The sequence below is a fragment of the Anas platyrhynchos genome, chromosome 14, assembly GCF_047663525.1.
Source record: "Anas platyrhynchos isolate ZD024472 breed Pekin duck chromosome 14, IASCAAS_PekinDuck_T2T, whole genome shotgun sequence".
Taxonomy (NCBI): Eukaryota; Metazoa; Chordata; class Aves; order Anseriformes; family Anatidae; genus Anas; species Anas platyrhynchos.
In genome coordinates this window covers 10136419-10280597 of record NC_092600.1, presented here as the reverse complement: position 1 = coordinate 10280597, position 144179 = coordinate 10136419, and the positions used below count along the sequence as shown (strand labels likewise).

At 41.1% G+C, this 144179-nt stretch overlaps 1 protein-coding gene and 3 long non-coding RNA genes across 4 annotated transcripts; 1 reads left to right on the top strand and 3 right to left on the bottom strand.

The window, feature by feature from the left end:
* Positions 1-76200: 76200 nt before the first annotated feature.
* LOC139998678 (uncharacterized) lies at positions 76201-84560 on the bottom strand. Its single transcript, XR_011803403.1, has 3 exons — positions 84191-84560; positions 79973-80269; positions 76201-78015 (listed from the first exon to the last, which is right to left on the bottom strand). It is a non-coding gene; the product is annotated as an uncharacterized lncRNA (long non-coding RNA).
* Positions 84561-86598: 2038 nt separating this feature from the next.
* LOC139998662 (uncharacterized) lies at positions 86599-93949 on the bottom strand. Its single transcript, XR_011803367.1, has 4 exons — positions 93812-93949; positions 93660-93704; positions 89547-89591; positions 86599-88396 (listed from the first exon to the last, which is right to left on the bottom strand). It is a non-coding gene; the product is annotated as an uncharacterized lncRNA (long non-coding RNA).
* A 12931-nt stretch (positions 93950-106880) lies between these two features.
* LOC139998658 (uncharacterized) lies at positions 106881-111363 on the bottom strand. Its single transcript, XR_011803357.1, has 3 exons — positions 110636-111363; positions 108866-110245; positions 106881-107728 (listed from the first exon to the last, which is right to left on the bottom strand). It is a non-coding gene; the product is annotated as an uncharacterized lncRNA (long non-coding RNA).
* A 2139-nt stretch (positions 111364-113502) lies between these two features.
* Positions 113503-119672, top strand: MSX2 (msh homeobox 2). Its single transcript, XM_005030637.6, has 2 exons — positions 113503-114010; positions 117595-119672. The coding sequence occupies exons 1-2, from the start codon at positions 113656-113658 to the stop codon at positions 118017-118019; spliced, it is 780 nt and encodes a 259-aa protein (XP_005030694.4). The 5' UTR covers positions 113503-113655; the 3' UTR covers positions 118020-119672.
* The last annotated feature ends 24507 nt before the right edge of the window (positions 119673-144179 follow it).

Here is a 144179-nt window from a genome sequence, read left to right as displayed (position 1 = left end):
AATTGATGTTGTTCCACTTTGCAATATTTTTTGCGAATGTGCAGATGTATGTTTTCATTTGTCTTCCTAGAGAGAGTTCAGCCTATTGCTGGAGATTTGTGTAGCAGCATCAAGATAAAAGAGCCTTTGTATCTGTCCCAGATTTGTTTCAATTTTTACTTCTTGGATTCTTCCTTTCACCAAAAAAAATAATTTCAGCTTTTTATAAAAGAGTAATTTAATAACAGCAAGCTTTTACCAGGTAGAACTAAGCTACTCTTTCCTCTGTTGTAAAATTGATGTCTATGATTTCATTCCTGAAGCAATCTCATGTGGTATTGTTCTGTTCTGCTTTTTGAAGATTACTGGATACCGGGAGGAACTTATCTATCATAAAACACTGAGGGCCAGTCCTAGGATGTTCCACCACCACAAATTCAAAGTCCAGACAAGGCAGCCTTCTCCTCTCATGAGATCTAAAGAACTGATGAATAACTCTTGCCCAAATCATGCTCAGATGTTGTAGGCAACCAATGGTAGATGAATTCAAAAAGGCTGAGTGGTTGATGATTGTAATATGGTGGAGAAAAGTCCCTGTCTCTGCCTTGTTTTCATACAAACAAAACATGAGTGGGAAATACTCCTGTGCAGGATTTAGTCCTGCCTGCTTTCCACTGACCACTACACAGAACCAAGATCTTATCTCCTAACCTGGTCATCGTGAAGGAGCACAGCTCAGGTGCTGGGCTCACTTCCATGACCACTGAACATGGATGGGAGGGGCGGAAATTTGTGGAGGTCTGTGTAGCAGAGCAATTGTGCAGAGACAGACGGTGTTTGCTTGAATGGAAATGCTGCCTCATGGGACCTGAACATGTTTTGTATACTCATCGTCCTCACTCAGTCATATCCCTTCAAGTGCACTGCATTTTCTTTCAGGTGCTGCAGTCTCCATTCTGTTCACTGTGGATGCAACTCAGTCAAGCTACAAATCCCATGATATGGATTACTGCACAGCCTCACTGAATTAAATCTTTTAACTTAAAAATGTTAAAAATCAGAAATTTATAACATGTAACTATTCTAAGCCCTTTTTGTAGAACTTTCTACCCAGTAAAGACTGTTCATCTTTCACTCTTGGCTGGAAGTTGAGATGTTCAGATAGATCATAGAAACAGTTACAGTCCTAAAAACATCCATAGGCTGGAAAATACCCTAAATAAAATTAATCATAAATTATTTCAGACAATCTAGCAATTCTAAGAAGTCACAAGTAGAAATTTTTTAAAGGGAAAAAAAAAAAAAAAAAAAAAAAACTCTTTGTGGTTTTTGGTTTGTTTTCTTTGTTTATTTTTGAAATATTTTCTCTCAACTGATGTTACTTTTAACACAGAAATATCCTGTTTATATTTTTAAATGTCTAATTCTGCTCCCATGGAGGACACAATCTGATCTGGGCTCCAAGACTGAGCAGGGGTAGATATAAAGAACCAATTAATCATCTTCACTGTGTTAGCAGTGTGGAGAGAGAATAAACCTTTTTTTTTCTGACACTCCTTCTTCTGCAAGGGGTTAGCAGAGTGACCAGGAGCTGCAGTGGGAGAAGTGCCTGACTGAACCATGCTGCTCCTGCTTGATAATCCCAGCCCCCTGGGAGCTGTGTCCCTCTGTGTTACAGTGTGGGCCAAATTGTGTTCCCCAACAGCTGATTCTTGGCCATGTCCAATGCCTTGCCATGCCAAGTGAGAGCTGGTCCAAACACCTCTTCTCCAAGTACGTGGACTACCAGAGACCAGACGTGGCTGTGAGAACCACAGTGTGTCTGCGCCCAGCTCCTGAGGCAGCCCATGTAAAAGCATCCCCTTTCTTTGGGGATTAAGTAGAATTGCCTGTGGTTTATAATTGAGATTGAGATCAGGAATACAGTCTGTAGACAGACTTTTACTCTTGATTTCATTTGTCACTCTGTAGTTTGACATGCAGACCCTGGCTTGAGAGTTAAAACTTCAGCAAACAGCAGAAAGTTCAAGGAAACATTTGGAAATGAGGATCTCTTGACTAATGGTACTTATTTGGACCCCCTTTGATCAAGTATAATGACGCTTAAAAGACAGAGTATTTGGGTTGAGAGTTTTTAAGTGGAAATCATATTTAAAGCCTCATCACCGCTTCTTAAGAGAAAAAAAATATTTTTTTTTTAAAGAAGAAAAAAAAGCATGCACAATAGGGACTTCAAGGTTGCCTCCCTTTCTCCCATCCTGGTTTATGACAGAGGTGAAATTTTTCGCTTTGCTATTTATTGACTTGCTTTAGTGTTCTCAGATGGAAACATTATCAGACTCATCACCACAGGATAGATCAAAGACAGCAGATCTGACTCCTCCCCAGGGTGAAGATAAACTGCTGCACTTGACCTGTGCCTGGAATGTTTAATGGGGTCAAAATGTAGAAAAATAATAATAGTCATTCCCTTCCACCTCCGCACCAGCCTTCCCTGGGATCTTTTAATGGCTACCGCATAGGACAAAGCCGAGGCTTGTATTCCTTTCAGACATGGATCATTTCTAAAAGTAAAATTTTGGACAAAAAGGAAGTCCATTGCTTTTTGCCTCCTTCAACAAAGGACTCTTTTTTTCAAAATTCAGGAAGAGACAAACACTAAGTCCCTTCAATTTCCTTTTAAGCTGCTGCCTACCAGACTCTTCCTCCCAACTAACAAAATAAGCCTCTTTTCTTGCCCTAATCCTCTTTTTTCTTTTTCTTTTTCTTTTTCTTTTTCTTTTTCTTTTTCTTTTTCTTTTTCTTTTTCTTTTTCTTTTTCTTTTTCTTTTTCTTTTTCTTTTTCTTTTTCTTTTTCTTCTTTTTCTTTTTCTTTTTCTTTTTCTTCTTTTTCTTTTTCTTTTTCTTTTTCTTTTTCTTTTTCTTTTTCTTTTTCTTCTTTTTCTTTTTCTTTTTCTTTTTCTTTTTCTTTTTCTTCTTTTTCTTTTTCTTTTTCTTTTTCTTTTTCTTTTTCTTTTTCTTTTTCTTTTTCTTTTTCTTTTTCTTTTTCTTTTTCTTTTTCGTCTCTTGTTTAGATTGTCTTCAAAGAAATGGTGTTCCAAACTTGCTTTCCTTCTTGGCACTGGAGGAGAAATGTCTGTAGGACTGAAGGGAACTGTCTTGTCTCAGGATCAAAGCAGCAGACTCCTCTGTCTGAGCAACTTTAAGAGTCTTTTCAGCCAACTACATGGGCCTGAGTGGGCAACCAGCAGCAATGTGAAGCACAGCAGGCATCTCTGTAACAGTAAGCAGTAGAGACTGCATCACACCTTGCATCTCCTAATGACAGCCTCTATTTTGCTTGCAAAAATCCTGCTACAGCAGCTGCCTCTGGCCATGTGAAAAGTGCCCCTGCCTTTTGTTGTGATTATGAGCTCCAGGATCCTGTTAGTTTGCAGTAAATCACTCACAGCAGCCCCAAAAATGAATAATTTGGTCAAGTCATGCGCTAGCTGGTGTCCCGTAGAGAGTCTGTCTACAGACACCTTTGTGGGTTGCCTCTTCTATTTCCTGAGCATGAGAAGCCCTTATTTCAGATCCTGAGCTTATTGCAGCTTCTGGGTGACTGCCATGACCTCATTTATAATGTTGCAGAGCTGCACTGATTCATCTCTTCAGGAAATATGGTCTCAATAGGCTTGTCCAGCAAAATATGGACAAGCTGCGAGTGACCCCGTTTCCACTGTATAAACTCTCTCCAAAACAGAAACGGTCTCTTCTTGGCACTGCCATTGTTTTATGGGTGCCTCAGAGTTCTTGTGAAGGGAAAAGGTGTCCAGTATTGCAAACTGTGGTACAGTGCTAATAATAAATGCACAATACAGGCAGCTTTGAAAGCAATGTTCTAAGAGTGTGTGGTTTTGAAATGTGCTTTGCAAAACCCACACCATTTTAGCACCAGCTCAACTTGCTACCTTCATTCTCAAGTGTCTTCAATCCCAATTTTATCACAAATAAATGTAGGCTAGTCTATTAGAGCCGTAACTTGTTTGCTGAGAGATTCCTGGAATACATCAAGAGGCTTCCTCAGTAACTGAAATGGTCACTAAAGTCACTTCCCACTGCATTTTGGAACTAGCTAAACCCAAATCTTTCAGATAGCAAAGACTTTCCACTTCCCCCGACTCTGGGAATTAAGGCACATACTAAGCATGTTTCCAAAAAATGGTCTGCATCATTTCAGCTTATCTGTAGCCACCACCAATCATTCCTCCTAGTGCACAGGCCTCGTCTGACACCATAAATCAGAGATAGAGGTTTACCTTGAAAATCACCTTTTGATAGAGGAGATCATGGGAAGCGTAATGATACTGTCTGAAAGTTACAGGGTTTATTAAATGTATGGACCATTTCCATATCTAAGCCCATCTTTAGCATCAAAACAGATACATGAAGGAATACAATGGGCACAGTGAGCAGAACACCCACTGGTACAAATACTCCTGGCAGCAAGCTGTCATAGCTTGAGTTCCATGACTTAAACAGTCCTAATTTGCTATTTGTATTTTGTTACCTTCTGACAAATCCCCACCTGCCCACCTGCAGGTATGCATTGCCTGGGGTGCTAAGTAAGAGGTATGGCTAAGGGAAAAATCCACTGGCAACACCAAAATACCATTAAGAGTCAGAACTCAGTTAAACACAGGAAATATCCTTTCTTCTGCACCCTGTTACCCAATCGTGTTATGGAGGCCGAGTCATAATGTCCTGCAGGGCACTGACAGTTTAGGATGGGCACGTACAAGAAGATTGCTGATATCATGGAAATGGGAAGTGTGTTCCTAGCATTAGCCCTTGAAGCAGAGTTGATTTATTTGGATTGCCTTTGATCTTTTAATTACAATATGTTTTCATTCTCAAAGCCATTGGTCCAGTTTATCTTGATATAATTCACATGTATTAGTTTCCTTATTCTTGGCACCTCAGAGCTGCAAGTCTGTGCCTCTCCTGTAGGACAAGGAGAGGTGAACCTTGCATTTTGGCTTCGGAGTGCTGCTGCTGGGGCCATTATGGAGAATTTGAGGTGATTCATTACTTAAAGACATTTGGGCCCATTCTCCAAAGTTGGAAAGAATTCTGGGCAATCTGCCTGCTCTACCCAAATTTGCTGTTGTTTTCCCAGAATATATGCAAAACTGAGGGCGAGGTGTATCAGTGTGTACTTTGAAAGAATATGTGAACTGCAAGGCAAAGTTTGTATTTTGTTTCCTAATTCCTTTGTTTGACATTTCTTGACAAGATATGCTAGTGTTGGAAGTAAACTAGAGTTTATTTCAACCTGGCATAACGGAGTCAAATTGTTTTGTTCATGTGTTAGTAGTTCATTGTGGCCTTAAAGAACCTTTTTTTTTTTTTTTTTTTTTTTTTTTTTTTCCCTCATAGGCTTGTATAAAGATGTCTAGTTGGAATCCACAGCGGGTGTAAAATGAAGAGGATTATTCTCTGCAGCAGCACAGCCATATTACTGTCATAACTTACACACTAGATGTTTCTCTCAGGTCTTAACTCTTAGCTATATCTCTTTAAAGCTCAATATACAGACATTCAAAAAGAAAATATGTGCATTTGTTTGGCTAGGGCCTACTGTCTTCTATATAAAATAAATAAATAACTTCCGGGAGAGGAAAAAGCCTTGGAGAAAGCAAGGTGTTAATTTTTATAGCTAGATGCCACTGAAAATCAGTAACCTGAAGAACTGTTTGCTCTTTTATATTTGCTCTATTAATCCCTGTTGGCATTAACAGAGATGTGCTGAGAAGGCCAGTTTTGAGTAAACAAAAGTGGAATTAGTCCAGAGTAGAGTGTTCGCTTACCTGAGTCATTGAGTAGTTGGTTGGGAACAACAGAGGTCACAAATGATTTTCAGGTTTAGCCTATTTCTAGCTACGGATTTTCATTTTTGTAACTAAAAAACAAGCCAACTATAAATATATATTTACATATAAATATATATATATATAATTCATATATGATAGATTCTAGCAGATCATCAGTACATTATAATGTGCATGCCTGGACAAAAACTTCCTGGAATGACCTCTGATGAACTCTAGATTATTTTGTCAGGTATTTATTGTCCATTTGGTACGGCCTATAGAAAAGAAAAGGAATGTTTTAATACTCATGCCTCACTCAGCTACAATCAACATCTCACCCATTGAACACAAGTGAGAAACTGTAAAATCTCCACTGTTAAAGCACGTAGCTTCAAGCACTTCTGAGTGTGCGCTTTTTTTTTTCTTTTTTTTTTTTTTCTGCATCTTTGAGTGACTTGGACTTTTTAATATTTTAAACATAATATTTTAATGTTAAGCCATTTTAATCTTTCTTACTTTGAAAACAATATACTAATCTTAATGCATAGGATCAAGTGTACCATTTCTAGCTGTATCTGTGCTATATCTTGTGTATCTAGCTATATCTTGTGCTGTAGAAAATTTGCCATAAGATTTTTCGCTCTGTGATAAGTGTTCAGATGTATTTGGGAAGCTCCCTTTTCATCCTATATTCTTCAGCTTAAATCATTATGGGGAACCTGAAAGACGTATTCTGAGCAGGAGATTATTGGAGTTTGGTTATCTGGCAATGGCAACATAAAAGATGTAATATTTTTAAATGTTTTTTTCTTAAGCAGTTTCAAAGTGGAAAGTGTCATTTTGTTATGAAAGAGAAAGTTTATTCTTTTAGTAAGGCAAAAAGTCTTAGCCTATACAAAACATCTCTATCATCTTCAATTTTTGTTTTAGAAGGAAAGAGCTTCTTTGATGTAACATGTTCTCCTGCATTATTAAAGAAAGAGCAGGTATTTGTCTCTGAGGGGACATTTATGTATTTTGGGAAAATTGAATCTGACTCGGAAAACATACATACTTTGACTAGTTGGTTCAAGAAAGGCAAGATGTCCATCTCTTTTGAAAGGAGGAATCTGACCAAATTAAATCATAGGCTCCCTGCTCTGTGTACTTTCATTTCTATTCTCCTCAGTTTTAGCTAGGATTTTACATAAGCCTTTTTTAAATGAGGCAATTATCCCAGTCCATGAACTGCCTGGAACAAAATGTATAAGAAGATTCTCCTGAAACATCAGGAGAATAAATTTTCATGTCTGAATTCCAGTCGAAACTTCAAATGCCTTTTCATCTCTGTATTCTTTATTTAAAAGTATGAACTGCCACTTAAACACCTCCACTCATCAATAACCCAGCTGAATGTTGCAATTAGGATGACAACGTCAAAAACAAGCCTATCTTTCATTTCCAAAGAGGCTTATTTAGAACCTCAGGTTCTATAAGGATGCTAAAGAATCTGAGATCTGGATCTCAACTGCATGACCTGTTTAAAGCAGGCTATCTCAAAGGAAGCTGCAGGTCTTCTTGGGTTCTCATCTAGAGAACTTCTTTAGAACAAGCCAGATGAAAATCATATTTATGAATAATAAATACATGTTTTTAATAAATAATAATAATAAATACTGTGTTTTTCTTTAATACTTAGGGATTCTTCTAGGTGATGGAAAGAGGCAGTCTGCAGAGTAATGCAGAACAGTTAAACTAACACATACAAAAGCCATTTATATTTTCATACTGGAGCTGAAAGACAATCTTTCTTTCTTTCTTTCTTTCTTTCTTTCTTTCTTTCTTTCTTTCTTTCTTTCTTTCTTTCTTTCTTTCTTTCTCAGAAATTTGACATTTGAGAGATGGTAATAAGAAAAGAAGAGCAAATGGCACCACAATGCAGTGACACTTTTGGAAAGAAAAAATAACTAAGTCTTAGGGATAGATTTCACTGTAAATATAAATAAATAAATAAACAAACAGTAATAAAAAAAATAATAATAATAATGTTTGTGGTCAGTTCCCAGCAACTACACTCTTTAATGCAAACCAATTGCATTTTTACCTGAAATATATGACAGATAGCTAAGGCACTAATGTTTTTCTCTGTTAATAAGCTCGATATGGAACAGAGCTCCTTTAGAATATGTACGGTAAAGTGGAAATGCATGCTTTGGTGACTGTTATAAAGCAGGCCAAAGATATGTCAAGTCCAATTAATGTCAATAAGGAACATCTGTATTTAGGCACCCAAGTTACTTAATGCAAACATTTCATAATTATATACTATAGCACACATGGAGCATTATGAGATGTGGTGTCCCAGTGTGAATAATATTCACATTTTTCAGATCAGTCAGCAGTCTTGGTCTGGCTTTGGCTCAGCTTGCAGTCTCCCCATAAGAGCATTTCTTTATAATATTGAATTAAGTACAATCCACATTTTTTCTCTTATCTGTGAAATCTTGTGGTTGTGGCTTGACTGTTTTTATAAAATGAAAGATCCAAGTGCATGTAAAGCTAGGGTTTGGGGGGCTTTCTTTTTTTTTTTTTTTTTTTTCCTGAGACATCTGTTTTTTTTCTTATGTGCCTTAGGTCTGGGAAGGAAAGGTTCAAGTGGATGAAGCATAGCATGAAAGACTCCATGTCTAAAAGATTCTTCATCTCATAGAAAAAACAGAAAAGGGGCAAAAGAACAACAGCGGACATCATTTCCTTCACCTGAATCATTAGGTGCACTGTGAAACAGTGGCTTAGCTCAAGTCTGCAGAGAGTGGAATAGATACCAACATTTATAGTCTGGGAATCTCAAAACTTCCTAAATACTTGTAAATTCAAAACCAGCCATGCAGCAATTGTTTAAACAAATGGAGCAGACTCTTGTAAGCTCAGCTGCCACCCACACATAGTTTTCTACAGTACGATGCCTTTTTGAGCTGGGTGGGTTTTGAGCTTGGTAGGTCTGCTGGGATGGAGCTCTGGAGTTGTGTGTTTTGGGATTTTAATCTTCAGTTTAGAGGAGCTACTAAAAAAGATGGAAAAGTCATCTGGTGCTTAATGTAAAACACATCACTTGCAGTGGAGCAGACTCCGTCACTGGTAGACCTTTCCACCAGGCGTTCCCTCAAACTGCCCAAGTCCCAAAGGCTGTCAGCTAAGACAAAAAAAGGCTGTGAATGCTGAGGTACAAGCTCATCCAATCAATTACAGCCCCACAAAACCACCTCAGACAACCAGCAGGGAAAAGCTGATGAAGCTGCCATATTAAAACCAGACTTGTAGGTAACTGGGAGGCTTTACCCAATCTGACAAGTTGTGATTAATCCAGTCCAGGAAGAAACAGGTGTCAAGATGAGATTAGAGAAAATGGAATATCTGCCATTCGGCTAATATCTCGCCCAAGCATCAGTCACCAATACTTCTGTCTCCTTCATCCACCCATCTTGGCAGACTTTCACAACCCCACCTCATGGACTGCCAAAAAGAACACTACCATGAGCTAAGCTCCCACACTGTTTTTAGCAAGCTGCTATTGAGACCCCACCTATTTCAAGAAACATTCAAGCCTGAATACCCACTTCCCACTCTGTATATGTTCTGTCTTGTCTGGCTTTGTTTTTCTTCACTTGTGCCTTTGGAATATAATCACTTCAGGGCAGGGTCTAGTCATCTCTTTGGCACTTGACCTGCTCTTCGTCGTATATTTACTGTTCAGAGCTCCTCTATGAACTTCAGCGAGATCACCCTTTGGTCTTCTGTGATTAATATTGCTAATTAATACTCAAATCAATCACATTTGCTTGTGTTCAGAAGAGAGGAATGCATAGTCATGTAAAAAAAAAATAAATAGCCAAGTACTTTCAAACCTTCAAAAGCGGGTAGATCTCCATAAGAGAAGTTCTGGGTAGTAGTGTTTTTACCATTAACTCCAACACCCTTTTTAATCCTCTGGAAATTAAAAGTTTCGGGGGGGGGGGGGGGGGGGGGGGTAACATATAACCAGTGATCAGCGTTGGAAGAGGGTCTGTTCAGACCACTGTCTTCTTGCAGAGCTCAAAGCAAGGCCTTAACACAAATACTGCTGCTTCAGTTTCTCCCAAAAGCTCTTACAGGAAATAATGATGGTGGCCTCTTCACACCAACCCAGATGAATCCTGCATGATTCAAAACTGAAATAAAGGAAGTCAATGCTGAAATGGAGGAAAAGGATGTCAGGTGCTAGCTCCGCATACTGGGATACTCATACAGTTTGACTGGCCATGGGGCTGTGGGGCAAAGGAAGACCAAGATATCAGCAGAGCAGGCAGCCAGAAAGAGATTTCCCAAGCTTTGCCTAATAAATCTGCCCTAAAACCTTATTAATGACTAATGGGAGTTCTGTATCTTCCTCCCATGCACTGCTCTGAACCTACAAATAACAGGATTTGTGTGATCCCCCTCCTACATGCTTTTCCCTCTAACCCACCAATAAAACCTTGGGAATAAAACAAACTTCAATGTGTGCACATTCTAATTATAAGCAGACAGAAGGAGAGCTCAGATCTAAGCTGGCTCAGATCCAGAGTTACCGGCAGAGGGATAAAGTGAGTGGAAGCGGGCCTTGCGCCAGAAGAAAGAGCGAGAGATTTCTGACAACTTTGAAGGGGAGAGTGATGGCAGAAAAAAATTGTACATCCTCTAGTGCCTTTGAATGCGGGTGAAGGATAATCGTGTGGCTAAGCCATAAGATTAGGAAGTAGACTAAGTTCTGGAGTCCTGGGTCTGTTGATAGGGATTTCCAGGTTGACCTAGGTGAGACTTACTCTACCACTGCAGATGAGGAGAGAAAAAGAGTTGAGGAGGGCATTCCCCAGCGCACCACTCCCCATGGGCTACACAACAAGATGAACTCATACTGAGATCCTTGTTCTGCCCAAGGCTGGACAGAAAGGGTCTCTTTTTTGCAGACATCCCACTTGTAGCTTCACCCAAGCCCTGCATATGGGGCAGATTCTCTGCCAGATATCTGCTGCTCTCCCCTCTCCTCCCCACACACACTGATTTTCCTATTAAATATGGGGCAGAGAAGGATATGTAACATGAGGTATCCTCCATATCACAGAGCATCAGGCTCTCAGCATGGCTTCATGGGGTGCCAGGACCTGCTTTTCTATCTGATAGCAACAGGGAGGGTGACTGGGAATTAATTTCAGTGCTTTGAGATACCTCACTATAAACAAATACTCTGGAAAAAAAAATAAAAATAAAAATAATTTACAACAAAGAGTAGTAAACCTAATCCTGTCCAGGTCTCTTTGCTGAGATGTAAACCATATTACTCACTTCCAATAAGGCTCTGTTTTAAGCTTCTTTCCAATGTTTCTTTTTAATATTATCGGTTTTCTTGTTTGTTTATTTTTATTTTTTTTCTGATTGCTATTAAAATATCCAAATAGATTTTAAAAGTACCTTTGGGGGCATGCCCTTCCAAGTCATTTATCTTAATTTTTAGGATGGAGACAAACTTCTTATTTATGTTTCAAAGATGACATGACATCAAAGGCTTTGAATATTAAATGCCTTAATTACAGATGATAGGCTGATAAAAAGAGATCACCTCTGGAGTTTTATTAAACAGGTATTACAACTACATTCATGGAGATTTAGGACTACAACAACTAACCTAACCCCATATATCAAAAGATTGTTTCGGGAAATAGAGAATAACATTTTTCTCACTTATATAGTTGTAATGTACAACTTGAAATTACTAGCTTCAAAACCAATAGCTTTACCACCAGTCTGAAATTACCCATCCCACTGACCTTTTTTGCACTGGATGCTGCTTTGCTTGCTAAGCTCTGAGTGAGTTCATGAGTTTGTCTTTCAGAGAAGACCTTTGCCACACCCAGGTGGTCACAAACAGCATTCAGAGATGTGAAAGTCTCTCCCAAAGGGTCTCAGTTTTCTTTGGGCAGGTTAAGAAAGAGGCTTCATCCACCTTTCTCTAGCTCTTTTATTCTACCCTGACTCAGGACAGTGGTTACCCTGCGTGCTTCCCTTTTGATATACTTGTAGCTGGTGAAAATTGCAGGGTGACACTGGTGCCAACTCCTTAAACTGTAAACACTGGTTTTCAGTGGGGGGAACACCAGGAGGAAAGTTATCTATCACAAAACCTCAACGATTTTCCTTGGTTGTGTGGGAGTCATTAAATAAGCTGGGGAAGCGTTCCTCATTCAAGACAAAAAATTCTGTCAGGAGAGGGCTGAGGGGGATCATGTTTGTGGTGGGGTTTTGTTTTTTTAATCCCAGCCAACATGCACCCATACGTAATTAGCAAAATCTCTGCCAATATTCATATCACAGCTGGATTCATAATTTAGGGGGTTGGCTTATCCATTACTGACCAGGTTAAATAAGTCTCTTCATGGCAGACAGTTTGTGTGTTTTAGAGGTTTTGATTGTGTGTAAAATTATAACAAAAGTATTATAAAAACTCCTATAGTGATTTCCATACAGAATTTAGAGGTTTTCCAAGGATCCTATTCAAAACACTTTGGAATCAAGCTTTGTAACTCACCTTCCCAGTACCAACGTAGGGTACAATTGTCCTGCTTTTAAGATAGGAAATCTTTGGCAAATATATACTTTACAATCTCCATTTTTTAAAGTGAGTTCAGTCTCAGGTGTACTCAGGACTGTCAGAGGACGTGGGAGCCCATAATATGTGCATAGCTCAGTGCTGCACAGGCGACTCATGACCACAGAAATACATAATAACCAAAAACGTAAGTCTCAGTCATTTGTTCAAGATCACAGAGAACACAGGTGGGAGGGCTTGGACCAGGAATAGATAAATAACAGTCATCTTCCTGTTCTCTAATGACCTAATGATTGGGTTCTCTCTTTTGCATCTGGTACCCAAAGGACTGAGCTCTGTAAATTGAGGAAAACAACGATTCAAAGCACAAAGACACAGATCACAGAGACGGTAATAGATGGCTTGAACAGCCCCAATGCTATTAACATTCTGAGACTGGAAAATCTTCATTGTGTTTTTGCTACTTTTGGCTGAGACCAGAAGCTGAAGTTCTTCTGACCTTTACTGCTGTCTGAATGTGAAATTCTCTGCTCTGCTAGCATTGATCCAAAATAAAAACTCTGGGAGAGTTTTATCGTGTTCTTGCTATTTCATTCTGCACTTTACAGAGTAGCAAGGGCATTTCAGCAATGAATCTGGATGTAATGCTTAGTTTTAACTTGCTGGTGACTAATTTTAACCACATATGATGATAACAATTACTTTCAGCATGTACTAGCCCATATTTATGAGCTGAAGGAGTTGCTATCCATTCCTTTTGTTTTCAGGGTAGTCGGAAAAAAAAATCACCTTTCATTGGCTTTCTTTTTTTTTTTTTTCTTCAAAACCCAAGAATGGCTGAAGAATGGTTGAGAAGAAAGTTCACCAGCATGGTTCAGTTCCCAAACTGGCAGCAATGGGAATACTGGATGAGTGAGGTATACCGAGAACAATGTCCAGAGATGACAACCACAAACATGTTTTCCTCCTGGTAAGAAACTGAGTTTCCAGAGTAGCTTATTCCTCCACACGCAACAGCATACTTGCATTGGGATAGACGCAGTGGTGCAATGCCCTCTAAATCTGCCCAGACACAGCCTCAAAAACACTCCAAGACCTTCTAAACACCCAAGCCAAGTCCTGGCTGGTTTAGCAGTAGTCCACCTGTTTTTCCTTTCCTCCTTGCCATAGCCTTCCTTGCTCTGCACACTAAGTCAGTGCCTCCTTTGTCCTTCAGTCCATTTGGCACAGTGAAAATGAGGGTGGGGGCCACAGGCACCCCACGGTGCTATGGCCAGCAGAGAGCTGGCACTGGCTCACACTCTCTGTGGCATTGAGGCTGCTGTGCTGCCAGCAGTGCCATCTCCCAGGTACAGGCAGTGGCATATCCCAGGTACAGCCAACCCCACTCCCCTGGCACACTCATCCCATTAAAACCCATGGCACGCTTTGCTAAAGTAAATGGCTCTAGCCTGAGTAATCCCGTTCCAATTTCAATTTGCATAATTGCCTTCTGCTTTCATATCTCCTGCAGTTCCTTTCAGGTAAAGTCTTCTTGCCTTCTTATCCCAGGTAGTTGCTTAATGCTGCAGTTTGCTTTAAAATGGCAACCATTTTCTCCCCCCAAGCTAGCTGCATTACCAAGGGTGGGTGCACATGTTCCAGTGCACTTTAGAAAATTAACGTATTTTGGAAAGGAAGTATTACAAACTTGCTATCAACATGCACAGCAATAAATCAGGGGCAACATCTATCCCACATGCCTAAGGATGTTCGTAGTGCAATTCAGAGGTGCAATTACAGCTCTGTTCCTGAGTGAGTTTTAATTTTGCTATCTTTGCAATTGGTAACTGTGGCTCCCTGGGTTTCAATATAGGCTGTATACATCTGCCTGGGTCAGCAGCAGGAGCCCATGGGGCCAAGATTTTATGTTTAACTCAGAGAAGTCTGACCAGGGTGAAGTCTCACCTCTCCAGCACCACTGGTCCTGGCTGAGCCTGAGCTCTGAGCACAGTTGGAGCCAAGGGGGAGGAGGGCAGAGCAGCAGCAGAAGTGGGATGGAGGTGAGAGGGTCTGGTCACTTCACTCTTCATGTGGCACTCATAAATCCTGTATGGATGAGTAACATCAGGAACCATTTTAGAGCTATTCTGACTGCTGCCTTACCCCGCTCCAGGGACCTCCCTGAACTGAACAGGTTCCTTGATGATTGAGGTATAATCCTCTGCTTTCAGCCCACTGAACTGGCATCAGACAGATCTGCTTTTTAGGAGGCAATAGCTACAGGCACAACCACACCACAGGCTTAAGCAGGCACTACAGTAAAACTCATTGAGCTGGGGTATGTCTTCCTTCTGCACTGGCATTTGTACCCCAGACAAGACTGAGAAAGCGGTGAGACATGGAAGACCCTCGTGCCCTGGTTGCAGCAAATGATTTTGAACCTTTCCTGACGGTCTGCCATGGTCCTCACACCAGGCACTAGGTAAGTTTGCAACAAGGCAAGAGCATTGCTTTGAACAGCTAACGACCAAATTTGCTCTGAGAGCAGGGCAAGTAAAGACATGTTTGGTGTGTTGGTCTGGGAAAACTCACATGAGACAAATACATGAATATAAAGGACTTTCAAATAATGCCCTTCCTTTATAGAAAAATAACAACAACAAAAAGATGCCTGTGAGGATAAACAACCAGTTATGTACAGGTTTTATTCCTGCTTGGTGTTTGCCAGTGTTTGGTTCTCATCTACCTTGCACTCCACCTGGCTGTGCTGTTGACCGTGAAGCCCCAGCCTGTGAGGTTATCTTGAAAACAGGAAATAGCTTGTGACTAATACCATCTCCATGTGCCATGAGTCAGAAATCTTGGCGACAGAAAAAAAAAAAAAAGAAAGAAAAAAAAAAAAGGAAAAAATAGATTTAAAAAAGAAAAGAGAAGACAGTTCCCTGGCTAGAGAAAGGAAATTAATTTCCCCTTTAGAGCCTTGTGTGAGGCTGCTAAATGTCAAAGACAGGTGTCACATGGCTGGCACAAGAAGCCACAGATGAAATTTGGAGCTCCATGATAATCTATTGCTTCTGGATCAGTTAATTTGACTAATTCTGAAGTAAAGAGCACCTCAACCTGTTGATTTCATCCTTCTTCAGAACAAGTTTTTAAGAAGCAGTGTTAGTGCCAGGCTTTATTTACCTACAATCCCTCGAGCAGGAAAAAGAAGAAAAAAAAAAAGAAGAAAAAAAACAAAAAAAGATAAAGAAACACAAAACACACTCTCTTTCAAGTCTTGCTCACTCAAGTTTTGATTTAGATTTTATGTCTGCCTTCTCTAGTCTTGCAGTTCACTTTATTTTTTTTAAAGAAAGTTTACAAGATCAGGGCTTTCCATTTTCCATGGGGGAAGACTCATATGTTTCCTTTTTTTTTTTTTGGCACTACAATATTTTTTTTTCTACCCACCTCTTTTAACTTTTAGATAATAATACATTTTCCAAGAGACGACACAGAACCCTTAGCAGTAAGAATTGAAAAAAAAAAAAAAAATCATGTGTTGCAGTTCTGTACTCATCTGGGGCAAAACCACTGTTTTGCAATATACCTGCCCTACATCTAGTCTGCATCTTGGCATTAGTGAAATCCTCTCCGCAACATGCTTTTCAGCCCTATTTCTAGTTATATCGTATGCCAGATCTTGTAACAAGACTGCATTAAGCCGTTTATTAGCTGTGTCCAGCGACACTTCTGTGCTGGCAAAATCCGTCTCCTAGCTGACGGCGGGACTGCTACAACCCTGCAGCCAGAGGAGAGGAGAGAAGAAGTTCCCCAAGTCTCCCAGGTTCCTTCCACAGCTCTGCCAACGATGCGGTGTGACTTAAATTAACTCAATTAACTTCTCCGTGCGTCAGCAGCATAGGGCATGCATTTGCTGGGGAAAGGGAGTTGAAGACTCCTTCAGCAGCTTTGTAAAGTGCTTCAAAACACCAAGGCAGATGCAGTACAAAAATGTAACAAGCACAATTTGTTCTGATTTTACAGTCAGCAAGTCTCTATGCATGGTGCAGAGAGGCATTTGACATTTGGGCTAATAGCATGGCTATCGTATGAGAGTCCTTGCTTTAGCCTGCTCTCCAAACTGTTCTCCAAAATGAGAGACAGCTTTTCTGCCCCGTAGTGGGCTATGGAAAGCCCAAGAAATACACCAGGATGGTGGTAGCCCTTTCCCTTTGGCTGTGAATCAAATGTCCTAAATGTAGAACTCCTTGCCAAGGTCTCAGTCCCTTGTGTATCTGCCTTATTTACCCAGATCTTCAAGAGTCAGGCACAAGTTGATTCTTACGTCTTAGAAGACTTTGGAAGATCATGAGATGAAGCATTAAGTCATCTGATGTCCCCAAACAGGCAGCAGAGGAAGAAGGACCTTACACCATGCCTTGCCTCTGCAGTACATCCATTTTGCAGCACACTCTAAGGCTCTGGCAAGAGACAGCTCAGAGAAAAGGGAAGAGGGAGAAAACACCTGCAGAGGGTTTGAAAACCCCAGGTAGTTCCAGAACCACCACTGAAGTCTAGCTGTCGGATTTCAGGGCTAGTTTGAGCAGGGAGGAATCCATGCTTGTATATGGCTGTCTAGAGCAATTGTAATTGCCTCTTGTACAAGAGCTTGGGACTTTGAAGAATTAATTACTCTTGTGTTTGCGTGAATGAGGTGCTTGTATTTTAATTGACTCCCATACATCCAGGGTTCCTGGTTTCCGAACTTCACTTGAATTTTTATTTGATAGATGTTTTTCCCACTGGGTAATTTTTGAAGTGATAAAGTTGGTGCTGCCCTTGAACCATCAATGTTGCCAAAGAGTTATGCCCCTGCTAATGACTCTGGAGGCAAAAGCAGTAGCTACCACATACTGTATTTAAGCTTGAGGCCATCACCTAAAGGAGTTTGAAATCCTGACCACTGCTAGAGAGTGAAGAAAATTCCCCACATATGTGGGCTCCAGAATCAATATTAAGATGTAGCTCCTGACAATGGCGCCCATCTCCATGTGGCTATTGTTATCCCTGGAGAACAGAGCTGGCAATTTTACTGAGGGAGGGAACATCACAAGGGCATGGCCAGAGCTCTCCTCAAACCTTCCCATGAGCAGCAACAGACTGCAATGCCAGGAAGAGTGGATGAAGCTATGGTTATGGGACAGCTAGTGAAAGGTCATTTATTGCACTTGGTTGGTCCTCAAGGGAGTGTCTCCTCACCTGCAGGAAATGCCAGAAGAAGACTAGACCTTGCATTCTCACCACCCAGTGAATGACTCATGCTCACAGAGAGAAAACTGAGTTTATCTGGTTACTTATGGAATAATGCTGCACAATCAAAATAGAAATGAGAGGCCTGACCCACCTACCCCACTTTATGTCATCATAAGCCCATTGAAATCAGTTAAGTTAAACATGAATTTAAGATGAGGCCTGAAGTCATGAATCTGATGTACTTAGACCTAACCCTCCAAAGTTTTTAACACAGGGGATTTTCCAATTCCAGAAAACTATTGGTTTCTTAGGTCAAGGAACTACTCAGGCTTACAGAAGAAATCCTTAAAAAGTTCCTGCTTGTCATAAATCCCTCTTCACTGCTCCTGGTAGTGGGTGAAAAGACTGAGATTGAATATCCTCAAAGCAAAGAGCATATATTTTATTGAAAAACAATACTAAATTAAGAGTACAGAAATCTATCTAAAAGGATATAGTTTATAAAATATACAGCACTAAAAGAAATTGTATTTAATTATTATAGATGCAAGGATTTGGATGAGTTTGATGTATTTTTGCCTCTTGTGCTTGTTTACCTTTAAGAACTTGATCATGACATACTCTGCACAAGGCAGGGTCGCAGATGCTCAAACCACACAGGGTGAAATCCAAGTCCCTCTGAAGTCAGTGGGAACAGTGCCATTGAAAGTCAACAGTTTTAGTAAGCCAACCGACCAGAAAACCCCAGATCTAAATGGCTCAACGTATTTAGCTCTGTCAATATGTTCAGCACTAGACTTGGTTGGAAAATGCTTTATTGTGCCATGGAAATTTATAATGAGAAAAGTAGAGGGAGGGGGAAGGCTTATTGTTGCCAGCTCAGTTTTTGATGGAAAGGTTTTCCCTAGCCTTCCTCCATGGAGGAAGGATAAAGACCCAGTCAGGGAGCTGGCAAAGTAGGACACAGTAATTTGGTCACGCCAAGTAAGACTTTCAGAAATTTTATGAAATATGATTTCAACATGAACTTTCCACAAATTTTAGCTCAAATCAGGCTGGTATATCCTATTCTTACTTTGCAAAAAGCATTACTGAATCCAGTAACGTATAAGACATTTACTTTTTTGGTCAAATAAAGGCATGAGAATGTGTCCTGGGGTTATAAGATGCTGAGAAGCCTGAGATGGGCTGTGGAAAGCAGAAGAGGCTCCAGGAAGAGTCATGGTTAGAGACTGAGGAGCCAGTGCATGGATCTAAACAGGAAGACCAACACCATCCTGAGAGTGAAGAGCATGTAGGGAGATAAGGAAATAAAGCAAAAGTTAGGCAGGAGATGAACAATCTAAAATGGGCATTCAGGAGTGGGAGGAAAAAAAAAAATTAGGCTTTCATGTAAAGAAAAAATACTTCCTGGATATCAGCAACTGCTTTCGTTGGAGAAATTGCCAGACCCTTGGCCAAAAAGCAAAAAGGGATGAAGACCATAAAGATACTTGGCAACAGCAAAAACAACAGAAAGAAAAAAAAAAAAAAAACAATCAGACAAACAAAATCTCTTTCAGCACTGAAGGAAAAGGAAGAAGCTCAGGAGATGAAGTGTTTAGTAAGGATTAATGCAAATAAGCATACACAGGGGATACTTTAAACTCAAATGGAAAATACTCCACATGCCTTTCTATTGAAATCCCACATATTCCTGTAGAAAACTAGTTACCACCAAAAAAGGGCCAGCTGCAGTTTTAAAAAGCACGCTCTCCATATTATTAGGGTGGGACATGCTTCCTATTTGCCTAACTTTTAGCTTGCTGGCCAAAGTAGAATGGGAAAAGCAGAGTTTCCTTTTGGCCCAGTTTTCCTTGAAGCCTGGGAGCTGAATTCCACTTCTGACTTTGAATCATTGAGACTTGCTGTTGGACTACAGTCAAGTCACATCCCTCACCTCCCTGCGATTCAAGAAGCCTGGCTCTTAAGGGAAAAAATATGCAGAAACAGCCCATAAAGGCAGGCTCTGGATCCAAGATGAGTTGCCGTGGATTAACAGATTAAAAGTGTGGAAGTCTGTGGAAGAGAATTCACAGAGAGGAACGTAGTGCACTGTCTCTGGTCAGCCAGAGCATGTGTCCCCTTCCTGTGTTTTCAGAGGTAATTTAGCTGTCTTGTGAGAGGATTTGGTTCAAGAACAGACTGTGGCAATGGGGAAGATGTATGAATGCATCCAACTGCCAGCCTGGAACCGGCTAATTAGCTAAATGGGTCTAGTGTCTGGTTGCAAACTGGGTAGATGCTTCTCCCACCTTGTAAATTCTTTGCATAATAGAGGAAATAAACCCCATTCTTTTTATGAACTTGTAATTAACTAATGCAAATAGGATTCCAATAGGCTCATTATACACAGTTGGAGTTTGGCAGTGGTGGTTAGTGCAGCTGGCCTGACCCTGACCTGCCAAGCGACTTAGAGCAAGACATGTCCCTGTTTGCCTCAGTTTCTACATCTGTAGAGCAGGGACGATACAAGTCTTCACCTTGCTTGTGATGAACCACACAAGGCTTCCCTAACTGGTGCTCGTAACACCATTTGGCCACATCTCATGACTCCATTTTCTCTGGGAAGCTTTTTAGCATGCTGGCACAGCGTGGCAGTCACCTCATGTTTGCCTGGCACCTACAGGGTGTCCTTCAACAAGGAGCCATGCAGTGCCCATCAAGCAGCCCTTCTCTCTCGAGGGACAGAGAATCCTTGTGCATTTGTATGTGTCTTTATTTAATGAAGCAATTATGCGTGCTAACGACATTCTTCGAGAAACATCCTATCTAAAGTTTCCCACCATTCTTGCACTGGTAGTTTTCCCCCTTCCCTCCTCCTTTCCCTTATTAATTTATGAAGCAGCTAATTATGATCCCTCCAGGCTAAATAACTGTGCAGTTAGAGATGCACTAGATGAGTGGGTATGGCAAGGCAATGCAGAGCATTTTTCTCTTCGCCTATTACATGTATTGTTTTAGGTAATTAACATCCACTTTGTAGTGGCAACACAGACGCCTTGCTGTCTGTACAGCTTCTTGGCTCAGATCCTTTCAAATACTCCCTGGTACACTCCTTGCAAAACCATGTGAAGTGTTATATAATTCTCTAGGTTGAAAGGCAATTGTGTACATCCAGGTTATTAAAGGGATCTATATATGTGTACAAAGCTAACATTTCAGGCCTTATCCAAGGTACCTTAGGCTTATGGTCAGTTCAAATGACTAAAAGCATTCAATAAAACCTAGGGAGACTTGCCCCCTTCCTCCTTTGCCTGTTCCTCCATTAGTTTCAAGCTTATACTTAGGAATACTTAGGAAAATATTCACACAGGTGTTACATGTTTCAGGTCAACACTTGCTACTTCTCAGCATTTTGAATACTGACAGCATGCTCAGCACTGGACAGTAAAAACCCCAAAGGCATTCTTCATCTGCTAGACGCTCCCCTCTCCTAAAACACTCAGCACATAGAAAACCGCCTGAACTCAGAGATTTAACAGTGGGGGCATCTTAGTGTTCTTGTACCTGCTTACCAACCTTGGTTTAGTGTAGGAAAACTTTGGAGGACCAGAGCATGGTGGGTTATGGTGGGATAGCAGAGTGGGAAGGGGAAGCCACGCAGCTTTGGAAAAGGTCAAAAATGTGCTAAGCTGCAAAGGAGTTCAAATGCTAGGCAAGGTCAGGATAAAGACTCTGGAAGTCCAGTTATATTGTTACCAGTGAACACTCAGGTACATGGAAGTAAAAAGGACTTGGGGCAGAAACAATTTATGGGCAGCTACTAAATAAAATTATTACTATTATCAATGGAGCCTCTGTGCCTCTTTTGCACTTGCAGACTTTTCACAGTCCACTGCCTGGGACAATTGGTACTGTCTCCAAGCTGAGTGAGCACCCAGAAGCGCAATAAAAAGCTACACTGAAAGAAGGGTCTCTTGCTGCTTTGTGTTTGTACAAACTCCTCTTTTTCACTCTGCTGCTGTTTGGTGTTTGCAGAGAAAGTTAGGAACTCCTCTTGACTCAAATCTACTTTTGTGAGTTAGCATACAAAGAAGGGTAGAGTCCAAAACTCTGGCCTAGAAACATTTTACTGAGAGGACCAAATGTGGCCTTTTTTCTCCTTCCCTCTCCCTATCCTACCAATCAATAGTGTGTGTCAATGTGGTTGCTCATAAAGTTAAGAATCAGATAGGGCTGTCTACAGTGTGGGCTGGTGCTTTGCAAGTTTAATTGCACAACTTTGCTCACAGCCGCTGACCTACAGCACCCGCAGCATTTGAGCTTGAGCAGGGCCATCCAGTTCCAGCGTGGGGTGCCAGCAGAGCCGGCCAGGCTAACAGGAGTGGAGGATCTCGCCCAGCAGGTGGAAGGACAGACACCACTGAGTCAGGACAGAAAAGTCTGTCCCACTCCCACCCTGGACTTGCGAGCAGCTGTCTGATGCCTTCCATGCTTGCGCAACGTCTTCATCTCCAGTTTGTCACCTGGGCATGAACCCTGTGTTTTGATTTGGATGAAAAAGTGCTCATCAGCATTTTTCAGACTTGTGGGTATCATTTGCTACTCATCCTTGTAAGATAGAAATCCATCTCCTCCCAACAGATATGAAATTATTAATTGCTGCTGTAAATCAGCAGAGTGTGCTGTAAGCCAGCCGTGACAAATATCCTGGGGAGCAGCTATGCAAACAAGATGGTTGATAAAAACAGAGGAAGAAATACATGTCAAGCTGTGGAATTGAAAGAGAAATAGGGTGTTCCTTCCTTCCTTCCTTCTTTTCGTTCTTTCTTCTTTTCTTTTTTTCTTTCTTTCTTTAAAAGAAACAGTAGGCAATTTCTAGACAAGTATTTATAACTTTTCTTTTTGACTTTTGTCAATGCAAATTGCAAAAGTACTTGTGAGTTTTACCAAAGGGAGTGAAAGGACCAGTGGAAGGTCTGAATAATACGTTACAATGAGCAGCCCCTAGTTAAACTCAGGGGTGAAAAACAGGGAAGGCCAGAACATAAGGACAGCATAAGGCTTTAAAGTCAAGATGCATCAGGTTGAGCAAGGTGGAATACAAGGTCTCTGTAGGGATGGTCAGAAATGGAGTGTGCTAATGAACAACAGAGAATGGAGAAACAAGTGAAAAATCTTTACTATAACTCAGGATACTGGAAAAAAATGGAGTGGCTTTCTGGTTGAATTAGACCAGCAGGAGGTGCTAGATCCAGCAGAGGGACACATGCTCCTCCAGTGCAGTGGGAGAAGTACAGTGGAGAAACCATGGACTACAAGTCCACACAGTGTTGCTCTGGCCAGTGCTATTATTAGTTACTCTCATTCATGAGTCTCAAATTCACTAACAAATTATTAAAAAAAGAAAAAAATCCTCTCCATCTGTTTTCCAGCTTTTATACCAAAATTCTAATTTAAGACATTAACTAAAATGGAAAAAGATTTTCCTTTCATTAACTTTGAGTGTATCCAATTTGCGTTTCATGTGTTTCCATTTTTTTTTTCTTCCTGAAGGGTTTGTTTTTCTGAAGCACAATGGAAACACCACACTTCTTTTCTTCTTCTTCATCTTTTTTTTTTTTTTTAAAAAAAAAAAAAAAAAAAACACATTTCAGAGACTTTAGAAGGTGCACCTACATTTTATAATTCTGTCAATGACTCTGGCCACCTTCCAGGTCCCCTGGGGCAGGTATAAGGCAAGCAATTGAGGCTACCTGGCAGAGGTACCATTATGATCTGGGACTACTCAGACCTTAATTGTGTTTCTTAGCACCGACACCTGCCAGTATACAGAGCATTCAAAAGCACTCAGAAATGGATGCGCCAGTTGCATGTTTATCTTTTTAAAGAAACGTTTGTATTTTTTCTTCTTAGAAGAAGCTAGTGGTTCAAAATGGACATTTAGCAGCCTTCCACAAACATATTTTGTCCTCCTAATGATATACATGAAAGTGCCTTTCTGCACGTTTGATGTTCTGAGAGCTCTTGGTTTGGCAAGCGCCAACTCTGGCTTGAGCTATCTCTAAGCCACAAACAGCTGGAGGCAGAAAGCAAATCCTAGGGAATAATCACCACGTGCTTGTCCTCTTCACATGCTCTCCCCTTAATATCTGCTTCTGGCCACTGCTAAAGAGAGGCTACTGGTCTAGGCAGACTTCCAGTTTCACCTGGTGGGTGCAGCTGTGCTTGCGCTATCTGTGCCATACAGTGCCCTGATCAATCTCTGCAAAAACTGAGTGCAAACCAAAAGAATTGTAAGTATAAAGGGATTCTGTGGAGCTCTTTTCTTATAATTTACAGAAGGCACTCCCTGCCAGTTGCAGGTAATGCAGCCATCCCAGTGCCATGCTAATAAAATCATCTTAGCAAAGTATCATGCATTCCCTAGCCTCACAGATTAAAATTAATACCTTGTAGTGTTGTGTAAAAAAAGCTCAGTGTCTCTTGTCTGGAAGATTAAAAATAGGTTGGCAAAAAGAAAAGAGACAGCAATTTCCAAATTAAATTAATATAATTTTTCACCAGCACACAGAATAAATGATACCATTCTAGACTGTTCTATAAAAATTGTTCCTCTAACTTTTACAAGAAAACAAACGCAGTTCCATTGGCTGGATTTTTCCTGTATGTTCAAAAATTTTATTTTATTTACTAATGTAAATATATTCACTTTCCATACTCAGGCAATCAGTCCAACATACATATTGATATAGGAACAGCAAACTTTTCATTAATATTAAACCTGCCTCTTTGCAATGGGTAATGATTTATGCAAAAAGCTTACTTTGTGGGAAAATGAAGCTTTGTAGGTTTACATTTCATGTATTTGTTCTTTTCATGTTATGAATAACTGCTGTTTCCTTGAACTAAGTTATTACTATAGGGATATGAGTATATTCTCCTAAGGGCCAAATCTTCTATTGTCATCGTCCTATTAACTTTAGCGTGTCCTGAAGTCAGTAGAACTGTATAAACTTGTGCAGAGAGTTTCTCCAAAAATAGAAATGAAAATAAGATAGCAGTGTCTCATTTCAAAGCTTCTTTTGGTGTTTCTTCCATTTTGAGCGTAGTTTCTCAAATGAAGAGACTGTTATGCTCCCAGACTTGATATGCATGTCTGCATGCCATTTTGTGAAAACCTGCAGGAATGCCAGTTGAAGATCATTTTTGTAAAATTAACATCTGCCTAGCACAGAAACTGCAGTATGTCTGAGATTAACTGGTTTTGGCAAGAATTTATTGCTGAAATTATTTACAGTGAGGGAGCTGTGCTGTAGTCACGCTGATCGTGTTCAGATTGGATCATTCTTCACAGTTTTAATGTCCTGCATTTCTAATGCACTTCTAAACCTGGTGTGACACCACTGAAAGCCTCCTGGGTGTTTTGGAACTTGCCTCCCTGTGCGTTATTGCCAATAGAGTGACGGGGATATTTTCTCAAGGCACAAGAGGAGTTCACACATGATTTATTACACACACATTATGCAGTTGCAAGGACTGAAACTCCTCTTGAGCCATGCTGAGTGCATGCTGCAGCTACCCCCAAGTTTACAGAAACCTGTATGAACTTAGCTAATTATGGTTTTCTGAGTTTCACCTTCAGTTATTCAGACCCAAGTCCTATATCCAACTCTATTAACTAACCCAAAAACTCTGTGTTCTCCTTAGATTTGCAAGAATTCTGTCAAAACTAGGACAAGTTTCTGGGTTGCAGTACAAATTTTCAGTTGGGTGAAATCTGTGTGGCAGTATGGGGCTTCGTGATGAAAAATTCTTCCAAGGTAGAGCCGTGGTATATGACCAGGAGGTTAGACCCGTGTATTTCCTCATCCCCTCACAGGCAGCACCTCATAAAGCGTAATGCAGTGGCATAAGCCTTACTCCAAGCTTACACAAAGAACACACTGGACAAAACAGCTTTTTATCTAAGCTCTGTGGGCCACGTATATGGAACGAAGTTGCCAAACACAAATTAATGTGTAATTATTTTTCTTGCCTGAATCACTTTCTTTCATGTGTCATAACATGCAGAGTAAATAGCACCACACCTTTTTACTTTAATTGTGGTAATCTGATCTCTCAGCCACAAGAAAGCCTTCTCTAATGCCTTCTTTAGAATGGACTTTCAAGGCAAAGCAAGAGCAGTAACTGTAATAATCACCTCTTCTTTTCTTTTACTGTCAAAAGGCAGAGGGGTTGTTAAATTAATCAAGAACCAGGACCACACGGCAAAAAATAAGTGCCCTAAAAGACAAGTAGAGGTAAACGTTTGGCAGGTAATTTAAGGTGATGGTAGGATTTTTAATTGTTTTTTCTGATTTGCCGGTGACTAATTATTTACACGGTAAACATAAGGCTCTCCAGCTTTATAGCAATACTGTAATGGGAAACATGTTATATCATTTATCTGCTGGGATTGTCTCAGAGCTTTGAGGAACAGAACTTAGTAGCAGCAGGTGTCATCTTGATTTGATCATCAAGAATCTTCTGTCCCTGAAGGACCATTAAGACAAACAGAATTTCATTAGCTGGGTTTGACATATGTCTTTCTTTGAGTCCCCAGAAAAGAAAGGAGCTAGGGACTTACTCTACAACAAAAACTTATTTTTACTGAGTAGAAGAAGAACTCATTTTCTTCTTGTTTCATATCACCTTCCTTCCCTGACTAGCTGTGGTTTAGATATAAAACCCTACTTCCAAACCTCATCTTACAAGAAAATTGGGTCAGGGAGAAAACCAGATAGAGTTCTCTATCCAATTGCTAATACCCACTGAAGTGAAAGAAAGTCTTCTCAGAGACCTTGGTGGTACTGGGTTAGGTCCAACCCTCATACACCCACAGAGGTCTTGGCAGAGGGTGGGCAATGGCTACAGCAGTCAGTGCAGGCCTGACCCAGCACAATGGAGGAGCTAGCCCAGGACAGCATTCAAACTTCCATAATACTAGAATGAAAGACCCTGTTGGCTTCCTGTGTTAGCTCCAGTAGAATCATTGCCTTCTGCTGTTGTAGAAAGCAACATGGATAAGTAATTTGAACAATCATCTATCATTTGTGGCTGAGCAAATTAACCTCGTGAGTCACCTTGTACTGGTGAAGAAGAGGAGGAGATACCTTAGACCCTGGCTGGGGTGCCCAAGTAGATAACACAGGAAGGGAGAAGGGAGTAAGATGATGCTATGCACACACTTTCTTGAGTATACTGGAAAGAGCATTTGCAGCTTTTCAGTTAGTAATGTCCTATAACATTTTTATTTCTTGTACAACTTAAAACTTCAAGTCATATCAGTGTCCCCCTGTACTAAATGTAAGAGAAGGTGCCTCTCATGTGAATGTTGCATCATATGAAGTGCTGAGTGTTTTCCTAGGGTCCAAGACCTTCTGGTCAGCAATCTTCCCCCACATGACAGAAATTCAAAAAGGTATAGATAGAGCCATAGATTACAGACCATCCTCTGTATTCCTCCACTGTGTAGTGGAGACACTAAGGTTTTTCTCTGCAGCTCACAGAGATCTGGCAGAAGCTTAGACCATCCTTATTTGTTTTGGGCCTCCTGTACTCCTTGTGTTGCCAGAGGGTCCCATTGGCCTTCTACTTAGGTAAGAGTCTAATTACATATTTGCCGCTTTTGCTAGGTTTGTTGCTAACTAGTCACACTGAAAGCTCAGCAAGTCATCACATGTTAATTTAAGTTAGTCTCTTGATTTCTGTCTAGCGTTATTTTCTACCAACATCCAAGAAGCAGCTCATTATCCTTTCCATATGCACCATCCTCGCCCAGCAGAAGAAAATGATCGGCAGTTACTTGCTAAGTTTGCTATGGAAAGCTCTGGAAAGCCATGCCTTTTCAAAACTCTGCCCACTTTGTCTAGAGCCACGTGCCCATCTACTCTACAATATACTTGGGGGGTAACCTATTTAACTGGTTAAGTGTCAGTTCATTTATCTTTATATCATTTCTGCACTAACAACATCATTGAAGTCACAAAGATCTTAGAAATATCTTATCAAACTCTTTGATGTCAGATTTACCCAACTTAGCAAGTGGCTTAACCAAACATCCTCATCACCCAATGCCAAAACATCCTCCTCACCCAGTCTAAACACATTCTGTTAACACAAATTAAAACATGACGAGGCCTTCTTGCCTTGGTACAGTACTAGACTATTAGACATCACTTTCTGCTCCTGTTTCTACTGAAGATGTCTCTGTTAATGATAACACTTGTTCCTCTATGGGCCCCCAAAAGACCACACATTGTCAATAATTCCTATAGTAGACAGCATTGTCCATGTTTTGTGTTCTCTAATGACAACCAGGAAGGGAAAATAGAGGGAAACAAAAGAAAATATTATATGCCCTACTCTAAGGCCCAAATAGGGATCTTACACTTGCAGAGAACTTGCTTGCAATCCCAGGAATAAATTAGTGGTACCAGGCTTCATGTGTGGGAAGCAGGACAGACTTTCAGTTTGTATGCTGAGTGCTTAATTCCTTATATAACATACTTGCCAAATACAACTGGTTGTTTCTATCTACCTAAAAATGTTTATCAGAGGGTGTTGCAACAAGTTGTAGTTGATAGAATTTTAAAAGGTAATATTAGATGACTACAGATGGAGCTAATGCAGCACCAAACCCTACTGTGATGGGTCTAGCTAATACAATGCTTCTCTCTATTTTATGGGTGTACAATCCACCCACATAGCTGCACCCAGCATGGGATGTTTTATAATAAGTGTCTCTTTCATCTAAACTAATCAAAGCCATTAGTTTACAGGAATCACAGTGTCTGGAGAGATGCCTCCACCCTTTATGTGAGAGCAAGCTGTTGTAGATTCAAACAGGATGGAAGCTGCATATAAACATTTAAGCAAATAAAAAAGCAGTGAGGAAAACAAGAGGAGCTATAAACTATTACCACCCAGAGGGCAGGTGTAACTTTTGTAAAGAAATTTTATGTGGCTCATTATACACACTGATGTTTATTGGGAAGAGTAGAGCTATTGAGCAAAATTATTTAACTCCTCAGACTTGCATTAAGCTACAAAATATTGTTGAAGTTTATATAGCTTCATTGCATGGGGTCAGTTCATTCTTGAGGCTGTGATCAATCATCTCATCTTGGAGCAGATGTGAGAGAGAGCTGAGATCCACAATAGGCACAATGTTCTGCTGCTTTTTGTTCTTTTCTTAATGTTTAGAACCTCCACGCCCTCCAGGAGGGACATCAGAAGGGATGACAATAATGTAAGAAGCAAATGGAACATCACTTAAACAAAAGTAATTCCACTATTGGGCAAATACCTTTTCTGAATAGAGGAGAAGGCCAAAGCCAACTCCTTGTCTCCAATATTATGTATTGCTACAGATCCATCTCTAGCAAAAATGTATTAGCAAGAATGAGCAAAATAAGCAGCAGAGTGAAATAGAGAAGTACAAATGATATAAAGTACATCCATATTAGAAAGATTCTTCCCAAAGGGTACACACAAGATTTCTGTCATATGTTTATGGCCTTCTGGATGATGGAGTTTGTATTTTTTATTTCATATTGAATATAGATGATATGTATAAAATATATAGCATAGTTATAAAATATTTCTATCTTCAGGTAATGCAAGAAATTGAGAAGCACATATTTCCTATAAATTATTCCAAGCTAGTACAAAATTTGTCTTAAAGTTTCTTTTATAAATAATACTGTCAATTATTTTAAGACATAGAGAAACAAAGAGGTTCCCTAACACAGTTTGTCTTCTTCAGTTAAGAGTAACACATAGTCTTCAGACTTGAGCTGTAACTAGACAGAGGATGGTTGCAGATCCTTTGCCTGTATATGGTGCTGGGGCCTACTTTATCTGTTTGATTTGCCCCTCCGCCATTGCCACAAGGCATTTTGGGCAACATGATAGAAGAGTAAGGCACACAGGCACAATTTGCACATGGTGAAGGAAGGGAGGTGAGCTCCAATTCCTTCTCCCAGCGAGTTCTGAAGCCTTTCCAAAACTCATAGATCTGGGTGGGTGTGAAAAGCTGAATAGCCATATATTTGAGATAGTTTACCTCACCTGAAATAATACTGATTGAGTATTGAGTACTGATTGAACACTGATCTGCTGATCCCCAGATGGGGACAGCTTGATGCCATCACCCGGAATCCAAAAATATGAAACAAATTATTTCATTGTTGGAATTAAGGTGGTTTTGTTTTGTTTTGTGGTATTTTATTATTATTATTATTATTATTATTATTATTATTATTATTATTATTATTATTATTATTATTATTATTATTATTATTATTATTATTATTATTATTATTATTATTATTTATTTTCTATTTACTTTCCAAAAAACACTTATTCTAGTGCAGCTGGATTTCCTGTAGCTGTGCAAGGGATAGTAAGCCCACCATACTTTTTCTACAAAGCTATGTACAAGTAATAAACATTCACATGGTAAATAATGCTATTGTACAACAGCAAGTATTTTGAAAGTGCTGATTTCATTCTTTATTTAGGAACAGCTGGTTACATCCTCTATTCATATTCCTGACAAAGTTCATTCACCCCATGAAAAATACTTTTCTTTGCACGCTCTCTTAGTGTAGTTAATATATTGTAGGGATGGAAAGGGCCTGAAATCCAGCCCTTTGCAACATTGCTGGTCGAGGCCTCCCACTGGTTGTTGGTGAACCCTTTCAGACCTTGCCAGGACAGGGTTCTGCCAGGAAGGGTGACACTGCTTTGTATCTCATAGGCTAGGAATAACTCTTGGTGAGATCTGATGAAAAATGGTCTTAAGATCCACCAGTGATGGAGATTGGTTACACAGCTTTGTAGAATCTAGTCCAGTGCTGAAGAATCATGTTGAAATTCAAACCCCCCTTTTTTTCATCTGAGTCCATTACTTCTTGTCTAATACCCACTCAATGTGGAAAAGAGTTAAGAGCTTTCAACCTTCAGGAAATATTTAATGTATTTGAAGACTACCTTGATATTGTATTTGGATGTCTCTTGCTTTGCCCAGCCTACTTCTTTCATCATTTCTTCACATTGGGTTTTCTAAACCTCTGATCATTCTTGTTGTTCTCCAAGGGACCTGTCTTTTTTATTTATTTTTTTTATAAAATAAATCTGTGAAACACTGACATTTTAATTTTGTTATATTTTAGGGACCTCACCATTTAAGTGCTGAGATTAAGTGACATACTTTGTCCCTGGGACAGGACTACTCAGTGCCTTGTAAGTAGATGCAAGACCAGGGCCTGGTAAGTTTTGCAGTGGATGAAAAGAAGGGAAACACATTGCAAGGAAGGATTCGCCTACTATAAATTAAGGATGGAGCCTTAATCCTCAAATTTTATTTCTAGATAATGATGGGCTAATGCCAAGGAAGACAATGAAATACAGTGAAGAAGAGGAAGACAAAATATTACTTTACCTTGCAAGTACTGCACAGAAGTTAAGAGGGTTACAAAATCAGAAAAAATTCAGTGATTTAAAGTGGTATCTCCTGATAGCTTTTACTGTGCTCTCTGCTTACTCTGAATGACATTCCTGGACAGGCTGCCTGTATGATTCCCACAGCTACCAGGGCTGTTGGAGAGGGACAGATCTGGTATTACACTATACAAGTGTAACAACTATACAACTTCCTCCTGAGACTTCTCTAAAGATGGTACAATCATAAACTAGGTACAAAGGATATTGTTTCTCCATACAGGGGATTTCCTTATATGAGTAAGGAGGAATTAGGTCTTCACCTTTCTCTGACAAGAAATGGCAAGGGAAAGAAAAAATATCCCCACCCATTACTGAATGCCTCCCTCACTTCCTAGGAACCTGAAACCATTTTCCAGAAGTCCTCCTCACAGCTGCCAAATCTCATTGATGTTTCTGTTGGGTAAGTATTTACTGCAAGCTCAAGACAGGCTCCTACCAGAGATTTTTCCACCCCACCCTTCCATAGCACATATACATAACAAGGCAGTTATTCATGGTGTGTGCACAAGATGAGATGGAAACTCTTGAAGCTGTAGATGGGATTCAGGCAGGCAGGGCAATGTGGCAGCTTAGGAAAGAAGTTGGCCAAGAGCTTAGGACATAAACATCTTGCAGAAATTGTTCTGCTGCCTGTTGTTCTGGTGTCTTATTTTTAGACTGGTGTGGTAAGGAAGGCATACTGCTGTCACAATTTTCCTCTGGGGATGGAGGATGAGTTCTGCAGGGCACAGTGCTAGCTAATAAGCTGGACCTGCAGAAGCTAACTTGAATATCAGCACAAACCATTAATGTGACTCTTCTGCAGCAAATAGATCCCATTTCTCACCAAATCCAAACAAGTTAGGTGGAGTGCTGAAGAGCAGTGAAGCTCTACCCATTACAGCATCCAGGGTGGCTTGATGTGAATCACTTTAAGCACTTCTACATTGTACTTTTTTGTATCATTTAGGACCAGGAAGGCTTATATTTGTTAGACAGAATGAAATGAAATGGAGTAGAAGAATGGCATACAGCATTCAACAATCCTTTGGATCAAGTACTGTGCAGATACAAACCTCCAAGCTGCAAAGGCAATGTTGGAAACCAGATGATCCCCAAATCTGTAAAAAAATAACTCCAGAGAAACATATTTGTATACACAGCATACGTGAATTAATATCACTTTGCAAGTCAATAGTGCTGGAGGAAGCATGCTGGAGGTGAGGGCTGTTCACTCAGAACCGTGGATTTGGATGGTGAAAGCCACACATGACATCCATTTTCACATCCCCTCACTCTCATAATCCTTCTCTTTCTCATCTTGTGCTTGTTTTTACTGTTGGAACACAAGGCTGATTTTGTCTTTGATCTCAGTTGTGGCTTCTAGGTGCTGTAAATACATAATAGCTATGTCATCATCAATCTCTTGCCCCATGTGTTCTTGGGGATATCATGTACCAACAGCAGCATTCCTTCTTCCATGTGGAAAGATCACACTGGAGATTATCTACCTCTCATTAACACATAGACCTCTTCTGAGACCTTCACTGCTACGTCCTCTGATGCCTTCAGACTTTGTCCCACTCTTCTTAGTCTGACAGGATTCCTAGTTCAGGTATTAAGTCATTTGGCAACTGCTTCTCCTATCTCTTTCCAATTACAATATGAGGAGCCAAAGAGCAACCTGAAACCTACCTTCCCACACAAAGTCAAGGGTGAAGAAGGCATGGTGGTAGAGAATGTGAAAGAGAATTCTCTGGAAATCAAAATAGGTTATTTAATAAGAGCACTCATAAGAATCTGAAAGCAGGAATCCTAGCAGGTATGCAAATCACTTTGTTGAACACTGAAATTCAGGCTGAGATTCCTGTAACATCATTAACTTCAGCAGATATGAGCTATGTGGCTACGCCCATCTGCCAGTCTTCTCTCCCTGCCTTTCACAGTCATACCAATGATCCCATTCTTCCATTTTTTCAACTTTATATTTCTTCCATTTTTTTCAACTTTATTTTCCTACACCTCACTCATTGTTATCTCAGTCATGTTCTTGTTCTAGCGCAGCAATGCACTGAGCTCTGTACTTGAACCTAGGATGGAGGCTGGTTGAATGGCCAGAGAGAGCAATGAGGACAAAAGTCTTTGGTCTCACACTCTTTGCATTTTCAAGATGTATGTGTTAGAATGCTTGTAGCTTGATTTCAAATCTGAGTTACAATTTCCGTATCTGAATCTGTCACTCTGTTTTGGGAATTCCCAGAAAGCAAGGTTTCTTCCACCTGAAGCCTATCATTTTTTTATTTTATTTATTTATTTATTTATTTTGTTGCCTCTAGTACTAATGTCAGTGGGAAAGGTCTGAAAGCTGTTAGAGGACTAGGTTTGAACAAAACTAGAAGTTACTACATCTGCAAGGCTTGAAGGAGAGGCATCAGCTTCATGTAACACTGATGAAGAAAAAGCACCTGAATGGGAAGTTTCTCCATCTTCAATTTGTAGGTTCCGTAAATTTATTTCATGAAACAAAAGAACTAACCTTCTGTACTCTCCTCTGTACATTATATACGGACACTCTGACCGAGACCCCACAGGGCATCAACCTTGTCTGTTCTTTCAAATTCTGCTGTTCCCCAGATTTCAAACCTTCTTTTGGTAGGGATTCAGTTTCCTCACCTTCTGTTAAGTACCATCTTTGTGGTGAATACATTACTGTATAATTAAAAATAAATTAAATGCTGCTCTAACCTTCAGGGTTTGAAAGATGTGATGCTGATAAGTAGATGACAGTGGACACTGACCAGGAAGTTTTCATCACATATTTACATACAGTATTCCTGTGGGTCTTATGGAAGAAAAGGCCTATTTTAAAAGTCATTCAAATTAAGAAATTAAATTACAGTTTCGGGACATGGAAGGGAGTTTCTTCAAAGGAAAGAGCAAGAACTTAGAATTTTGAGTTCTGGCAATTATTAGCCCTTATTTCTTCATTTGACTCTCATTCTGCCTTAAGTATCATTGCCTCTGTCTATGGGAATCATTGACAGAAGATATCTACTGCAGCCACCACCAGGAAAAACAAAACAAAAACAACAAAAAACAACAAAACCCAACTCTTCTATAAAAGCAGGAACAGTGCATTCAGGTGTTAAGACAAATATTAGTAGTGCCAGGGAGTCTTCCTGAGATAAGAATATCTATTCCCAACCCTGCACCTCCTCTAGTAGAAAGATGAGGGAAATACAACTCTCCTGTTGCAAAAGGTCTTAGCCTTAAAGAGTAAGTTCAAATCACTCACCCCAGATTCACACATTCCTAGATGCCAGTATCTATGATATACCTCAACAGCTTGCTTGTGTACCTATTGACTTCTGTGCAGCTACACAGCAGTGCCAGCCACAGGTCTGTCCCCATGAGCAATACTAAGACATCACAGGAAAAGACCAGGAAATCCCACAAAGCTCAACACATTTTCATAATATGCAATAAAAATCACTTTTCTCTTAAATTAGATAAACCACTTTGTTAACCATTAGACTGAATGAGTCTCGGTGTCACAGTGAGTTTGAAGATCATCAAACATAAGTGAGACAGCAAGGAAGAAACCTGCATGGAAATGAAGGTCCTCCTCCAACTCATTAACATAAAGCCAGTGTTTAGCTATGTGCCTCCTGTACTTACAGATAAAGGATAAGGGTGATTCATGCTGGTCAGCTAACCCATCAGGAAGTGCATCTGGGATTATTCAATATTGCAGGTCAGGAAGGTGTGCAGGCAGTGCCTCTCCTCTATCAGTGGAGTAGATACACAACCCGGGGGCAATGCTCTATGCAATGCCCAACTAATTTGTCTTCAACACATCACCAGACTCCCACACTTTAAATTCAGTCCTGGTTTGTCATCAGTGGTACCTAAGATTGCTCAAATCCTCTTCTGAACTCAGTATATTTTTTCTGAAATATGCATATGAAATAGCAGATCATGCATTTTTTTAATTTCAGCTTTTCTTCAACTCATTGGTCTCACTGGAGAGCCAGAGATATCCCCTTTCAAAGAGGACCAGGATTGCTTCATTTATGCTTGCCCTTTTTCTTATGCCTTCCCTTAGGTATCTGCTGTCAGGGACAGGATACCAAGCTAAACAGCTCCTTGGCCTGACCCCGTGTAGTTGACCTTTCTTAAGCCTGTTTATTACTTCACCTTCTTGCTGACCTCAAATGAGGGTAAGTGGATCTTGTAGTAAGTTGACAGAAGTACCTGCAGAGGTTCCAAGAAGTCTAAGAAAAGAAGATAGGTGTGTTAATTTATTTTTGATACTTTTGGGTGGAGCCCTCCTACTCATGGCAAGTTGCCATTGAATCACAAATGTAGTGTACTCTTGCTTCAGAGCCTCCTTTCCCTCCCCCAGCTTTGGTTTGATATGATTCCCACTGCAAACGTCTTTGAAAATGCTCAAGCTGTCATTGGGAGATGGAAAAGTAGATGCACAGCGTGTGACCCCTTTGTGAAGAAACTGTCTCTCTGCTACAACATACACTCAGATCTTGTTATTATTCTCTGTGGTGGTGCATTTTTGTTTCTTTTTTTGGAAGTCATCCCTACAGACTAGTTGTGATTAAATGTCTGATGTTTAAAGCTTCCATGAGCCTTTAAAGTCCTGTTTTGCAATTTGGGCTTTAGGCCTGGGAGGTCCACAGTTCAAATCTCAGCACATTCCTCACTGCTGTTTTTAATTATGATTTGATATGGACATTATTGCTGCAGGGATCTCTCTCACACTTCAGAACACAGTTTACTAAAAGTCAAGAGACGCCAATCAAATTGGGTCCTAGTTCAAAAGAACAAGGCCTGTAGCGGCTTCATTTGCTGCCTATAGAAGTATTTGGTTGATGTTTGAAAGTGACATACCTAGGGGAGGGAGGAAAAATGAAAAGCAAGGGGCAACCTAAAAACAAAAGCCTCCCAGTGGGATGAGATATGCTTAGTCCTGGATCACCTAGGGAAGTATTTTACAAGCTCAATAGTCTGCTTCTCTTTTTCATATAACTGTAAAATAAGACTGCATTATTGCTTCTTCCTTTCTACAAGGTCTGCAGACTAAAACTGGGACTGACAAAATAATGTAAGGGAAACTATACTGTTTGTTTAAACTTTCTGAAATTAATCACTCCTTTGATTGGGAGAATGCCATCTCAGTTCATTTCCTCAGCTCTGAAAACACATTCAGCAGAGACCAAGGCCTACTCTGTCTGAACATTATCTCTCCCTGCAGCTGATAAGTGAAGCAGAGGAGCTACAGGAGCAGAGCTTTCAACAAACAAGTGGACCATCCTCAATATTCTGGCTCACACCAAGCCTGCCAAACCATAATTCTGGCTGGTTTTGGAGACTTGGTTATTTTCCTAAACCTCAGGATGTTGTGCACATCTTCTTCCAAGCTCTCCCTGTCTTTAATACACAATACTGAACCAGTGAAAAAGGTGTCTTGATTTTACACCCTCTTTTCTGTTTAGCTTTGGTTTTCTTGGGAGTGGGTCTGAGACATCCCAGCTGAGAAAGAAAGTCCTTTTCACCAACGCATGCTGTCGGGTTGCTGATGACTTTGGCTGCAAGGCAGCTTTGATCAGGACCTCTACACTGGGTTAGTATAACCACAGACACTTTAGTAAAACTGCTTTTTATTATGTAAACTATACCCATGGCTGCCCTGAATTAAAACAATTTTCAGACGGGAGTCTTTCTATGAAGGGACCATTTCATTTCACTTTGCTTCTTTTCTGGTTTCCTGCATTAAAAAAGGGAGCCTATACCATGAAAATTGCTTGAAATATTGCATATTCACTTTATGATCTGCTACTAGGTCATGCTGGATCAGCATATTTTGCATCCATCAAGAAGCAAGATTTTTATTTGTCAAGCTTTGATTTAATTTTGTGGTTAAAAATAACAAGAAAAGGGGAAAACAAGACAAAATCTGTATTTTATAGCAGCCTCTCTTAGAATATACAGTGATCACAAAGGGTTGTTTTTGTAAGATAAAAGAATGAGAATGTAACCTGTATTTTAATGTTATTGAGAGGACATCTTCAGGGTCAGTAGAAAACAAGGGCACTGAAGGAGTAGTTGGAATAGACCATCCTCATTGTCCTTAGTGTTAAGGACAACTGGCCAGGCAGGGGGAGAAAAATTTTATAGTTGTTATTACAAACCCTACATAAATAGTTAGATTTGCACGCTGTGGGTTTATTCATTGAGATTTAAACATTAAATTTGTTTTTGGTACTCTTCACCTCTACATTCACTTTTAAGGAGGATTGAGGCATCAGAAAAGTCACTGGTAAGGATGTCAAAATGTCAATCTATCCATTTTCTTTAAGAAAAGTATTTCAAAATCTTGTTTTGGGCTTTCAGGCCCAGGAGATTGTTTTCATATTTTTTTATTTAGTCCTCAAATTGAATACTCTAATTGAGAACAGTGGCTTGGGTTTTGTTTGTTTGTTTGGGTTACTTTTTTGTTGTTTGTTTGTTTGTTTTTTGTGGTATGGCATTGAAATTATTACACTCTGTTTTCCCCTTGAGGATGGAAAGGTAAGACTTAGGTTCCCAGTTTCTTGAAGTTCCTGTAATACCTATATAATCATATTCATTATCATATTACTGTTTTAAGAAGGCATGGGGGACCTGTCACTTATTTCAAGCCTGTATCTTTTTAATTGACAGCTACTTTACCATTAAAATCCAGAATCAGAATACCTGAAAGTATGATGGAACTGCATGAATGTGGTAATCTTTCTTTATGGGGAGCCATCTAGAATTATATAAAGACACACACAAGGTTGACTGCAAACTTTGGAACCTGAGACACAAGCAAGTTTTATTACCTGTATTTTTCATGGAATTTTAACCATGATGGGTCATCATCTTAAGTAGTTCTCGCATGTGCACTATAACATAGACAAACCTTTTTTTTTTTTTTAATTTTAGACTGAACTGTAGCCTAAGTACCTGGAAAATGCACGCTACAGAGAATCCTGGTATCGTACTTTGTCAGTAGCTGAAACATTAACAGGTGGGCACACGTTATTGCAGGGAGTCTCGGTCTAGGATGAGATCATCTGCCATACACACAGATCTTTTTTCGCTTGGGATTCTCCACCCTCCTAACTTAGACTGCACGTTGTGATTGTGCCAGCCTTGTAAGGGTAGACTTAATAACCCTTCCAGCCACCAAAAGAGCAAAACTGGAACAAAAGTGAGAGGTACCTGACTTTATTTAATTCCATTTTCTCTTCAGGTTTCCTCTCCTCCTCTTCTGAGTTATGATGTGCCCTACAATAAAAACACTTGCATACTATCAAGGTATCTGTGTTCAGAATCAAAAGAATACTGTCATACTTTTCCAGTTTGCCAGCATGATTTGCCAGACTTTCCAGGCTTCCAGCCTCAGATATCATCATATTAGCAAAGAGGAAATATCAGACATTGGAGAAATGTTGTACTCACATGAATTCACACATCCTTGTTTCTCAGCCAGTTTGCTGTTTTTATGAATGCTGAACTAGTTGCACCCAGCTACTGAAGCAAGTAATAGACTGGGCATGCCATGACTTCCCAAAGCCACACAGTTACAGTTATGCTTCCACACATGCACTTGAACATTTCTAAAAGTTCCAGCCTAAGTATGGGGTTTTGTGATGTCACTAAGACTGTGCTTCTTGCTGTTCTTTCTGTAACTAAAGCTTCTGAAGGATTTTTAGGGTCATTTATTTGTTTTTAAGGAAAATGTAATTTGCAGGTTAAGAAAGAGTTCAAGGGGTCAGGTCTCCTGGGTGTATTCTTCTGGGCTCAGTTACCAACTTCTCCATGAGTATGAGTGTGACAGGAATTGCACTTAATGACTCTATATAGAGCCTTTTGAGATGTTCAATGAAGCAGGTTATTGATATTCAAAATACTCTTCTGAAGAAGACTATTTCCTCATACTTTCAGATGTGAGTAAGAAAAATATGAGAGAAGATGACGTAACTCTGCTCCTGCACTGCCAGCTCCAAATGCTGTAGCTGCTCTGGTAAAACTTCACATTCCTTTCTTGGCCATCCCCGTGGGACCAAGCACACATTGAGCACATGCAGCCAACCCCACCTACTACAACCTTCTGTCCCACCCAGGGATCAGGGATCACAGATCTCAACACAGTTAGTATTTCCACAAGTCACCTTTTATTCCTTATTAATTAGACTGTAAATCCACTGCAAATCCCTCAGGGCAGAGTCTCTGTGTCAGTAGAGCTCCTTTGCACAACACAAGAAAATCATTTCCAAGGCAGCTGATGCCAAAACGGGGAAACGGCAACCTGTAGGTATTCATGGTCATGGCTGAATATCTGCACCTGACAGAAGAAGGGCTGACAAGAAGAGGTGTTAATACTACTGTGCCGTTACCAGCAAAGAGCTTTCTGAGAGTAGATGAAGCACATTAGCAGCAGTGAATGTCAGCCTACTTCTTTTTCATCTTATTTTCTCAAAATCCCTCTATCCCTTCTCTGCAGGGTGGGTTCAGCCAGTACTACTCCTTTTTGATACCATACTGGCAGCTATTTTAACACATCAACACCATGCTAGAAAAGAAATCTCATGTGAGCCCAACTTTAGCCTACTCCCTGTATTTCATTTTTTTCCAGTCATAAAAGCTGTTACATATTCTTAGAAAACTAAATAAGTGTGATCCTTTCCTGCAGATGTCTGAAAAAAAAAAATAAACAAAATAAAAAATAAAAATAAAAAAGCAAGTCTGCTGTGGCTTTCATCCCATGTCCTAATGCTAATGCAGCTCTGGTGTACAAATTAATACTGCAGAGGGAAAAAAATGCATCACTGAAGGATAAATGACACTATTAGGAGCCTGGAGAAATATCCATTTCTGGGTGAAAGAAACCCAAACAACTGAAGCATGAAATGAAGCAAAATAGCACAGCTGATTTTTATAACTTTGTTTATATATTCTCTGTGTATGCTAAAGAAAAGGTTTCCTGGAATATGGGTAAATCCATGGTAGTTTATTCGACTCAGAGCTATAGTGCTGGCCTACCCACACTACGCATGTGTTTTCCATACATGAGCTCTTTTTATGATTAAATGTATTGAACATATGTAAAAGGAGCATGGCAACATGCAGCATCTGAAGTTCAAATTATTAAGTGGTTGCTGGACAGGAATCCACTTTTACCCAAAGTGTTTTATGTGAAGACAGGAGGAAAGGGAGGCATCCAGAAACATGAATAATGTTAACCAAGGGCCATCTTAGGGCTCCACAACCAAGCAGCAATACTGAGTTTTGCTGCCCCTGAGATGGGGAGAGGAGGCCAAACTGATGCTTCACAGCTTCTGCCATGGAGAAAGGGGGAATTGTGGGTTGAGGAGCTGAGAAAACACCCCTACAAAGTGAAAAAGGGAGGAGGTATTTCCCACTGCGCAGCTCTGAGGCCTGCTTTGGAGCACTGCTGTGGTCTCAAAGTAGGACTCAGGGGCGGAGTCATGCACAGGCTGCAAGGCCCCAGCTGAGCACAGCAGGCCGCAGGGCCGGGGCTGCTCACAGTGGGCCTCTGGCCCAGCAAACCACCAGCCTCACATGTCCCAAAAGCCAGCTGGAACACACCTTGGCCTGCAATATGTATTAAACCTTAAGTGCCAGATTCTCACATCACAAAGAATATGATCCATATAGCCCCTGCCATAGGGAGGTTATAAAATAAATACGTAGCACTTTGCCTCCAGTCTCCTCCTGCCATCTCAAATGGAAGAGGAAAAAATGATAGGCATGCAGAAAGGTTATTCTTTCATCTTTATCAAGCTTTCAAACTGCTAGCAAATGGGCTGATCGGTATTACATAGGAGAAGGTGTAAACATTCAAATTGGTAAGACAGAGAAGGAAGCCGAGGGTGTGGGTGTGTTTGGGTCATACCAGAAATGGTACAGCAACATTTTGAGGAGCACATTAAAACTATGTGTAAAGGGACAGCAGCTTGCAGCTAAGGAGAAAGAAAATGCAACTGAGAACTGAGAACTGGAACTGAGAGAACTGCATTTTTGGAATTCTTTCTTCTCCTCAGCCCATTTTTTGACCAACTCAATTTTTCCACATTCACATTGGTAAAACATTATAATACTATTCACGCTTTGGAAATAAAGGTGGATATCTGCAATAAAACCCTATGTACCCTGTCTGTATTGTCTACAAATCTTTGGGTGACAATAATAACAAATTTACATTCATCTCAAAAATGTTGCCTGAGAAAGAAGTAATTAAAGTCTGGCTAAGGCCTTCATACACCGTAATCTGTTCTAAGCACACTGTTTCTAGAGATAACTTCTAATTCAACACCTATTTTTTTGACGGTCGTCACACAAACTGCTTAGCACCTTTACCACAAAGCAGGGATTAACTTGTGGTCAAAGAGATGCAGAAGCTTTCTGAGCTTTCCAACACAGAAAAATAAAAAGCCAAAGCAATCTACCAGTGTCATACTTCACCTTTGTGTGATTTTATAAATGCAGGCGAGAGGGAAAGAATTACGCTTTGCCCTCAGGTTCAGACTGATTGGTAAGAATCTCAGACACTTTAAGTAGGCGCCACAAATTGTGTAAGCTCTGACCTGCTGGCTTGCTGCCTAGTTCACATGACAGAGATATCTGATGGTTTTGGCAAGGCAGATTGAGGTGGAAAGGTGCCTAGAAACCAATAGAAACAGGGCAGCCATCCTCAGGGTTTTGCAAAGGAGACGAACAGATATGTACTCTCTGGAGAAGAGGAAAGAAGTATGTTTTTATTATTATTATTATAAATCCATTTGACTCCTCTCCTACCATATAAATAGGAAGCAGAAGGAATACACTAATATTTTGAAGACAAGGGGACTCTTCAATCCTCTGGGCCGTTTTTGTTAATGTATTGAGTATGACATATCAAGTTAGACATCAATTATGTGCTTGACCCAAACTGAAGTGACTCCACTCTTGCTACAGCTGCTTTAATTGTGCAACATCTTGTCTACAGGATGTTGGAGTCTGCAAAGCTGAACAAGATAGCATATGTAAAACCATTGCTTCCCTGGTGTGCCTTTCTGATTAGGACATTTCTGCCTTGCTTTGGGATCTTAGACTGTTCCAGTAGTAAGATAGAGGCAGGCATCCTGGTGGCTGCCAGATGTGATGCTGTCTCAGGTTACAATGTGATATAAAGTGAGAAAAATAAGTAGTTGGGTACATGGGGCAACTCTCATATTTCTACTCCCAAGGATTCTTCCACCTTTTTTCCAAGAGCCCCTGTCCCATGGCAGTCAGCTATTCTCAGAACTGTCCCTCAAAGAAGGGCTGTTCATGCAAATTCAAGGGCTGTGAGGAAGAAAGCGAGATCCACAAGGAGCTTGTTGTGTTCTACTACAAACTCCACACTATCAAGCCAGAGAACAGTGCAACAGAGAGCAGATCAGCAAAGAAGAGAATCCCTGAAATTCAGAAAAGTAAAGGGCAAAAACAAAGAAAAAAAAAAGCCATGAATATATTATTCTGGTGTGTCCTCTCTCAAACTCTTCATTTTGGCTGCCTCGTGTTGCTAGCTTAGTGGAGTATCTTTCCACTCTTTTTTTTTTTTTTTTTTTTTCTTTTCTAGGTTTCCTATGAGACAATTGATTGGGGATTTAGCTACCATTAGAAAATGAAAGACAACAAGGTAATTAGGAATCAGGTTGTCAGGGAGAGAAAATTATTTGCTGAGTGATTTATTGATGAATAATTTTTTATTAATGTTCTTGCACACACTGAGGTCATATTACTCACAAGAAGTTCATACCAAAGCAGTTCAAAAAGAAGCTTTGTTCCAATTATATTTGTACAGATACATACTACAACTGAGTAGCATCAGGCTACTTGCCGTATGTTTGTCTGAATTCTCCTACTGTAAGGATTTAGTTCAAAAACTCTATTCCCCACTGCCATATTTATTTAATTTATGTGTAATATTTCTAAAATAGGTCTATCAGAAAATGAGTTCTTAAAGCATCTTAGAAAATCTATAACAAAAAGTATTCACCAAAGGACTCCCCTTTGCTATTAGTATTTATACTGCTGTGGTGCCTGAGGCCCCAGCTGAGATCAAGGCCCTGGTGGTGGCCAGTGTACAACTAGATAATGAGAGACAGGTTTCCCTCGCTGCCCCGCAACAACAAAAAAAATTAAATAGACTGAGAAGAGGTGGCTGAAGAAATAGATTTCAGAAAAGAGCTCACTTCTCCTATTTCTAAGTCAAGGACCTCACCAGTAAGGCCATTTAAATATGTACCAAAAATATCATTGTGAGGTACCCATGAGGAAAAAGGCTTGGTAGATGGGTGCTCTGATGGCTTCAGGGCACAGTTCCTAAGTCACATCTTTCCCGTCAAAAGTCTGAAACTTGAGTTTGGGAACAAAAATATCATCCTCCCTCTCTCAGTTGCTGATTCCTAAAGAAAGAATGTGGTCCCTAACCAAGTGCTATACTGTAAACCAAAATTGTTGATCTGACCTGGTGTGGCAATACATTGCATCAGACAAGAGCAGAAAGGTTTCCTCCAGACAACCTTCAAGAAGCGTGAGCTCTGTAAAATTCATGTTACTAATAAGACATCATTACTAATTTTTTCCACTTCTTAGGTTTGATTTAGAAAATCATTTGTAGACAATGATAATTCATCTACTTAAGATCTTAAACAGAAATCCACAAATTGTGCAATTGATTCTGTCATGCCTGAGACAACAGGGCTGCCTTGAGGTTTATCGCAGTTTATCTCAAAGGATTATAATGTATATCTGGCAAAATGTCAATTCCTTGTTATTCCTACTCACTCTAAGGAAAAAAAAAAAAAAAAAAAGCAGTGTGATATTGGAGTTAAGGTTGACCATACATAACAGCAATTTAGTGTGATACCAATACCATTACAAACATTTTATCACAAAAGCAAATTAGATAAACTCTAAGAGGTCAAATTTAAGGTTAAACTTACAGAGAATGAAAATATTTAAACGGTATGGAAATACCATGCAATCATTCCTGGCTCTGCTCACTTTCAGGAAAAAAAAAAAAGAAAAAAAAAACTTCTGAAGTATTTCTTGTCATCATCAAATGTCATTAGCATTTGCTCTCTAGAGTACATTTGCATAGCCTAGAAGACCTCTCCCTGTACTGGGATAATCAGAGAAAAGAGTAGCCTTTCTCATGAGAGAAGACTGAAAGAGCTTTACTTGTTTAAATAGGGTAAATCAAGCAAGATTTTTAGTCAGGGAGAGGATATGATTGTTCTTTATAAACATCACAGTTTACAGAAAGGGAAAGGTAACTGTTGTATTAAAGCACTCTAATAGCACAAGAAAGAACGGGAATAAATTGCCCATGAGTCAACTGAGCTGTATGTGAGGTGGATCCTACTTGTCAGGGAAGTGACATTCTGAAACAAGCTTCTATTTGAAAAGTGAAAGCTGCAAGTTTAACTACCTTTAAGATATAGATTGGTAAATTCATTAGATGAATTAAATTATGGTGTTTTCTATGTCAGTACCGACCTGAGCTAAATGACCTAGGAGATCTTTCTCCTTGTCTGTGTTATAGCTAGTGCCAACAGCTGTTTCACAGGAGAGCAAAGCAAGAATTCTTCTTTGTTAAGAGCTGCCAAGGCTTCATAGCTATTTGAATTAGATGTTTTTAAAAAAAACATGGTCATTCAACTGTGTACAAATTAATACTTCATCATGACTGAGATCAATATGAAATGGCAGCCAGTCTGAGATGTGGAATTCGTGTGTCATTCCCTGGGGAATTCTCTGTGTTTGCTGTTTTGGCAGCTTCTACCACAGAAGAAACTTTCAGTTACTAAGAAAAACATGGGAAAAAAATGACCATTAGGCCCATAAAATGGATTCAAATATAGCCCTTGTATAAGATTCCTATGAATTTTAATTTAATGAGGAATGTCTGTAAGATTCTATTTAATGTTTCTGGACAAGGAAAGTCAGATGTGGAGGGAAAATTTATTGACAAATTTATTCCTTCTTTATTTTAAGTTCCATAAGATAAGCTCTTTTCCTTATACATTTTTGGAAAATTAATTCTGCCACTAAAAACTAAGTGCAGCATTTACAGGGAGAAAATTTTAATAAGCACAAGAAAATTAATGAACCTCAGCCAATATGAAGCATACAACAGAAATCATGTAACAGTGAAAAGCATTTTCATGACATGGGCTTTTAAGTGCTTCTAACATTTTTGAAAGAAGGGAGACTCCAAGCTTTATACATGCCTTGTTAAAACAACTTTCCATAAAGAGCAAAGCCTTTTGCATTCAGGCTGTCTTACTGGATGATAACACACTGTAGTTGTTGTCTTGCATGTCTTGTTTTTACTGTAAAATATAGTGGCCATCCCCCAGTCTTCTTAATCGGGACTTACTGATCTCAAGAGGGATTTTTTTTTTCTACTGCAAGTGCTACAAAGCACTTAACTTTTTATTGTACAATTTGTGATTTCGTATTCGTATGTAGAGGCCCAGAGCCAAACGAGAGAGAGAGAGAGAGAGAGATAATGAAATGTATATACTTTTGTGATATCATCATAGATAAATGAGGAGTGAAAACGAGAGTGCCAATATGAAGCTGCCAATTCTAATTATTGGGTGGGATGTGAGGTGCACAATGAACAAAGAGTGAGAAAAAGCATTCAACGTTCAGGTAGCTATACTTCATAGGTGTCTTTAGGACACTTGTCCCTAAAGCTCTGGCACATTCAGCTTCTACAGGTTGTTCAATTTTAGCCAAGTTGTAAGGCTTTCTTAGTCTTTAATCTTGAACTTGATATTGGATTTTCTCTTACCTTAAATGAAACCAAAACTCTCATGTTGCTAGAATATTTTTTAAATAAAAAGTCTTTTAAGCATGGGGGAAAAAAAATAATTTTCCAGGAATGGGGACTTGATGTCTAATAAATTTGAAAGCTTACACTGCCATTTTTTCTCTATGTGGAAGCATTAACGGCAACTCTTTTCTATTCCTCCATATTTGTTGGAGGACAATAGCTTTCCACCTTTCCATAAAATTTAGTTGAAATTAATTCATATGCTCAACAATCAGTAGAAATTAAGAGAGAAGCACACACATATGAAGAGAAAGTATGGAGCTACTTTCCTTAGAAAACTAGACAGAAAAAATAGTATTAAATCAGATTGGAGGGTTGGCATGGAAAACACTGCAATAATTCCTGAGAGTGGATAAGTTTTTGACTTTGAACAAATGTTTGTGCAAAAGCTATTTCAAGGTAATGTGTGATAGTGTTGGATAGGATAAATCACAGCATACATGTTGCAAAAGGGATCTTGTACCCAAAGTTCTCAAACTTTCCCACTTGAGGAAATACATTTTCTCATGGATAATTCTTCTTGTTCTTGATTTTAAAATACCTGTGGTGTATCTAGAGTAATTTGCTTGCATATAATAAAAAGTGTAGCAGGAAACCATTCATTGTCTGTTAATTAAATTTAACAGGGAGAAGATAGGACAGGTCACTAAATGTGATCTCTATGAAACAAACTGTCCGTACAGAGGAACAAACATGGAGATACAAAACCATACAAAGCAGTAAGATCTTGTAAAGCAGAATAAGACAGATGAGGTGAATGAATAGAACATAAGAAAATGAAGAGCAGGACACCTCTTCTACTGGGTGAATGGTCTGTTGATAAGCAGAGATTGGTATATCTAAAACAATATTTTTTCTTTTCATACTGAGTCAAGTGAGTAGCATTTAATAGCTGGGTCTTCTATAGAGGGAAATGCCATTTAAGAAATTAAGATTTTGAGTGATCCTAAGAGCTGGAATTTTCTAGTACTGCAATTTTGCTTCGAGGGGGTCTTAGCTGTTATTGAATGGTCCCTGGATGGGAGTAAAGTAAAACATAGCCTTGGCAAGAAAATGGGATAACGTAAGAGAAAAAGACAATGGTGCAGGAGTCCATGGCAAAAAATCAAAGACAAGAGTTGTTACACTCATCAGACTGAAAAGAGTGAGGAAAAAAGCGGTAGCAGCAGGACATATCTGTGAAAACAGACTCATTGTTTTTGTAGTCTATTATACCCAGTAAGTCATACTGGCAGAGTTATATCAAAGTTTTTGTCTTGACAATTCATTTATCTACAGTGACATAAAAAAATGAATATTGGTAGATTCCTTATTTCTTGGAGTTTATCTAACATTAATTATTTAACTAATAAAATATCTCTAATTGCAGAGACTGAGGTACAAGCCAAGGTTCTGGAATATTTATTTTGATAGCAGATAGCACTGCAAATCACTCCTGAGCACTAAGAATGGAGGGTAATCTGATGTGTTTTGCAGACAGAAATGCTTGCCTGACAGAGCATCACATTAATGAGGCAAACTACGACTTTTGTACAGTGGAGAGATCAAGACGTAAATATCAGGGTGTAACCCTGCAGAGGAAAATCCTCTAAAGACTTGTTGAAAGATGTGGTATCAAATGAATTGCTTACTTCTTAGAGACTGCTTTGATATTTATTGGTTCAAATTGCTCCACTGACTCACTCTTGCATAAGCTTTCATGCCCCATTTTAATCCTGACATTTGGGGAAGCCAGTCTGAGGCGGCGTAATGACTAGGTTTACAAAGGATCAAAATGAAAAAGGAGAAGCTGGGCTGTAATAATTATAGCCTGCGCAAAAAAATACATCGAGAAAAAAAGGGGGGAGGGGGGAAGCAGGGGGGAAGGAGTGGGGGGAACGATCATATAGTAATGAGCTGAGACTAATGCTAAGATATTTAGAAAATAGAGCCTCACTTTGGAAAATTAGGTAGTACTGTGCTCGGGTTTTGAGGTACCAAATAGTTGTTCAGTGGGGGGTGAGGTGGGGGAGAGTGTCTTCTTCTCTACACTGTCTCAGAAGTTGCATAGCTGAGATATTGTGCTGAGAGACATTATCTGGGAAATTAACTCCTCTATTCACTTTTCTGAGTTCAGGGGACATGGGAAAATAGAGGAAGAAGGAAAGCATAAAATGTGCTGAAACCAACCTCACCTTTCCAAAGCAGATGATCCAGCAATAGAGCTTCTACTTTTCTCTTTCTCACTGTTACAGCATGCCAAATAAGATTTATTGGTCAATACCAAGCATAATGAGTGATAACAGGAGCAGCTGGTGGACTTCATCTAGCTAACTCCATTCAACAGTAGTGGTGGAGTATGTGATAAAGGCATCTGTAAAATACTCAGGGAGAAAACCTGTCTTACTGCAGCTTGGGAAGGATGTATTTTGGGGTAAATTATGGTGGAGTGAAGCCAGCTCTATTTTCATGTTTTCAGTTTACCTCTGAGATACATTGTGGCCTACCCTGATAGATGAGTAAGGGTGACAATTGGGTGCCCTCTGGAGCAAAGTGCATCCAGCATCATTAAGACTCCAGGGCTAATAGTTCTGCAGTAAACATTTTTAGTGGGGGAAAATACCAACATGCTTTCAATATTAGTAAACAAAAGATTCAAAGCAGACACTGAAGCCCACAGGGACAGTGATTCATTGAGTCAGGAATTCATGCCAATTTTAATTTTCACCTGAACAATACCCATAGTTGGTGGATTCACTGGAGCAGTCTGCAGCTCCCACTCTGCCACTTCATGGTTTCATTGTCTGGACATGCATTTCAGACTTGAAATAGTGAGAATGAAATCAGAAATAGCTGTGGTTAACCCATTCATTCAGAGAAAGATATGTGCTTTTGCATTCAGAACAAATGTGCCTTGTTGGGACTATTGGTACACCTTTCCTTTTACCGTTCCCATCAGATCTTGGCTTTCCTTGAGCACGTCACAAACTTAGACTTGGAGCTCATGGTGACAGAAATATGTCTCTGTTTCCTAATATATATAAATTGTCCAGTATTGTCTAACATATGAACGTACAGATTTCTCAAAAAGACCTGAAGAGTCTGAGGCAGTGGAAGGAGAAGGATTTACTGTATAGAAAATCCCATGCATCTGTCTATAATAGATACAGAAACCCATTCTAATATACTGGGCTTTGGATAAAATTTCATTTTAAACAATTTATAAACAACACAATCTGTGATTATAAACAATACAATCTGGATATTTTTTTTTTTCAGAGAGTAACACTTTTATTTTTTTATTCTTATTATTTTTCTATGTAATCCTATGAGGTAGCATAGAAAGCTGGGGTAAAAGTATACTGTTATGATGACATAACATGGTTTGTCCTCCATCTCGTGTCCTACACAAAATTTTCACCCAGCCCATAAAATCATGCTTTTAGCCTCCCCAATGAAAACATGGTGTCAACCACTGATGCTAGGTCTCGTCTACATAAACAGAGATATATCGGAGCAGAATAAATCCAGAATGTAGTTGGGTTGCCTGTTGTTTCTCATTATTTTTGAGTGTAGAATATGCAAACTTCTCTTTAAAATATGGACTAGAAAAGCAAAGACTCTTTAAGACTGACTTTTCAGTTTGATGTTTGTCTAAAACTCTTTTATTGAAGTGAATTACTTAGTGACCAAATTTCCAGGGGAAAAGCTCATGTAGATGCATCCGGAAAGCAACTATTTCAGTATCCATCTTTTGAGTATACATCTCCAAGAACAGAGATGAATTTGGAGTAGCCACCTGACCCTAGATATCCACATATCCACAGCAAAACAAAACCCAGCAAAATGTGGAAATAATGGAGGCTTTGGTTCCATTCCACCTTTTAACAGAAATAGAGTACTATGTGCTCACAACTGCTGTTAGCTAGCAATAACTACTTTAAGTTTGTGGGGCAAGATAGCAAGATGCAAAAAGGCTGGCTCACACCAAATCTGTTTTCACCTGGTTAGATATACATAATCACACATCGAGACCAAATGTATTATGAACTTGTGTCAAACTGGCATAAAAGTGGAAACATGCTAGGATTGCCAGCACTGGATCTTGGTGGTTCATAAAGCAAAGTTTAGAGATGTGATTCACCTGGAACAGAACCATAAATGGTCATCTCCCCAGAAGTTCTTTGCACATTAAATATCATTGATCTATATTTAATATAGATCAGTCTTGTTCTACATCTAGGCTGGACATGATTTCTTTTCTCCCAGGTACATGTGATTAAACTGTTCTGATTTCTTTTCTAGATGAAGAATTCTGTCTCCACAGAAAACAAAAGAAGGGTCTGTTGCAAGACAAATTGAATCAAATTCTCCAGTTTTTCAGTTCAATTATGCTGTGGGATGGTCCATATCATAGGTGCAAATCTCTGTGCATTATAGGACCACAGACAGGGATGTAGCAAAAGGTAAAAACAGGAATTATGTCTTTAAGGGCTTGTTGGAGACACTTGTAATCTAATTTTATTGGTGGTACCCTCCCCAACATAATGAACTTTGATGAAATAATGAAGTAGTTGTGGCGCCTGTGAAACTGAGCAGGCAGCTCTGCCAGTTAAAGACCTCCCATGAACACAATCGCCCAGGCAACAACTCTAGACTGCAGTGAAGCCAGAAACTCTGGCAAGCCACCTCTTCCCATCTCTTAACTTCTTAACTTGCAATTCTGCTTTTTGAGCCTTAGAAGAAAGAAAGAAAAAAAAATAAAAGAAAAAGAAAGAAAATAAAAAGAAAAGAAAATGAAAGAGAGAAAAAAAAAAAAAAAAAAAAAAAAGAAAGAAAGAAAGAAAGAAAAAAAAAAGATTGTCCACTTACGTTTGTGGTTGAGGAATATAGCTTAAAAAAAAAAAAAAAAAAAAAAAAAAAAGTGAGAATTCACTGAGTTGTTTAAAATGGCTCCAAGTTCAGCAGCCAGCAAAGTTACAGAAACCATAAGGCTGGCTCTGCCACTGAGTAAGTTCACATGTCTAAGGAAATGAATACATAGAAGACTTTAAATAGCAATATTTTTAATTCGGCAAGGTTTCCACCCCCTGCTAGACTTGGAGAGAGTGCAACAGATGGTAATAGGAATCTGTAAATTCATTGTTGTTTTTAAGAAGTTGGATCTGTGGAGCACAAACATTTAATAATGGATATAATTAAATTCTTTGCTAGTTAGTTTGACTCCAGAGCCAATTGGCAAACATAATGCCATTTCATTTACATAAAATATATAGTAATTGTGATTCAGAGAACTGTGATTTTACAGAGCTGAAACTACAGATGGAAAAAAAAAAAAAAATCAGAGTTAGGAACACACTATGATAACCTGTCTCAGATCTGGAATTTAGGTATTCAAACTATAATGTATATAATCAAACTCAGGTCCAAATCAGCTAGAAACCCAAGCATTTTCAGTATGACTAATTATTTTGGGTGCTCAAATTTTCAGATGATTAAATGAAGATGTCTTCAAGTGGCCTGATTTTGATAGATGATATTAAACCAAGTCTGAAAATTAGATTCCCCTAGTGGTGAATCCCATGGGATCAACTAACTTGAGATTTCTGCTGTCTTGATGATGAACTGTTCTAAGAACTGCTGACCACATTTCCAGTGAATAAGAAGCTATCTTTGAAAACTTTACCTAAATTTGATCCAGACGTTTAATCTGTAAATCATCTAACTGGTCCATCTCTACATAAGAACAAATTCTCATTTTGGTTGAAAGTGAAATAATAGCACTTCCCTTTTTTTTATTTAACAAACATTAAATTATTTTAAGTCAGTAAGGCTGAGGAAAGCTTGCTGGAATCACTTATTGTTGGGAATTTTCATTTTGAAAAAAGCTTTTTTTAATAGGTACTCAGCGACCCTTAAGGCCTCTGAAGGTAGACAAATATAAATTGGAATAAAATCACAGCCTGGTTTACTGGGAGTGTTCAAAGCAACAACCCCCATTAAAGCTCCTCAGGTCATGGATTCGCACAAAAAAAAAAAAAAAAAAAAAAAAGTGTTGAAGTCCTGGCTTAAGACATCCTTTCCTTCTCATTCCCTGCCTTCAGCCACTCAACCCTGCCTCACGTTGTGGCCTGCTGCTCCCTTAGTTATGTCTCTCAAGTAAATAATTTAACTGAAAGAAAGGAGCATGTTTTTTGATGATGTTTTTTGTTTTTTTTTCCCCAGGTTTTCCCTTATTAAGGTGAATTCCCTGGTCTGATTCCACAACCAGGTCTAGAAATATCTGTGCTGACACAAGTGAGGAAGGTGGTACCTATTGCAAGGGAAAGAGGAATAGGCAGTAGAAGTAGAACAGGAGGCAAATCCAAAACCCTTCAGTTGTTGCTCAGCTCCACAGTGCAAAGCTGCAGCCCCATGGTCCAAATGCCAAGCTGCTCTAAAATGTGGCAATGCTCACACTGCTGTCTGATACATCTGCCTGACACCATTTAGCCGTGGCTAGAGATATATCAGGCTTTGTGGGGTTCTAGTTTTTCCTGAGGTCATTCAATCTTGTGTTCATTAATAAATGTGATAGTTATTCCCACACAAGGGCTTGAAAGCCCTTCAAGAGTTTAAATTGTCCTTCCCACACTCAACGGAAGAATCAGCTATAAGAACGTCCATGCAGCTATTTCTACCTACCTATGCATAGGATTGTGTTTGAGTAAAGACAAGCATATCCAGGGTCTGTGCCATCCTACAAAGTTACCAATTAGACCCAAGCTAGCCAGATCATCATGGATCTGGGATTAGTCATTACACTGACTAATTGTGGTTTACAGAGCCTGAGGTTGTGCCCTCTCCATGACAAGACTCTGATTGGTCATGAAGGTTTTTGGATGTTTGTGGCAATAGATTGGTGACAGTTTCTCATTACCTGCATGCTGGAGTGGTCCAGTTCGTAATTTTACAGGGTCAACTCAAACTCTAACTCTGTCCATCCAAATTAAGCTGCAAAAGCAAGAAATGCAACTATTGTATAGCCTCTAAGCCGCCTCTTGTCAGCTGTCAATGAAGGAGCAGCTCCCTGATGCCTCTTTTACCTGAAGAAACTAAAAGTACATGGTGCCCTTTTAATCTGGAAACAAAAGAGAACAAAGAGAAACAAATGGAGGCCAAATTATCTAGCCTTGAGATCTGAGTTTACTCCATATTGAACTTCTGGTACCTAGTTAATGAGCCCATGCTGTTGCTCGCTAGTGAATGAGAACAAAGAAAAGTGACTCATGCTGCCTTGTTATTGTTACATAATCTATACAAGTAATTTATTTTTATGGTTAATTACTGGATTAGTTAGGTATATTGGAAATGTAAAGAGATGTGGCAGAAGGAGTTACAAGAGATTCAAATGGGTGTCTATAAAACTGTGCAAAAAATATCTATGTGCGTAACCTGGAGGAAAATCTACATAAAGCATGACTTGTTTCAGAGCCAATTGCTTGTGTTAGCACCTCAAAGTGCAGCTGGATTCCATTCAGCCCCACTAAGCCTTTGTCCTTATATTGTTTTTTCGCAGTAAGAACCCCCTTTTCTTTTACCTCTGTGAATAATTCCTGCTCTTACCTGCTGGGGGAACCTAGAGTCAATATTTAGTTCCTTCTCACATGAGTGCATGGGGCCGTTTGAACAACCCTCCCTTCCCCCTCCCTCCCCCCCCCCCCCCCCCCCAAATCACTGTCTATTACTCACCACAGAGCTGTGAGAATAAGGGATATAAATCTTCCCAACCACACTCAAACTGCTAGAGATTGGCTTGTGTTATTTATTAAAAGGTAACAACAATAATTGTTCTGAAGTGCCTGGATGCATCTAGCTATGTAGTAGACATGCAAGTATGCATTTGAAGCTGCAAAAATCCATTGGTCATGCAGTGACCTAAATTGGGATTACATGCTGAGGCATCAGTCTAATATGAAATTACTCCTATGTTTTTATTGTAATGACCAATTAAGGATCAGCACCTCAGAAACCTCAGTTGGCAGTTTTACATGAAATAAACATCGACCTTGAAAATGTGCCCTTTTTGAAATCCTAATGCTGATGTGTTCTGAAAGGGTCAGGCCGTCACCATGGTGTTGGCAGGGGTGAGTTGTGTTTGGCTGCCGAGAGCCGATCCATCCACAGTGCCAAAGATTAGTTGTGAGCCGGGAAGTTGCTAGGAGCCTGGGGTAAACATGAATGCTCCCTGCTTTCCGTACAGCTCCACTTCAAAGTCATGCAGCGTACTCACGAAAGTACCCGACGCTCCTCTTCCCTCCTTTAACAACATGTGGGGCATGGGGTAGGGAGTCATATTGTGTTCTTTTGGGTCTTTTTAAAACAAATTTTTGTTTAACCTCTGCTTTGACCCAGCACGTAAGTGTGTTGCCCAGATATGCTCCATTTCAGTTTATTTAACCAGAATGTTTGCTTACTCAGTGACCACTGGAGGGGAACTACTGTTCTTATTAATTCCACAATGGGTATTTGTTGCTTCTTGTTTTCTGACATTTTCTTTATGACCCTAATTGCAGAGTTCTTGTTTTCAGATAATAAATGCACGTGTCTATTTGCTCAGGTATTGTGCAATTGATCTCTAGCTATTAATTAAAGATCTAGACTCAATGTCTCTGAACCTGCCTCCGGATATTTGTCCTTATTGTGTCATACCTTGGATGCACAAACAGGGAAACCACGCGCAGCTCTGCATGCACACTGCTCATTCTCTTTAATAAAGAAGTCTGAATTATGGAGCTTGCAAAAGAGGATTATACAGAGCAAAGAATATTTTTCTGATGGGATTTTTATGCTTCCTTCTTTCCCTGGGCTGCCAGCGTTTCTCCCAAGATGCTGACCCGCAAGCATAATGAGAGGTTTGCTCCGCTCTGCCCTCAGAAAGCCTTACAGACCAAAAAGAGTTTATTTTTTCCTTTATTGTTTTTGCTGTTAATAGCAGGACAAACTATGGTTGGCATTGAGAACAGGATGAAGATTTCATGGGTGAAAAGAGAAATCAGATTGCAAATTCATTGTAGAGAGAAGACTGATTGGTTGCTTTCCCTCCCAGGAGCCCATTTGGGCAAATATGTTATATGATCCTGTGAACAAATTGTTACTTCTCCAGACTGGACTGTTTTCTGTATAAACACTTTACTGTAGCAATGTACAAGAACAGCACTTTCAATCCAAAACTCATCAAAAATAGACACTCCAGAACATTTGGAACTTGTTAGACTCCAGAAAAAAAAAAAAAAAAAAAAAAACTGTGAAAAAAGCTTTTCACCTTCTAAATGTTCTCATTTTTATATTTTTTAATGTTCTAAAAATCCTACCAGAGAGCTCTGAAGGTTTTCAAAGCTCAGAACAGCATGGGTCTCCAAATATAGCAAAAGCACAGATTACAGAGGCAGAAATTGTTTTCGGTCAATTTAGTAAGAAGTCATTACACTTGAAGAGCAAGACTAATGAGCTTGGGAAGCCAGGATTTGGTTCCTACCCCTTTTGTACGCTTCCTGTTCCCCTTGGGAAAAATAACCTAACCTCTTTGTGACTCAGTTTCCTCACCGCCAGATGGGAATAGCAACATTTTCTGACCTCACAGGGAGTGTGTTTGAGAATCAGTTGAGAACCTAGAGAGACAGAGCAAGAGAAATGCATGTTTTTGGCACCAGCAGATGCAGCTGCTGGATCTCACTTCAGCCAAACAATTTCCAGGTGAAGTCTCCCACTGGAAAATGCTCATTCTATGGAACTAAAATGTTTGGTGGAAATTAAATAATTATGTTTGTTATATGTTAAAAATTAGCTATGGATTTTACTTCAAGAAACTTCAAGTTTGGATCTTTGCAGTTGACGATTACTTTATCACTTCTAAAAAAGTCAGAATGACAGTGTTAGTCTTATCAGAGCCTAGTCCTTTAACATTTTCACCTCATGTAGTTCAGTGGGCTTTCTTTGATGTTTCTACAATTTCTCTTTTGAAGTACTTTTTCACTGGAAAAAGGAAAGTTTAATATTCTTTATTCCAGTCTTTGAAAAAATGACTATCACTAACCCACAACTAAGAACAAAGTTTTTGTCTTCATCCCTCTGAATGGTCATAGCCACCCAAAAATGTGAGGAAGCATTACCTGTACACAAACTGAGATCACTAAATTTATTTCAGGCCTAGGAGTGCTGTCAGCAACCCACACTAAACACATTAAAATAAGAGGTTAGTATTGTTGATTTGATCAGAAGCTCAAACTACAGTTGTGTTTTGTTTTGCCTTTTTTTTTTTTTTTTAATTCTTCCATTCCCCCCCCAAAATTAAATCTTTTGCCTCCAGAGCCCTTATAGCTACCATCTTTTTCAGCATTTGGGTTACCAAGTGAGATGTGGGCATCTCTGTCTGTCGCTTGTTAGGTTAGAAAGGTCTGCAGGAACCTCACAGTTCTGTACTGAGAAGATGAGTGCACCTTGTGATACAGTATCATAACATTTTGGCATAATTTCATCCTACATAAGAAAATGAATGCTATGAGAACATTGGCATAATCTTTTGGCTTCACAGGCTTGGCTGCCGCAGGCTCAACTTCTGAAGGTTTAAGAACTTTTATCCCAGTTCAGATAATATTGCCAAAACTCAGGTTGTCGTCTATAGAAAATAATTGCTTGTCCAAGTCTTTACAGTCTCTACACTAGTTTAATAACAAGTAATTAGTTGAATAAGTCCAATTAATGCCTTTGTACAGATCTGAGATTGGAGTAGGATTGTAGGTCAAGTTTAATTTTAAAATACATTAGAATTTCTATCACTCTGAACACACCCAGGGCAATGCTATTAACGGGCTTTCCCATTAATACATATGATTCATTATTTGGACTTGAAGACCAGATCTAACAATGTTTGTATTTAAATCTCTGAAACCCATCTAGAATGGTAACATTCACTGTGACCAGAGAGCTGCTTTGTTCGCCTTTCTCTGCAAATGTGCTAGACTCGGCGATACCAGCAAATGGTGGTGGAAAAGAAGTCACAGCACAGTTGTGTGAGTGGAACAGTGCCTTGAAACCCTAAGCATGAATTTTATATTAGATGGTACTCCACAGAGGGGCCATGAACTTTCAAAGAACAACCTCCCACACACTAGATACACATGACCAGTGTTGCATTTTTCAGCAAGCAATACTCTGGTTCCAAGAGCTCTTGAGATTCATGCATTTTAATGGGTGACTCTGTTGCTCCTTGCTTCGGGGCTCTGACAAACTTCCCTTCAGCTCTTGGCTCACGCTATGACAGTGCCTGAGCGGGGAGAGTCAGTTTGTACAGCTTTCTCACTGAAAAGCAACATTTGCTTTTGAGATTAACGGGCTGGGCTAGGAAAATTTCACAGCCCTCTAGACAAAATGTTGTCAAGCCATTATAAGTACAAAAGGACGTGCAGGTGTTTTGCAAGCCAACTCGTACACTGAATGTCATTAAAAGCTCATATGCCTCTCTATTGTCATGTTCCCATTATTAAATGACAGTGGGTATTAAAATAATTCAAGATTTGGGCTTCAAGTGTTACTTTTATCCTCTATCACTCCTGTTAGTGGTCAGAGCTGTCTATTTTTGTTATGAACAAATTTCCTCCAAAGTGGCTTTTCTGTTAGGTTACTGTTAGATTAATTGCTGTCTATCTTGAACCACTGTCAGATCAATTCTAATATTAAAATGAAGTTTATATTGATTCATTTTATTTCATTGGCATTCTATGCCAAGATAGAGTCATGATCCCAGCGAGATTATTCCCCACAATTTCAGATTCAGATTCTGAAAATTGTGAGGTAACAATACTAATAAAAATTATAATAATACATCACATATCTAACTATGGATATTCAAAAATAAAAATAATAATTTTGATTTGAATATAATAAGAATTACTTTTATGACTTCAAAGTCAGCATGAAGCAGAAATTTTATGCAAAGTTATGTAAAAAATATAAGATCAGAAGATCCACTCTAACTGTTAAACCAAAGGTTCATTCAGCCCCAGTCCTGTGTTTTTAAAAAGCAAACAAAGGTACAGAGACATTCTTCTCTTGTTACATCCTCCCATCTTCCAGGACTAGGTGATACAGGGACCTCCTGGTCCAGAAAATGCAACTGGATTACAGCTAGCAATGGACTCAGACTACCAAAAATGTGACTGTCTTTTAAACTCAGGTATGCTTTTGGCCTCACAAGTTCTAACACCAGTGATTTGTGATTTGAGCTTGCTGGCATGTTCTGTGACCAAGCACATTCATTGCTGTTTTGAAGCTTGTTCCCTACAGAATTTAGAAAGCATCCCTTCATTCTTATGCTGGACAAAGAGAAGCACAGTTTATGTAAGGTAAACTGACAGTAATCATCTCAGTGAGTTATTATTGTTTATGAAGCATAATTTAAGAGCCAGATTTTCCAACAATTCGTGGATGCAATTATACACCTAATTTGCACAGTTATTGCAGACTTATATAATATATATATTTGTGTATAATATTGGTTACTTGCATGTTGAACTGGGCTAATGCAGGGCTGTTACAGCACTAAATGTTCCCCGTGTGTATTTTTCCAGAGGGTGATGGCACATTTAGCATAATCTCTTCTAACTACAGTAATCTCTTCTAACTACAGTAAGTCAACTCACTAATAGTTTCACACCAGGTACAAACCACATTATTTTTCAAGGAATGAGCAGCTATTATTGTCAATGGATGATGTGTTACAAAAGAAATCTTCTGACTTTGGAGATTAGCAGAAATGTGCACTGTTTAGATGAAAATTAAACAGCACAGAGTGACTGAGACATTCCTTTTAAAGTACAGGTCACTGTATCAGTGCAACATCTGATTTTTTCATTTGGGTTTTCAAGCTGACTCACTGCAATAAGCAGAATGCATATATAATACACATATATATGTACAGAATGTATGCTCAACAAGTTTTTACATAGCAAGGGCTTTGGCAAGTTGCTTTAGAGACCACAGCCTCTGAAGTATGTGAAAGGCCACTGCATTGGACAGGCTTGTAAATTATTACTTGTCACGCATATGAGAGTGAAAAAGAAGTGTTGCAATTTGTGCTGTAATCCTGCCCAAAGCCAAGCCAGTAAATGGGCCAAAATTTTTTTATGAAAATGTTCTCAAAAATTCAGTCATTGAATCATTTTCAGGAAGCTGCTTCAGCAATTCAAGCTGAACTCAGACGAGCCTTTAGCTTTGCCCATTGATCCATCACAGAGTAGAAAGTGAAGGATTTCAGAGAGGAAGGGTCCCTCTGCTGCTATAAACGCCTGAAGATAACCAGTTGACCTAATGGCAACAACAAAACAAGAAATAAACACAAAAGAGCAATTATAACACTGTAGTGACTCATCTTGGTGGTTAGACAAAGTGCTTTAAGCAGATCAGCTGAACTGAATATTTCATAAAAGAGACTAACTGAAGACTCTCCATATGAAACTGTGTATCACACTGATTTATGGGGAGAACCACATGAGTGGAAATCATTGACAGAGTTCTTGTCCAGCTACATCATGGTAACAGAATGATCACATCACACAGTAAGATATAAATGACTCATTTCATTTCATGGCAAAAGAAATCCTGGAAGATATCAAAGCTTTAAAAACTTGAGCCATTCATATGCATTCATTTTGGCTTCATGGTCTTTAAGACCTTTAAAATAACTTTCAAGTGAGGTTATTTGTAGAGAAAAACTACAAACAAATTAAGTTAAATTTACAAGGTAACACACAATGGACATACAAATATCTGACCTGAATGACTGTTTGACAAATGCAATTCAAATAACAAATGAATAGCATGGCACAAAAGGACATCGTCACAATTATGGAGCTTAAAAATAAGACTATTTTTTCCAAGCTTGTCTGCCTTCAAAGATATTTAAAACCTGATTCTCCTCCAGCATGTATTAGTGTCAATCAAAAATAACTCTGCTCAGGTCAATGGATTTACACAATTGCAAAATTAGTATAAGTGAGAGGACAATCAGAGCTTTTGTATGCTACAAAAATCTCTCTTAATAGCAACAGCAATAGAGAAGAAGGAGGTAGGAGGTCCCTTTCCAAGTCAAGCTGGGTGGATAAACGAGAAAAACCTGTGGAGCTTGTAAGTGAGGACTTGTAGGAGGAGCTGTAGCATTAATTTAGCCATTAATTTGCTCCTTCAAAATTTCCCCTTTCCTGTCTTCTACTTTATGTGACATGTTTAGCAGTAGTTGGGTTCTAAATATAACATTACATTGCAGAGATGTGCTCTCCATCACATAAGACTCGTGAAGTATGGAAGTTTAAAATCACTTACTTGAATAGGAACAGTGGTTTTGGGTTGTTTCTTCTGAAATTGTGACAAAGGGCAAGTAGTGTCCCTCCACTCTTGGGCCCCATCCATGGGCCTGCCAAGTCATAGGCTACCTTCTGCAGAGTGCAGCTACGACTCCTCCGCTGGAGACCTTGCATGCCAGATACAGCTGGTTGCTCTGTGTGATGGATGCAGGGAAAAGTGCCCTCAGGAGATGTATTCTCAGCTGTAGACTTGTGTTACAGGATTGCCCCCACTTCACATGCACTTCACATGCAGGCACATTTATGCCATAGGACACTTCTGTTATGTGACTTAACAAGGAGGTCATTGGGATTTCACCAACCTGTAGTGACTGTTCAAGCAAGTTGGTTCCCTCCTACCATGTTCACCAGTTTTGATGGGCAATGTGAGTTGGCTTAGTGAATGGAAAACAATGATGGAAAAGAAGGAGATGTCATATAGAAAACCTGTCTGTTGATGTTTGTGATGAAGTTCTGGTGACTCCAGAATGTAACTGCATCAAAAGTGGACAACTTCCATAGCAGGTCAGATTCCCAAATCATGGAATCCAGTAATAATTGCTAACCATGTTTTTGCTGAAAGACCTAATAGAAGAAAAAAAAAAAATCTTATAGAAAAAAGATTGCACTTACATCAATAGATATTTAAACCTTGTGGGGTAGAGAGGAAAATATACTTGTTCAGGAAGAAAACTTTTGTTGATATTACTTGCTCAAAACCACTGGGACTTTGCCAAACAGATTAAGCCACAAATAATTTACCCAAAGAATATGAAGTCAACAAGCTTTAGAACTGTGGGAACACCAAGTACTGAATAAGTTATTTGTGAATATCATTTAACGAAAGGCTATTATAATATCACAAAGTTATAGAAAGATCAGTATGCTACAGATAAATACAGATCAGGCTCTGAGCGGTTGGCACTAGCATGGCTTCCTTGAAATTCATGTACCTCTGACACTTGGAGACAGAGAATTAGAAAAAGCACCTGGAAAATTTACTCTCCCTTTTGGACTCACTTTGTAAGACCTGTTCTATTAACTGCTTTAGTTATTTAGGCGAGCAAACTGTTTCTGTCTGGTGTGAAAGCCACTGTCCAACTAATAGAAATAATAATAATAATAAATAATTATATAAAAAAAAAAAAAAAGGAAAAGGTTTTCTATAGGAGATAAAGGCCATGTGCATGGAGACCAAATGAAAACTGAGCAGTCCTGCCTAAGAGAATCTGTATTAGTTCTGGCAGAATATCTTTTCCAGCCCAGGACTGCCCTGGAGACACATTTCTTCAGCACCTCTTTCTGTAGCAGAAGAGCCTTTGCATGCTACATAGTAGCCTACACCTACACTTGGCTCTAGGGAAAGGCAAGAGTTGCAGAAGAGATAACCACCCACTTGGGTGATGGCACTGCCATTGCCCTCAGCAAGTCATCTGCTTTGCTCACCCCCACACACTTGTCTGATCATGAACTGACCCAGCATGTGTGAGAGCAGATCAAGTCATGTTATGATTTTCAGTAACCACCAACATTAAAACGTTTCTGAACTTTTGATTAAGACTACTAGGTGGCTGCTTTGTCCCCTCCAAGAGACAAAGGACAGAGAAAATACAGAATTCTCTGAGGTCTTATTTTTATTCAAATTTCATTCCCTTCAAAGCTCTCCCAGGCAGTCTATCTTAGTAGGGTACTGACATCTTTTACCTTCTTTCTTGGTCTTGCTGACAAGCAGCAATAGGTCAATTTGGAAACATCAGCTCAGCTGTAAGACGGTTTCTCATTTCATTTCTTAGCCTCCTGGGGCTTTAGAAGGGAATCCCACCTCCAGACAGCTCATAAAGCAATTTGTGACACAGGATGTCCCAGTTACTATATAGGAATGTTGAAAGCATTTTATTTTCTCTCCTTTGATTTTTATTGGTTGAGCTCCCAGTCTTTTGTGAGTAATTATACCATTTGCTTTATGTCTTGCTTTTATAATGACTAATACAAAAATATATGTACAAGCAAATGGAAGCATATTACTGAGTGATTAACAATGAACAATTAGGATTAATTAAGGCAATTATTTTAATAAATAAGAATTAGTCAAATATATCCATAAACAAAGCTATAGCACATATTAAGCATAGCTGATGCAGGCTCAAGAAGCAGAGTTGTGACAGATGGGAACAGAGGCAAGAAGGAGGCAGACATGATTAAAGAGAAATACCTGTGTACATAAAAAATTTAATTAGGGGTAAGACAGGATGAGCATATGCAGTCTACTATGCCATTTGCAAGGATATTTCATTTGATCTATTACCGCTAGAAATGGGATTCATACACAGTCATCCATATTTAGCCAGATCCTTAAAGCTCCATATTTTCATGGTGATACAAAGTCAGAAAGGCATTAAACTGTCCTAAGAAACACGGGGCAAAGTCATTCTTTTCCATCACTTTTCAGTAACACCTTGTTGAAATCTCATCATGGCATCAAGACGAGAATCTATTCTTGAGGTTCAGAACTAGGAATTCAATTTTCAGCTGTCTAACCAAGATTTGCACCAACAGCACTGAAATCAGAAGACAATACGACAATATCTTTTAAGGTTTCTGACTCAATTCATGACATTCTTTAATATTCACATTTTTTACTGATTTTGGGTGAGGTGAAGCAATTTGTCTTGTGCTATTTTATACTGGCTCAGATCTCCTCAACTTCCACATCACCACTGGAAAATATAATCTATTGTGCTACCACACTGAAGGGTGGTTCTGCTCATGTGGCACCACAAGTGAGAGTTTTCCATGGGTTAATCAGTCCAATTAAATGGATATGGTCTCTTACTGGGCACTATTAACCTCTGGCACATTCAGATCAACAGAAAGATGCCAGTAAAGCTGTAAAGACAAAGAAGTAAACCTCAAGATTTTATATGCCAGTTGGTGCCAATAGCTTTTCTTTCTACAATAAAGTGTCTCAGTAGCCTGGGGTTCTCAAAGTAGCATCAAACCTCAGTAAATTGTTGCTGGAAGGTTTATAGCAAGAATGGCATGAAAGTATAAAGAAACACTGAGAATGGTGCTACAGACACCAAATGAAAGCAGAAATTATTGGAAGACACTGCAGTGTCAAAATTATGGTCCATGCAGTCATATGATATTAGCCAGTAAATAAATATGTTTACTGTGTTTACTCTGGGGTAAATGCAGTTAGTTCTTTTTTGATTAGATGTATTGGGAACATAAAACTGTCAGTCCCATGGTCTCACTCCCCCTTCCTGTAGGAGAGCCCAGCTACTGACTCAGCAGTTGTTTGCTGTTGGGAAGGACTTCAAGTCTCAACTGAGCCTCGTAAAACATCTTTGCTCCAGTAAATCATACCGCCTTTTTGTGGATGTTGAAGGTCGATAGAATAACATGAGCGTACACACAGCTAAGAAACCAAAGCCCCCAGCCGAGACTTTCTTAGTCTGTGTATTGTTCTACTTGAGTTCTTTGTCTGCTATTTTGGCCATGATTAAGGAACGAGCTTAAGAACATGGTTAAGGACTTTTCTGAGTTAGTGCCTAGATTTGCTCTTATACAGCTAAGTTTCTGGTTATTATCAAGATCTTCACCAGTCAGTAATCAAGAGTGTGTGAAGGTGGTAAAAGTCTGAGCAAGACAGAGACCAAAGTCATGTATCCCATTGTCCCGTACCCAAGCTAAATGCCTCCAGATATTTTACTAACTAGCAGACTACATGCTTTGAAGGGTAAAATGATTCATTATATTAGAGGTTAAAAGCAGAACTGTAGGAAAAAGAAAAGTCTGCTTCAGTCCATTCTCAAGGAACAAAAAATAATAATAATAATAATAAAACACATTAACCCTTTTTTTTCTTTTAGCACTGAAGAACATCAAATTGATATTTATCTCCCTCTTGAGAGAGATGGAACTAAAACCATTTCAATTCATAAAAATCTTACTTGTTTCTCTTCAACAGCTTCCTGAGAATCCAGAGATGAAGGAATATTGTAATTTTTTAACTGCTTCAGCAAGTCCAGGTAGTGCAGTTCACTTGTAGCTTATAGCCATTGATGTGCACATGGACAGTTATGCACAGAGGGCTGATAGGCTCCTTCCCTCTCTGCTGCTGGAACACAGCCCTTCCAGCCTGTTTTTGAGCATGTTATGAACATTTGATTGACCCATCATTTTATCATACACCACTGGCTTTTGTAACCAGACTCTTGCCTCACTTTGCTGCTAATAAAGAGGTCCCTGCCGTGGTGTTACTCTGCCACGTAAAGTTTTGAAGGGAAAGAAGGTTTGAGGGAAAGAAGGAGATCTTGAGGTTTGCTGTTTGGAGCTGGCTCTGCATTATATTTCACTATGTAAGCAAACATATGCACGGTTTTCTCTTAAGGTTTTCAGGCAGAGCAGTTCAACAGGCAATTTCCTGTACTAAGTAGTGTTATAATTAGGATTGCCACTGGAATGAAACACAGTGCACCCATATTATTGTATTACACCATGTTAGCATTTAATTGTTACATCTGAGAGACTTACACACGCCCACATTTTGAGTGGGTAACTTCTCATACATGCTTTTTACATCGTGGCTTTAAATTCTCTTTATTATTCTGTTGTAAATGTATTTATATTCACATGTGTATTAGTAGGGGAGCAGTAAATCACGATAACTTCTTGTGATTATTTGTTATCTGTACAAAGGCACCTACACATATATCAGCATCTTGGTTCAAGTGAAGCATGAGCAACGAGGGAAGATGTTTGCATTTGTTGTTGAAGGGACATGTGACTCTTCCAAATCCAGCTGTGCCAACTCTGGAATCCTCCTGGGTTTCACTCATAAGTGTAAATCATCTGAACCTGCCTGAAGAGCCACACCAGGTTTAAGGAATCAGACTTTCTGTTTCCACTCTGGTGAAAAGTCACTTTTGACATCAGTGATACTATTCTTGGCCACTTTATTATTCATGTTTTACATGATTGGTCGTTAGGCTTGCCGAGTAACAAGGGGACGCTGGAGAGAATAAAAGTAATAATAGACTGCAAACTACAGGAATGACATGTGTCTTAGGAGCAGTTTTTCTGCATATAATTTCTGGTTATAGGCAAGAGCTACTCAAGTTCATTAAGAGCAAACGGAAGTCCTTCAGCCCCAGATTCCTGTCATTTCATTTGAAGAGGAGGCCTCTGGCATGTAACCAGATATCTTCCGGGTTTTTAGGCTTGCTGATCTTTGCCTTTAGACTTCTGGCCAGTATTAATTTACATAGGCCTGAAAACAAGCGTGGCGCTATCCGTCTTCTTGAGTTACATGCAAGGAACACCAATAAACTTCCTGATGTAACTAATAAAGGAAATTGGGAAGGAAGGAACAGTCTATCAATTATCAATAGGATAAAAGTTCCAGGAATTGGGCAAATTAAAGTATGTGAAGCAAATACTTCAATACTAAGAGTTGAGATTCAAGAGGAAACTGTGAGTTCCTTCTCAATTTGACATACTGAACATAAATGCATATACAAACTGGCAGCAGAAAAAACAAAGGACAGAGATGGGGATTGTAAAGGCAAGGGAGAGAACATTTTGGAAAGAAAAAAGAAAAAGGTAATTTGTTCTTAGGTGAGAGAGGTACAGATCTGCCGCAATTCATAAGTGAAAATGAACAACTCTTTCTGCAAGCCACACTTCCTGGGCCATTTGTTTACATGGCTTTTTTGTACCATCTGACACCACCCCTGTTTTGCTCTGATCCCCAGTTAAATAAAAATTCTAACGTAATTACATGAAGCTTTTCTTAATTAAAGTGAGAACAGTACCTCCGTATTTTAGTGCTGAGTCAGACTCTGGGAAGGCACCAGAATCTAAGAAATTGGGACTTCGTGGAAGAGGACAGAGCGACACACTCTGCAGGGATTTTCTGTGACTGATGCTCCATCAGCAAAACACAGACAATGTTTCTTTTACCAGCAGCTAAATCTGCTCCATTTCCAAAGATAAAATGATGCATCCCAAGTACATTAATATATTTCTGCCCAAGGTCTAAGCTTTCTTTCAATATGTATTAATTATCCTTTGTGCAACCTATTTCTGCTTGTTTCCTAGTCAGAGATAGTGTCAACAATAATCATTATAGTAGTAGTAATAATAATAATAATAATGCTTCCTAATGGGTGAATAAATTCTCTTTTCATGTCCAGAATTCACACAAACCCACAATATAATAAAGAGAGAGAAAGAAAAAATGAAAAGAAAAAAAAAATGGGAGAGCAAAAACACATGTTTAGCCTGAAAGATAGTCCCACAGCATGATTCTGTGAGGTCATGGGTCAGAAAAAAAACAGGAACAAAAACCCTAAAAATGTGACACGCCCTTACATGGCTCTTCCTTAAGCACATGCCTAAGACTGAACACATTTAAGTCCTTTTCTAGGAGATGGGCTGAGCAGAGGGATTTCCTTCACCAATGAGCTACTTACAGTTTGTTCTTTTCAACAGTGGGAGTCAGGATAGGAAAAGTTGTTTATTATTCAACCTTCTGTTCCAAAGCAAGGAAAACACTGTTTATAAGAAACTTCAAAAGCCTCTGTCGCAGATATCAAGTCTATATACTATATGCCTTTGCCAAGTCAAATTAGGTTATTTTACTTGATATTAAGTTTGACAAGCAAAGAGCCTGCGAAAACCAGAATCCCAACTGGGCGTGCCTCCCACAATTCACTCAATTTTTTGGCGTTAAAATTCTTACAGTAGCCCTATTCTTCACTCTCAGCTTATGTTTCTGTCTCTATTTATCTTGTCTGGAAATATACCTCATTGTGTCCTAGACATCTTCTAATATTCAGATTCTTCAAGAATGCGAACAACACAAGTAGACTTTGTTTTGGCTAGCAAACCGGTTTTACCACATGTGGATGTCTCTGTGGGCTTTGGTTTCTATTTACCTCAACAGATTATAAATTCTATTATCATGCTAATTTGCAGGTCCACTGAGTGCATCAGACTTGTGGGCTCCTCGGTGCTATAAAAATACCCTTCTGTTACATAGTTTCCTGGCAGGGACAATGACAAGTCAATTTGTGTATTAACAGCCTTACATAATTAAGAAAAATATTAATAACACATTGCATTTTAAAAGGGCAGAACAATCTCTCTGAGGACAGAGTAAGCATGAAAGATTTCACTCCATACTGCTTACCGATGAAGAGCTCCCACTAACTTGCTTTCACTGCATGATGAAAACAGAATCAGGTCTTTGAGACCTGCAGTGGTCCAAACTTCGATGAACTATTCAAGCAGAAATCATTCTAGCACTTCACTGAATAAATATATTTTAATTGCAGAATGACACTTCTGTGAATTTTTAGTGGTTTGCACATAACCCTTGCAAAATATTCAGCTTACAAAACAGGTACCCACAAAGGATAATAATTTACACATTGTCTAGTTCACTTTTACTCCGTGGTTTTTAAATGGAATATTTTTTACAAATGATTGCCTTCATCTTGGACATATTATCCCATAAATATACATGGAAATGTTTTTACTTCTCTTTCTCCTGTGATACCTGGTCCTCTCTTACCAAAACTGTACTTGTAGCCTAGTTGTTATGCAGGTCTAATTTATTCTGACTTTGCTTTCTACACAGCATAGCCACATAAGCACATATGCAAAAGAGTCTTAGGGATGGGGCTCAGCAAGGACCACACCTCCCTCTAACACGTCTCTATTATCCAGCCTCCTGACACGAACATCTTTTAACACATCAAAATCATTAGAGTACTCTCAAAATCTTTAGAGGAAGCTCTCAGCTGTTCCCTGGCTAACCAAAGAGAACACCCCTTCTTTAGTGTGCGAAGGAAGTATTTTTCTGGCCTTGTGCCTCTTCGTTAACATTAGTAGCATCTAGACCATGAGTTCTTTGACACACACCAATAAGGCATGACCCAAAGCTGAAGACCTGCCTTGCAGGAAGAAGGAATTGAAATCTCAGTAGCATGAAAAGGCCAGGATCATAATAAATAAACAAATCAATAAATAAAAATAAATTAAAATTAAATGTTTACTCACTGTTTACTCATTTTTAAATGAGACTTCAACTATAGTTTCTTTGGTCATAAGAAAATCATTTCTAGAAAATTAGGAATGGGCTTATTGTTGAGAAAGAACAATCAGTCAAACATTTCCTAAAACTGTTCACTAAAGAACTTCACATCAACCACAAGCAACACAGAGAGAAAAAGATGGGATAATTCCTACTGCAGTTTTTAACTCTATATCACCTTTGCCTGTTCCTGGATTTGTAATCGGTTTGGGAAGTTTAGCTCAATGATTTTACATATTTTTGTTCTTCCCATATATGTCAGATTCCTGACTAGAAAGGGCAAGTCTTCATCATTGCCAGCAGGCAAAGTCAGGAGGATTGTATGTATTATAAGATCTGAATGTAGGCCAGAATTTTTCCAAATGACAGTCATTGCTAGATATTTCCCACCATCAAAGTGCCCACTAAACTGACATCTCCATCACTGCATGTTTCTGCACTGTTATTTCAGTGTTTGTACGTATGTTTTGGGTGGCAAGCAAAACTGAAGCAGCACTTAAATATATTCTTCAAAAGATGAAAATATGAATCTGTGTGAAAATGTTTTCTAATCATTTCATTAAGAAACAGTAGTTTCCCTTCTCTTATAATTGTCTCCATCTCTAAGAAGAGCTCCTGGCATGACACGATCCCATGTTCTCAGAGGCAGGCAGCAGTAAAAGGAGAGATTGGAGGTGCTGGGAGACTGGTATACAACGGTGACATCCACCTTATCTTTGTATCCCCTTGTCTAGTTGCAGCCCAGCAAAGCCATTTCTACAAGGCTGGGATAAAGTGGCCTTTAGGACCCTTAACTTATCCCAGTTGTCAGGAGGCCAAGGGGAGCACTGACAGGGTGTAAAGGTTTATTTTTGCCCCTACTGTACGATCACTCTGTCTTGAATCTGTTGAAGGGCACCTTTTAGTATTGCAATCCTACCACTGCCATACGGCCAGGTAGCACCAGACTGGTACCCAGTGTGCATATTACATTACAAAACCCCAAAATAAGAGATCTTTCCTTACCACGAAGGAGGAAATGGAGGAGAAATGCTGTAGTAGAACTCCTGTGCTTGTAAGAGCCTGCAGTTTTATAACCAAGCAGTAGGTCAACATGTGTAAATTTAACTGTCGCAGTCGCATACAATTTAATCAGGCCACATAAAAAGTCTGAGAATGCCACTTTATTGACTACTCAGTAAATGCAGTGTGCATTACAGGAGAGAGTCTTGTCTTACATCCTGGGGATAATGTCACTGGTTTGGGATTCATAAATGAGGTCTGTACAGGAAGAGGGGATTATGCCAGCAATGCGAGAATTCACCACAAGGAATATTTACAAGCTATAAATCCAGTTGTTAATTTCAGGTTATCAAAACCAATCACTGTATCTCAGTTCTCAAACAACATCTGATCATCATCATCATCACACCAGTAATCAGCCACTGCAGAATGAACATGCAGTGAAGCTGAATTTCCTTAACAGTATTGTGCTCGTTTCCTTTGCTAAACATTGAATTGCAACCTCAATTAACAAGACATTTCTTGCTTAAGCAAGAGTGGGGGTAGGAGGGGGAGAGGTCTTCAAGATGGCCATGGAAATATATGCACAGCTTGCAGGAAGCAGAAATGTGTTTGTAATTTGCAACAGGAGGGAAAATAAAAGGCTGAAAAGAAAGATTGATTCCAGTTTTCAGACTATTAAATCAATGTCAACTTATCAAATCCTTGTATTTCCTGGAATGAGAACAAAGGTAACTTAAATGAATATGTTTCCAGATTTGTGATCTGTTTACAGTTATATTGTGCATTTATTAACAGTATGACTATTCAACCACAATTAGAAAGACTATTATATTATTTTTTTAATTTCATGTGTAAATTTTGCACTTAGAAAAGTGATAAACAAAAATCAATCTTTACAGGAGGTGTTCAAACAAGTACACTTCAGCCTTTACTACCAACAGCTGTACTGAAATATTTCTACAACCACAGTACATAAATTGCCAGCTGTTCTAATCTTATACATGATACAGCTCATAGGGTGCCTTGCAAGTCGTTCCATAGTACCATCTCCCAGGCATCAATTCCAAGACTGGTTTTTTATGTTATATTTATATATCTGTTTTATGACAGTGCAATTCTATTGTATTCAAATGGAGCTGCTATCAGTTTACCCAGATATGACAGCAGAGCGTAACCCATAAAGACCTATGATGGGGAAAGACCTATCAAGTTGCAAAGACTGGTGCTTCTCCTACATCAAAAATTTGCAAACCATCTCATTAAAAAAAAAAATAAAATAAAATAAAATAAAATAAATCATGCACTTTACAACATAAGACATCTGCAGGATTTCAACATCTTCCATTCCAAGTAGTGACAGAAATAAAACCTCTGATCTTTCTTCTTTTTTTTAATTGTGTGTGTGTGTGTTTGTGTGTGTGTGTGTGTTCTCATTCAGTCTTATTTTATAGTTTTGTACTAATCAGCTTTTATTGTCTCAAGTGACAGAATCTTTATACATCTTTGGGGATAATAATCAATAATCTACAGTGGTATTGAGCTGTCATTTTCATGAGAGATCGACTGGGTTGAATAAATAGGTCAATCCTAATGTTAAGATTATCATTGAAAATCAGCTGTCAGAGGCCCTACTTAAATTACTCTTAATTTATTCTGACCTCATATCACAAAAAGTTACAGGAATCCTTAAAATACCAGGACAGTTCTGGTGCAATTCCAGTAATGACAAAGACATTTTGATCAATAGTTATGTATGTTCCTGTTACAATGTAATTAGGCATGGTATGTCTTCACCAGCCTCCAACAAATCATTGCATGCTGCTTCATCTTCTCCATCCTTCTCTGTGGAATAGAATGCAACAGACTGGATTCAGAGCTCCGCAAAGCTGGTGAAAGAGATTCCACTGGGTTTCATACACAAATATTCACTGCTGCTTTTCCCTATGGTTTTGTTCTCTTCAGGTTTTTTTCCTTTGTGATGTTTGACAAACAGGTCTCATAAAACACAAGAGTAGAACAAAATGCCCACATCTCTCAAGATTTTAATTTTGATACCATCTTTCATCTTCAACAACCCCATAAACTGTAAGAAAATGAATGCATTTGCCTTATTTATTTATTTTTTTTTTTCAGGGCTAAAGTGACCTCCTGTTCCTATTTCAAGCTGCTGGCCATTTAAAATGTCCCAGATACCTCTGGAATTATTCTGATACAAATGTCTAGAAGGGAAACATATTCAGAAAAGCTGAAAACGTCACAGTTGCTCAGTCAGAGAAGAGACCAGTAGGAGATGTACAAGAAAGTTTCTGAAAACACTCACTATTCCATTTGGCCAAACTAATGCTTCCACTCTGCACAGTGCCTGAGAAAGACCTCATGCAACATATAAGTGCAGGACCATTAAAAGAGACCTTTCCCAGGAGACTTTACTTGGGCAGCTTTGCTTTTAAGCTTTTGCCTTCAGTAATATGCAGTGCAAAAAAGATCTGGTTGTTTGTCTAGGTGGCAAGGACATCAGATTTAGGTGGATAAGGCCTGGGATCAAGCAGAGGATGGACAGAGGTAAACATGCTGTGTCTGAATGCAGAAGTCAGCCTCTAATCATTGGAGGTGGATGAACCTTTCTGTAGAAGGAAGTTTCTCTATGACTGCCTGCACTGATAGGTTTCTCCTGCTTTCCTCTGAAGCAGAATGAAATGCCATGATTATGGAGAAACTAGATTTTCTACAGACTGCTCATATTTCTATGAAACCCTGAAGTACATGGCATGTTACAGACAACAGCGGTGCCTTTGTGTATGACGAGACATGCAAAGGACAGGGATGAATGGCTATGAGGAAGGGAAGTTAAGAACTTGAGGACAAGTTCTGCAGCCTGCTGATAAAGGAATTTCCTGGGAAGTGATGATTCAGGCTTAGTAAGAATTGCCCTAATTGTGCAGCAGTGCCCAGCCAGCTGTCTCCTTCCCTGCCTGTGCATAGCAAGAATGGGAAGAGACAGTTATACCAGGGGATTGGTGCCTGCCTCCTCATGGCTGCTCCACCCCATGCTGTTCTGAGAAGGTCCCAGCCATTCAAGACAGGGACAGGTCAGCAGGTGATGTCTCTGGGTTTGGTGGGTTTTGTTTATTTGGTTGGTTGGTTGTTTTGGTTTGGTTTATGCTTTATTACCAGTACTGCTGAGATTTAACCTGTTAGAGAAGATTTTCATGACTTGAAGGATGGAGCTAACTGTTGAGTGCCTGAAAATGAAACTGAATCATACAGAAATTGAGACCATAGATCTTTTGTCTGGCTGGCTTGTGCCTGGTATATCACATCAGAGAGGAGATGCACCAGGAGGACCTCCAGCAGTCCTTTCTCTCTGGTCTGTCTCCATCCCAGTTCACATAGGTTGCATCCCTGGTAGTTGAACAGAAGAGAGCAAGGCACAAGATTATGTGAAGTCAGACAGCCCATGGGGGCAGAGGAGGAAGGGAAATGACAGAATATTAAAATAAAAAAATATACATCCCAGGAAAAGCTCTTCCCAAGAATCTGTAGAGAACTGTCTGCAATCAGTTAATCAACATAATTGTTTCTAATTAGACTCCAGAGGCACATCACAAACATTGCTAACTTTACAGAGAATTGGGTAGGGGTCCAGGGAGGGCAAAGAGGAAAAAGCTTCCAATGCTCTATTAATGACAATCATAACTCTCTGCACAGCCAGGGAGGCTTCTGCTCTAATTAGAACCATTCTTGCTGAAATGGGAGGCGACGTGATTTGTGAAAAAGACACCCTCAGCATGTAATTTTCTATGTAACAAATCTAGAAAGATGGATGCTCTTTGATCTCGATTCTCCTGTTATTGCTGTTCACACTGGGAAGGGCGCTTTAATGAAACAATCTCAAGGTAATTTACCGCCTTTGAAGTCCTGAAATGTGCTGCCAACAAAATTTCTGGTTTAGTGGAGGCTGCTGCAGCAGTCACTCAGGGTTGCTTAATGGAGCACCAAAACTGGAACATCAAGACATCAAAGGTGAAGGTGCCATGTGATTAATAAACTAAGCTATTCATTTGTTTCTGCCTCAGAGGCAATCTGACAATTTATTGTCACTAGCTAATTTACACTTTGTGAGTACTTGCTCTTGCTAGTTATGCTGCCTATAGAACAAGATAAGTGATGTTTACACGAAGAGGGGAGGAGAATAGACCCTTTTTTAATCTGGGGGAGGGGGGAAAGAAAAGGCATTTTCCAAAATGATTGTGGAAGCAACACAGACTGGGAAATTTTAGAGAAGAGAAGCTGGACCAAAGGGACCCATTTCTGCATTATTCTCTCCCCTCTGTCTGCCTCCTTTGACCATCTCCTTGTTTACATGTTGTTGCCAGGAAACAAATCCCAATTAAAAGTGGATTACAAGGCAATGAAATGGCATTATTATGAGGGAAGAGTTACACCAATGCATTTCTATTTAATTTGATGGCTAAGCCAAGGGTTTCAATGATACTGGGACAGAGAAGGTGGGTCTTACCATTCTCTGCTGACGTCTGAGGTGGCAGCCAGTCTGGCTTTTGAGGAGATGGGGTTGTGCGTATCAGCTTCTGTCTTCAGAATTAAAAGCTAGGCCATTCATTGCCTACTGGAAATGCCCAGCCACCCAGATCAACCAGGCTTCACTGTCTTGAGAAAGCCTGCAGTGAAATGGAACTGCACCCACCCACCCCACCCCCCAAAAAAAGAGGTGAAAAGATGCTTTCATATAGAAAGTAAAAGCCTATTTGAGATAATGTAGTGATTGCCATTTCTTCTGCCTCCTCTCGTAATGAGCCACACCTCTCTTTCTAAACAGTTGAAAGCAAAGGGCTTGTAGATTCATCTAGCATCCCATTCTCATGCAATACCAAGTGGAAGACAAAATATTTGTGTAAGAGTTCTGGGAGTGTAATTGGGATGTGGAGTCTGATAATGCTGCCTGCAATAAGGAGGCGTTTGGGGGAACATGAAGTGGGAGGGCCTGAAGAGCAGGGAGGCATGGGCTCGGTACCTCCCAGATTAGATCTCCAGCTGAACTCTCACTCCCTGTTCCTGAAAGATGCCCTTTCCCCAGGTATGCCACTGCAGTGGGAGGGCAGCTCACTGCCAATCTCCCTTGCTTTAGGGCAAAGAAGCAAGGGGCATCCTGTGGAAGGCACAGAGCTTCCTTATCTACCCTCAGATATTAGAGCCTTCCAGAACCTCAGGCTACAGGAAGGTCATACGCAAGGAATTTGTCTTAATGTGTGCAAAATGGGTAATTAATTATATTAAGACACCATTCACAAAATTTATATCCAACTTCAGACTTTCAGTCCTCTCCCAAGAATTAGAATGGTCAGGTCCAAATTCAGGTTTGATTTTGCAAAATTACGGTGGAAATCTCAGGCCAAAAAGCCCAGGTCCTTACTAAACAACGAGTCTGATCATGTTGTTTTGTTTCCTTTTGTATTTGAACCGGCATTTATTCCTCTCCTGTGACACAAGCCCACATGCCCACAGCAGCTCAGTTTCCAGAGAAAGACCATATGGTTTTTGTATGCAGAACGGGCTGCACAGTGGTGTGGCCATGGGGATATTGCCCCAGGTTTGCACCCAGGTCAGGCAAATATCCCCCAGTCCTTGAACACGTATCAGTGTGCTTGAAAAAGTTACACCTCGGCTTGCCCCAGCAGCATGAGAGACGAGGCATCCAAGGATATCCTACCACACCCAGGTCTGGAGCATGGAGGAGCCAGACAAACTGGTTACACAGGCATGGTTAGGTGGTCTTGAATTCAGAGCAAAAAATAATGTGCCAAACCAGTTTATTGGAAGATCCCCATGTGCCAGGCGAGGATGTCGCAACCACTAGCCAATATTAACCGCATTATGTGTGGGCACAGAACATTTAGTCAACCTTTTCATGAACTGGTTATAAGCTTGGTTCAGAGTGGAAATGTAGGCAGGGCTTTCTGGGCTATTTTTGGTCCTTAGAATGAGGCTGGAGATATGAGGAGCACTGCCTCTTTGATAGCACGTGGCCTTTCACCTCTGTGCGGAAGGGGGAAGTTCAAAGGTATGTAAAACGAAGGAACAATAATAAAAAAAATAAACTAAGGAACTGCTGTCAGACCTGTGAAAGGTATTGTTTCATGAGCTGTTGGAGCTGGAGGCAATGCCTTGGTTCTGGTTTTTGAACCCCTGACAATCTGCCTTCTCTAAACTGCACTGTACAAAGAGCCCAGAGGAACCGCAAGCTCCAGCAAGGCAGAAAAAGCTAATTTTTTTTTTTTTTTCCTTCTTCTTCCTTTTTTTTTTTTTTTTTTTTTTTTTTTTTTTTTTTTTTTTGAAGAGGGGAAAGACATCTCATCTCTTTGCTCTATGGGGGTTAACATGTAGCATCCTGGATCCTGTCACTAAGAAGCATGATAAGACTTCAAAGAGTACAGTGCAGGGCAGATACAGGCAGGCAACAAGAATGGGGCTAATAAGTAGCCTGTAAAAAACAAACTAAAAAAAAAATCCCCCCCCCCCCAAAAAAAAACAACCCCCCAAACAGTAAAAAAAAAACTCTAATGAGCCACCCAGATCATATATGATACAGTCATTTTCCATCTTAAATAGCCTCTTTTATTAGCAAGTTTAGAGGACCCCAGACAGCAGCAAAATATTATCTGAGGTCCATAGCCATGGGCATAGAGCAAGGAAAGTGAATTTGAAGACATTGCTACATCTGGAGTTTATCAGCTCTTTTCCTGGCTAGTATTACAGTAAACAATTATCTGTAGATCAGGAGACAGCAGGGACTTTAAAGACCCAAATTACAGAGAAAGGGAGAGAGAGAAGGAGAATACAAGAGATAAAAAGGAGTCTATGCATCTTATCGTACTAATGAAATCAACCTGACAATCATGGCAGGCTGCAAGGGTATTACACTGTCTGGTATTAAATGAGCAGTTACAGCACGGGCTCCTGTGTCAAACAGCAAATAGACACGAAAGAGAAGAAAAATGTACCGCTAGGTCAAGGCAAGTGATTTATAGGGAGTAGTTAGACAGCTGGTCAGTTTTAAAACCTCCTCAAATGTGCTGTCAGGATAACAACATATTCAAAAGTTTTGATTAGCATTTCAAGGGACAGAGAATGTTCTGCAGTGCAGAAAGCCTCAGTGAGCCCTAAAATGCAATTAATGAGGAAATAGCAATCGCCTGAAGCTGTTGTTCTGTTTATGTGCAGAGGAACAATCACCTGTTGCAGTGGCAGGAATAATCCAGCCTGTTCTGTGGGACAAATTTGACTAATTTTCACTGTTTCAAACTGTAAAGCCTTGCTCTCCTTGAACTTGCAGCAAAAGGCAGATCTTCCTGCAAGTGGAAATAGCATGAATGGTATTTGATCCCCAAAAGGCTGTTTTCCAAAAATACAGGAGGTAGTATTGCCATGTTCCTCAGTGGAACAGATGCTGTTAGAATTGCTAAGGCTTGTTGTATTTTTATAAGGGCCTGACAAAAATATTGCCTTTTTTTTTTTTTAGAAATGTCCTCTTTTTTTTTTTTTTTCGTCCACACACTTTCAGGACCTTCCAGATGAAGATAACAGCCATGCAATTCTACAACAAAAAGACATATGGCACCCCAAAATGGGCTTTGGGAGCAGGAGTGAAATATCTCTGTTTAGTAATCCTGAGGCACAGTGGGATGGTGGTGATCTCAGTATTATTTTTGATAGATGTGGTTTCTTTAAATATTGAACCATTCCACTCATACAAAGAAGAGGAAAAATGAAGCATCTCAATGAATATTTATCCATTTCTGAACAGGAATTTTATACAGAATGTTAATAGTAAGCAAATTCTTGAGCATTTTTTACTGCTGTGAGGAACTAAAAGACACCTGAAGTCCTCTCCTACACCATTCCTAACAGCTCCCAGAGTATGCATATACCAAGGAGGAAAAATGTTTCAGGGCTGAACCATGTGTGGCTATTTTGCTTTGATTACTGACACTTCTGGTGTCCCCAGAACAGCGGTGAGACTGAGCCCAGTTTTGGCAGCCAGCAGTAGAGCGAGGAAACGTGTGAGATGATTTTTTTGTCTGAGCTGTGGCTAAGGAGCACACTAACAGTCCTACTACAGAACAGAAGAAATGGATCCAAGGGCTTCGCAGCATCTTTTGGTGAAAGATCGAAAATGTAGGCCAGGAGGAAAAAAAAAAAAAAATGTCACAGAACTTGTCACAGACAAAAGAAAAAGAGAGAAAATGAGGATGGAAAAAAAATAGTAATTTATTATGTAGCAATTTATTCATACAGTTCTGGTTTGCATAAGGTTGGCAGGAACTCCAAAGCTCAGGTCCAAGTGCTGGGACTCAGAAAATGTTGACAGGAGATCCTTCCTTGCCAGGGTACACATAGAGATACAAAAAGTCTCATATAAAAAACTGCACCTGAGAATACAAATTGAAAACAAAAGTTAATCTCTGAGGTTTGCATGAGATACAGTCAAAATTCAACAAAGCATAAAAGGTCTTACAGAGGGGCATGGGGGGGCCGTGTTTTGTTGTTGTTTTGTTTTGTGTTTTGTTGTTTTTTTGTTTGTTTGTTTTTCTTTTTTTTGCTACAGGCATAAAAGCGCTGTAACAACTTTCCTGATTAATAAATGCTATAATCTTATAATTTGCACTTCTATTATATATATATATATATAATTGGCACTTCTGTACATGTGAGGCAAAATACATTTTTAAAAAATTCCAGTCAAACCAGGATAGCAAAGACAGTGAAATTTTTGTTCATATGGAGAAGCTAGAAAGGATACAGGTACTCTCTCTCCCCTAAACTGGGGAACAGATAACCACTTTGTAACCAGAACAATACTGTATAAATTGTTAGCCAGAAGTTTACACTGAGTTTTGAAAAATTAATTTAATCTTGGAAGTTGTTCTTTCCTCTCATTTATTTTATGGTCTAAAGTGGGTCTTGATACCCTTGGGAAGACAGCAAATGCTGATGTACTCCCCACCACACTGGTATGAAGTATAGTCTCCACATCTCAAGGCAGAGTAGTGCTCAGAGGTGTCCCTTAGGGTTAGGACAATTCATGAATATGCTCAAGCCTGTTTGGCCCATGGTGCTGACAAATCCTAGGCCAGCTAGGCTACTTTGAGCCTGTACTTTTCCATTGACCCTCTGCCTGGATATATAGTTCTGATTTTGTTTGTGTCATGGGAAGGTTGTGGCATCTTGATCTCTCTACTAGGTTTTTAAATAGTAATATTTTGTTTGAAGGGAAAGAGAAAAAAGAAAGTGACAAAGAACACTAAATTAGTATTACTCAAGATGTTTACATTTGTACTTGAAGATTAGCAGCATGAGGTATTTCCATTCCCATTCATGTGGATAAAACCTTTTTTTTTTTTTAAGTTATGCAATTGCTAGTTTCTACTGTTTAAAAATAAATAGTAACATACTAATGTTTCTTAATGGATCCAAATTATCTAAAGGACAAACGGCCAGATTCTCTGGTTCATACTCCTGGTTAACCTGTGTGACTCAGTGTACTCTAGAAGACAGAGGAGAAAGAATTTGCTTGTGCTCAGAGGACTTCTGTCTGGATAAGGAGTGATGAAATATGCAATAACTCTCCTCCCTGCACAGGGCACAAAGGAGAGTGAGGGGACATGTACACGACACTGCAGTGACAGCACTGGGCAAGGCAGGGACACAGGAGAAGAGCAAGTGGGCGGAATGGAGAATCCTAGATTACATTTGCTTTGGAGCAGGTTTGTTTTGATAGGGCTGGCCCCAGCTGCTTGGCCAAACATGCTGGGCTAGCTTCTCACTCCATGTAAATCAAGAAGAGTGTAAGCTCATTCATTTTATTGGGGCTGTGTCTATTTATAGCAACTGAGGACTGCATCCAATGTTATGATGTTGTAAGAGAGTAAGACAGATATATCACAAAGTTCTTTTTCTAGGCTTTTTTTTTTTTTTTTTAAGTGCTGAATGGAACTCATAAATGATGATTAATAATTAGTAAACAAGAGCTGTTTTGTCCTACATGGCAGACTGTTAAAAGTAATTTTGTACTTTAGACAGCACCTGATGAAGTTATTTACTCAGCTAGTCAGGTCTCTGAAAGCAATACTTCTACTGCAAATATTCTCTTCTCACTCTTTTCCTCTCCTTATTTAATGGTTTACATCTCTACCTCCTTATTTTTCCTGAGGCAGTTGTCAGTGCATTTTTTTTCAGATTTCCCAGGCAGATACATTATCTTGTGATACAGCCCATGGTTGTGAATGTCACGGCTTGCTGTTTGACATGATGTCTCTCTAAGATGTACCACCCTGGGGGGCAGGGGTGGGGTGAAGTGACTGTAACTTCCTCAGCAATCATACTTACATAAAACAGCTTAAAAGTATCCATATAATATTCTGTAAAAAGCGCCTAACCGCAAGTTAGATGAAGGGCCATCTAATTCTTCCTTGTTCTTCATCATTCTGCAGACAAACGGAAGGGGACGACAGGCTCAAAGAGGTTGGCACATCCAGCAGCAAAGACACATCATCCTCTTCATCAACATCGGTCCTCTTTATCAGTAATGTCCACCTAGCTGGTTACAAAGTCCGCAAAATATTTTGTTTTGTTTTTCCATTGATTACAGCCAAGTTTGGATTGCTCTTCTGAAGAGGGCTGCTCCTGGGAGAAATTAAGAGCTGATCAGTTGTCTTTGGATGTTAAAAGCCGGGTAGAGCTGGAGGCTCTGTTACTTGAATGAGACAGAAGACCAAGGTTTTTGACCACTCTTGGTCATTAAAAGTCCCATGACATTTTTCTCAAGATTAATAATAGCAGCCCTGGAGGAGCAGGGGTTGACAGTTTCATGTGAAGCAAATTGCATTCTGCCTGCCACAGTCCCCCTCACAGTTTCAGCTGGATCTGATTCTGCCCTTCTTCACTTCCACTTTTGGAACGTGGACACTGGTTGCTAAATAGCAGATACTTTGTGCCCCAAATGTGATTGCATTCCAGCAATTTGTAAAGTCATCCCTTTGTACTGCCTGCCTACATGGATGAATGCTAGTTACAACTAACATCAAGAGATTCTGCAGGAGCAGAATTTAGTCCTTGATCTGTAAAACACCATGCAAAGCCTGATCTAAAGATATCTCAAAGCCAGAATGTAAAATGCTCCAATATTTGTGGCAAACCAGAGGAATTCTCTAAAGTGGAATGAAATATATTTTCAGCACTCTGAAGAGACAGATGGATAGATGGATGCATGAATATCCATGGATGCATAGACACATGGATAGATGCATAGATAGGGGTGGATAGAAGATAGTCAGACAGATAACTAGATAGGCAGATACCCAGAACTCAATTGATGGTAAGGTTTCTCCAATCTACCGACATCTTACACAATCACTCCAGAGAACCAGTAGATACATTGTGGGGAATTTTTCCATTGTTTGGAAAATGCGGATTACAGCATACCAAACCAGAAGAGAGATGAAAAAGAACAGGGGAATTCACATCAATGAAGAAAATGAATTGTTTTAGGCTTCATTAAGCAGTTTGCAAAATTGAAATTTTGTTTGGTCAGAATGGCAAGGCAGGGGGTGGCTGCTCAAAGTAAAAAATCCTTTCTTGTAAAGAAAATTAGTCCTAGGCTATAGCTTTGACTTATACCAAGCCAAATACAACAACCTTAAGCAGTTACCCCTTACACTGTGGTAATACTAATGGGAGTCCCAGACTGAACTGGAATGAGGAAAGGATGAATTAAGGGGGACAGAGCCATCTTTGCCCTCAGCTTCCTGGGCGTTCAGGGCTGTGGAAGGGCAGATCAGGAGAAACTCCCTCACATTTCCAATCAGATACTATATCAAAGCTTTAATACCCAGCCAAAGGGATCCTTTTTTAGGGCTAATGATGGTCAAATCTCAACATGTTTTCAGTGTCAGTTCAACTTGAAAGAAACCTGCCAAAAGTCAAATACTTCAAACATAGGAAAAAATGCCATATTCCTTGAGGTCTCCTATCCTCCTCTTTAGTATTTTTTTTCTCCAAACACCAAATCTGAGTGCCCTGACCTCAAAAAACATCTCACTCTAAGCAAGGTTCTTCTCATGCCAACTGGATTCCAAATGCAACCCTCCCCAACCCTAAAGGAAACTTTCAACTTAAATGTTCCAGTCTCATTTATTTTAGAGGTTATTTGCACTGCTGATGAAGCTTATGGGAGTTCTTTATGTTACTTACTTATCTCTTTGATCCATTGTTTCCAAATCAGTGATGCTCTTTCTTTCTGTTTTCAGCCTAAATTATTTCACAACCTTATTTTCTTAGTCATTTGTGTTTTTTTTTTTTATTTCTCTTCAGTTATTTAGGGGGGAGGACGACTTCAAGTTAAAAAGTACAACTATTTAGGTTTTGTAACATTAGGGAAAGGAGGAATGAAAGAGAATTTCTGCATTTTAAAGTTTTCCTTCACTGTTATGGGCAGCTTTCTGTATCTTGAAGCCAATTACCTCATTTACAATGGCTAACACTCTAAATGTAAAAAAAAAAAAAAAAAAAAAAGCCTTGTGCAATACAAAGCACAGTTAAATGGTCAGAAAAAGAACAATTATTTCCCTACTGTTGTTGTGTGGTTTTTTTTATTTTTATTTTTTTTATTTAATTGCCGGCAGGTGAAAACCTCTACTTCATGTCTCATTTGAACTGCACAAGTTCTCAGCTAACGTTAAAAGAAGAGTCAGCTTAATTGTTGACGTGAAGCAGTTTAAAGAATAGTGTTTGGTAAAGTCATTTGTTCCTTTTGCGTCTTTATCTTCAGTCTGACATGGGTTTAACCTTTGATCCTAATCCCTTTGTCAGTCAGGTTCAGCTTTAATCTCAGAAAGTAAAAGTATGGGTGCAGGGTTGTTTTAAGAGGGGAATAAAATCTCTGTTCTCTAAAGAGAAATGCTGAGCTACTGCAAGGACAGAACAGAAGATACAAGCAGGAGGTTTTCCTGGAGAACCTCTTGAGGGGCTACATGAACCAGGAAGGGGAACTGGATGTACATAAAGCTTTAAGACACCTTTTATATTTCTTGAAGAGCTCTACCAGACTTGTGTGGCTTTGGAGAGCTACTTCTTGTTTATTTATTCTTTCTTCTGAAGGCAGAAAACACCACTCCTTCACCTCAGAGGTTCTAAATATTTTTAGGCCAAATTCTTCTCACCTAAATTTGCGTTCTTAAATCAGGAGCCCAGTTGCTTCTGGCTTCTCTTTATAGTCAAAGGGAGATAATTCCAGAGGGAATTTAGGCATGTTGAAATTTTGCTGTTGATTTCTTTAATCCTTTTTTTCTTACTTTGCCTGAGTCTAAGCTGCCCGGTTGTAGCCTTTTCTTTGGATTTCTTCATATGCTTTGTCACATATGATGGACACCATCATCTGGCACCAAAACTGAAATCCATCACGATCCACTGGTGTACAAAGTGAAGGCACTGTTAGCCAAGAGAACTGATTGCCACAAGGTTTTGCTGAGGCCAGAAGCTTAGAAGGATTCAAAAAGGTATTAGATATTTATATCAGTAACAAGAATAGCCAGGTATAATACTAAAGACTAAAAAAATAAATAAGAGTTTTGAGAGAGCTATAAACCTACATTCTTCAGGGCTTATGTGAACTTCTGACTAATGAGGGTTTGGAGGAAATTTTTTCCGGTGGAAATTCTCTGGGATTTATGTTTTAATTCACTTAGGCACTTTTGAAATCCCACCCTCTGGCTTGCTGGACTTCTGATTGATCCACAATGACATTTCCTGAGAGCATATGTTCCCAATCATCAAACAATGCACAAATTTATTGTTTCTTTTTGTTTTGTTTCATTTTGTGTTCTTGTTTTTGTTTGTTTGTTTTTCAATAATTCCTGGATAATTCAGAAGAAATAAGAAAAAAAAAAAAAAAAACTTTCTCAGTAAACAGTCACAAATAATTTGCTTGGAAGGACTCCCTTCCTTAGTTCATATGCCTTGTACAGCCTTGCCCCTGCTGCCTTCCTGCCTGCATAAAGAAAAACCTCAGCCTTTGGCATACCTGTACTAATAGTTCTCATTTTTAATTGGCACCAAAAACATCCTAGATGCTTTAGAGACTCGAGTGAAGGTGATGTGCTTACCTGGAAGAATCTCCATTCTAGGGAAAACAAAATTCAAAGCTAATTATGGTACAGAAAACATTAACCATATTTATTCAAATTTCCTGTTAGGAGCATGGTTGGGGATGCACTTTGGTGAATATTCTTTTAATAACTGCTCTAATCTGAGGAAATGAGATGCTTACTTCTTGATATCTGTTACCTGAGAAGAAACACCGGAGCACAGATAATCATCAGGGCATCATGTCTATCCTCCAATCCCTGATGTCAATGACAGTGGGTCCCTTCATGTGCTTTCAGTGCAACATGGACAGTACAAAACCAGTGCCTTCCAGCAGGCAGGAGATAGACAGAAAGGTAGGTACTAAGCTCAGCCAGGATTACAGGATGCAGAGACTATAAAAAGAAGGTTATGCCAAAGAACTAAGTAGCACACGTACTCAAAGAACACAAAATCTCTCCTCACCTAGTGTAAATGGATGAGGTAATCATAAGTTAGAAACGGAGAAGTCTCAGAAGTCTGAGCAGTCCTTTGTTCACTGTTTCTCCTCTGTGCTTGGAAAGATCATAGTGCAATGCTCCTTATATAAAGGTCACACTATTATACACCCTGCAAAGTGTTACAATTATAGCATCCCTGGTAGCTTCTAGTCATTGCAAAATAATCGTTGTGAATCTTTATAGAAGTCTTTTGTGGGATTTTTTTTTCACTCCTTCTTGATCCGTGCAGCTGACTCATGAAGCTGGAAGAGGAGACGAACAAGCTAATTACTGCGGGAACTTACATCACCGAGCTCTTGTGCTAAGCAGCTGAAGCTGGTTTCGTTTCGTTGAAACCATTACACTGAAACTACTGTTCTGTCATCCTGCAGAGCAATGCTGGGATGTCCATTGCTGTGATCAGAAACAAGCAGCAGCAGCAGCTGAAAGACAAAAAGAACAGAAAGGCTCTTTTTGTCACACAGATAGCCTTTCTGAATTTACAAAATGTCTAAGTTTTTTCTTTTTCAAATGGCCAATTAGTCTCTGATGACTTTTTAGTCTTAGCTTTTTTAATTTTAACTAAATTTGATAGCTGCCCACACTGAAGAAGAGCTATCATCCATGACATCCTTCTTTCAGATCCTACAAATGATCCCAAAGAAAAAATTAATTCTAGGGTTGGATCATCAGGGATGACACAGGGGCCACATATTTACCCATATGCATCAATATGTGACTAGTGTACTTTCCCCAGCAACATATGAGAGACTCATTTAGCTAGCTGTGTAGCCTTCTTCATCTATCTTTCTCCCTGTCCCATTTCACAGAATAACAGCATCCAGATTTCATTCTTTCACATGCTAACGTGATTCTTCCAGATCAAGTTGGTGCCTACATGCTAGGAAAATCATCTAGGCTGTCTTGCATTTCTACGTACTAAGAGGATTTCAGTCTGCAGAAGGCTCATTGCAACAGATTTGCAGATGTTACCATCATCCTTTGATTTTCAAGGAAGTGAGATGCGTCATAGACGTAAACGAAATTATTTTAGCACATGATTACAAGCACTATTGTGGAGCAGCACAACAGGGCCTTTCCACCTTTCTAACAGAACACTCAATGACACATTTTCCTTGGCTGGGTTTGCACGTGAATTCACCATTCCCAATGGTGAAAGCTGAATGCTGAAAATCCTTTGTAAGTATGCAGGCAAGTGAAGAGGTGGAACACCAATTTCAGTGTGCTGCAGCAGTAGCACCACTAGAAACGTTCCACTACTGCAGAATTCCCTCTCCCAGAGTCAGTTAAAATTGTGGAAAGGGAGCATTTCTGCTCAGGGAAGCAGAACTTGTACTACAAATTGCATCATAAGCACTTGTTTTCTCAGAGAACATGCCTAATTGAACAGCAGTGAAATGAATCTCTAATTCCTTGCTGGTCCTGGCCACCCACCCACTCAGCCATGATGAATCAGTTCTTCCCCTGGCAGCCATGGGGGAGTTAGAGGTGACAATACAGTGAGAACACGCTTCACTCAAGATGCTGTTTTCTCTTCCACAAATCCCATATACCATTCCATTCTCTTCTGTACAGCAGCCTGCCCTATGGGTAATGCAGACTATTATTGATGAAAGCCAACCAGGATTCTGAATGTCATTATAAGGACTGGTTTGTTTACTTAAGGCTTTAACCATAGACTTTAGCTTACATATGGCTTCGCTCATCCTGTGTTAAAAGCATCCTATGTAGTCAAAGAATTAAAAGCTCATATGTCCTTTTTTTTATTCTGTTTTGATTTATGACACATGTTGATTCCATTTTCTGTCTACAACCTGCTATATACTCTAAGTAGGTGTGTGATAATACTTGTTGGAGGCCAGGAGCTAGCAAAGAATTTGTTTAAAAAAATGCTGAGGCCACTCCTGCCTCTTAAGGTTAGGATTGGTGGGTGGGTGGGTGCTAGTTTGGTCTTCATTACATTATTTTAATTAAATAATACCAAAAGCACCGTGGGCAGCAGGCAGGCACCTTTTTAAATGTTATACACTGCAACAAACACATGTAGTTCAATAAATTGTTTCTGATGATTTTCTTTCCCATTAGGGGCCTGGGTTAATATCCCACAAAGCAATTGAAACTCCTCTTCTGAACTTTAACATGCTCTGGATATTGCCATGCCAATTAGCTGTCCATCAGCATTATCTTTATCATGTTTATCATTCATTCCACTGTCAGAATGTGATTACCTTTCCCTGCAGCCAGAAACGGGTCCAGCAGTTTCATTGGGAAACTGAAAAAGCAGCCTGCATTCATGTCCATCATGATTCCTCATGCAGAAAGTACAACTTTTTCCATTTTTAATTATGAGATATTATTATTATTATTATTTAAATGCATTGCCCTGACCCACTTTTCTTGTTTCAATATGCCAGTGGTAGATTGGGTTATGGTACAGAAAACATTTGATAATCTGAGCAAAGAAGAAAGGAGAGATGCAGTAACATTGGTAATTCAAAATCTCTGTAAATTAGACAAAAAGAAATGCTATATTTAATATACTGGACTATGATGAAAGAAGTCAGAGCAGAGAATGAGGTCATAAACAAAAGAAAAAATGTGTTTGTTTTTTAAGTGTGACACACTTAAAGTGCAATTCTGATAATCCACCAGAGGATGAGAAGCCAGAGCCAAGCTTCTGAAATCTGAATACCTTCAGACACTGACCTGCTCGACTGACCCACAGCTTTACAACGGGCTGAAGCAGACACTCCACATGCTGACTTTGCCTCTACACATCTCTGGGATCCAAGCCCCTTTCTGGATTTTTTGTTTCTTCTTTCTAATACAGAAAACTGCAAATATCCCCCTTACATTGCTGGAACTCTGACTTCACTTTCTTCCTTTTTTCTGTCATTCTCTAAAAGAGGAACTGGAAAATTTTATGATCGCTGAACACTTGTGTTGCTGATCAGGCATGGGCAGTTAAAAAGGTAAAACTTTCTTGTTGTAAGATGGTATTTCCCCAGGGAGAAAGGAAGGTATGTCTCCTATTTGATGTAATATTATGCATTTTTTTTTACACTCGTTATAGCTGAATTGAGATCAGATTCATATTTCTCTTAAATTTGATTTCTCTGGTACCACCTGTGATACTTGAATCATGTAACGTGAGCTATCATTCATTATAGAGCTGCTTATTGGATCAAACACTTGCACAAAAAAAGGTTGGATTTCTCCCAGGAATGAGGAAGGACAGGAATTTCTAAAACTCTTGCTGGCAAAAGGTAGCTTGAAACCATAGTTCATGCATCCAGTGGGTTTAAAATTATTTTAAAACCTATTGATATATCTCTGACTGTCTTGACAGTGTCTCGAAGTGTTGGGTAGGGCTGCATGACGCTTTATGCCATGTCGCCATTTTACATTAATACAAGTCAAATTAGAAATGATTGCCAGCTTCCATAATCTATCAGTGCCAGCTTGTCACAGGCTGAACAGGGACAGCAGCCTGAGAGGCAGGCAGAGAGCCCTCCCGGGTGCTACAACCAGCACAGCTGATGTCACTTCACACCATGCTCCCTGGTGCCACACAGTGTACCCCCAAGCCTTTCTGCATCCTCTGTGATGCAAGCTGAGAGGCTTTCATTGCTCCCGGAGGGAGTGGGCTCTGGTCCCATTCCCACAAAAGACAGTTGATTGTTATAGGTGGACTGCTGGTCTGAACCGGTATGTCAAATCCCACGTTAACTTAAAAAACATTAAAATGATAACTTCATCTCGAGTTACTTTCCTATTCATCTATAGAATTTCTCAATTATGTATGACTAATTTTGCACAAAGTCATTATTTGGAGCAATTTGTCTAAGTATGAGAGGCAACACCTTCAACCTTCCTGGATGGTGGGTGGGGAAAATGTCATAATCAGTTCTGCTTTGGCATGAGTTATTAAGCGGTCACAGGAGTTCAAAGGAGAGAAATAATGAACAGGTAAGTCATTACATGCAAAAATTCTTCTTCTATATTATCAAAATACAAATTAATTACAGATAAGATCAGATGAATTTTCTTTAATGTCAGTTTTTTCCCAGAGATGGTAATGAAAGCATACAGTATGTGGGAGGAGAGGAGTGGAGATGTATGGAAGGGATGTTTTATTAATGTTGGCTTGATTTCACTGGGAAGACATTGCCTGTGAAAGCAGTAAAGGAATCAGGAAAGGCTCTGGGACATGCAAATAAAATCATTTTTATTGCACTTAGTGTGCTAACTCATGCATGATCTCATTCAGACTCTCAAAGCAATCATAAAACTATCTCCATGCAACAATTACTCCATCAGCCAATGCAATCAGCAGGTAGGGCAGCTGGCAGCCCTTGCCACAGGATCCTCCTGAATTCATTAGCTTGTGGTCGGGATACCGTGACAAGGTTTCCATTCTTGATTTGGAAGGGGATGACCGTAACTAAAGTGAACATGTGACTCATCCCAGCCAAGAGAGAAAAAAGCCCACCCCACTCCCCTCCCCCCTTTCCATGCAATACTAATATTCACATGACAACAAACATTTTCAAAATAATAGTCCTATATACTTAAGACTAATCAGAGCGGGCGCCATCCAACTTGCAAAGGTAGCAATTTTCCTTCATTAAAGCCAAATCAGGAGAGAGAACTTCAGGATTCCTTAGGGCTAATTACAAGGTGTTAATAATAACAATATAATGGCAGCAATTTTCTAGCTTTGCCCAAACCTATAATCTGCCCTGAGTGCCTTATAGGATTGTCTCTGAGTTTATATAAAGCCAAGTGTTAGCCCAAAAAATGTTTTAAGTAATTTAATTTTTACATCATGTCTCTCCTCAGTCTGTTTGCAGCGATGTGGTAATTGTCAGTGGAGAGCATTTTCATTGGGGGAAGAGGACGTGTAGCAGCATGACAGCTCAGAATAACCCTCTCCCATCTCCCCAGAGCACACACTGAGACCCAGGCACCTCCGAGCTCAAGCCCAGCCTGCCCAGAGGGACCACAGCCGAATTTCTTGGGCCCCTCCTGCCCGCAGCGGAAGGGAGGGAGGTAACTGATTACAGAAGAGCCGGAGACAAACAACAAACAGACAAACGTACAAATTATTTTCGCATCCACCTCCTAATTGCTTGCTAAAAAGCATGATCAAATGTAGCATATTGCTCGAGTGGTGATGAGTCACTACTCAGAAATTTTCAGCCACAATAGCAAATCAACAGCATTGCCACAGTGAGGGAGATTTGAAATACAAGTGAGAGAATTGTTGTGCAGCCTCTGCAGGGTGAATCTAGCAAGCTCTCCCCAGGAACAGAACTCACCCACGTCTGGAGGGTTTTCAAGGTCAGGTCATAATCCTGAAAATCCTGTAGGTGAGAAAGAGGCAGCTTGATACAGGAGCAAAGCAAAAATCTGAATTTCCAGTTAATCCCTTGCTAAATTTTGAAGTTGTCCCACTATTGATCTGGCTGCAGCTCTCATCCTCGTGGTGATTGCTTGCCTTAAAAATGTAATAGCGCAGTGTAAGGTAATTTGGAGAAATTTGTTTTTATCCATAAAACGTAGACATCAGAGACCTTGTCCTAAAGGGGAAAAAAATGACATAATATATTTGTCTTTTTTTTTCCCAGAGAAAATGTTTACATACTGTGTGTCAAACTTTAGCCTGCAGCAATATGATTTATGAACAAATTCTAACCTACTTTGCAGATGATGAGTTAATTCTCACTGGGAAAAAAAAAAAAAAAAATTACAACACTGAAGAATGTTGACATGGTACACATTCTACTTGGAGAAAATACACCTAGCAGAGCTACAGTACAAGCCTGTATTAACTTCAATGCTTCCTACAGGCTGAGAAACTTAAAAAAAAAAAAAAAAATCATTACAAATACTAGAGTCAAATTTCTGTGAGGCTGGAAGCTTATCCACCTCAGACCTTCAAAACTTACCTGTAAAATCTCATCCAAACAGTTATGTTTAGAAATTTTCTGATATTTCTCAGATGATAAATACTGTTTTGTTTTCAAATGAAAACTGGAAGAAATGAGAAGAAAATTAAGGAGCCAAAGTCACGTATTGTAAGCATTCTTGCCCTACAAAAGGGGGAGAAATGGTTAAGAAAAATATGCAGTGTATGTGTGAGACTGAAATATCTTAATTTTTCTGCTCCACAGGCTCACCTCTGTTTAGGAAAGGGGGGGAAACCACTGTCATAAGGGATTAAGCACAGGGCTGGAGTCAAGTCAGATGAGTTCAAGTGGTGGTTCTTTCTCTATCTTAGAAGATAAACCCGAGAGAAACAAACAGCTCTTCATTTCTGTACTATGTCTGTCTCCTCTTTTCAAAAACTCTACCACCATTTATTCAAGAGCACTGCACACTTTGATGTCTAGAGATGAAAAGCGGTTTTTGAGGTAAGAAATCACAGATCAGTCCTAATCTAGAAGAATCAGTGGCTACTAATGATGAGCAATTTAATTCCATATGAGTATTTTTTCTCCCTTTATGGTTTTGTTTTACTAGACAGTTATCAGGTCAAATGGTGCTAAGTGAATAAATGAAGAGCATTTCTTGTGGATAAACTGAGTAAAAAATGTGACCTATTTTTCTACTCATAAAATTAGTATGGAGCAGGATCCACTTTTTCTTGCTCGTAGTCAGATGCAGTCCCAGCACTAAGTAAATTGAGAGCTTCACACCCGTTCACTAAAGTAAATTTATTCTGATTTATCTTATATACTTGTCAAAAGCTGTGCCAAGATGTATAAACAAACCATTTTCTTGGATTGTTTCAAGCTAATCATATTAACATATTTGCTTTATTGGCTTTGGGGGGTTTCCAAGTGGAAATGATTGAAGTAGGGTCCAAAACCAGCTTTGTTCTGTTGCCAGTTCTGGTGCTAATGTGTGCCTCATTGGACTTCTACTGTCCCTGACAATGGGCCTGCGCTTTCATAGAGGAGGTTTTCAGTGGCAGCTCATCATCAGTTTATTTTTGCAAAATGTTGTTCTTAATAAGTTAATTATTTAGAAAGTGGAACAACTGGGAAGCATGACATTGGGTCTGCAAAAGTGGTGCTCGTCCATTGCAGTCAGAGGAGCTTGGGGGATTCCTGCAGGCTGAAAAACACAGAATCCACAGAAATATACAGGAAATGCAGTGTACAGTTAGACAACATACTCAGCAGATCCCCAAGGAAGAAAGGATGTCATTAAAGACTGAAGAAGTCCATGCCACAACCATGTGCTTTATCAACACTTTGAAGAAGGAAAATGTTAACCTAGAGGGGTTGTCAGTCAAGGCAAAACTCACAGCTTTGCCCATGAGCAAAAGTTAAATGGACAAAGAAAAAAAATGTAAAAGTTACTGTGACAAAGATACATATTATTCTCCTGCTCAAAGAATTTCAAGCCATTTGAAAATGTGGGCTTATCTCCTTCCTTGGGCTATTAAGAGTGTTTCCGCAATTGAATTTGTTACAATTTATGGAGTAGCAGGATCGAGCAAGCCAGGGTTACAGAATCCATGGTTTGGGATGGAAAACAACATCTAAAAGACCCATTGGCTTAATGATGCAAGTCATGGCTTGTAGCAAACACAATTTTAATTATGGTGAAACGTTGGAGGTGAAATTCAAAGACAGAGTTAAGAAGGGCACAGATCTCTTGCTGAAGCATTGCTAAGGGTGGGAAAAACAAACAAGGCATCAGCATGAAGGCAGCCTGTCCGTCTGTGTAGACCAGAGGCACTAAGAGGTATTATTGCTATATTAGTGCTACCAACATTTTCAATGCTGTGGGTTTTCTATTTTTTTCCTTTTTTTTTTTTTCCTCCCCCTTTGGTTGTTGTTGTTGTTTTGTTTTGTTCTGTTTTGCTTAGTTTTGTTTTGCTTTACTGCTGGACCTCCAGGTACTTTGCAGAGGGTTTCAGTTATTGTGAGCCCTGTTTTAAAACTAGAGTAATTGTGGCCCCATGCAGGGATGTGGCTCAGCCTGGGACACACCCAGAGAGCAGCAGCAGGATCCAGAACAGCTCTCCTGGACACAGACCAGCACCCAGGACTGCTCATACTTTTTTTTTTTTTTTCCTTTGGGACTACTTTTATTTTATTTTATTTTATTTTGAAAAAAGAGTTTGGCTTCACACATATCAATTTTATGAAAAGGAAACCCAAACCAAATATGATTTTTTTATAGGAAAAGGTTTCAGCCAACTCTCTATCTGTGACTCTGCATCCCTGTTCTCTGGCTCCCAATATCTCTCAGTGGAGAATACTCTAGGGAAAGCCTCTTTGGGCTGTATAACACACATCCACATAAGCAAAATAATAACAATAGTCTTAAAGGGTGAATTCAGTGACCTGTCCTTCCTTTGCCGTTCCCTTCATTTGTGCCCCCCCTCTTTCTGCACATCGATTTCCTATTCTTTTCTCACGGAGGTGACTGAGATTAAAGGTTTACTGTGGCTGATTATTCAGGAAAGTCCCACTTTCTAAATCTGGTTCTAATTAAAAAGGGGCGGGGGGAGGAAGGGAAAAAAACCTTCTTACTGTACACACAGGCAGCCTAATCCATCCTGCTGACTTTCATAGGCATGAGCTTCTATCATAGTATTAATAAACTATTTTCCAAGATTTATGTTTCTTAACCCTCCTCACCCTGGAGATTTTTTCGGATGTGAGCTGTAGATGTCACTTCAAGAAAAGATGGGCATCTGACTTTGGCCTGGACATCAGTTTATTTATGAGGGAGGGGGCCAGGAGTTCAACCCTTGTGTTCGTAACAGGGCTAAGCAAACAGCTCCAAACCAGCTTTAAGCCATTCTAAATAGACGGAGGAGCTGGTAACCCAACTCCCAACCATAGCTGGAGTTCACGTTTAGGTTGTGATTTTACTCCATTCCCAAATGTCACTTTATCCCTGCTTTTCAGGAGCTTATTTTCAAAGATTTATGAAATGTGAGATGACAAACCTGGTGCAATAATGTTGAGGAGATTTTGCCCTTAACTCACCCTAGGAAATACTCTGCACGAATGGTGTGGAGGTAGCTTCCAAGAGTAGCCTTATTTCCCCTAGGAAAAAGAAAATCTGAGCTGTGTGCCATTAAAATGAAAAACTCAAAGAGGGTAGGAGGGTACTGAGAAGGGCATTAATCAGAAGTGGTTAAAAAAAAAAAAAAAAAAAAAAAAAAAGCCTTTTTTTTCTTGCCTGGGAAAAAAAGACACAAGGATGAAAAAGAAATGAATTTATAGGAGGACAGAATAGCTCTACCATAATTTGTCAATAAGTAACACAGCAGACAGCTTCCTTCGCACCGTCTGTCTTTACTATAGGGACAAAAAGGTTCCCATTACTTCCTTCCTGCGTATTATAATTATTAATATTAGTTATTAATTATACAGAAAACCCAAACTTCATGCACAGATTCTGACCTCAGTCCCTGGGAAGCTGATGGAACAGCTCATCCTGGAGGCCATCTGTAAGCATGTGGAAAACAAGAAGGTGATCAGGAGTAGTCAGCATTCACCAAGAGATTCACCAAAGATTCACCAGATTCACCAAAGGGAAATCATGCTTAACCAACCTGATTGCATTCTGTGATGGGACAAATGGCTGCATAGATGAGGGGAGAGTAGTGGATGTTGTCTACCTGGACTTCAGCAAGACTTTTGACACTGTCTCCCATTATAATCTCCTCATAAGCAAGTTTAGGAAGTGCAGGCTTGATGAGTGGACGGTGAGGTGGATTGAAAAGTGGCTGAACTGCAGGTCTCAGAGGCTTGTGCTCCATGACACAGTGTAGCTGGAGGCTGGAGGTCAGTACTGGGTCTAGTCTTGTTTAATTTATTTACCAGTGTCTTGAATGAAGGGATAGAGTGCTTCCTCAGTGAGTTTGCTGGTGGCACAAAACCAGGAGGACTGCCTGATCCACAAGAAGACTGTCCTGCCATTCAGAGAGATCTGGACAGGCTGGAGAGATGGGCAAAGAGGAACCTCTTGAAATTCAACAAAACCACGTGCACAGTCCTGGGGAGGAATAACCCCCAGCACCAGGACAGGCTTGGGGCTGACCTGCTGGAGAGCAGCTCTGCAGAGAAGGACCTGGAGGTCCCGGTGGACACCAAGCTGACCATGAGCCAGAGCCGGGCCAAGAAGGCCACTGGTATCCTGGGCTGCGTTAGGAAAAACATGGCCAGCAGGTCAGGGAGGTGATCCTCCCCCACCAGTCAGCCCTGCTGAGGCCTCGCCTGGGGTGCTGTGTCCAGCTCCAGGCCCTCCAGTGTGAGGCAGACCTGGAGCTCTTGGGGGGAGTCCAGCAGAGAGCAATAAATAAGCTCCTCTCTCTTGGCAATAAATACTCATACAGCAATTTGATTTATTTATTTATTTTTTTGTCTCATCTGCTTCTTTAAGGTTCAGACACATTGCTGAAGCAGTAGACACTGCGGGCAGCAGGATGACCATACCCTCTGTCATGAGAAATACTCATATGACGGACCCTACACAGAAAATAGAGTGTCCCTCACCAGGAAGGAAACCTTGAGTTAATGGACTTCCTTATGGAGATCCAGGCTCTTAACAATGGATGGAAAAGAAATGCTAAAGAAATTATAAAGATAATATGAATTATCACTACAGTCAATGCATGAGAGCACAGAAGTGCAAACATCAGGCTTGACTTCTTTCTGACTAGATGGCATGAGAAAAAAAAAAGAGAGAGAGAGAGAGAGAGAGAGAGAGAAAGAGAGAGAATAAGTCTTCAGTAAGAAATAATTATACCAGTGTATTGGCTTCACATGTGGTTTATATATTTGATGCTTTGTATATGTATTCTCTCCTAGCACATTTACAGAAAAAAAAAAAAATATATATATATATATATATATATATATATATATATAAAATCCCTTTGTTATTACTTAAAGTTGAACTTTTTAGGAGTATTGTACAGCCTCTGAGGTCAAGAGGGTGAAGACATCACTGTAGAGGCACCAGAGCTGGTGGTTGCATTAAACAACATTGGACATGTTCATATAAAAACAACCATTGGGATGTTTCCGTGCCACGTATGTTTGCATAAATATCTGCATGTATTTATAACCCACCTCTCCTCATAAAGATATAAAGCTATCTTCCTGGTGATTTACATTGTGTATCTGTAATCTGCTGCAAGGTCAAAGCAACTCAACTGAGGTCTATGGAGCTACTCCAGATTTACACTAGTCTAATAAAGATCAAAATCTAGCCCAGCATATTACCCTTCCTATTCACAAACGTATTTTTATGTTTGTGTTATCTTCTGCCTTGTTACATTCCTGAAGAGTTTTTGTGCTAACATAGTTGGACTACAAGATTTTCTTTAATCGTGTAATCTTGGCCCTTTTTTTAGGAGGAGAGTTGACAGCTGGGTTAAATTACAAAAATGACAGTATTATATGACTAGCAACATCAGTATCTAAAAACTAATCTGAGTATCAACCACTGCTGAGCATCTAATTACATTAATGAAATCCTACAGAAGTTCCACTTCGTTCAAATATTTTACTTTGCAACTGAAAACATAAATTATCCAGAGGACTTGAGGAAACCAGCTCTCTCTGCAAACTGTACTTCCAGCAGTCTCCCCAATAGGTCTCCCCACTAGTAAACATAACACTCTATTTTTCTGATGATATTCGAGCAGTAGAGGTGCCTTGCCCAAGGCCTGCAGAAAATCAGTTTCAGAAGCAGGTTGTGATTGCAGGAGTTCCTCACCCATTCATTGAACCATTTAATTCAATCTGGAAAATCACGTATTCATACTCAAAGTGTTGTGCCTATAATGCACCTTAGTTTATAGTCCTTGGAAAGGTTTTAAAGAAAAAAAAATAAATTAACTGCAGTAGATTACTTCAGAATATTCTGTTCTATCTCAGAACAGGATGATTCTTCAAGGTGCAGTTTATGTTTGCATTCTGTCAGTCTGTATGTAGCTAAGAGAAATAATTGTGAAAATGTTAGTTCCAGCCATAGCCCCTTTCACCACTGGTATTTTAGTCATACCTTAACGTATATAATTTTCTTCAATGAGAGTGTTTACACTTCCAAATACCTGTTGTGAATACCAGTTGGCTTTAAATGTAAAAATGACAAAATAAGAAGGAAAATAAAAGACACAAAAGCTTTTTCAAAGAGAATTACCTGCACCTGAGTCCCAGCAAAAGAGGTATGGTAAATAATTCTGAATGAGCTTTTTAAATACCTGACATCAGGGATTCAGAAAAAAAAAAAAAAAAAAAAAGTCGATTAATACAGCTTGATATAGTTTCCCAGCCAAAGTGGCTAGATCCTTACAGGCTAATGTTCTTAAAGACACAAAGAAATGAAAATGTTATCTCTCTTTTAGCTGTAATCTCTGATTAGAACGTTTAATCAATTAGCATTGCTGTTGTCAAAACTTGCTCCCAACAAAGGATGAGAAAACCTGCCGGAGGGGGATTGCAACGGCTGGCCAATTCCAAACCATGCAGTGAGGTGGGAGACTCGTCCCTGCAAGAAACGTCATGTTTTACTAGGGTGCAACACCGAGTTTTGTGTCGTGAGATGAGAGCACTTTTCTGGCATTATTCATCTCGGAAGCACTAATAGAATATCAAATAACCCCCAAAAGAAGAAAAGCTTCATGTCAAAAATTGGAAGTGTCAAATTACACTGAAGATGGTGTCTTTTTATTTTCCACTTTCAGAAAGCGAGGGATTTGTGATCTTTGGAAAGTGCACTGCTGCTGCCGCTGTTAAAAGGAAAAAAAAAAAAAAAAAAAGGTTTGTAGGCCAACTGTGAAAAACTTGCTGCATGTTTTCCTTGCTCTATGAGTCACCTGGGGTTTAGTCTCAGAGCTGGTCATTATTGGAATTCCAACAAAAATGACAAGAATTCTTTTTCTTTTTCTTTCTTTCTTTCTTTTTATTTTTTTTTTCAGTGAGGTTTATTATCTCTCTCATTAACCCAACCTTTGTGTTACAGAGTTCTCTGAGGTCTCAGACAAGAACAGGATCTTATTGTGCTAAGTACTGTACAAACACATAATAGCTCATATAAATAGGCAGGGGATTGGGCTACAAAGAGGAGAAGGAAGAAAATACAATTGTTTCCATTTCGTACATGGCAACCTCAGACCCAGAGAAGCTTTATGACTTACTTAAAGCTGGGGACAATGTCCATGGTTTAAAAATTCACCCATGTTTCCTGTGTGAGACTATGTAGCATTAACCACAAAATTACCTTTCCTTTCCACCTACCTATCTGCTTATGAACGCAGGGCCTGTCATGCAACCCTTGATGGTTTCCTGAAGCACAGCAGGGTTTATTGTTTGGCTCTGGCCCTCCATCAAAACCTTCCACAGAGACTTCTGCTTTGCAGCTCCTGAGCCATCAGCTGCCGTGCTTGTCCGTCCACTGCAGGGAATTCCCCGGGTCCCCTGCCTGAGACATCGCTTTATCTGCACCACGGACATAGCTTCCATGTGGTGTAATCCTGGTACCTGGCCAGATAGACGTATTGACTATGAGTATTTCTTCATGAGAAATTCAAACGCAGGTCATGGCAAACACATGTGTTTGAATAGAAATCATTTATTTGAGGGCAGCGAGGCATTCGGGGGGATTCGATAAGACGTTAGGTAAGGCTCCTCCATGGTGGGTGGCTACAGGCATTTGGGCATTTCAGGATGAGGGAGAAAGCATGTTCTTGGCTTAAAACAGCCAAGTAACAGCCGGTACACAGTAACCCCCAGAGCAAAGGCAAGACAAACCCAGGGATTGTTCTCATGTCAGAGCTGCAGAGCAGTGAGATTTAATGTGTTGGCTTTTTTAATGAGTTGCAGAAAGAAGTGGACAGTGAGGTGATGAAATTTCCTGAAGTGCTGACAGACTAAGGCGTTCTTACTTAGTTATGGGAAATGCTGGAATATGCATGTTAATTGGTATGACTGTTTAGGGTTGTATTCAAGCGTGCAGTGTTCTTGGAAAGAACTGTATTGGTTTCATGTGCACCTTTTTGATGTGGTCTTCATTCCTGAGCGACGACTCTGTCTCTTAAGGATTGGAGAAGACAAACAACCATGGAGAATGCAGCAAGAGCAATGCTAGAGAGGCCCGGACTGGATTAGCAGGGGTCGAAAGGGAGCTCTTACACTTGTAGGATGTCCCAGAGAAAACAGGAGCAGAGCAAGAGCTGCCAGGAGCAGGGGCAATGTTCACTGAACCACAAGGAGATGACAGCTGTTGCACTCCTCTCTGCATAAAGCACCCGAATTTCATTCCCAAATCATAGCCTAAGAGCTATGGACAGAGATACACATTATTTTCTACCAACATATCACTCAGCTCAGAAAAAAAATTAATTAAAGACAACAGTATATCTATCAGTAAGACAGGATGAAATACTGGCACCAGACACCTGAGTATTGCAATGCAGTGGCACAACTGAGACAGCCAGAGCTCTAGCATGGGCTGGGGAATCAGGGCAAGCCTAGGGATATTAAATGAAAGAGCAGCTCCACAGTAGCACATCCCAAGTGTACTTGAAAGAGACAGCCACGCAAAATTAACCAGAACAAGACTGATTAACACAGGCTGCAGAGAGAGCAGCAGGGTCATTCAGCTGTTCAAAAGTCCTCATGACAAGTCTGCGAAGAGGAATTTTCAGAAGTCTAAGACCATAACCAAGACGATAGCATGAATAGTGAATAATTTCTTTCTTTCTCCCTTCCTTTCATTCCTTCCTTCTTTCTTTATTTTCTTTCTTTCTTTCTTTCTTTCTTTCTTTCTTTCTTTCTTTCTTTCTTTCTTTCTTTCTTTCTTTCTTTCTTTCTTTCTTTCTTTCTTTCTTTCTTTTTCTTTCCTTCCTTCCTTCCTTCCTTCCTTCCTTTCCTCCTTCCCTCCTTTCTTTTCCTTAAGATTATTTAATTCATCACAATCTTCCAATTCCAACTTGCAAATATCTAAATAAACCAAAGCAACTGTGAATTCTAAGTATTTTTATACCATTTGCAAATTGAAAGTCAGAATCTCTCAGGCTGTCTCACAGTGTTACAGAAGCTTTCTCAAAATTAGGAACCCAGAGCACTTTTCAGGGGTGACTCATCCTCAAATTTTTGCTAATTTCTGTGAGGGACAGGCAACTAACCCTGAAAATTGACTGTGGAACCTTCCTTGTTTTATTTTGTGACCTCTACTGTGTCAGTCTGAATGTACTGACATGTAAAAAAGTTTGAAGGACTAAAGTAATAAACTAAATTAGAGTTTTTCTGTTGTCAGAGCTGACAATGGATTAATAAAAGGGCCATATTCAAACCTCAGTCCCATGCTTTACTCACTCCTCTAATAGCCGAAAAGCTGTTGTGTTAGAAAAGGGTGTAATAAGGACATGTTGTCCTAGACATTGTGTTTCCTAACATTCTGTTAACTGGACACATTTTTGTGGGTTAATAACCTCACTTGTTTTCTGATGCTTACATTCAATTGCAAAAGCAGCTGAGAGGAAAAAAATGCAAAGAAAGACTAGAATAAAAGCCAAGAAAACCTTCTGTGGAAGTGTAGGTGTTTGGACATGATAGCCTTTTGGCAACTTCAGATGTTGCTTCTTTTTTTTTTTTTTTTCCTAGGTGTTTAAAGAAAAGCAATTACCTCTGTGATGACACTTAATATGCCAAAATTCAGCCTCAAGCAATTTTTTATGGCTGTGTTATAAACTCCAGAAACTACAGAGTACACTGGATCCACTGAAAGATGTTCCAGTGTAGCAGTTCTGACAGGAAACCTGTGGTTACACTGGCATCTGAAAATTCTTGAAAAAAGACAAATAAGCAAGCAAAAAAAAAAAAAACAGTGGTTTAGGGGGGTGGAAATGCTGCATGATTGGCTAGGGAGATGTAATAAATGGGCTGGGATTCTTTGCCTTTTTGAAGCTTATCTTTAAATTTTGGTACAGATTTTGCCCCTTTTGTGCTCATTCCTTTGAACAGCAAACAAGGTTTTCACCAAGGGGGTGGAAGGAGGAAACGGGGGTGCTGATACAGTCAAAAAAGGGTTGTGCCTTGAGGTATTCATACCCTGGGCAATAGCACTGTATGCAGTGGATGTTTATTCCTCCTGCTGCTGTGTTCAGGTTATGATCTTACATTTATGATCTTAGTCTTATGATCTTACATTTATGATCTTAGGGCTCTTACACTCAGCCTCGTCTGCTTCCCATCCCCCTAGCCTGCACCATGGACACCTGGTGTGTCCTTGAGAAGACACAGACCACTGCAGGGCTGGATCCCAAATCAATGCTGGCTGAGAGGCCATTGGAAAAATACAAGTGGCTTTATAACAGATATTTGACATGAGGAAGGTTTTGTCTTTTTTTATATTAATGAGTTAATTAACATTCATAACAAGAACATTAGTTCAAGACAGTATACAGAAAAGCAAATGAATGTGCCAGGGCCTGAAGCATGGAAGATATTGAGGAGTTTTCCTGTATTATGATACCTACCCTGTCCTGAGTTGTAAACCAGAAAAGAGGAATCTTTGTTCAAAATTAGGGCCAGAACAGAAATTACATCTGGTCACAACCCTGGATTTCCCATGTATGTTCCCTGCATGCATTGATCAATATTTTCTCTGGTATTTCAGTAACTGTGAATTGATTCTAAGAACCCACAAGTTACAACACTAAACAGTGTTTTCAGATATGCTTATGATGTTTATTTTAAGGATATGTCTAAATGTATCCTTCTAATTGCTTCATGGAAAAACAAGTTTACTTTATGGTTTGAGGGTGTAAGGCTTGGTATCATATTACTCCTGTATTTGTATAGGAGTGACTATTCAAATGGTTGTGATAAGCTACCGAGCCTGAAGAGCTGCAATTAGATGTTTCCAGAAGCTTGTGCCATCAGTCAGCACAAGGTGAAACAGAATTTATAAAAACACTGTACCACACTGCTTGGAAATTAAAAATAATAGTAATAATTGTTTAAATAATGCCCCTTTCACCAGCATCAAGCTGTCTTTTTTTTTTTTTTTTTTTTTTTTTTCCCCAAGACTCTTTCCATGTTTTAATATTGTTCTTTAATAACAATGTATTTAGCGATGGTTTGGAAAGTCATATTTCATATTAAATAAATAAATAAATAAATAAATAAATAAAGACAGTGTGCTTAAATTTTGTGTTTAATCCATCACTGTAATTGAACTGATTTTAAAGTATATATTTTTAAAGTAGAACAGACTCAATGAAGTGAATAAACATGGATTCTGACTGATTTTGCTGTTAAATGCAAAATCCAAAATGAAACCTTGTTTTCAGCATTTCCAGAATTCAAAGGATAAAGAAGTAGCTCTCCTTCCTCAAACCAGCCTGCTTTATAAAGGTGTTCTCCCAGCAGTGTAAATGAAGGTGCTTATTCAAACTTGCAAACAAAATCCAGGAAGATCCTTTTGGCGCTTGGTATAGAGCCATTATGCAGGTGATTAACCCATTAATTTTCAAATGTGTACGTTGTCAAATATGACAAAACAAACGAGAGGAGGATGAAAGCAAAGTTGCCAATTACGACGTTGTACAAAGGAGTCAGCCCAAATTTAAGTGACAGACCTTTCTTTTCCCTTTAGGTTAATACTGCTTAAATTGCACCAAGCAATTTGCCACATATGATGCAAGTTAAATGCCACTCCTGCAAACTCCATGGAGAATTCTGCTGGCTCAAAGCACTCGCAAGTGGCAAGACTGAATCAACCAACTTCAATTGAAATGTATATTTAACTGGATATTGCATTTCCTTTGACTTAAAATGCAAATTGCAACTAACTTAGACAGATCTAGCTTTGGATGTGGGAAATGTGATTCAGAAGCCATTCAATCAAATGGAAGTCAGGGCTCCAGAGCTTAGTTTCTGTTTCAACCACTGATTTATAAAACTATGGTTAGACAATAATCTTTTTATGCTCTTCTCTTTGTGTTAACCAGCTTTTAATTTAAGTCTGAATAATTTAAGCAGTGATTGGAAATCTCAGCATTAGAAACTATTCTAAGAAGTTGCTAGATTGCAGTATATTGCAAATATATACGTGTGTTATACATACGCTCACACACTCTTTAAATATGTTTGGGATCAGATCTCAAGGGTTTGAATGTTATTGTTTGATGAAGATATAATTCAAACAATGTAAAGACAGTTTGTTTGGAGGTAACCAAAGAAACCCTGGCACTATCCATTTTTTATCTCATCAGCTATCTTCAGCATAATAAAACATCTTCAGAAAGGAAAAAATAATATATTTTCAAGACATCACTCCAGAAATGTCAAAAAGACATTACTTGAAATATCCTGAGTAAATTTTAGAGCTGAAAAAGCTGGTATCAGCTTCTGTTGTCCTTTTTTAAACACAATTTTGTTTTTTTCCTTTTACTGGGTGATCAGAATTGCCCAGATGCCTGCTTTACCAGTCCAAAAACATCAGTGGAGACTCATCAGCCTAAAACTACAAAACATAAAATAAAATAAATTCTTAAGCTATTCTTAACACCTGCACACTAGAAAACAGAGTTTCAATCATCACTTTTCTTCCCTTTCAGGTTATTTTCCTCTTACCAGTTCACTTTGCCTGGATTGTAGAAGTGAAAAAGTTACTGTCATTTGCATTTATCTTTTTTCATTCCTGGCACAACAGAATTTGGAAGGTGGGGAGGGGAGAACGTTAATTACATAAGATAATTCCTTTAATTTGAACATTTAATATCTACCTGTTTATACTTTCTTACATTCTTGATAAAAAAAAAAAAAAAAAAGTTGTTTATTTGTTTTATAAAATCCAAAATTGGCCTGAACAAGCCCATAGAAAAGCCAGTTAATAAAATTACTCAGTATTTATGCTTCTCCCTAAAGATTGCACAGAGCAAGCAGGAGAATACACACATGAAGGAGTGTCTGTCTCTCTCAAACCCAACACTGAATGATCTCATGTTTCTCCTGCCTTTTTATATTGTTGTTGGAAACCTTTACCTAAAAATAAAGACAGAGAGAGGGGGAGAAAGGAAGAGAGAGAGAGAGAGAGAGAAGAGTTGATCTGCCTTTCTGACAGGCACATGATTTTTGGTGGCTAGGAAATTCTTTCTGTTCTTCTTCGTCTATGTGAGCTTGTGCTAGCATCATCCCTCTGCCTCCAACAGTGGGCAACTTGCACCGCTGATAAGCCATGTTAAAGCCAACTTACAATATGCTATGTAAAAGCCAACTTACAGCCTAACAGAAGGACTGAAGAAAACTCTATTGAAGAGAAAAGTGGCATTGGGTCTGAAGATTTGGAAGGGACCTTTCTGCTCTGCAGATTGTGAAGCCAGCCCCTTCAGTGGAAGTGACAGCTGGCATGAGCTGTGAAACCAGGCTTCAAGGAGGGCAAGACAAGACAAACAGGGCAGATGCTTCTCTTGGGAGGGGAGGCAGCAGCGAGGTGAGATGGGAGCTCACAACTTCTCCGTTTTCACCCAGGCACCGCTCCAGCGTCTGCTGAATCAAGCCCAGGGCTGGAGGCACCGTTTCAAGCCTATGTGGGGGCAACAGAGGTAAGTGGGGAGACAGCCTGCTCCCTGGCCACGGGCTGCTTGGAAGAGATCCTGAACAAGGAGCGAGGGTGAAGCTGCCCTCCTTCCAGGTGCGGCTGCTGCTGCTCACCCTGTCCTGTTTCTCCTTCTCCCTTGCTCATCTTGTGGGTGCAAAGCCCAGCTGAGGAAAGGCAGCCCCTCAAAGCCATGGTGCATCTCTGCATCCAGGACCATGCTTGGCTGCGTCATGGTCGGAGCAGAACCTGCTCAGGGGCAAGGAGCTGAGGAAGGGGCAGCAGACGCCACGTCACGCAAGCATTATTCCACGTGGACATTTACTACCTTCTTCTAATCTGCTTTTCTTCCCACGCCAGGTCTGATGCAAAACCAAGAATGAGTCCTTTGATTCCTTTAGGACCCTTTTGGCCCAGGTTATTGCCTGCAGTGATGTTCTGCATTTGAATCCAAGCAGTAGTGGGAATAGTGAAGGTAAATCAAGGACACCTATACCCCGTGATTTGCTCTGTGCTGTTTGTAGCCTGCAGAAGCTGCTTTTCTTGGCATTCAACGCCTTGAAAGAGAACACTCTGCATTTTCCTGCAGACAGATCTGCAGAAGAAAAATACACTTTTTTCCCCCTCAACCCCCCCACCCCTCCAAATCTGATTTTACACACTAGTCTTTCTGCAAGTAAAGGAAAGCAAAGCAGTAGTTACTAACATTAATGTTACACTTTCTATTAGAATTTGCTGTGGAGAAAAGCTTCTAGTGTTTCCCAGAAGGCATCAACAGCTTTCATATTTATTGAGTATAATCTGCCTTTTGCATTATCCTCTTTGAATTCTACCACACCAATAATAACTCTAATCGTACCATTAGCAATTACCTCCAAGGTTTCCTGACAGATTCGCCTTTATTGCTAACTGGTCGTTGTTCACTGCGAGACATTTTCTCTTTTCTCATAACCATACACATTTTTAGTGTAGTCCTATTTGAAACATGACCAAAGAAATCAAAATCTTCCTGAATAAACTAAGAATTTATATATTTACACCAAGAAAAATTGTATGATTTAGAGCACAAATGAAATTTCTAAAGAGACAAACACTTTTACTGTCTGATGTCCTCTACACCGGCATAGAGATGGTTTGCAAACTTAGCGAGTACTGCTCATGCTCCAGTAGACCTACTGGGAATTTTGGATCATGCAAAGCCTTTGTTAACATATTAGATCTTGGGCTGGTTCAAATTGAAATGGGGTTAAATCATAACTAGGGTGGCTTTGTTGGACCCAAGCTGATAATGGGGAAGCAGAGCCAACATTACCACTACTGAATGTTCCCCCAAAGCAGACCAAGGATGACTAAATTATTTTGATTGGTGTTAGTTTGAGATTTATCCCTCCGCAACCTAGAAAACTGTTAACATAATTTTAAGATGGTTTTCTTGGCATATGTAGATCAGGCTTTAACAGAGCAGCAGTGAAAAGAGTGAAGTAAAGAGCAGCAGCCCACACCCTCACCCTCTCCTCCCCCTGTGCAATGTACGGCTCTGGAATCCCAACTGCTACAGATCCAAGCATTGCTTGGGCTGTTATCTGTTGTGGGCCAAATGAAAATTCATTACTCAGATACCCTTGCATGTTGGAGCTCTGGTTGCTATCTAAGTCTCTGTGTTGTGGCTGAGAACCATCTGGAGTAAATCAAATGAAATAAAACCTCTATTAACTGAACCTTAAATATCCAGAGCTCACCGTTATCACAGTCAAACACCCTGACACTGCAAAAATATCTCTGCTTGGTACAGAATTCTGTTTCTCGTGCTTCTTCACCATTGTCACAATGCTCAGGAAATCAAGACTAAGCTGTTTGCCTGCATCCTGAAATATTTTGAACCACATTGTTATGTAGCATGGTTGTGGGGGCTGACCCATGCCAAGCCACTGACAGGATCAGGGTCCAGCTACAAACCAAACTCTTAAATACAGAGAGTATCTCTAATCATAGTGGTCTTGTTAGCACCACTTTGCAAAAAACAAGTGTCATAAAAAATGTAAAATCTTATTCAACTGTAGCGAAACAGAGATTTCTGAAAATGAGGAAGTGTGGGGAGGTAATATACAAGGAACTTCCCAGTGGAACAAATTGGGATTGTGCTCTCTCAAGAAAATGAGGAATTTTAATAAAAAGCACACAAAACCTGACTGTCTGTTACATGAGGCAAAGCCCTGTATAAGAGACTACAGTGGCCTGATGGCAAATCATCTCTGAAAGTGTTCCCTACCCAGAACCTCTGTTGGCAAGCAGCCACCTCGAGCTAGACCAAAATAATAATTAATAACAATAATAATAATAGTTTAGAGACAATGAATGAGGTTGTTTAAAATGTATTTTTAAGTGCATAGGCAGAAAGAGTGCTTATATTGGAAAGAGGAGCATTCTCCAAAAGAGGAAATATGGAAACAACACAACTCGGGATATTTCTAACTAGCTTATATGAGCAGCTGTACATGTATAGAACGAGGGAAAGCTGCACTAGCAGGGACTGAAGGACTGTAAACTGGATGAGTTAGTGGTTCTCATCTCTGATTTCTGAGAGGCTGTGCAAAATAACCCTATAAAAATTGTTGTATAGATTTAATTTCTTCATCTGCTAAATTAATATCCTTCCAGCATCTGTATTATCCTAAAATATTATTTGATTTGGTTATTACAACTCTCCGTGCATCACAAATATATATATATATATTTATACAAATGAAAATTGTTGTCCTCCTCCCAAAGGCTTGGAGCCGATACAATCTGCAGAGGAATTAGGAGCATCCAAATAAATTCCCCACCTCCTGTCCTGCGTAACGTTTCCGGGACCCTGATGGCATTCTCTGCAGAGCTAATATCAGCTCGAAATGCAATCAGAGTAATTGCGAACCCCGTGAAAGAACCCTGAATGTAATTAAATAAAGGAAAGAAAAAAAAAAAAAAAAAAAAACTCCCTGTAACCTTGGAGGGCTGGCTGGAATCCGGAGCGGAATGTGCTCGCTCCAGCCTCCGCTGCCCACCCCAGCGCATCCCGTGCCCTGGGTAAGAAAGTGCAACCGCTGGGAATGTGCTGGCCAGGGCTGGGTGTAAAAGCGCGTTTGGGCTGAGGATTTTTAGCTCTCTCCAGATCCCAGATTGCATCCAGCCGTGAGCTCACGCCCAGCACGACCGGCCGGGGACAGCGGGCGCACACGGGAGGGCTCCGGGGCAGCCCCACGCGTGCGGGAGCGCAGTGCGGGGTGCGGTGCTGCGGGCAGAGCCAGAGCTCGAGTCCCGTTGAGAGCATCCCTCGTCCCAGTCACCGAGCACAACTCAACCTAGCGCCGAAACAGCTTTAGCAGATTGCTCCGTGGAGCACTCTCCCGCCTGTACTCTACCAAGTAAAAATAAAAAAGGTCCTTAATCGCATTTCATATTTTTTTAATTGAAAAAAAAAAAAAAAGATTGATGGAAGTGCAAGTTTTCTTTAAATAAATGTTGTTTGAGAAGTAAAGAAATCAGCCAGGTGATCCCCAAGTCGGGCACTCCGATCATCAGTTTGTACAAATTTAAGTTTGTAGGTCAAAATCAGTTAATTGATTGGCTTACTATAACAACCTGGATAATCAAACAGGGATGCGGCAAGTACTGGAGAAAAAAAAAAAATCAATCGCAAAGCTGCGATAAATCTGATAATTCAGGGGACTCGGGATAGATTTGGAAAATAAGGACTGGAAGCCAAGTGGAAAAAATAACAGACGGCAGATAATCATAATTTGAGTCTTGCAGGAAGGTTGGGACACATCCCCACGCCGTGAATGTACTGCATAAATAGTAGGATTTTTTTTAGGAGCTCCGTCTGAGCACGGGATAATTCAGTGCATTTTCCATCTCCCATCCCGTCTTGTGTTCCCTGGATTTGTGGGGGAAAAACGAATGTGTGAGAAAAATGACAAATAAAATTTTTTTATGTGCATGTAGTGCATATGATAATGAACTCGGTTTATGGTTTATATGGGGAGATGGGTGTGCGTGGGCAATCTCTGTGAATAATCGGGTCTTCGAATCTAAATCAATGCAGGAGCTTTTAGTATGTAACTCTCTACACATATTTTTCCTCGCTGAAGTGGATCGTTTTGAGATATTCCTAGCCCAGACGAGCCGGAAGGTCTATGCGATAGCTAAAAGTCACTGCAGCAAGTTCGATGGAAATCGTTTGCGAACGGAAAAACAGCCGGGATAAAGAAAAACGGAGGTCACGGATCATCACTTTTCCCTTTTTGGGGAAAAAAAAAAAAATACTAAAATTTAAAATAATAATAATAAAAAAAAGAGGGTAAAAAAAAAAAAAAAAACGAGAGAAAAAAGGAACCAAGATATTTGTCCCGGGGATTTCGTGCCGCTCCAGCCCCCGACGGGGCGGGGGCTTGGGGCCGGCCGGGCACCCACCCCTTCGCCCGTCTGGGGGCAAAGGCATAATTTTTTGTCCACGTTTTTTTCGGGCAGTGGATGTGGGGTGTCCCCATGGGTCTGCTCGGGACAGCTCCCAACAGCACGGCGCCAGCAGGTGCCCACGGTTTCTCTTCCCGGGGCCCGATTCTGCGCTCTCGGGAAGCAGCGACGGCTGCACTCGCTTAGAGGGAAGTAAGGTCCTGCCCTGGTGTCCCGAACACAGGGGGACCCTTTGGGACCCGGGGTCCCAACCGCGGTCCCCCTGGACGCTCACAGCAGCCGGCACCCCGCACTCCCGCGGTCCCACTCCTCTCCGCAGCCTCTCCGTGCATCGCCTCCGAAAGGCGAGCCTCCATCCCATCGTCTCGATGGCGGTTTTTCTGCATGTAAATATATCCTCGCAAACAGCTCTTTCCTCCCCTTAAACTTTCCCATGTGTTTATTTAAAAAGTTATTACCTCGGAAAAAAAAAAAAATCGTTTTCAGTCCTTAAGGGCAAAGCTGCTAACTGCTCTGAGCAGGGAGACATCTGATCTCTCCCAGCTATCCCCTGCGTCTTGCCAAAGAGAGAATAAATATCTGATCGCAACTGAAATACCTGCGTAGAGAGAGGAAGAGAACAACCCTCGGCGGGTGGGAGAGGAGACGCTCGTATTATGCAATAATCACGGTTCATTGTACGCTCACTGTCTTAACGAGTGGATGACACCAGTGCGATAAATAGGAACCATTGTCGGGTGACACAGAGGACAATTATAACGCGTGATTGCACTTACTGCCCATTTCCAGCACGGAATATAGCGCAACTTTGCTTCATCGCAGCCACCTTCCCTATGCACCGGGAGCCGGGCTGCGTGTGCCGGGCAGGCTGAGCCCTCCCCCGGCCTCAGCTGAGGGACAGGGCCCCCCCCGGGGTGTCCGAAGGATGCTCGGGGGAAGCCTTTCCCCGCACCCTAAACAGCCCGGGAGCTGGCTCCGGAGCTAACAGCTGGGCTCCTCCATCCGTCAAAACAGCTTCGGAAATAGGAGTCCAAGAGACTCAAGAAGAGGACCTAGATGGAAGTGGCGGTAACCAGAGCTGACCCTCGGAAGCTCGGTTTAATTCCTTTCTAGCGTCTGGGGATAAATGGACAATTTATATTATTGCAATGCCTTTCTCTTGGTTTCAGGTCTAATCTGGAGCAAGGCAATGAGACAAAAATCTTTCCAAAACTGCTACTTATTATCTCAGCGTACACCTCGTTTCGGGGTAGTACTTAGGCTTGATGCACACTCTGATGCCATCATCCTGCCTTTTTTTTTCTAGTCAAATCGGAAGCCTTAACTTAAAAACCTTTTTTAAAGGACTTCCACACGTCAGCTTCACGGCGACTCATTAAAAAATAATAAAATAAAAATAATAATAATTAAAAAAAAAAAAAAAAACACTAGTCCCTCCACTTTAGAAAATGTCTTATTAACCAAATCGATCATAAAAGTAGAGGAAATTCTTTGGGGGCTGTGTCTCCTGAAGAACAACGCGCTCCCCACTGCCCGTGGGTATTTTATTCCCTTGAGCACGGGCTGGTGCTATAGGGAGGGCATCATTCCCGTAGTGATCCGGATCGTCTCCCTCCGGATTTACACCGGTGAGAGGGGGATCTCCCTGCAGAAACCTGGACCTCCCCGCAAATCACCATGGGCAGCCCTCAGAAACTTTACGCCGTGGCATTTCGCGGTGGGGATGCTGCCCGCGGCCCTTCGGATGGAGGAGCGAGGATGCTGCGGCGGTGCCTCCCCGTCGCCTCCCTCCGCCCCCGGGCTGGGAGAGGCAGGCGGAGGTGGGCCGGGGGGCAGCCCGGAGCCCGGGGGGAGCGGGGGAGGCTGGAGGCGGAGCTGGCCGGGACGGGCCGTCGCTGCTGCTGCTGCTGCTGGAGCCGGTCAAACTGCACAGCCACTTCCCCCAGGAGCTTCCCTTTCATCTCCCCGCTCCTGGCGCCTGCAAAACAGCCTCAGTTTGTCTGCGACGTCTCTCCTCCCCCTGCCCTCCCTCCCTCCCCGGCCCTTTCCAGCTGAGAGCCCCGCCGCGGCTGGCAGGGGCTGATGCTGCCGGAGGATGGGGGGAGGCCGAGGGAAGGGGGGCGCGGGGGGCTCCCGGGGCATCTTTGGGATCTGCCCGTGCTTACTGCCAGGCTTTCTGAGGGGGACACACGGGTGTAGGGCTGGGAAACAGCCCCGGGGAGAGGCCAGCCCGAGAACCGGGCGGCACCCGCCGAGCCCCGACGGCCAAGCCCCGACGGCCGAGACCGGGACCGCCCTCCCCGGGAGCGGGGACACCCTGGAGACACTCAGAGGGGACCCCCACGCGGGGGACAGACCCCGGACTCACGTCGGTTCCCCGGGACGGGTCAGTTCCCTGCTGGTCTGAGGCTGGGTGCTCTCTCTGAAATCGTGGGTCCGGGGAAAGCCTGAATTCCCAGAAATTTCTCCAAGCCCTGTCCTTGCGAGCTTTCCGTCCCGGCATTCAGTGCCGTGCGGGGCTTCTTTCTCCTATGTTTAATTGATAGGAGGAGGATGAAGGAGGGGAGGGGTGAGGGAGGAGAGAAACCTCCAAGTTCAGGCTTCAGAAGGAAAAATGCTCTACGGGCTAAGGCTGAAGAAGGGCAAACGACATGAGCAAGCCCTGCCGTGCTCTGCAATCCCCAGCACCCCTGTGGCACCCAAAGCCAGCCAAACCGGGCTGGACGAGCCAACTTGTGCTCCTTGCTTCATGACGCCCTGAGAAGCATGTCCCTTGGTCCCCCTCCTGCCTCCAAGCTTCCCAAAGGAGGACAGCTCCCCAGATCCATGGGGACAGCGTCTAGGCCCCAGCCAGGCAGCCTCGGAGAGGAGCGGCACCCAAGGGACGTGAGCCCCAGCTCGATGTCACCGTGACCTGCCCTCCTGCGAGCTCTGCTTCTCCAGGCGCCCTTCCAGCGGGCATTGACTTCGGGAGCGCGGTATAATTATCTGTAGCATTTTCAGCAGCCCCACAATGGCTTTCCACGGATGGTGCATTGTTCTTGACACACATGCATTGTTCTTGTATGTCCATCAATTCTCATTTACTTGTCACTGTGCAGGAAGCATGGAGAAGGGAAGGGAAAGGGGGGGCTGGAGGGGAGAAGAGGGACAAACTCAAGCCCACAGCAGCAGGAGAGCTTGCAAGGCCGGGGCTGGGAACTGCATCTCTCTGCGAGTATCTCTCAGCAAAGAGAAGCATTCTGCTGAAGGAGAATGGGGATAGCAGAAAGAACAAAAGACGCATAAGTTTGTGGGACAAACTATTATTTTCACCCATGGATAAAAAAGTAAAAATAAAAACTTCAGGGTCTTGTTGCTCAAAACGTAATCTGTCTCATTCGGCTTAGCTAGGCTAGTGAAAAGCATCACATCTCGTTGCAGATCTTGCCTGGTTTTAATCCTTAACCCATCGAAGTCTGCAGTAATACTACCAGCAATAAATGACGACTGTACAAACCCTACTATTAGCCCCACTGATCAGTGGGGTTTTGTAACTCGGCTTCTCGTACATTTCCTCCCACTCTTCTTCCCACGCCACAAGCACTTGCCCCGGTCCCAATTTGTCGTGTGTGGCACCTGGCGAGGGGCTACCGAGGCTGGAGAGGCTGCCGGGAGGAGGGGGGGGTGGATGAAGGGGGGCCAGGAGGACCCTTGGGACCAGCACAGCTCACTCATTACAGCCCCTTCTTCAAGGTGCTCTCTGGCCTGGACTGGCTGGAGGAGCATGGGCCGAAGAAAATCCCAGCAGAACCAATTCCTCTCCCAAAAATATTCTGAACTATCCTCTAGGAAATGTCACAAACACCCCGGCTGCGGAGTGAGTGGGACACCGTGCTTTGTGTTAAGGGGACCGGGAACATCCAGGACTGCTGCATAGGCTAGCGAGAAGGTCGGAGTCCCAAGCAAGAACCACATTAGCTGGTGAAAACCTGCATATTTTGTGGAAGGACATAACCAAAAAGGCTCAGGGAACACAGACCTGCAGCTGTCCAGGACCAAGCCCACAGCCTTGTCTGAGCCTCCCCTGGAGTCAGGGCATGGAGCGCGGAGCTGAGCGCACAACACCAGACCGGACAGATGCTCTGCCACCTTTCCAGCGTGTTTTGGGTTATACAGCCTCGGTTGTAGCTAGTACCAAGACGGATCCCAAACTCTGCGTTTTCTGGACGTTAAAAAAAAAAAAAACAGCGAAAGTTACGGGCACAGCATGAACTAACGCCCGGTGTAAGATTAAAATAATTACGAAAAGAACACTATGCATTTGCTTTTATCCACGCCGTAATTAGAAACGCTTTTAAAAGGATACTCTTTATTCATACCACTGGTAGGAAGCCCAAAAGTGAGAGAATCGCTTTCATAGTACTAGTCTGATATGCCTCTTAATTAAGGACTGCGTGGCCCTAATTTATTAAAGCTCATCTATTCATCACGTGTGTAATTGACGCTGGAAAAATAATAATTAGAGATCTAACCTCCGCAGCGTGTTTTCCCTCAGCTCGGCTCCTGCTGCCGAGGAAACGCAAACAACCCCCTCTTATTTTGGGGTAAAAAATGCGAGGAACAAGCTGCCGCGGTTCTTCGCTGAGTGAGGGTCCAGAACCCTTAGCATACACACACACAGTGCCCTCGGGAAAAAATAAATCTCGTTTTTAGAGGATGCGGCCGGGGTCGGGCAGACCCCGGGAGGGGGCGTCGGGGCTGGGGCGCGGCGGTGCCCGGGGGGCGTCGGGGGCGCGGCCGGGGGGAGACCGGTGAGGGCCGGGAGGGGCCGAGCCGGCGGCGAGAGGAGGCAGAGCCGCGATCTTCTAAAGTTTTCCTCTTCGCCTAATCATCAGCCCTTAATTACCCCGGCGGCTCTTTTCTTGCTTTGCTCTGATTATAGCCCTTGGACGGCTCCTTAATGGCACGGCTCCGCTGGCTGCCCGTGTCATTAAGCGCTAATTCATTTCGGAGGGGACTTGGGGGAGAGAGAGGGGAGGAGGGGAGGAGGAGGAGGAGGAGGAGGAGGGGGAACACCCTAAGCAAAATAAGCCCCGGACACACAAAAAAAAAAAAAAAAAAAAAAAAAAAGATAAAAATAAATAATAAAGTTTCTCCCCACCCTCCCTCCCCCGAGCCAATGGCATGAGTCACCCCGCGACGTCAGGGCCCAGCTCGGCCTCTGATTGGCCCGCGGGGCGTTTACTCCACTTCCCAAAGGAGGAAAGAGCCGGGGAGCCCCCAGAGGGGGGAAAAAAGGGGGGCGGCTCCGCAGCGCCTCACTCGCGCAGTCCCCGCGCAGGGCCGGGCAGAGGCGCAGCGCAGCTCCCCGGGCGGCCCCGCTCCAGCCTCCCTCGTCCACCCGCGATGGCTTCTCCTTCCAAGGCGAAGGAGGTTTTCTCCTCCGACGAGGAGGGCCCGGCGGCCGGCTCCGAGGAGCACCACAAAGTCAAGGTGTCCAGCTTGCCGTTCAGCGTGGAAGCCCTCATGTCCGACAAGAAACCCCCCAAAGAGCTGCCGCTGGCCGCGGCGGGGGGCAGCGCCGACGGGGCGGCCGTGGGCACCTCCAGGAACCTGCTGCTGCCGGGCCACGGCTCCCGGGAAGCTCACAGCCCCCCCGGGGCTCTTACAAAAACCTTCGACACCGCCTCGGTTAAATCGGAGAACTCGGAGGACGGCACGTCCTGGATCCAAGAGGCCGGCAGATATTCGCCTCCGCCAAGTGAGTGGCTGGGGAAGAGGCGGAGGGCAGCGCAGGGCTGCGCGGCGCCCCCGCGGATGGGGAGCGAGGGGAGGCGGGCACCGGGAACCGGGTACCGGGCTCCGAGCCGCGGCCCCGAGCCGTGCGGCTCCCCAGGCACCGAGCTGCGCGGCAGCACGTTGGCCATATCCATCTAGACGCTGTATTTCTGTAGATGTTGCTTTTTGCCTGTGTTTACGCTTTATATTCACGTTACTTGGGTGTTTATATACATTCCAAAGTTATATATTTACGCATCTATATATGATTGTATATATGTAAATATAAAATACTTTTTTTTTTTTTTTTTTAAACCGTACAAACATCAGGATCTCCCTTTCCCCACCTTCGGCTCCCCGGCTGCCACTTTGTACTTTTCTGTCATCCCCTTGCAGTGAGAACTGGAATTTCTCCATCTCCTTCTCGCTTATACGAAATGTTCAAAGCAATCTCCTTCTCGCTCTTAAATCCCAGGAATTCCTTCCTTTGCATCTTGCGTGCCTTCCGTGCGCTGTCTCCCACTGCGGTCTGTCCTGGCCCGGTGGATCTGTCCTGCCTCTCATCCTCGCTGCAAGCAGCCTGTCAAAGTTTCTCGGACTGGGCCTGCCCTCTTTACCCCCCGCCATGTCTCCCGACCCCTTCCCACCACCGTGGGGACACAAATCCGGAGGTGACAGGTCACTTTATAAACCCCTTTGGGGTTTGACCCGCGCTGCTTTGTCTGTGTTGAGTTGCATTTCGCTTTTGGCGAGATCTCCCCCTTCCCGTTTTTGTTTTAAAATTTCAATTGTATTTAAAAAAATAATTTAAAAAAAAAATAAAAAAGAAATTAAGAGCCCAAAAACTACCTACAAGAAAAGGTGAAAAGCGTAGCCCGGCAGTGCTTGACTCTGCCTTCCCATCGCCAAGAGCCTTGGTGGAGAGGCACCTGTATTAGCAGATCGATCTCCACTAATCTGTGCATCCCTGGCTTGCCTGATGAAAACTAAATTCTCTGCTTTATGCAAGTTAATAGCTTTGTAGATGCAAACTATTTATCAGGACGCTCTTGCAGAATTTGCTCCTATAAACTAATATTACAAGAAGAAAGTTTAGTGCTATTATAACTCATCTCGTTTTGAGACAGTTAATTCGTTTTTGGTTTCAGTCCCTTCTTTTCCTTTGCGATTACTCCGAATTAATTAGATTTCTAACGTGCTGGAAGAGAGCCCGTGAGAGGGATCGGGAGGAAAACAGGCCGCCCATGTCATTGCGGAGTAGCTCCGCTTTGCGACTTTAATATACCCTCGCGTACTCGGGAAAAGAAGCTTGTGTTCCTACCCAGACCCCCTCTTTTACAAGACAGGGCCTAATCTTCTCTGGATACTTTTTTTTTTTTTTTTCGAAATTCCACTGTTACTGTATTAAAATCAGTAATTGTCGAGATCTGGAAAATAGCCTTGTAAAGGACTTCAGTATCTAGGGAGTTCAGGTCCCGTGATTTCAGGGGGATATGGGGCGAAAAATGATCAGTGATAGGAGCCTTAGCTCGGGAAGGTTCTTCGGCCTCGATCGTCTTTCTCATTTCCCTCCTCCCCGGCTCTCGACACCATCAGAGCCGCGGTGACAGTGCGGGGCAATGAGCAGTGCTCCCGCAGGACGCCCCTCTGTCCGTGGAGGGCTTTGACGTTAGGATGAGCTCCTCGATCTATGATTATTAATATTGCAGGTGGGATGAACTAAGGAAGTGATGATTTTTGTCAGCCGGTGGACAGAAAACAGACGATAAACAAGGGGGAAAAAAATCAAAACAAAAAACAGCGGAACAAATCATTGCAGCAACTGCTTTAGGACTGGCACGGGGTAAACAGAACTACAGGCTCTGCTCAGGCGACCATCCCTGCTTCTTGTCAGAGGCTGGCTGTCATTTAGGGGATAGCTGGGGGAAAAACTAGTGGACGTTTGGGTTTATTCCGAGGGCACTATTTGTCTGAGATTTAACTTAACATGACTTTTTTGAAGTTTCTCCCGTGCATAGCAAAAGTCGGGATGAGTCGGGCTAACCTGAAACCCGGGGAAGGCGCTGGGATGGGGAGCGATCCCGGAGCGACCGTCTCCCTTTTAAACCCCATCCCTTCTGGAAGCAGCTGGCTTATAGCTGGGTCTTTAGAAATCCGGAAAATAAATCTTTTTCGTTTTAAAAAGAGAGAGTGGAATAGCGGCGAAACCGGTAGTGAATTTAGTGTAGTTTGCGTCAAGTTTTAGGAGTGCACCAAATGTCACGGTTAGCAGTTCAGTTATTAAAATGCTCTCGTGTGATCGTTAGACGGCATTTGACAAGTTGTTTTCCGAGAGGGATTTATTTTTTTTCGCGTTCAGTATCTAGTAAGAAGAGAAATCTTGCTTTCTCTTATGGAGCTGTTTTCTCCCTCCCCTTTCTGAATTTTTGAACGCTTTCTTCGTGAGACTTTTTTTTAATTGCAAGATACTCATTTCATCAGCTTCGCGGACCAGTTTATTTAAAAATAAACACATAAATAAGTGAAAGTTAAAACGGTTCGGAAAACACTGAGAAGTGTGTGAACCAGACATGTACAAAGTTTAGCAGCTACTTATGAGAGACTGGGTGACAATTTCTGTATCAGGCTTGGGAGCCTTGTATGTCCCGGGAGTGATCCCAAACATAGCCAAATTGCAAAGTTTTTCAAAACAGCAGAATGCTTTTAAAATCATTCTTTTAATTTATTATAGAAATGTAAAATTAATTTAAAGACAACTCAGCCATGTGCTATCTCTGGAACAAGTGCCTAACCTGGTTAGTGTTATAAGGAAAGCACGAAAGGTAGCAGATTTCCTGATTTGTATTGGGTACAGATGCTGCAGCTATGTGGCATAAATATGGCAGATGTCATAAGAACTAAGTATTGGATGAAAAGTATGATACTTGCTGAAAACAGAAATTACTGCTCGAGGAAAAACAAACAACACTTATTAAGTAGAGTGGAAAGCTGCTCTTGATTTCAATGGTAGAAGGAATAGCAAGAATAACACCCAATTATCCCAAACATAAAAATTATCAGATCCTGTTCTTCAACTGCTGGGATAAACTCTCACGGGGTTGACTTGTTACTCTTGGTGGAGGAATCCTGGAATGGGCTTGTCTCTCGCAGCACAGTGCTTTTGTGAATCTCCTGCTTCTGCCTGCATGTTTGTCTTGTGCTGTGTCGGGGTTACTCCTCCAGTTCTAAAGCTACCAAGACAGCTATATTGTGTGCTTTATTTCCCCATGCTGTGACTGCTAAAGTGATATGCTGGGTATCTCTGAATCCTATTTGCCTACAAGCTATTCCCTTAAAATCACAGAGCCAAACTTTCAGTTCCCAGGACATCTGCTGAAATCCCATAAACTTAAGTTTGTCTAGTAAGAGATTTGCAGTGCCGTTTGTAAAAATGGCCTGTTCTAAGGGTATCACCTGATGGGACACCCCATATATCTATCCCCCTGGGGTCTCTCAAGTGCAGCATGTCTCTCCAAAGCACCCAGGTCTCCCTGCCTTTGTGGTAACCAGCCTTTTCCTTCCTTGCAGGACACCTGAGCCCCACTGCCTGCACCCTGAGGAAGCACAAGACGAACAGAAAGCCCCGAACCCCGTTCACCACTTCCCAGCTGCTGGCTCTGGAGCGCAAGTTCCGCCAGAAGCAGTATCTGTCCATCGCTGAGAGAGCCGAGTTCTCCAGCTCCCTCAACCTTACAGAGACCCAAGTCAAAATCTGGTTCCAGAATCGGAGGGCCAAGGCCAAGAGACTGCAGGAGGCTGAGCTAGAGAAGCTCAAAATGGCAGCGAAGCCCATGTTGCCGTCGGGGTTCAGCCTCCCTTTCCCCATCAACTCTCCCATCCAGGCCGCCTCACTGTATGGAACATCCTACCCTTTTCACAGACCTGTGCTTCCTATCCCGCCCGTTGGACTCTATGCTACTCCTGTTGGATATAGCATGTACCACTTATCCTAAGAAGATCAGAAAGACAAAGCGACAGCAAGACAGACTTCCTGGTGGATCTTGTCCAAACCTGAGAAGGCAGTACCCCAACCAGTACTGGCCATTCTTACTGCAGGCTTCTAAATGCCATCCCGAGTGTACAGGAGTTCGCGTTAGCAAAGCAAGGCATCCTGTATGCTACAGGTTGGGTGTCTTCTGAGAGTGCTCTGAGCACTCAGAGTCTGATCCTCAAAGAAAAAAAAAATGTAAAAACAAACAAAAAAAAGAAAAAACATTTGAGCAAATGTAGGGTTTTTATACAGTGCATGTAAAAATAGAATAAAAAGGAATGGGTGAAAAAAATGTTTTATGGAGGCAGAATTTCCCAACACCTTACATGATGGGGCCCAACATGTGTTTAAAGTAAAAGGGGTACATGCCCTAAACCCACACTCTCAAGTGTCATCATTTACTATGGGGGCAGGGGGAGGGAAATAAAAAGGTATAATTAAGGTGTTCGGGAGGGTTTTTGTTTTCTTTGTTGTTGTTTGTTTTTTAAAGAAAGCAGAGCCCTTAGATACAGACACCATGTAAATAGAAATTAGCCCCGGTAGAGTCTGAGTGAAGTTCAGAGCCAGCAAGTTCCTGCATTTCTAGGGGTAGGGAAAGGTTTTTTTGTTTTGTTTTTCATCCCAAACATCGACGAACCTTTGCAACAAGATGAGGGGCCCTTAAATGCAGAAATTAAAGTATCAGCTTTATCCACAATTGGCTCTTCTAATGCCTTTATCTGTATAAATTAAAATTTATTGTTTGTGAAGCACTGCGAGGGGAGGTAGAGTGCAACGGAAAGTTATTAGGCATTCTAGTCTTTATCTCTTCCTACTGGTGTGCTTAGAAAACTTTGTCTACAGCCAGGTAACCGTGGCTCTGCGATGGTTTTTGAAAACCATTCAAAAGGGAGGAAGGCAGTTTCTGGGGAAAGAAGACGTGGGTTGTTTCCACAGTGGTGGTGAGCAAGGGCTGTCAAACTCTTCTGTGGAGATGTTTGGTATTTTTTGTTAGTAATTACAACAGTCTATATTAAACAGAAGAATCCCCCATGTCTTCCTCTCTTCCCCTTGCAAAGGATGCTAATGTTAGTGACTCATGCTTCAAGCCCTTTTAAGGAGAGATCCAGGTATCAAAATCCAACAGCATTACTTGTAGGATGGTGGGGTGCCAAGAGACTGCATAACCTCTGTCCCTGTGGGAGCTCCCCAAGTGCTGGCATTGTCTTCCCCGGGCTTCTCCTTGTAACTATTGTATTATGTGTATTACTCTTGCTGAACTTTGTGAGAAAATTCCTCCAAAGTCTGTGGAGCACTGAAGGCAGAGATTGTCCTGGATTTATTTTCTTAGCATGTTGAGAAGAAAGCAAAAAGAAAAGGGCAGTAAAATGAAAAAAAGCCACGAGGTTTTGCTGGTTATAGTTTGTTTTGACCCAGGCACTGTCACCGCTCGGGACTCACTATAGATGAACTTCCCATCTCCCTTCCCCTCACCCCCAATCTTCCATTATAGGAAAGTCCCTTTGAAAGGGATGCCTTGTACAATTTTATATATTTTATTGAAGATTTATTATTTCTTATCTCTTATTTCGAATTAAATTAAAAAAAAAAAGAAAAAAAAACATGTTTAATCACGTGTGGGTCTGTGAGTGTTTGGAGTTCTTTAAAAGGTAACTTCTCTCCGTGTGTGTTTTGCAGTGCTGGGTCAAGTTCAAAGGAATGTTTTGGTTGCCTTTATGATTATTTCCCCTTCTGAATCTGAATTAAAGCCAAATTTGCAGCACATGAAGGTGAATTGCAAGTCAACAATTCAAAGTCGAAAGCCAAACCTTTTATGAGGTTTCCTTGTTTTTAACAACCCCTTTTAGGCGCCTCTGTTCTTTACAGCATCATATTCTGGTGATGTTTCCACTGCTTTTCTTAGCTCGTGAGCTCTTCTCTTTTGCTCAGGCCTCTCCCCTCAACTCGCCTTTTCCCTGACCTCAAAGCTGTCTCTAGTGGGTTGCTGCTTTCAGCCCCAGACACTTCTGGGTGTCCTTTAGTGCAGTGAGGGCTGGGCAGGGACCCTGCAATACTTCAGCACAGTGGCATTTCAGGACTCCCACCTGCTGTCACCCTATTCCCTATCTTCTGGGGCAGCCTCCCTAAAGGGACTCTCCTGCGCTGCCCGGAGAGCAGGTGCCTGACCATATTCCTAGCCCTCTCTGCTGGGGGGCCCTCGGGTGTGCAGGGATGAAGGGGGTGCCCGGGAGGTCAGGGACAGAGAACCGTGGGTCTCCAAATCCCATTCCTGCTGGCCCAGCACGGCACCTTGCATTTTTCTGTAGGAGTCTTTTAGGGGTTTAGGAGCGACCTCTGGGCTCCGAGCTGGGCCGGGAGGTGCGTTTACCTCCATTGGAGCAGCTGGGCGATTTAATTCAGCCTCACTCCGATGCACGGAGGAAAGCTTTCCTCTGCCCCACGCTGGTCCTTGGGCTCCGTGGGAAGGGTTCTCAGCACCCTGCAGGATCGGGCCTCAGCTGTACGATGAGGGAAGGGCCGGGGGGGCGTGGGGGGATAGAAAACCTCCCGAGCGGGGCTGCCCGGAGGGGCTCCGGGCATCGCGGATCCTTCCCGGCCAGCCCCACTCGGCCAGCTCCCTGTTAACCTTCCCGCTTCGCGACTGTAGGGAACAAAGCTGGGGGAATCCAATCTCCACGCAGACTTTTCAAATTAGCATTTACTGCCGGATAAAAAACGGGAGACAACCGCTCCTTTCTCGGGCTCTCCCTTTCTGAAGCGTTATCCCCTTAACTCCGGGGCAGCGCGAAGCCCCCCTCGCCCCTCTCCTTCCTTCTCCAATTGTGCCGAGTGCTTTCTAAGCTGGGCCGGGCCGGTTATAAATAAACCAGCGGTATTTTTTAACCTTCAGTATAAATCAGCTGTGTCAGGGATTACAGCTAAATCTTTTCGCTGGAAACTCTGAGCGCAGGAGCTTTGTGTGTGTTATGATAGATCCTTAAATGGATACAGATTTATTGCAGAACACAAGGGTGTTGAAGGAAAAGCTTCCAAAACTCGGTTACAACCTTTGGTATGGGAAAGGCAGGACGGATCCGTGACACCTTCCCCGAGCTTGCGGATGGCATGACAATTCACCCTGCGCCCATTATTAACTTGTTCCAATTAAATCCTTCAGAAAGGCCGAGTTAATTGAGTATTATATTTTATTACGAGGGAGGTGTCAAGCTTTACTCATGAGACTTCATCATCGGCCTAATGGGAGCTGCCCCGCAGGCAGATCTGTAACTGAATAAATTACAGCAAGGCAGGGAAATCAGAATGCTACCATTAAACGCGATGCACTTACTGAAATTCCTCCTCCACTTTCGCAAGAGGCTGTGGAGGTGTGGCTTTAATTAGTTATTTTAATGCAAAGTTAAATTGTTCCCAAAGTATTTTCTGACACAAAGCAGATGCGATGATTAGAAGTTGAGTGAGACTGAAAGGAGTTGGCATCTGTTCCAGGTACATCTATATATTTTAAATTTCCAATAGAAAGTGAAAAATAATTAGAGCAATAAATAATAAACATTAAAAACAACGCGATAAATTATCCCGATCCCTAAAATCCCGACCTGCTGAACGGTAGCTCAGGCCAGCCGGGCGCAGCGCAGGTCTCCCGGGACCTTAATTCACGAGGTATGGATTTGTTGACATAAACAGTTAGGAATGGGCTCTCTGACTCGCTACGGCCAAGCGTTCATTACCTAAAGCCACGGGCGCTTGGAGCCTGCATTTCATGTTGTCACATTGCCTTGTCAAAGCCCGGAATTCCTGCGTTTTATGGGGAAGGAGGAACGCTCGGTGGCTACGGCGCGTCTGCGAGCCGGCGTGCCGGAGGGCGCAGGGCTTCAGCCCCGCCGGGAGCCTCGCTGCGAGGCCAGGGGCAGCCGGTACCGGGTTCGGTGGGGAGGCACAGGCTTCACCGGGAGTCCTCCGGCCCTTCGGCCCGGCTCCCGGGGCCGCAGCGCCGGGAAGGAGCCGGCTCCCGACTGGGCACCGGCTCCCGGCAGCGGGGCAGGACCGGCCACCTGCTCCACCGCCACGGCACCCGGGATGGGGATGGAGACCCCGGGGACGGGGACGTAGCTGACCTCCGAGCCGGGCAGAGCTCGGGGGGAAGCGGAGCCCGGCGGCGGCATCCTTCCCCCGGCAGCCAGCCCCGAGCCCCCGGGCGGTCTCCGCGTCGCAGGCAGCCTGCGCCGGGGATTTACACGCACCCACGCAGCATACGGGGACACGCGTGTGTGTGTGCACATGTGCATCTCTATACTGGCCAACTATTTCCCTATAGACTCTGGGTGTCCCGGCACACAAATGCCGTGGGCAGTGCCAGGGATCGCCAGATTCGCGCACGCCCGGGGTGTTGCAGGATTTCGGGGGGTGGGGGGGGGCGGGAGTGCTGTACACGCACAGGAGGAGGAGGAGGAGAGGAAGCCAAAGGGCGACCCACGAGCCCCACAGAGCCCCGGTGGCCCCCGGCCCGCTCCGGGGCTCCGGCAGGAGACCCCAAGGAGACCGCGCAGCTCCCGCGCAAGCAGGCGGGGACCCGCGGAGCCCCTCCGGTGGGTCCGGGGCGTAACGACCCCGGGGCTCTACAGGCAGAAGGTCATCATTTTGTTTTCTCTTGAGCATATTTCCCTCTTCTATTCATGCCCAGTTTAGTTTCGCCTCAGATTTGCATATATCTGCTTATTAGAAAATTATTAAAAGGATGTAGAAGTCGTTAAACGAGACAAAAAAAAATCACAGAACAAAACAAAAAAGTATTCAGGGTTGCTGTACTTCTCTCGTGCCTACGATCAATAACCATTAAGAGGATTTTGAAAAAAGAAAACAAGAAAAAAAAAAAAAAGCCTTTTCTGGGGGTCATTTCTGGAAGTTAATCTACTTTAAGCAGTGCCCACATTATTTGCCTAAGAAGTCCCTCTTGCAAAATAAAAACAGAGAGGTTATTCCGATTTTTCCCTGCCAGAGCAGGGAGGACATTTTTTCCAGTGAATTGCATTAACGGTCTGAGGGCAACTGCATCGTTCATCCCCGCACTGGGAAGCCCAGGAACGAACTGCCGCACGGCTCACACGCCTTTTCGGTGTCGGACGCCACTGTGAAAGAAGGGCGGCTTTGGGGTCTTTTTTTTGTTGTCCATTTTTTTTGTTGTTGTTTTGGTTTGATTTTGAGTCCCTTAGTCCCTCGATGTGTGTTTCCCACCGTAATCCATAAGGCATTTGGCGGGTGCTACTAGTTGCACGAAAGGAATAAAAATCTTTCCATCCATTATATTTCAGTCTTTTAACACCAGAGCAATTCTGTCCCTGCTGTTTTAGTGGAAATACCGGTCTATAAAGCTGCAACTGCAGTATATTTTAAAATGCTACCAATTTTTTTAAAAGGGGATTGGAATAATTCTGCTTTGCTTGGGAAGGAAAACTCTCAGCAATGTATGTACGATTAATGTTTTATAACACTGTTGAAGGAAATTAAAAACATTCTGTGATAGTCTTACTGTAAAGGCAGGTCGTTTTGGCAAAATGTTGTGTATATGTATTTCTTAGATGGCTGTGTTTTGAATAAGCAAGAATCTCGTAAAGAAAAAAAAAAAAACACGTTCCTTAAAAGTATGCGCTACCCGTTTTATTAAACTGATTATGCCAGCGTTCGACTCAAAGTTTGTTTTAAGTAGGAATATTTTCCCAGACGTGTAATGGATTGCTTGAAAACAGAATTCTTTGCTTTTTAATGACCTGTAATGGCCAATTCATTTCAACTGCGCTTATCAAGGTGCTGTGTTAAATAACAAACCGGTTCTTGAAAACAAAAAAGTCATAATGAAAAATAAGCAGTCAGAATAATCTCCCATCTCCGAGCCAAAAAAATGCAATAAAATTAATTTAAGACTGTCAAAACATCAAAGCTGAGAAAAGGAGCTGCTAAAATAATGTCTCTTGATAAGGAAATAATAAAAACACACCAAAAAATGTCTACTCAATAAACTCCACTGGATTTGGGGGTCTGTGCTATATTTTATTTGGTGATGAAAGCACTTTGATGTCACTGTATTCCAAACAATTATTATTATAATTTTAAACAACCTGGTGTTTTCCATTACTAACGGCTTACGCTTTGAAGTTACACCTCATAATTTCTTAAATTAAATAAATCATTTTAAGTTTGCACTGGGAGCCTTTTAATAGCAGAGAAAGGAATATCATTATCTTATTGAGAGGCAATTGCAGTGGCTCCAGTTTGGCTGTAGCTGGGGGCAAAGTGGTGCACTATAACAGACATACTTTATTAGCCTCCCATAACTCTTGAAAGAACATTTTTATATTTTCTTTGATTCCCCCCCCTCCCCCTCTTGTTTTAAAGCTGTCCCAACCTTTAATTACTGCCTAATATGAAAAGCATTATTTTTTAATGCTGTGTAATTTACCAGAGGCAATAGGCCAAGTTAACAATTGTTTATTAGGGTTGCTGTTTCACACAGGGCAAAGAATGCTGTTCCAAACCCAACTTTTCATGGGTGGTTGCACTAATTAATACAGTGTCTGAGACTCCTAGGGGGTTTTTAATATTAAAGCCTATGGGGCGGAACGGTTTTTAGAAGTCCAGCTCCTGCTGACGTCCTCCTCCCCTCCCCAGTGATTTCTGCTGCTTTCAAGCTGTTTTGATCCGAGGGAAAAGTCGGCAGCGGGAGGGGAGCGCCCTCGGAGCCTTCCCGGCCCCGCGGTGCCCCGGCGGGGGTCGCACCCCGCACCCCGCGCCCCGTCGAGGTTGCGGCGCCCGCCCGAGCCCGGGGCTCAGCCCCGAGGGGTCTGCGCTGCTTCCCCCCGGATTTTCACCCTTTCGTCCCGCTTTGATTTCTGCCGGCCTTCCCCTTCGCCGTAATTGAGGACGAGGCGGGCGGTGCCGCAGAGGCTCCGCGCGTAACGCGGACCCCCGAGGGCTGGCACCGCGGAGGCTCCGCGGGTTCCCCGTCAGCCCCCCCCTCACGCCCTCCCCTTTTTGCCAACGCCAAAAAGAAAACCACGCGGCTCGACGGATGCGTTTGTTGCGGGGTGCTTCTCCGTCGCTGCTGCCGAGAGCTTAATTGGGCTAATTCATTAGCCCTTCACGGCAAAGCGGGTTTGTGTCGGCTCTGCAGAGCTGTAGTGCTCTCAGGGCTGTGACTCGGATCCCGGGGCATCCCTGTACCCCAAATCCCCGCCTTGCCCCTGCCCCGGGGCTCCCGGTGGGTACCACCCGCTCACCCCTGAGTAAAGGAGCAGGAGGATGCTGCGGCTGGGGCACCCCGCTCCTCTCCTCCTCTCCTCTCCTCCGCCCCCGGCCGGCCACTGCCCCCCCGGCGGGAGACACGGGACATCCATCAGCGTGATAAATGGGGGTTACTCACTCCTGTTCTCCCTGCTAGTTTATTTTCTTAAACTACCGGGCAAAAAGCGTAATGACGGAGCAGACAAACACACTAACAAACAGACGACAGCTTTATGGATGGAGCTCTGCTCCGAAGGCTGAGGGGTGTTAAAATCCGAGCTCCGCCGCCTTTGCCCATTTTCGCCACAGGCCGGGTCACTTCAGCATTTTTTTTTTCTTTTTTAAGGAAAAAAAAAATCCTTTGGCTGAGTTTTAAAGGAGGAGACACTTATGGATTTATTTTATGGGCTGACCAGGTCTGTTCTCCCTGCTCCCTTCGCCGCTAGCTCAGCTCCTTTGCAAATCTAATCTGCTCGGCTCCTTTGCTATTTTTTATGTTGGACCCATGCGTTTCTCCTCTAAGCCTTTCTCCTTTTTGATGTAGCGAGTCAATTGAAGAATGTTGGTCTCGGTTATCAATCACCCAGCTGGGGCTTAAAGGGCTCGGGCTAATCAGATTTAATTGCTCATGTAGCGCCACTCCTGCCCTGGGCCACGACCGACTTGCTCAATTAAACCCCAAATACCTGCAATCAATAAATAAGGAATGACAACACGTTTAAGGGATTTATCCAGCAAAGGAATTGAACTGGAAACAGATTACAACCGAAAAAGGCTCTTTTATAATTAAACGTACACCTCTTGCAGAGGGAAAAGCTGTGTTTAAAAAAAAAAAAAAAAAAGGAGAGAGAGAGAGATCTTGTTCCCTTTGCCTGAGGAAAGGAGAGATGCGGGTATTGCCTTCCGAGAGGCTATTCCCGATCATTTATTAGCTTATTTATAGCCCGGTAAAATGCGGAGCCCTGTGCGGTGCTGAGGCCTCAGCACATCCCACTCGGCAGACAAGGCAGCTCCCTCTCCTTTTGTGCCTTTCCCTGCAGCCCACAGACTCTGAGCCCCCACACGCATATTTTCTGTTTAAGCAGGCTGGGTAGCATTGTGAGGTATCATCACTCAACAACGTGAAAATGTTATTCCTGATGACTTAAAAAAAAAAAAAAAAAAAAAAAAGGAGTGTGTGGGGGGGGAGATTTGTTTTTCAATACTCTAGTTTGGAGCATGGCAGTAATTGACCATGATCAAATAATGCTGAACATGCATAAATAATTGCTTTTGGCATATTTGCCATTCCATTTTTAGAGGACTATGTTGAAAGTGGTAGATGCAAAAAGGGGTTGTAAAAAATATTACTTCGGACCATCCAGTCATGCTCCTGGAGTCCAGAGTTTCTGCATTGGCAGCTGCTGTCTTTTATTAGGATTAGGTTGTAAAAATTGCCCCTTCAGCAGATCTACTGTCAGTGCTTATGGAAAGAGCAACAAGGGGGAAGAGAGCAGAGGGAGGTGGAAGTGGGCCACAGCCCGGAGGAGTCCGAACGAGGCGCTCCTGCTCTGCAGTCGGGCTGTGCTGAGCTGGATGTAGCAAAGAGTGTGATTTGCAGAGAGTTTTGCTCTATTCCACTCCCAGCACTTGAACTGGGGAACCTCAGTGATTCAGAGAGTTCCCTGCACTGTTTGGGACAAGTAACCCCACCAAGCTGGGCTGGAAAACAGCTGGGACTGGCAACAAGTGTTGTTTCTTATCCCTGATGCCAGGCTGCCAAATTTGGAGATGGAGGGATGATTTCAGCTGGGTGGACACATCAGAGGGGAATTGTCCATCTGGGGAGTTCCTCTCCCCTCAAACCTCTCATCCACCAAATATCTCAACTCTGAGCTTTACTCCAATTAAACTTGTCTGCTAATCACTCAGTAAGTGGTCATTTTTTGCATTAGGTGTGGAGGGGATGCTGTCTGAATGCTTGGGTCCCATGCTGGTTTCCCATGGCTCCCACTGGGATGCACATTAGTCAGACCCTAATGTAAGCCCACCTGTAGCCGTGCCACTCTGGTGCCACTTCTGATGCTTTTGGTGATGGTTTTGTAAGACAATCTTTGTGGGAAGTGAAGGTAAAAATCTTCATAGCAGTCAAGGTGTTGATTAAAAAAAATAAATAAATCAATTGTCAAAGGAATATTTTGTAAGGACTTCTGTTTGTTTGTGCCTTAGCTTGGTTTCCTAAGGAAGCCAGGATTATATGATCAAACTGTTACAGCCTTTTGAACTCCTGGGCCAACTCCAATCAAAATTGACAAGGGGGCAGAGGTCTCAGAAATAATCAGGTTGCTGTGATTTTCGCCAAAATAGACTGCTGGATAGCAGAGAGAGATCCTGTTAAATCCCTACTAAGGCTGTAACCAGAGCTTAGCTCTTAAGAAACACTAGAGGAGCTAAATGAGGGAGAGTGCAACATTACAAATATCCCAGCAGCTTCTGCCTCAGACACTAGAGATGGCAGCTATGAGGCACAATTACCAAGAAGTAGGCTTCGTGTGTTTTGCTGCTTGAGGAAATACTTATTGGTTGCATTCATCTTTCTTGGCCACTGTCTGGACCAAACTGCCCTTTGACTTGGAGAACATCAAAGGGCAGATCTAGGCAGCAACAGAGTCTTCTGGGACAGTTCCCAAGATGTGGTTAAGAGCATCATCTAAGGCAGTAAACTGTACAAACACCTCCCCAGGCTTCCTTAGAGGAAGCCCGAGGCTTGGCCGTGGCCCAGGAGCCTGGCAGATGAGTGGTCCATGAGTGCGTACAACAGGGGCTTTGCCCTCATGGTTTTCTCTGTTATCTCCTATAATCAGAGTCCCAGTCCACATCGTGTTTTTAACAGATGGATCTAAAATCTGATAAGCAGCAAGGAAGGAAGAAAGTAGCTCTCAGCTACTTAGATGAGCCTCAAAGCAGGTTCTTGACAACCTTTTTAAAGCAGTAAAATAGATCAGGGGACAAATAAGTAGTTTCATTTAGACTCTGAAATTTGAGCTGATATCTTTGCCTGGAAGAAGGCATCTTTGTTTCTTGCACTCTCAATCCAGCCTGCAAAATGGTGCTATTAATTCATGTTTGATACAATTCATACTCAGCTAGATGCTACGTGGTGCTTGCTTTTGAAGTTGGTATGTGCAGCCACGCTTCCAGGTTTGGGGTGGTGGTGCCAGTAAGAGGGTGGGTGGTACTGTAGACAGGCAAATAGACCCATTCACGGGAGAGACTTTACTTCCTAGCCCAGAGAGAGCACGATTCATAACTCGGCAGCAAAGGGCAGCAGCCAGTCATTCCTTCTACACTGCTACAAAAGCAATGAGACCTTCCCTGGCAAGCCAAGTGCAGAATGAGACATTTCCTCCTTGCTGATGCCAAGTCAAACTGGGCCAGTTTGGAACAGCTCAGCTAGCCAGGTTGCCAGCTCACAGTTGTCTCAGAATCTAAGCTGTCATTTATAAAAATAAAAGTACATACACTTTTGTTGCTATTGAAAATGCTCCTAGCATTGACAGTTCTGAAAATTAATATAATGCAAATATTATAATCATAAAAGACTTCCTGAGCCTGTAGAAAAGCCAGGTCCTACAGTTCCTTGGGGAGAGAGAGTTATTTTACTCTATGTCATTGGAGTGTTAACTCTGAAGCCTAAGGAAGTCAGTCAAGCTAGTAAGTATTTCACTGTCCATAGGAAATCAAGAGTCTCATTAAATGGTATCTAACTTTAGCATCATACACAGCCAAACTTGGGATAAACTAAAGGAAATTTTAGGAAAAATAGAACAAGGGAAAACAAATATGACCAGATTCCTTCCAGAGCACACAGCTGCCTACGCATACTCCAGCTAATCCCTTCTGGCAGATTTCCTTTTTTTTTTTTCCAGATCTGACCATTTCCCCTCTTTTAAGACTTTTTGCTGTTTGGGGTGAGGGGGGAAGGGAAGGAAAAGGAACGAAAATGGAATGTTACGAAAATCTGCTGTATGCAATGCATGGGAAGAGATAGACGGAAATGCTGCATGGCGCCAGCTACGGGGAGATTAAATATTGGCCCCACTAGGACTGAAAACTGGAGTGGGAACTGGTTTGTGAAGGAGCAGCAAAGGCTGAGGATCAAATTGCACAGCATGAAGCGGAATCACCAATGAATTTAGAATACAAAAATCTCGCAAAATATCTGGAGTAGTATATTTGTTCAATATCTAATTTCTGTCCTGCAAGATAAGTGAACAGAAATCTTACACGTTAGAATCAGTGTTGGTGGATTCTGACTTGGACTTCACACATGTTCACATTTGGTGAAATAAGGCCCAGTGCTTCCTCTAGTCTTGATCTTAAACAGAGAACTGCGTGTCTGATATCTGTGATATGCCAGTTTTATGTACTACCATCTTTCACTGCAAGATTATGTACGATGTGAGAGATAAGAAACTGTCTTCAAGGCGATTTCCCAGCAAGTATTTTTTCTTTCCAGAACAACAAGAACATAAAGAAGAGCGGCTACTGGTAAGCACCATGTGATGATGTTGCCATAGAGGGAAAAAAAAAAAAAAAAAAAGTTGGCTTAGAAATACCAACCCACTGTCTTTAGTGATTTACTTCTGGGAGCTGGAAGTTAGCTTTAGCTTCTCTAGAGGGACAAATGTAGGTCCCTGCATCCTTGCTACTTGGACCAAGTACTCCTGGAATAAAGTCAGGAGGAATCAAGGCTTGTGTTCCTCTAAGCTCAGGGGTGTTTATTTATCCATAGCCTGTGTGATGGGCCATGCAGTTCCTTTCCAACATGTGCAGCTGGAATACCAGCAAGGTGGATTCATGATCTGGTCCCCACTCACTTGCTCATGCCCATGAAATAAAGAAGCCCATTAATGGACAGAGGTAGAAACATAGGCTTTATTTCCACTGTAGTCTTAGTCTCACCCTATTCTCACTTCTCCCTTGATAGCACCCAGGCTGTGCACAATGGAAGTGATTTAAGACGTTACCGCCTCCAGTTGTCTGCCTCGCCCCACTCCCAAAAGTTGGCAGAAGGCAACATGTGTCTGTGCTTCGGCTGCTCCAGTTCATGGTCTGGCTTATTAGCTTAAACTGTTGAGAAGACCAAAAGTTGATTATGCATTGCCTCTGGGAAGGAAAGCACCAAAGGGAGAATCCAGTCATCTTCTTTCAAGCTTTTAAGAGAATAGGACTGCATATATATTTGCTTTGCTCTTTGTAAATTAAAATACATTCATCTTGAAAAAGGCAACAATCATTTTTGCTACTACAGACCTTCAGCTAATGCTGCTGGGTCTACTCCTTTGCCATATCACAGGGGGCTGCTAAGTACTGGTACATGTAACATCTGTCACTCCCTGGACTCACATGATTGTATTTTGTGGTTGGATTGGAATTTTGACATAGCCTCTACTAACTGAGAAGAGATGACAGAAATGACTAGTCTGTAAGAAGTCTAGATGACTAGATCATTGATTTTTCTTTGTCATTGCTAGGAGAACATCATTATAGCACAGAGTTCTTACAGACTAGATTTTATGATATCATCACTCAAGTGACATAGACAAACATGGTAGAAAGGAAAGATTATCTCCTTTTTTGCAGAAGGCAGCTCAGCAGCTTAGGCACAAAAAAAATTAAAAAAAAAATTAAAAAGCACCTAATTCACCCAGGTCACATGGAAATCTCTGGCAGAGTCCCATCAGCTAAATCCTTGCTGAGCTAAAGCTTTTAATGGACAAACAGGCATAGAGTGAATCTCAATGTGCAAGTTACTGCATTTTCCTGACTGGGAAGAAAACCTCATCTTTTTGCTTTCATTTCCTCTCCACAAAGATTTAATAGTTGAAAAGCTGTTGTGTACCATCACATTAATTGGAGTTCATTGTTTTTTACTGTAGTATGCACCAGCACTAAACTCTAATCATCTAAACAAAAAATCAGTCTACTTCATAAAACAAATTCTTTTTGGTGTCAGAGGAGAGCTATCAATTCAGGGACTCAATCTGCTTCTGCCTGAAGTCAATGGCAGAGCTATTAATAATAGCAGGATCAAGTCAGTTCACTAATTTGCCAAATTCCCCATCATTAGTGTGAATTAATGAGATCCTACTGAAGCTGCCTTTTGGCTGTGGGTGAAACGGAACATGCCTGGCAGCACACCAGCATTAGAAGGGAGGCCGGGGAGGAGTACGGTTGGTTTGGGGGGAGGGAGATGAGCAAATGGAAGACTCTTAATGCAGTCCAGATGGAAAAAATTGACCCTGACTTCACCAGTCAGGCAATGGCTATAGTCAGGCTGTTTCCTAGTGAGGGGAAAAACTAGAGAGGCTCAAGTAGCAGCTGAGAAGTCAGCTCAGATAAAATAAGATGGCTATTCCCTTTGGCCCCAAGATTATCTTTTGCCCAAAACATGGAGCAAAAAGCTCTTTTTCCTGTCTTTGGTCAGGGTTGTCCAGAGGTTTTCCCTTCTTGCATGCTCTAAAACTTCCAGAAACAGTAGTGACGGGGCTTGAAGTGAAAGGTTGTCCTCACTTTCATATCCAGCCCCATCCAGAACTAAAATTATAACCAAAATTTCCTGAAGAAACCTGCTTCTGTGAGATTTTCAGTTCCAAGAGGGTCATATTAAGTTTGGAGAAGCATCCAAAGACACGTCAAGTGGTACTTAATTGAACTTGGCTGCCATCACTAAATACAACACACCACTTTGAGTTTAAAGGATCCTGCCAAGCCCAACAACAGATATTGCTACTCTGTTCCTTGAGATGGTGATGGTGGTTTAACTGTCCATGAGTCACCAGGATAATAGCTATTACTTGAAAAGGATGTGCAGGGAGGAAAGGATGTTCTTGTCTGACGCATGTGTCTGCTTCTGGTGCCATGACAGAGACAATGCCAGGCTAATGCTTGAGTATGATCTTTTAATGGTGGCAGGCCTAACAGCCTTGTAGAAGTAATTGGGTAAATGAGAATATTTGTTTGCCTTTATTTGTTTTATTTGTACCGTCTACAAAGCCAAATGGATACACCTCTATTTGGGACAGTCAGGCAGCCTGACACTAATAGCTCCAATTAAAGACATAAAGCACATGAGAAGGAAAAAAAAAAAAAAAGTTGTTTCATTTAGTGGTATGACAATAGTGATGTAGGTGCTTAGATAACACCTTACTGTATTCAGAAAGGACCTCAAGAGAAATGTGTGTGAGCAGACAGTTCTGAGATTGGAACTCCTAGCTGCCCAGTAAAATCCCAGTGGTTATTTTTTGCAAAATCTGTTGGCCAGGCATTTATTGAATTTCAGACTTCTGACCAGAAATCTCCTCCTGAGCCATGCCTTACATCAAACCAACTTCCAACTGTGTGGGAACTGTGGGCTCCGCAAGCAGTGGATATGGAGATGACCTTTGCCTTCTCTGAAGGTAGTTCAGCCCTCTCCACAGTTACTATAAGTGACATTAGAGCTGTGGCTGTAGTGAGCTGAAAGGGAAACAGCACATTAGAATATTTCACAATGGCAAAAAAAATAATAAAAAATGGACTGTCATAATCCCCTTCTAACTAAATACTGACTGCCTGTCCGTTGCTCAGCAAGAGCAAACCTTAATAAATATGATCCAGATCCTGCCCTTCCTCCCCAAAAGGCAAAGGCGAGCCACCAGATCTTCAAATACTTAGTGTATCCCCCTGAAAGTATCAGTGGCTAATCTGGCATACCAAGTATAAGTGAATACACTCTTCTACAGTTGTCCCATAATATGTAGCATTGATTGCCTCTTAGTAAAAGAGTGGAACAGGATGAGATGCATAACTGGGATCTTGCCTATTATTTGAAGCATCTAATTTGTACAGCCGTGTCTGTAACCATCAGATTGCCATTGTTTAAAGTGTTAGACAATCTTCTCATAGCAGACAGAAAACACATCATGTTAATTTTATCAGAATTTTAAATGGCGTCATTAAATATCCTCTACTTGAAAAAAAAAAAAAAAAGCCTCTGCGGGCAGTATATTCCACCACTCAGAGAGATAAGAAATGCTTCCCATATACAATCCATTTACTTTGTAGTTCACTTCTAATGGGCAGTTTGGTGAAAGGTACTTTCCAACATGCATTTAAAGTGATCCATTCAAAAGATAAGTAAATTGCAGCTCTTCATTAAAACCAGCATTTCATGTTGTGCTGCAAACATATATTTAACCAGGAAATGCTACTGTAGGCTCTTACTGTTCCCCCCCCCCCTCTTTTTTTTTTTTTTTTTTTTTCCCTCTGAGATCCAGAAAATGTTATGATTCATCATCATTTCCAAAAGTGCCTGAAAATTACAGGCCAACCACGACAGCAAAACATAGGGGCTCAGGGAAGTGAATAGACCAAAGAACATTGCAAACATTTTCCATACAGCTATTTGTTCCTGGTTCCTTTTGATCATTGTTTACAACATAAGCTTTCTTTAAAAGGAAACAAAGCTTTTGTACTGAAGCTATAGTACAGTCCATGTGCTGTGGCAAAATTGCTGACTTGCCTAGGAAGGGTTAAAGTAGGGACCAAACACTAAAGTGCATTGTAGTGGAGCTTTAGACTTGTATGTACATATGTAGAAAGCCGGAATTTATTGCTGTTTTTTCAAATGTCATGAACTTGCCTACATAAGGCATCACTCTGAAGTACAAGAGTTAATTCACACATGCAGGACTCTGCAATAATTTTTGCTTTCTTTCCCATTTTCAGATTCATGGCAACCCCACTCCTGTTTCTCTGAATAGATATGTCCAGCTGCCAGATGGGGCTTTGGGGGCAGCCGGATCAAATTCTTTGTATATGCCGAGAAAGAGATGTCCCCTCTTGCTGTCCAGTACGCCACATTAAGCAAGAAACGGCATTCTCAGAGATCTCATACCATGACTGGGGAGGTGGTGGGGTAGTGTTTTGAGTGGGGAGAAGGCATCACTTTTCAAGTTACTTGAATATGAAATCTTGTCCTTTGCTATGATGGAGAGCCATACCATCCCACAAGAGGAACCAGGCACCCTGCTCTGCTTGGAAAGCAGGCTGCACAGTACACCATCTCCTTAGGACATGTGAATCACAGCCCCTTGGCACAAAACAGACTTCATGGCATAAATACCTTTAATGGGAGGTGTACTGCTGCTGTGTATTCTCCAGTAGAGGACTGGGATTCTGCAAAGCCTGTATGCAAGTTGAGAAAACAAAGTGTGCGGGCTCTAATTAGAGGCCAGGATGTATCTTGGGCCCCAAACACAGAACCAGCTTTGAAATACATATTTTTCACTATTTCTTTCAACTCCTAGCAGTTTAATAGCAGATTTTATTTTTTATGTGTTTTATTTTGGCAGGGGAGGAGAAATCCAGTCTTCTAATCTCTCCCTTCCTAAGAGTGATGCCACGTTCTAGAAGGTGCAATTATTGATTTGACTGTGATAGCTGTGGGTTTACTTGAACCTCTGCACTAGCACCCCTGTTCAAAGTTTCAACCCAAACCTGGATATTTTATAGACCGTTTAAATTTTAGTAAACCCCACATTTTTCATGTTGCTAGAACTTAAACCATACTTGTAATAAGGATACTCCTGAGGAAGAAACAGGTTTTTGTCTTGTCATATAAGCTTCTTTGTGAAGCCTTCAATCTTTTTGCTTCTTCCTGAGCTTGTTAATACTTTAACTAACAAAGCAAAACAAAGTCTTTCTGAGAACATTTCAACATTTCCGTTTTTATTTCTTATTAAAGTGAGGATGTACAGAGACAGAATAAATATAGGAAGTCAGCAAGAAGAAACAAAAACTAAAATAAGCAAAAAATTCAACCGAATTCTTATGGAACCTTTAAGAGGCATTTGGTGCCAATTCTGGGTAAGATGGCTCCAGCCCAAAACATTACGTACGGACCGCTCTGAATGAGGTTTTCATAAATCAGACTTTGGCTTGGGATCTATATTTCACAGCTGCCCTGTGTTATGTGTACTTTCTATCACAGGCCAAAACAAGAACCAAGCTAAGAACAACCTTTGGCTGGTGGGAGAAGCATGCGAGGTCAGGTGAAGACCTCAGTTTTGTGGCTCCAATCAGGCTCCTCAGGAGGCGGCTAATAAAAGATGAAGGTCCACAATGAGTCCTTGCTTTATCCTAGCTGATTCACCCATTTCCTTAAAAATAATGAATCAGTGAAAAGAAAACTTGTTAAAAAGAAAGCCCTTCATTTATGCTGCTCAGACATTAATGCTCGTGTCTAGAGAACAACTCAGAGAACCTCTGCAACCACCAATTCTTTATGACTTAGTAAGAATAAATTCTTCTGTGTGAAGACATTATGTCTGCATATGTTTTATTTTTTCTGCCTGAATTTTAAATGTTTAAGGAGGTGCAGAGTTGGAGAAAACACATTACATCACATTTGGGTTGCATTTAAGCCTGCCACAATTCCTCACAAGTACAACCCTGCATGAGATAGCAGCAGTGGAGACTAGTGTATATGAAGCAGAGCCCACAGCTAACATTTATGGGAATAATTTGCCCTTTAGAAAATGGGATTAGCAATGCAAGGCTCAGAATTAGAGAGTCACATACAAATCCACAACATTAGTGGGAAGGAAAACCCCGTTCATTCATTCGTGGTTCTGAAAATCTGATGAGGCAGTTTAGGAGAACTGTATGATGCAAGACCCGAGCTTGTGGAGTTAAGGTGGCTGGAAGCACTGCTGGAGACTGGGAGAAGGGAAATAGAGGTAACACAGACTTGTTCCCCAGTACCTTGTGTAGCTTGGTGCTGTGTGGTTTGACCAACAGTTTGGCCAGAGAGTTGAAAAGTGAGGATATTTCTTGATAACTGGAACTGGGAGAAACTTCTCTCTTTAAGCACTTAAGCATGTGAAACTCAACTAGTATGGGGGTTTTGCTGTAAATTTTAAGTAAGCCTGCACTGATTCATAGGTTCACTGTGGTCTGCCAAATTTGGCTGATGTTTCTGTGGTGTTGGCGAAAAGTCACTGAGTTTTGGTCTCATGGAGGGCAAAACATGAGGAGAGTGCAGGTGAGGAAGACAGAAGAAAGAAAAAAGACGATTCCCAGTTACCCCTTGTTCATATGGAAGAGATTTACACTAGTTTGCCCCATTTTCCTTTCCAGCTACCAACATAGCTCCTCTTACTGCGTCTTTTCAATGCCCATTAGATTTTTGTGTTAGCACTTTGTTCTTCACCACAGTCCATTAGAATTCCTAGGACATGGGGAAAAAACACTTGAGGAGCAATGAAGAAGGAAAAAAGTAGACTGGGTGTCAAAAGACTTCCTTTGGTTCCAATAAGCCATGATTACCATAAGACCTCATGCCAATTAAAACATCAGCCACACCTGAACTAGAGGGATATGATGTTATTAACAATATTTATTCAACAATTGTCTATAGATTGTGCTTAGTCTCTTTAAAGTTTGCTAATCTGCTCGATTCAGGATATACTGTAAAGACTTTGTCTCCTTAAAATACCAGCACTAGAATATATATATATATATATATGTATAGTATAATGAACTCCTCTTGGTCACATATATGGTACCTTCAATCCATTTACATTATGGGCCAAGTCTGCTCCTGCATGTTTGCATCTGTAATTGATTGTGGGAGCTATTAATCATAGGTGTGTGTGATAACATTTAGACATCTCTTTGATTTAAGGATGCTATTAAGGAATTAGACTGTAGTAGGGTAAGAGTTTGTCTCTGCAATTAATTGCTCCTGGGGTTTTGCAATCCATGATTAAGTAGTGGAGCAATAATCAATGTGACTTAAAAAAAATCAGGAAAAAAAGAAAAAAAAAAAAACAATCTCTGGAGTTATGCCCTTCATGCCCTTCTATTCATAGTCTAGATATCAATGACTAATTAGTTCTGTTTTGTATGTACAAGTTGTGAAACAAACACTCTGTGTCCATTTCAGTTTCTGAGTGTTACTGCTGGAGCTTGTAAAAGATATAATCAAGAGTGGGTAAGGTAACTAGAAGGACTCTGCCTCCTGGAAGTTAATTAGATCTCCCTCTGAGTTACACTTCAACAAGGACAGAAGAATGACTTGACTAACTACTAGTATTGGCCCTATTGTGATTAGGAACAGGATTTGTGACAAGATCAGAATTACCTGATCCTATTCAAATCCACCATAATTTTGGACTTGTGCTATAATGAGAAGACATCCCTGTAGGTCTGGGAAATCCTCATTTCTTAAAAGTTACTCTTAAGAATGTTTGAATCAGTTTTTGAGTAGAAAGCTGGGTGAAGAAAATAACAGAAGAAAACATCAGGGGTAACGTTTCATTTGGATTTAGTCTCAAAGAGCAGTACTGGGAGGTAATCTGGTTTTGAGTGAGAAGTAAAATAAAACTCTTCTCCAGATGCATTTAGTTGTTTAAAAATCTTCTGGTGTTCAGCATGTGAAAGTATTAAATGCGTTGAACCAATATGATTCTGATTCATACAATTACTTTTCACTTACTCCAAACTCCTCCCAGTTATTTAGTGTTTTTTCAAACTGGAAGGTCTTTAGGACAGAAGCTTGCGGCAATACTAGGAATAAGTTTTCATCAGCAAGTTGGTAAATTAGTCCTTTTACATCACAGGGCTTGTTTTATTCAGTTTTCTCACCTTCTGTTCTGGTTCTTATACAAGGTTGCTGTCATTAACAAACTATTATGTTCCACCCCAGAAGGTAGATGCATCCCAGCTCAGGATGAAAAAAAATATGGTTTTCAGAGGTCACTGAAATCAAATCATAACACATAATAAGTTGCTGTTGTTCTTGTTATGGGAAATGATCTTTCATTTTGAATGCCTCTTTCTTCCCTCTGGGGACGTGTCCATCAAGGTGACTGTACCTGCTTCCAGCACCAGACTCAGAGCAGTGGAGAAAATGGAACAAAACAGAGGTTTTCAAATTCCATGCTGAAGTCTGGCTGCCAAGGGAGCCTGCCGTGCTCAATTCAAGGGCTAATCCATGACCATCACTCTACTTCAATAATTGCAGAACATTAATGAGTCTGTTTCCTTATTACAGAGCTCAAAATAAGAGCATTGGCATTCCGATTTAGCAGGGAACTTTTAAAGTCTTAGCCCAAGGATTGTAAGAGGAATGGATTTTTTTTTTAATTAACTTTGCATTCAAAACTTGTGTTAAACCATCTGTTCTCATGCAAGGGGGTAAGGGAGGGGGAAGCTAGCCACAGATTTTCATCAGCGAGCTGTTAAATTAGTCCCTTTACTTCACAGGGCTTGTTTTATTCAATCTGCCTTTATTAAGAACACAGGTTTGATTCTGCAAGGAACAAATTCTTCTGGTTCTTTAAGGAAAATGGTTTTAAGCAGGGTTTTATTAGGTTGCATTACTGGATAAGCGATACAACATGTTACCAGCGTGAATCATCTGATTTAGAGTGACAAGAAAGGAACTTAAAAAATACCCAGAGCCAAAACATTGGCAGGCGAGGGCTAACAGGGCCAGATTTGATCTGCTTTTGCAAAGTTTTTCTGTTGCAATTGGTAGTAACTGTCTAGGGCTTCTCGATATTTTGACTAAGTCTCTCTACCATCCCTATATTAAGAAGCAGAGAAATTAGGGCCAGACTGCAAGTCTTCTAACCAGACAGAATAGTCGCAGTGAAGTCAGCAGGGCTGCTGATGGAATGAGGCATGATCTGGGAGGAGGTCTAGCACTATTTCATCCTGAGAGGAAAGAGGCATACATAGGTCATCTTGCCTTCGCAGCCAGGACTGAGCCTTACAGCATGCTTACAGCAAGCTGCCTCAGCCCAGCTTCTGTGAACCCCCTGTGCATGTCTGTGTCTGTGAGCAAACAGGCATTTACAGATCTCTGCCTTTGAAATGATGCCGCCTTAAGCCAGACCAGGTAAATACAACACACCTGAGCAGCACAACTGAAAATCTTCAGTCTTTTTCCATTGTCTGCATTCAGATTCTTTTTGCTTGGATTATTCAAGTTGCCTCCTGAATAATCTGGCAGGTAACTGGGAAGAGACATGGAGAATATTCATAGAAAGAGAAATGTGATTTCTGAATTAGAAATGATGCAAAAAACCTGACCTTAAGTCACACATAGCATGAAGTCAAAATACATCTTCTCTCTGTTAGCTGAGAGCAATTCTTACCCTGAAGATAGAGTGAAAGATGAACATGTAGATCTGCAAGTTCAAAGGTATCTCACGTAATCCAGTAAAGGAAATTGAATATTTTGAAAACCTCGTAAAAGAATAACAGCTTAATTTGTCAAATTTGACATATTCCAGTCTAAAAATGTCTCTTACCATCATGACAACAGATATCAATCAGTTTTAGGGTATAGCCTAGAATTATCTTCTTTTCTTTAGTAAGATCCTGAGAGTTAAATGAGCTTTTAACCTTGAATAAAAATTCTAAAATTCTAAAACTCTAAAAGAAAGAAAAACAGACAGACTAGAATTGCTGAAAAGAAATTCCAAGGTAAGTTTCTAGAATGTAGCTAACCTGTCTTGAAATTTCAAGCTATACCATAAACTACACCCAATTCCTCCATTCCACAATAAAGCCTGTATAGTTTAAATCTTCCAACCAAGCTGAGCTATGAAAGCGGGAGAAGGATGCCTCCCTGGATTCAATTTGTAAACTTAGTCTAGTTCTCCTCAATAGAATTTGCCAAGCCAGTTCCCTCTACTTGTCCCAAATAAGTCTTACAGACAAAAACCAGTAATACAGACTTGCTCAAGCTACAAAGAAAACTCCATAAATATGTTGCCCCTCCTTCAACAGCAATGAAAGGAATAAAAGAAGAAACAAGTTTTGCAGCTGGACTGTCCCTTTGGGATGCAGTGCTGGAGGTTCATACCAGTAACATGTCATTTGTTTAATCTTCTAATAATCCATCCCCATGTTGAAGCGTAGATCTTGTTTATGAAACCAGACCATGGGCAACCTATGGAGCTAGAATTTGTCACTGAAATTATGTTGGGAATTATCTGAAAAAATGACTTGGTGTCCTCTCCTAAGTATTCGGAGAACTCACAGAATACTTTGGTTCAAATTAAATCAAGTTAAGCACTTTTAAACTCTTCATTTTGCATTGCTGTAGAGAAATTAGTATCCTTAGTGTGAGATTTTTATATCAATTTTTGCAAAGTAGATTTCCCTGTATTGGAACACAAGTGGGAGAAGCAACACATAACTTAAATACGTGAATCTTGCCAAGAGTGTTCAGGTCAAACTGGGAGGCAAACAAAGCAAGTGGTCAATCTTCAGAACAGAAAATATTCCTACATTCATAAAGAAACTGGAAGTTTTAGCTCAATCTTTCAGAATATTCACAACTCTTGCCTGTTTCAGTGTTATGCAGATGGCATGCATATATTCACATTTCAGGCTTCAGAAAAGAAAGAATGAAACAAACAAACAAACAAAAACAAAAACAAAAACAAAAAACACACACACACACACACAAAATAGAGGAAAAAGTCTGGAGAGATCTTTATTGGCTCTCCAAGGGGTCTAGATGTCCATTTTGAGCTGAGGAAATCAGTTTTCTTGCCATGCAGCGAATGACTGCTGTCTCAGTTTCATGAGTAACTCTCTAGTTTTCCTTTTTGGTGGGTGCTTAGTCATTCAGGATGCTTGATTCTTCTGCATCCTTTCCCTTGGAGGGAGCAGAAGAAATACATTACTGCATGCTGCAGTCCGTCTGTGCCAACAGGCCAGGAGTGGCTTGGGAATGACAGCCTTGCCTTGCACACTGTTATTAAAGGAATAATGACTACTAATTCTGAGAAGTCCTGGACATTTGACCACGCTTGGTAATGAATCTCTACCAATTTTCTTCAGAGTGTGTTGACCATTTCAGCATAAAGAAAAATCCTTAGTGCAGCAGAACTGAGCATCTTTAGTCTGAAAAGGCAGGTTTGACTGGAAGGTTTGTTTTGTTAGCTATGGGATTTCAGGGAATTTGATGAGGTAGGGATCCTGTGTAAGGCCACAGATCTATTCACACCATTGCTCCATTACCTTCTTTCTCCAGCCCATTCATATCCAGTGCAATCTCCTTATTACAATATGTAATAATGAAGGCTATGAAACCCCTGATTTTTTTAAACATCTATTTACATGGAATTTGAACCTTGCTACAAATAAACCATAAAAATGACATTAATAAACACCGGAAAGCAGTAATGATGTGTTACTACCATAGGAGGGCCAGTTAAACAAGTTAAAGGCTGACACAGTTTTCCAGATGCAGCGTTGCACAATGTGCTTGTTTACCTGGATACTTCACTCTTGCTCTTTCCCTCCTCAGACACACAGACGGGTACCAAGGGTGAACACTGAAGTGAACTCAGAAATGTCACACTGCAGATGATTTATTCCATGTAGGCCCCTATTTACCTCCCTTATAATTTAATTTAGAAGAACATCACATCTCTGAATGTCTTTTACTTGTAAAACCTTTACGAACCACAATATTTTTTTAATAAATAACTTCTAATATTTGAAAATGAGGATACTTGTTTCTCACTTAGAAATCTAATCTTCTTGTTTTAGCAATCAAAGTATGTTTCCCTGTATGTTTTCACATATATTCAGCTTATTCTTCCATTATAGGTCTCATTCCTGTACCTTTCCTGTGAATCATGATTTAAAATAAACTATTCTCTTCTTGACATGACCAATCTATGCAGAGCTCTTCTATTGCTCCTCTCACTGAGTCATTCTTTCCCATTTTTACCTCGTAAGCTTTGATTTCTCTTAATTTTATGGTGATGACTTCCTCTCTTTACTTGCATAATATAGTCCAATATTGAAGTTTAGGAATGGTTTTAGAAATGCAGCTGAAATTAGGAACAAAGTTTAAGATTTCTGAAGAGGACAATAGCAGGGTTAGGATTTATATTTGATTGATCTGATAATTTTTACTGAAGTCAATTCCTATGGTGTTGGTTATTGTCATGCCTATTTCTGTGTGTCAGCTATTCAGAAGAGAATTCTGTGACTGCCCTGAATTTGTTCATGTTTATGAAACAAATTCTACAAGGTACTAAAATAATACAAAATAACCTATTATTGAAAACTCTAAAATCTAAATTTTTATTTTTTTAGAAGGCTTTTTCTCCCTGCTAGTATGGAAGTGATAGAAGTAATGAGTGAATTACCAAGAGTAAAAAGTTGTGTTGGTTAACAGGCAATGGACTTACTGCGGCTGTCACCTCACAAGTTAATAATGAGGCAGCTCCTTGGAGAACCTCAGGTAACTTCAGATCCATCCATACTTCCACATCTAGCCAGTTTCAGTGAAATGATAATTTGGATAATTTGGAAAAGTATAATAATAACAGATCTAAGATGCATATATTTACTTTAACTAATTGCAGTAAGGAATTTTGAACATATTTTTTTGAAGTCCTGTAAAAATAATAAACCAGTTGTTCCAATCTCATTTGCAAGTTCAAGATTCCTGAAAACACTATTGCTGTTAATTCATGATTTTGTTATAGCCTCCATTTTTTCCCCAGTATCAATCAATTATTCATATAAGGGATGATGGTCCAAGTAATGGGTTTCTCCCACTTGTGCCCTGATGATTACTTGAATCCAAGTATTCCTTCTGCTAGTTGCAGTTTTGCCTCATGTTTTCTGACAGTGAAATCTGCAGCTTTTGAGGTGGATGTTGATCAGCATCTCTGCACAGAGTTTTGTTTATTTATTAAATTATTTACTGGCTAGGATCCCAGAAGATTTCCTGCGATGTAAAAGTGCTTAAGAATATACTAGAGGTGTAGCATACACTTACAGGGTGCACTTGCTAGCTGAGTGACAACTAACAAATATTAACCTTCCCTTTAAAACATCAAATACAAATGTGCTGAAAAATGTGGGTAACCCTCTCAGTGGCCCATACATCTCCGTTTTAAAAAATAGACAGGTAGCTCAAATAGGAATAAGAGCAAAGGGATCAACAGTGTTTCTGTAGCATGGCTGGTTTCTTTCCTGTAGATTCAAAAGATTTAATTTATCAGTCATCTGAACTATTACTATACCTTCTGTTTTCTTAGAAGGTAGTTACCGAACATTAGAGCAACTGTGCAATTCAGCTTCTAAATGCATCTTCCCTGTATCAGTTATCTTTGGAGCTTTCTTTCCTTCTTTCACCAATTCTTCTCCTTAATCTTAGGAACAAAAAATGAGCTTTAGCCCAGAAACTGCCTCCTCACTATGGAGGCAGTCTGGGAGCACTAAAGGAGGGCACATAGTTTCAGATGCAATGACCTGTCTTGGTTTTATTTGGCCATATCACCACACTGGCTTGATTTACTTACATCAAAGGTATGGAGAAAGGTAAAAGACAGTGTCTTTTCTCACATGTCTTATGTGTCTTATCTCACATTTATACCAGAAGAGGACTGGAGTCATGAGCACAAGCCATTAATGTTACAGGGCTTCATGTTGTAGTGCAGTTAGAGAGAAAGGCTCTATCTCCCCTCTCTTTACACTTGGTCAAAAAGTCCATGAGCCTTGCTCCTCCCATTTCCTTCTTCACCTTTCTTGTCTCCATTCCCCTAGGGTCCTAGCTTCTACTGACTGACCTTTAAAAATGCAACAACAATAATTATCCTATAATTAGACACTCTAAGTCACGTTGTTGCTAAAGCTGTCAATGTGGGAAGGAAGCAAGCAGTGCTTAGGGTAAGAGTTTAAGACTTCTTTTTCATTGTCTCACCAGAGGTATTTGTGCCAAGTCCCTGGCATTTCATTAGGTGGTTGTTGGAGTTCCCTTCTAATTGCATCTCAT

Coding starts and splice junctions, on each gene's coding strand:
- MSX2 (XM_005030637.6), top strand. CDS start 113,656: ATGGCTTCTCCTTCCAAGGCGAAGGAGGTTTTCTCCTCCGACGAGGAG. Junction 114,011..117,594: donor CAGATATTCGCCTCCGCCAA/GTGAGTGGCTGG, acceptor CCTTCCTTGCAG/GACACCTGAGCCCCACTGCC.